At 36.2% G+C, this 143,130-nt stretch overlaps 12 protein-coding genes across 16 annotated transcripts; 4 read left to right on the top strand and 8 right to left on the bottom strand.

Moving 5' to 3' along the window:
- Positions 1–905: 905 nt before the first annotated feature.
- LOC130635444 (uncharacterized) lies at positions 906–2,436 on the bottom strand. Its single transcript, XM_057444776.1, has 2 exons — positions 1,452–2,436; positions 906–1,210 (listed from the first exon to the last, which is right to left on the bottom strand). The coding sequence occupies exon 1, from the start codon at positions 2,162–2,164 to the stop codon at positions 1,607–1,609; it is 558 nt and encodes a 185-aa protein (XP_057300759.1). The 5' UTR covers positions 2,165–2,436; the 3' UTR covers positions 906–1,210; positions 1,452–1,606.
- Positions 2,437–44,247: 41,811 nt separating this feature from the next.
- Positions 44,248–44,829, bottom strand: LOC130636908 (uncharacterized). Its single transcript, XM_057446759.1, has 2 exons — positions 44,360–44,829; positions 44,248–44,299 (listed from the first exon to the last, which is right to left on the bottom strand). Exons 1-2 carry the CDS (start codon positions 44,827–44,829, stop codon positions 44,248–44,250), a joined length of 522 nt encoding a protein of 173 aa, XP_057302742.1.
- A 1,214-nt stretch (positions 44,830–46,043) lies between these two features.
- On the top strand, positions 46,044–47,428 carry LOC130636907 (uncharacterized). Its single transcript, XM_057446758.1, has 3 exons — positions 46,044–46,271; positions 46,352–46,733; positions 46,785–47,428. Exons 1-3 carry the CDS (start codon positions 46,044–46,046, stop codon positions 47,414–47,416), a joined length of 1,242 nt encoding a protein of 413 aa, XP_057302741.1. The 3' UTR covers positions 47,417–47,428.
- Positions 47,429–54,348: 6,920 nt separating this feature from the next.
- Positions 54,349–61,302, bottom strand: LOC130636082 (zinc finger protein 22-like). 2 transcript variants are annotated; one of them, XM_057445678.1, is made up of 6 exons: positions 60,450–61,302; positions 60,031–60,382; positions 59,750–59,952; positions 58,314–58,490; positions 57,153–57,320; positions 54,349–54,979 (listed from the first exon to the last, which is right to left on the bottom strand). In XM_057445678.1, exons 1-6 carry the CDS (start codon positions 60,508–60,510, stop codon positions 54,846–54,848), a joined length of 1,095 nt encoding a protein of 364 aa, XP_057301661.1. In that variant the 5' UTR covers positions 60,511–61,302; the 3' UTR covers positions 54,349–54,845. The 2 variants fall into 2 exon arrangements, with proteins under 2 accessions (XP_057301661.1, XP_057301664.1); XM_057445681.1 differs by having other exon boundaries at positions 60,031–60,379; positions 60,450–61,301.
- Positions 61,303–62,679: 1,377 nt separating this feature from the next.
- LOC130636081 (uncharacterized) lies at positions 62,680–74,216 on the bottom strand. 2 transcript variants are annotated; one of them, XM_057445677.1, is made up of 10 exons: positions 73,709–74,216; positions 73,173–73,227; positions 72,208–72,307; positions 71,864–71,979; positions 70,983–71,046; positions 70,674–70,741; positions 70,495–70,600; positions 70,281–70,399; positions 63,295–63,428; positions 62,680–62,992 (listed from the first exon to the last, which is right to left on the bottom strand). In XM_057445677.1, the coding sequence occupies exons 3-10, from the start codon at positions 72,275–72,277 to the stop codon at positions 62,887–62,889; spliced, it is 783 nt and encodes a 260-aa protein (XP_057301660.1). In that variant the 5' UTR covers positions 72,278–72,307; positions 73,173–73,227; positions 73,709–74,216; the 3' UTR covers positions 62,680–62,886. The 2 variants fall into 2 exon arrangements, with proteins under 2 accessions (XP_057301660.1, XP_057301659.1); XM_057445676.1 differs by having other exon boundaries at positions 73,173–74,216.
- Positions 74,217–74,311: 95 nt separating this feature from the next.
- Positions 74,312–80,865, top strand: LOC130636080 (uncharacterized). The gene is made up of 2 exons (XM_057445675.1): positions 74,312–75,930; positions 76,128–80,865. The coding sequence occupies exon 1, from the start codon at positions 74,936–74,938 to the stop codon at positions 75,830–75,832; it is 897 nt and encodes a 298-aa protein (XP_057301658.1). The 5' UTR covers positions 74,312–74,935; the 3' UTR covers positions 75,833–75,930; positions 76,128–80,865.
- On the bottom strand, positions 75,833–78,187 carry LOC130636906 (uncharacterized). Its single transcript, XM_057446757.1, has 6 exons — positions 78,184–78,187; positions 77,359–77,618; positions 76,888–77,264; positions 76,602–76,816; positions 75,971–76,429; positions 75,833–75,882 (listed from the first exon to the last, which is right to left on the bottom strand). The coding sequence occupies exons 1-6, from the start codon at positions 78,185–78,187 to the stop codon at positions 75,833–75,835; spliced, it is 1,365 nt and encodes a 454-aa protein (XP_057302740.1).
- A 93-nt stretch (positions 80,866–80,958) lies between the features above and the next one.
- On the top strand, positions 80,959–95,946 carry LOC130636078 (centrosomal protein of 63 kDa-like). Of its 2 annotated transcripts, none has more exons than XM_057445674.1 (11): positions 80,959–81,140; positions 81,667–81,706; positions 81,776–81,916; positions 82,062–82,157; positions 84,094–84,153; positions 84,238–84,351; positions 94,777–94,878; positions 94,983–95,060; positions 95,150–95,231; positions 95,312–95,367; positions 95,741–95,946. In XM_057445674.1, the coding sequence occupies exons 1-11, from the start codon at positions 81,097–81,099 to the stop codon at positions 95,879–95,881; spliced, it is 954 nt and encodes a 317-aa protein (XP_057301657.1). In that variant the 5' UTR covers positions 80,959–81,096; the 3' UTR covers positions 95,882–95,946. The 2 variants fall into 2 exon arrangements, with proteins under 2 accessions (XP_057301657.1, XP_057301656.1); XM_057445673.1 differs by having other exon boundaries at positions 95,309–95,367.
- A 975-nt stretch (positions 95,947–96,921) lies between these two features.
- LOC130636905 (uncharacterized) lies at positions 96,922–99,488 on the bottom strand. The gene is made up of 6 exons (XM_057446756.1): positions 99,388–99,488; positions 99,256–99,328; positions 99,139–99,195; positions 98,404–98,813; positions 97,309–98,328; positions 96,922–97,222 (listed from the first exon to the last, which is right to left on the bottom strand). The coding sequence occupies exons 1-6, from the start codon at positions 99,486–99,488 to the stop codon at positions 96,922–96,924; spliced, it is 1,962 nt and encodes a 653-aa protein (XP_057302739.1).
- Positions 99,489–100,353: 865 nt separating this feature from the next.
- Positions 100,354–101,641, bottom strand: LOC130635443 (uncharacterized). The gene has a single exon (XM_057444775.1). It carries the CDS (start codon positions 101,598–101,600, stop codon positions 101,241–101,243), a length of 360 nt encoding a protein of 119 aa, XP_057300758.1. The 5' UTR covers positions 101,601–101,641; the 3' UTR covers positions 100,354–101,240.
- Positions 101,642–106,360: 4,719 nt separating this feature from the next.
- Positions 106,361–133,594, top strand: LOC130636076 (importin subunit alpha-3-like). 2 transcript variants are annotated; one of them, XM_057445671.1, is made up of 18 exons: positions 106,361–106,494; positions 106,661–106,773; positions 125,699–125,743; positions 128,267–128,347; positions 128,930–128,956; positions 129,087–129,187; positions 130,607–130,654; positions 130,729–130,984; positions 131,074–131,205; positions 131,555–131,686; positions 131,789–131,917; positions 132,105–132,209; positions 132,553–132,624; positions 132,706–132,774; positions 132,881–132,922; positions 133,008–133,059; positions 133,248–133,339; positions 133,429–133,594. In XM_057445671.1, exons 2-18 carry the CDS (start codon positions 106,708–106,710, stop codon positions 133,519–133,521), a joined length of 1,542 nt encoding a protein of 513 aa, XP_057301654.1. In that variant the 5' UTR covers positions 106,361–106,494; positions 106,661–106,707; the 3' UTR covers positions 133,522–133,594. The 2 variants fall into 2 exon arrangements, with proteins under 2 accessions (XP_057301654.1, XP_057301653.1); XM_057445670.1 differs by having other exon boundaries at positions 128,267–128,380.
- LOC130636077 (uncharacterized) lies at positions 109,827–110,913 on the bottom strand. The gene is made up of 3 exons (XM_057445672.1): positions 110,680–110,913; positions 110,385–110,585; positions 109,827–110,294 (listed from the first exon to the last, which is right to left on the bottom strand). Exons 1-3 carry the CDS (start codon positions 110,887–110,889, stop codon positions 109,863–109,865), a joined length of 843 nt encoding a protein of 280 aa, XP_057301655.1. The 5' UTR covers positions 110,890–110,913; the 3' UTR covers positions 109,827–109,862.
- Positions 133,595–143,130: the final 9,536 nt, after the last annotated feature.

Raw genomic sequence — 143,130 nt, 5'->3', positions numbered from 1 at the left:
ACAATGATTAAAGGCGTGAAAGAGGATGGTTTTATAGATCAGAATGTCTTTAAAACTGCAGAGAAATACGGATTTGACTCTCTCTATTTTTCCATAGATGTGCTCACACTAATAAACGAATACATTGACAATGTACGACGAAGATTGAACCCCACCGATTTATGTGTCGAAATGGTAAGCAGTTGACGCGTATTTCGGACGTATTCGGTAGAATTGGTTATCAAACAATTGGTAAGTATATAAATCCTACACGATATAGGCAAATCATCGAAACCGAAAGTGTTGCACACTTAGAAACAAAAGAACAACCAATTCTTTCTCAAGATCAAAAACACACGTCGCAGGTAACTAAAGTTCATTACCAGAAGACTGAATCGCGCAATATAGCTGCAAAAGCCAGGTTATGTATGGATAAATTACGAGATCAAACAACGTGTCCTTTAACTGTAAGCGAAATCAATAGTAACACCAAAAATGTGAAAACGTCTGGAAGTACTTTGGAACACGAAACACCTGTTCAAACGAGACAGAAAAAAGTTAGTTATAGTGCCATGGAGGACAAGTTTATACAAGCTGGGCTACAAAAATATGGCAATGCAAAATGGACTTCCATTCTCGCAGATCCTAACTACTCCTTTCATTGTAGCCGTAAAGCTAGTACATTGGCGGTTAGAGCGAAGACAAAATTTATATAAGTTTAAATTGTATTTATAATAAAAATAACTTTGTAAATTTACAAGGATTTTTGAAAACCAGAATATTCAAATAGTCTTTTAACTTTGTTACAGTCAAAACCGGCGTACACATAAAGGCTTTTTTTCCTCTTACGATTTGGCCAATAAGTACCCTCGTGTGTGAAGGCGGTTCGCAAAAACATAGTTCTCCCTTCAAAGCTGCTATCGGTTTAGTTAGGAAAACTTCATCATCTGATAGGCAAACAATATTTTTTTCCACGGAAATTGCCAGCGTTAAACAGGAATGTAAGAACGGCAAAACCTCCTTAGATTCTGAGCATTCGTTATCCGAAACGTTTACCACAACTGCCTCTTCATTCACCATTTTACCGTACACATATGCGTCCACACAATTTAAGTGAAACCTACACGCTGTAAGCCTTCAAGTATGCAAATAATGGCGCAAATGTGACATTCATTAAACGCACACTCGTCCCCATTCCTACTTAAAATGGCTAGAGTGATTCTTGTAACGCCTTGTAACGCATGGACTTGCTGATTGTAACGCCGTGCAACACGTAACGCTTTGTAACCCATTTCCATGAAAAAATGACTTTGAAATTTTTCGAAATGGCTAGAGTGATTCTTGTAACGCCTTGTAACGCATGGACATGCTGATTGTAACGCCTTGCAACACGTTGTGACGCTTTGTAACCTATTTCCATGAAAAAATGACTTTGAAATTTTTCGAAATGGCTAGAGTGATTCTTGTAACACCTTGTAACGCATGGCCATGCTGATTGTAACGCCTTGCAACACGTTGTGACGCTTTGTAACCTATTTCTGTAGAGAAAACCGCTTTTCGCATGTCACTTTAGAAAAGGAGCATGTGGTGGGATATGAGGAAAGGAAAAGGCAAAAAAAGTTTATTTTTAATTGTCTTCTTCGTCCGAACTAATGCAGATAACATCACAATCGAGCGAAGTCGTTGAATTATCTGCGGAAAATAGCTCTAATTTTACTGAAGAAATTTCAGGAACACATTCATCATCTGACACGAGGTCGATAAAAGCAGTACTGTTATTTTCTGGACAAAACGGCATATATTCCTGCTTAACAGTGGAAACAAGTTTTGCCGACTGGGCATTGATTTCATGTTCTTCTGTTTCTTCTTCTTCCCTATGACCTTCCTCCTCTTCGTTTGTTTCCTCTTCTTCTTCCTCGTTCTCTTCGCGGTCGTGGCTACTACCTTCTCCTTCGTGTTCGTCTTGCTCAATTAGTTGTGCCCAATCAGGGTAGAGCTCCTTCATTTCTTTCGTCGGGAAGCAATCGCCGCAGGAGTTTGTAGCAAGCAACCACGTATCGTAGAACATGTCATTACCCTGCCAGTTGATCCTTTTACTTTTGAATGCTACCAAGGTCTCATCGTTATTAATTAATGGGCAGATTTTCTCCCATACCCCAGCGGCTATCTCGTACATTTTGCGCATATGTTCAGCACTGTCTAACTTGTTTTCTATGTTATGGTACAAAATGCCATCCCTATCGTCGGCCGCAATAATGGCATAGTCGATAGCCTCTTGCGGAACTGCATTCTCAATCTGAACTCGTGTGCTTAGACCACTGCTAGATGCTTCCAATGTTTGCTCTTCGTCCAAGAAGACCGAAGGATCGCAATCAACGAGCCTTTCGCGTCTATTACGATGTCCTGCTGGGTAAGGTCTGAGCCCTTGAGTCCCTCGAGATATCGCCCTTGATTAGGGGCATACTTTGCCAGTGGGTTATATCTATATATAATCAAAAAAGATGCGACAGTTGTATGTTACGAATATAGAGAAACCTACGATTTTTGAGGACTACCTAGGGCAGGACGCGAGAATAGCCCTGAAATCCATCAGCATTCGACCTACTTGGTTGAATCTCTACAGCTATAATGATTTTACTATCCGTAAGGTATGACCTGATCAGACGGTTACTAGAATTGAAATCATGAACGGCCTGTGTAAGATTGAAGATATCGCGGCCATCGTCAATAGTCAGGCACAGGGCAAAGTACAGCTTTTTGTGCTTAAAAATGGACTATGCAGGCTACGTGTCAATGAAGGGTACACGGTGGTGATTCATCGACAACTGCAAGAGCTCTTGGGTCTACCCTAAAATCCTAGTAAAAAATGTTATATGAAGGGTGATTACGATTCATTCTACAAGACTAATGTATATCACCGACTGAGGTTTGTTTGCCCTCAGCTAGACGAGGATGACTGCCTGATGGACGGTAAAAAGTCTAAGATATTGGCTATGCTTCCCACCAAAATGAACACATGTACCTTCTGCACCTCCGGGGGGTACGGAGGAGGACAGTTCACAAGTCTATAGACTGAATAAAATCGAAGAAGTGGAACAATACTTGCGAGGTGAGATTAAGGAGCGTGACAAGCTCGCCAAAAAGTTCAAAATGCATGATACGTGGGTAAGATATATGGATCACGGGCTATTGGCGGTAAGTGTGATAACTTCAGGTGTTGGCATTGGTAGCATGCTCTCGGGTATCGGCGTACCATTAGCCGTGGCTATGGGAGGCCTCACCATAGCTGTGGGATTAGGACAAGCTGATCTACGGAATGCGGGGAAGAGACTAGGTGTCAAGAGTGAGAAACATGAAAGCTTCAGATTACTGGCGGAAACCAAATTGAACTCTATCGTTGACTTGATCTCTTAAACTGTGGAGAATGGTGTTATTAGCGACCACAAGTTTAGCTTAATCATGCAGGAGAAACAGAAGTACATGCTTCTGAAGGAGCAAGTCAGGCAAAGAACACGCAAAATCGTGGAATCGATCAATGAACGGGAACGACATCAGCTCATCGCGAAAGGTCGAGAGGAGGGTAAACAGGAGCTGATAAAAAACTTGCAGTCTGCACAATATGTCAGCGGTACTTAGAGGAACCACCCGCGTATTTATAATTTTAATGTTTTGTACAAAACATTAAATTACACCAAGCAATTCACCGGTATATTTATCGATCATAAAATCACCGTCATAGATGATATTTTGTTCTTGTTTTACCTCCAAGCCTCTGATATATTCATCGAGTATTTTCATAGCTATGATTTCTAGACATGACTTGCAATGAGGCCCAAGGGTTTGTATTGCAATATCTTTATATTTTACTTTATGAATCACAGATATAAGATCAGCCCTCTTGAGAGTGGAGTATCCACGTATACCCAGCTCCTTTGCCTCTTTTTTCAAATCATTCATGTTTATTACACTACAGTGAACGATTCCTCATCATCTGAATCAAGGTGTCGTGTCCTGGATTGTTGAACCGGTTTATACTTACACTCTTCTAGCATAACCTGCAGATGGTTCCTATTCCCTTGATGATAGATACTTGATAGCTCTAAAATGCAGATGCAGTCGCAGGGCTGCTTCAGCGGAACTGCTTGATCATGAAAATCAGTATTAATCTCCCTATTCCATTCCTTTACTTTGGTACTAACATAGCTTTTTTTGAATGGAGGGGTAGTGAATTCATTACCGTACAGTTTCTCTATCCATGTCAATATACTCTGATACCTTTCAAGCCATTCAGGATGATTGTGAAAGTTGAATGACATCGTAAGTGAGGAACTATCATCATAGCGGGATGCTCCATTGCTATAAAGCCCCCCCCCCTGGTGTTCTTATTAATAGGGGGTAATTCTATTATCATTTTTATAACCAATCACAAATCTAGCATCCTTGCCTTTATTGGCTTGTATTGGATCGCTAAGTACAATGTTTTCGATCTTTATATCAAAGATGTTAAATGCAGCTAGGTTGCTATAAAAAGCCGTTGTTTCAATATTATTTCCATAAAATTTAAACATCCCGTTTATTTATGAAAATTAGACTCTAACTAGGGTTCTTACAAGGACAGCACCCACCATTGTACGTGATAAACATCATGTAATTAACCTCTGTCCACACTTGCATCTATCATATTTATCGAGATCAATTCCACATTCATCACAATACTCAGTCATTTATTTTTAAAGGCTTCGTGTAACCATGACTCTGAAACGATCTGGAACATACTCGAACATCAAGGGATTGCGTTCAACGGCTCTGATACACATTTCTAAGGTCTTGAAATGGTTGGGGACATACTTGAGCAAATATGGATCCTTCCTAGTAGCCTTGATACACATGTCTTTTGTTTTGCAGTGATCTGGAATAGAACAGAGATACCAGGGGTAACGCTCAATGTCTCTGATATTGAGCTCTTGATAAATATCCATATTTATTTTGGAATAATTCAGGGGACTTGATAATTTTTACTCATATTCTGTATAATATGAGTATATTCTATTGCACATGCGTTGATGACGTCGTGTATCTTACATTTAATATTATTATGTGTCGGTATTTAATATTATTTTTGTTGATATCAGCATATGATTTCGTTTTTTACTTGTTTTTGGATGGAGGTGGTGATGGAAGCGGGGTTTTTGTATTCACTACTTCGTACTTTTTCGACGATATAACCAATCGAAATACCTTTTTCGGTTTTGCTCATCCCTGTAAGCGTTCTTGGGCAGGCACTCGATACAATTTGTGCTAAATCTTGGGCTCTTTTTGTTTATTATCCTATACTCGAAATCAAATTTAAGCTCCCCGCAACAGGGACACATTTTACCATTACCATATTTCTTCCGACGTTCTTCGAGGGCGGCAGCCTGTATAACCTCAAGGCACCAGATGCAGGATTTTCTCCTTTGCCCATCTTCCTTTAATCCGAATTTATCCATGGATAAAAATTGTCCACACTGTAGGCATTTTGAGCGTTCCATTCTTCTTTTTACAACTCCGGTGTAGACTTCAAATAACACGGACCTTAGAGTATGGGAAATTCCCTACTCAATTCTATTTTTGTTGATGTCAGCATTATTACTAATATTGCTTTTGCGCATGCGTTGATGATGTCATATGATTTCGTTTTTTACTTGTTTTTTGGGTGGAGGTGGTGGTGGAAGTGGTGGAAGCGGGGTTTTTGGGGGTAAGGTGTGGAAGGAGCGAAAAACCGTATATCCTCACTCCTTACCACTACTCAAGGTTCAGGAAGTTGAATTAATTCTGAATATCTGAATGTTCTGAATAACTAGCTTTTATACTCTGTCGAGTTTCTTCTCTTTTATACTCTGCCGAGTCACGGTTGTCGAACCTAAAAAAAGAAAGGAAATTCATTGTAATTTTTTGTTTCAATAGCAAAAATTAACAAACTTATTTCTGCTAAGATACCAATACCTCACAAAATCAAGTTAAAAAGTATGTGACGCTAATTTTAATTGAAACATGCACTTAAAGCAGCTTACCTCCCACTTCTAAAAAAATTATAACCTGAAAATCGTTTATAAAATACTAGCTGTTAACCTGTTGCAATCCACAAGTTTGCTAGATTAGCGATCCATCGATCCATCGATGGATCGAAGGATCGATGGATCGAAGGATCGATGGATCGATGGATCGATGGATCGATGGATCGATGGATCGATGGATCGATGGATCGATAGATCAATGGATCGATGGTTCGATGGATCGATAGATCTATGGATCGATGGATCGATGGATCGATGGATCGATGGATCGATGGATCGATGGATCGATGGATCGATGGATCGATGGATCGATGGATCGATGGATCGATGGATAGATGGATAAATGGATAGATGGATAGATAGTCACACTACTCCGTATACTCCGCATGTCACACTCCCTATAGCATACTTCGTATATGAAGCATATTACACTCCGTATAGCATACTCCGTATGGAATACTCCGTATGACATACACCTTATAGCACATTCTGCATACTCCGCATAGCAAATTCTGCATAACATACTCTCACAATCTGTATGCCATAATCCGTTTGCTGCAATCAAACTAATGTTTCCACTGACTCCGTATAGCAATATACTTCTTATGTTTTTATGATGGATAAAAAAGTAGGAAAATGATGTGCTCGTCTTTTTAACTTGTTCTTTATAGTGATTATTTTTTATTTTTTTCGGAAATAGTTTTAAACATTCATATATTGCAATTTTTCACTTTAAGAACATTTGTTGGCAGACTCCGTATAGCTAAACCAAACTTTGTATAGCAGCTATACGGAGTATTACTCCGGATAGAAACCACACTCCGTACGTCACATAGAGACAGCACAGAGCCTGGAAGCCGCGGGTAGTTAGTCCTAGTATAGATACTGTGTACTTTTTCACTTCATTGCATAGTTTACAGGCTAATAGTTTTCAACCAATGACAATACAGTATTAACATTTGCGACCCGTCCCAAAGTCGCAATTTTTTAGGTAGCCAGAAAGCCAATTTTCTTGCTGGTGAAAGACTAGAAATGCTATATCTACATTAAGAAAAACGACGAAAAATTACGTATTAATATTGAACTAGCTGTTTCCCGTGGAAGAATCCACTGTATTCCATTTAATTTATGTAGCAGATATATGTCCATCAAAAAACAAACAATACAGCAGTGCGCATCTTACATCTGCATTATTATATAAATGACCAAAAAAATTAAAGGTTTTCAACAACTGCAGTATTTATGTGACATTTAAAATCTAAATCTACTAAAATTACTTGCTCTGACCATCTGACAAATGCGAAAATTATTCGGAAAGAAGTTTCCAAAAGCATTTCAACATACATCTCACCCATAAAATTTAAATCACTTAAAACGCCACATATATACAAAAAAGCTGATCAATGTCAAACACAAATCTCTCTCATTGTATATGTTAAAATCAGTTAGTTTATTGCAAACCCTGCCAAAGGTTGACACACAATGTGAAAAATAAACAATAAATTGTGCCTCTGACAGAATTTTTTATCTAAGGTGTAAAAAAGGGGATTTGCAAGGACAAATTATAATGCAATAAAACATTATTTGATATATTGCATACAGTCCCTCCTCACCAAACTTTAGACAAAATGCCAACAAAATAACGGTGTTTAAACCTAAAATTAATAAAGTCCTTTTAGCAATTTGCATGCTGTTTTACCATCAATAAAGTAAACAAAATTTCAAATCTCACATAGTATTCTGTCACAAATTTTCATAAAATATATATATAAGTCATAATGAGTCATGTTAAACAACAGCAATCAATCTGTATATATATATAAGTTCATTTTATGTCAATTTTTGCACCAATTTTGCAACACAAAATACAAATTCTAAATAATACTAAAATCTCTTATTTTGGTCCTTCGCATACCGACGGTCTCCCACAAAAGTTTAATCAAAATGTAAAAAATGAGAGGTAACGACAAAATCAAAGTTTGCAAAATTTAACTATTTCAGTACATATATCTACTGCATATGCCCTCTAAAACAATATTTTAATCCAAAATGCCAAAGAAAAACAGTTTGCAACAAAAATCAGTTATTTCGATAATATTGCATACACTCTTTCCTCACAAAAGCTTCACAAACTGTAAAAAAAAGAATGGTTGTAGGGAGTGCTTCTGATTCAACAAAAAAAGTTTTTTTGACATATTGCATCTAGCCCTTACCCATTAAATCTTACACAAAATTTCCAAAACTATATACGATTTAGAACACATCAAATTTAAATCGAGAAGGATCAGTCATTTCGATATATTGCACGGAGTCCTCCCCAGTAAGAATTTATACAAAATATAGAAAAACAAAGCTTGCCAGGTGTAAAATTGAATTCTTCTTCTGTGTATATATATATGGTCCTTCCTCGCAAAATTAATATAAAATGTCAAAAAGGTTCAGATATAACATCTAACACAACAAAAATCAGTTCTATCAGTATATGTCATGCCATTGTCTTCCACCAAATGTTCCCCTTAAAGTTTCACAGACACAGCCTGTAAATTAAAAACAACTAAGATCAGGTATTTTGGTCTATTTCATACCATTCTGTTCCAAATAACTTATAAAATGTAAAAATTGAGTGGTAAAACAGAAATGTCAAAAAGAAGAAGAAAATAGCTTACAAAGAGTATAAAATTGAAATCAACAAAGTAGTTCTTTTGGTGTATTAAATATAAGCCATACGCACAAAAGTTTACACTAATTGTAAGAAAATGGTTGTGTTTAGTAATTCTAAATTAAGAAAAGTCAGTTCTTTTAGCATGCTGATTAAGGTTTTTGCCCACAATTTGAAACAAATTAAATTTACATTTTAAAAATAAGTAATTTCTGAACTTTATTTTCAGAATATTTGGAGGAAAAGAACTTCGCAAACCAAAAAAAACCCAGGAAAATGTTTAAAATTTTCAGGGTTAATAACGTTTGATGTGTTTTGTGGGAATATATATACTGGAAATCTTTAGTTTAAAGCTAGCATTAGCTAGCTACAGCAGCTAATAGCTAGTCACTTAAATATAAACTGGAGACTTAGCTAGGTATAAAGAACATGGCTACATATATATATATATATATATATATTCCTAGCTAGCTAGTTGTTGGTGGTGGTTGGCTTTTTATAATGCTAGCTATAAAACATGTCTGGCAACAATAATATAATCAAAACTGAAAATTAAACATGAAAAAACCTTACAGAACCTTGCTATGATTAATTTATAAAACCATGCTCTTCTTCAAATGTTTTTTTAAAGATTTATTTTGAATGAAAGAGTAGAGAATACTCAAAAAGAACAGCCATCTTTTTCGTAAACACAATTTCCGTTTTATGCTGGGAGCTTCATTTAACAGTCCGTATGCTTTGTGAATATCTAATACCGTTTCATATGTAGCGATACCTATATATATATGCTAACATAGAGTTTTTTGGCATAAGGGTATATATATTTATATCGTTATTAGCAGCGGGTTATATATTTACACCTTATGTGCAATTTCTATGAAGTACATCCCTAATCTTTTTAGTTAAATTTTAGCGTACAGCCACGTCATAAGAAAGTAACCCGTGATTTCCGTGTCGTGGACTCACAGTTTTAGTCACGCAAGGGAATTAATATATAAGATTCCTGTCTGTTAAACATTCCAGAATCAACCGAACATACCGAAAAGTTGAGCTAGGTATAACCTAGAACATTCCAAATAGCTAGCTAGCTAGCTAGCTAACATTGAAGAAATTTTAAATTTTGGTGGCGTTGAACTGAATTATAGGTAATTAATATTTTGATTTAAAACTTCCCTGTAGCTTCAGTATTTTTCTAAATTAAAAGGGAATAGTATTTTAAGTACCTAGGCTAGATATATAAATCTTTGAATATTTACAAAGTTATGCCATGCCATCATGATGTATGCTGACTGGGAAAAAATAAAGTATAGCTAGCTAGCTATATATGTACCACTTTTGCTAATTACATACCTTCCAACACTGGTCTCCTGTAAAATGAGAGATTGGGTGAACTTAGTTTAGAGTTTCTGTAAGGTGCTGCCATAGTTAGTGCCAAGGGAAAAAATTTAAGATTTTGAACCTCGCTCTATCCTAAGAAAAATTTTGCTGAGTTTAGAAGAGGTTGCCGATAAGCTGCAAACGCCCGCATATGTGGAGGCGAATTTGGGAATTTTTCGAATTAAATTGGCACAAAACCGCCCGCGCTTTCACGAACTCGCTTGGAGCATTCTTGAAGTGCAATTTCTTGTAACATGCAGACGAGGGTGCCGATTCGACGAAAACGCTGTATATGTCAGGGCGGCCGCAGGCGTTTTTTTTTGGGTTTCGTCTGTAAGCGGCCTAAAAAGCCTGGGTCTGTCTGAAACCGCCCGAAATGATACGCGGGCAAGCTCCTTGGTTCTCATTTAAATTCTTACGAAAAGAAGGGAGGTGCTATTTTGTCGTCGTACTTACAGTTTATTATTTGTGGGATACAGCTATTTATGAAAATAAATGATATGGAAAACAATCTTCCACTACCATTCCTCAACATTAAAAGAATAAATTATACATGGTAATAAATGTTTAAAAAATGTTGTTTCGGGTTGATCTCGGGTTTCTCGAGGCGAAATTTCAAGTTTTTATTAAATTGCCAGAACTCGACCGACAGCCCCTTTGTTTTTGCGGCAAGTCGACAACCTCGTTCATGCAGTCAATAGTTGAAAGAAGGCGCTTGAAGATAAAGAAGTTAATAAAGTTAATATATAAGTTTTTTATCAAGTACATTTTATTGAAAACTATCGAAAACAGTTCTTTTAAGAACTTCACTACCATTATATTATATAAGTTTATTTTTTAATTTTTTGAATCATTATTAGTGTCCGTTTTTCTTTGCTTTTTGGAGCATTATTCAAGTCTATACTATAGGTTTTTGTCGGGCAAATACTTGAGTTTTTTTCAAAACAACAAACTTGCTTGAAAACACCTGCACTTTTTACGGCATATGCAGCTTATTAACACCCTCGTTGGTTAAGGGGCTGCTGAAAAAATTTTTGGGCCCTGTTTGTGGGATATCGTCGTGTATTTCACGGACGGAAATCCGCTAAAAGAGGGGGAGGGAGATCGTCCGAATCCTAACTGCAATATACTGCTAACAGGGCCCAAAAATTTTTCAAAGCCCCTTAGCGTATATACCTAACGTAAATGTATGGTTTTTATACAATAAAATGTGATATATAAAAGTAGGGTGACCCTATGGATTTCTCCATGGGTAAACTATTAGTTAGCCATATTTTGTTTGTTTGTCAGTTCGTATTTTGTCTGTTTGTCTGCCAAAAGCGTCTTGTGTAAAGCCACACGAAATGTAATGCGATACCTTATGGGCAACCCTCTGAATTTTTCCATTGGTAAACGATTAGTATCTCTTTAATAATAGCCGTATTCCGTCTGTCTGTGTGTCCGCGAAAGCCGCGTCCCGTAACGGAAACACGAAATTTTGAAAATTACGCGCCGATACCAAATGCGATCTATTTTTACCGACTTTGTTTTGACCGCTCGCGCGTGGAATACCATTCACAACGCCTGATTCTTTAAAAAAAAACCAAGATTTTCGCGACCAGAAAGAATCCAAGATCTTCGCGGAACGAAGGCCATTTTGATAATGGTCGTGTTTGTGGTCAGTGTGTGAGGTTTGTAGGCCTGTTTGACTTTCTTATCTTCTAAAAGCCTTATATATTTGTAATATTTGTTTTCTGTTTGTTTTCAATGTTAGGATAAATATATTGTCACGTTTTTTAGTCACGTACAGATCTTAAACGCACCAGTTTTAGGATGTTTGGCTAGGAACGAAGATTAGCTAGCTATAGCTAGCTAGAGCCTCACTTATTGCTATTCTGTTTGGTATAAGAGCTTTTTATCCTAGCCAACATTTATTTTTATGTTGAGGCTGTGGCTATTTAGCTAGCTCCTTAAAAAGTGAAAGTATAAAAATGCAGTTTGGCTACAACAATATTCTTAAGCAATATATAATTTTTATGCTAAATGCAGTTAGCTAGCTAGGTATAGCTACATATTTTATTATTTTTCTGCAAACTTTTTCTGCAAATGAAATGGCTGAGCGATTGTTTTGGCTGGACAAGTAACGACAGGCTGTTCCCTGTGTTTTTATTTAAACCGAAGTTGCAATGAACATTTTTGGAAAAGGGTAATACGCCTTATGCGCCTGTTCAACTGTGTTTAACTGTACTAAGCGGTTAGCCCAGTGCTAAAAACAGACTGTTTTTTGTAAAAGGCTGTTACGCCTATGGGCATGTGCAACACCGTTTACCTGTATATACTAACGGTTTGTAAACTCTGTTTTCATATCAGCTATTGTTGCGGGAAAGTAATTTAAAAAAAATATGTTACAGTCGCACACTATAATGGTGTATGCGCTTAACTTGATTTACGCCTGTGCAACACGGTTTAACTGTACTAAGCGTTCAGCTCAGTGTCACGATTAATTTTTTAACTTGCGCAAAAAGTTATTCCGCAAAATGAAATAAAATTGACGATTGTTTTTGCTATGATGGAGTAACAACACTTTGTAAACTTTGTTTTTAGTTATCGTTATCGTTGCGGGAAAGCTATTTTTTGAAAAATATGTTACAGTTGCACACTATAATGGTGTATGCGCTTCAAATGATTAACGAAATACTGTATACCTGTACTAAAGCGCTCCACCTGATCGTGTGGGACAGTTTACGGCTCTTATTAAGCGCTCCACAGAGTGTTCAATGCCGGATCACACCTTTACTTGTGGCTTAACCCGGCGTTTCGACGCCGGGTTTCCCGGCTAGTATATTAATAATAGCCATATTTTGTCTGTTCGCTGGACACCCTTTTGTATGTATAGGAGTCTATACTCTATATTAATAATAGCCATACTTTGTCTGTTTGTCTGCCAAAAGCATCTTAAAAATCACGCACAAAATGATTGTGATATATATAAGGACGGGCAACCCCATGAATTTTCTCAGGGTTAAACGATTAGTCTTTATATTGATACTAGCCGTATTTTGTCTGTTTGTCGACTGAAAGGGACTTGTGTAAAACCAGAAGCGATATGAAATGTAATATATAAAGGACAGGTGACCCCATGGATTTTTCCACACATAAACGATATTGCATGATATATGCTGTTTTGAAATTATGTGATTAAATAACTGTATAAAAATGTAAATATGAAGGTCTCCAGGAATTAAATCCTGTCATACTGAGGCTGGGCATTTCTTAACATTTTTAAGATTTTAAAAATTTCTTATATTGAAAAAACCCTGCGTATTTTCAATTACAGGTCAAGAAACAACACAACTTTTTTACTGAAGTTACATCCTGAAAAATTTATTCTAAAAAAAACAGTGTTTTTTTCTCAACGGAAATAGTGTTTTAAAACAAAGAAAAGATAAGAATAAAAAGTAAGAAAGTTTCAGCCTAGAAGCATTTTGCTAGTAAAATTGAAGCAGGTCAAAAATAGGAAAAAAACGTGTATACAACAGGCTAATCTAGCAAACTTGTGGATTACAACAGGTTAACAGCTAGTATTTTATAAACGATTTTCAGGTTATAATTTATTTAGGAGTGGGAGGGAAGCTGCTTTAAGTGCATGTTTCAATTAAAATTAGCGTCACATACTTTTTAACTTGATTTTGTGAGGTGTTGGTATCTTAGCAGAAATAAGTTTGTTAATTTTTGCTATTGAAACAAAAAATTACAATGAATTTCCTTTCTTTTTTTAGGTTCGACAACCGTGACTCGGCAGAGTATAAAAGAGAAGAAACTCGACAGAGTATAAAAGCTAGTTATTCAGAACATTCAGATATTCAGAATTAATTCAACTTCCTGAACCTTGAGTAGTGGTAAGGAGTGAGGATATACGGTTTTTCGCTCCTTCCACACCTTACCCCCAAAAACCCCGCTTCCACCACTTCCACCACCACCTCCACCCAAAAAACAAGTAAAAAACGAAATCATATGACATCATCAACGCATGCGCAAAAGCAATATTAGTAATAATGCTGACATCAACAAAAATAGAATTGAGTAGGGAATTTCCCATACTCTAAGGTCCGTGTTATTTGAAGTCTACACCGGAGTTGTAAAAAGAAGAATGGAACGCTCAAAATGCCTACAGTGTGGACAATTTTTATCCATGGATAAATTCGGATTAAAGGAAGATGGGCAAAGGAGAAAATCCTGCATCTGGTGCCTTGAGGTTATACAGGCTGCCGCCCTCGAAGAACGTCGGAAGAAATATGGTAATGGTAAAATGTGTCCCTGTTGCGGGGAGCTTAAATTTGATTTCGAGTATAGGATAATAAACAAAAAGAGCCCAAGATTTAGCACAAATTGTATCGAGTGCCTGCCCAAGAACGCTTACAGGGATGAGCAAAACCGAAAAAGGTATTTCGATTGGTTATATCGTCGAAAAAGTACGAAGTAGTGAATACAAAAACCCCGCTTCCATCACCACCTCCATCCAAAAACAAGTAAAAAACGAATTCATATGCTGATATCAACAAAAATAATATTAAATACCGACACATAATAATATTAAATGTAAGATACACGACGTCATCAACGCATGTGCAATAGAATATACTCATATTATACAGAATATGAGTAAAAATTATCAAGTCCCCTGAATTATTCCAAAATAAATATGGATATTTATCAAGAGCTCAATATCAGAGACATTGAGCGTTACCCCTGGTATCTCTGTTCTATTCCAGATCACTGCAAAACAAAAGACATGTGTATCAAGGCTACTAGGAAGGATCCATATTTGCTCAAGTATGTCCCCAACCATTTCAAGACCTTAGAAATGTGTATCAGAGCCGTTGAACACAATCCCTTGATGTTCGAGTATGTTCCAGATCGTTTCAGAGCCATGGTTACACGAAGCCTTTAAGGATAAATGACTGAGTATTGTGATGAATGTGGAATTGATCTCGATAAATATGATAGATGCAAGTGTGGACGGAGGTTAATTACATGATGTTTATCACGTACAATGGTGGGTGCTGTCCTTGTAAGAACCCTAGTTAGAGTCTAATTTTCATAAATAAACGGGATGTTTAAATTTTATGGAAATAATATTGAAACAACGGCTTTTTATAGCAACCTAGCTGCATTTAACATCTTTGATATAAAGATCGAAAACATTGTACTTAGCGATCCAATACAAGCCAATAAAGGCAAGGATGCTAGATTTGTGATTGGTTATAAAAATGATAATAGAATTACCCCCTATTAATAAGAACACCAGGGGAGGGCTTTATAGCAATGGAGCATCCCGCTATGATGATAGTTCCTCACTTACGATGTCATTCAACTTTCACAATCATCCTGAATGGCTTGAAAGGTATCAGAGTATATTGACATGGATAGAGAAACTGTACGGTAATGAATTCACTACCCCTCCATTCAAAAAAAGCTATGTTAGAACCAAAGTAAAGGAATGGAATAGGGAGATTAATACTGATTTTCATGATCAAGCAGTTCCGCTGAAGCAGCCCTGCGACTGCATCTGCATTTTAGAGCTATCAAGTATCTATCATCAAGGGAATAGGAACCATCTGCAGGTTATGCTAGAAGAGTGTAAGTATAAACCGGTTCAACAATCCAGGACACGACACCTTGATTCAGATGATGAGGAATCGTTCACTGTAGTGTAATAAACATGAATGATTTGAAAAAAGAGGCAAAGGAGCTGGGTATACGTGGATACTCCACTCTCAAGAGGGCTGATCTTATATCTGTGATTCATAAAGTAAAATATAAAGATATGGCAATACAAACCCTTGGGCCTCATTGCAAGTCATGTCTAGAAATCATAGCTATGAAAATACTCGATGAATATATCGGAGGCTTGGAGGTAAAACAAGAACGAAATATCATCTATGACGGTGATTTTATGATCGATAAAGAGATACCGGTGAATTGCTTGGTGTAATTTAATGTTTTGTACAAAACATTAAAATTATAAATACGCGGGTGGTTCCTCTAAGTACCGCTGACATATTGTGCAGACTGCAAGTTTTTTATCAGCTCCTGTTTACCCTCCTCTCGACATTTTGGTTTCCGCCAGTAATCTGATGCTTTCATGTTTTTTACTCTTGACACCTAGTCTCTTCCTCGCATTCCGTAGACCAGCTTGTCCCAATCCCACAGTTATGGTGAGGCCTCCCATAGCCACGGCTAATGGTACGCCGATACCCGAGAGCATGCTACCAATGCTAACACCTGAAGTTATCACACTTACCGCCAATAGCCCGTGATCCATATATCTTACCCACGTATCATGCATTTTGAACTTTTTGGCGAGCTTGTCACGCTCCTTAATCTCACCTCGCAAGTATTGTTCCACTTCTTCGATTTTATTCAGTCTATAGACTTGTGAACTGTCCTCCTCCGTACCCCCCGGAGGTGCAGAAGGTACATGTGTTCATTTTGGTGGGAAGCATAGCCAATATCTTTTTACCGTCCATCAGGCAGTCATCCTCGTCTAGCTGAGGGCAAACAAACCTCAGTCGCTGATATACATTAGTCTTGTAGAATGAATCGTAATCACTCTTCATATAACATTTTTTACTAGGATCGTAGGGTAGACCCAAGAGCTCTTGCAGTTGTCGATGAATCACCACCGTGTACCCTTCATTGACACGTTGCCTGCATAGTCCATTTTTAAGCACAAAAAGCTGTACTTTGCCCTGTGCCTGACTATTGACGATGGCCGCGATATCTTCAATCTTATACAGGCCGTTCATGATTTCAATTCTAGTAACCGTCTGATCAGATCCTACCTTATGGATAGTAAAATCATTATTGCTGTAGAGATTCAACCAAGTAGGTCGAATGCTGATGGATTTCAGGGCTATTCTCGCGTCCTGCCCTAGGTAGTCCTCAAAAATCGTAGGTTTCTCTATATTCGTAACATACAGCTGTCGCATCTTTCTTTGATATAACCCACTGGCAAAGTATGCCCCTAATCATGGGCGATATCTCGAGAGACTCAAGGGCTCAGACCTTACCCAGCAGGACATCGTAATAGACGCGAAAGGCTCGTCCTTTAAAGTAAAATTCCCTGATATTTTCGTTGACTATGTTTTCCATAGTAATCCTCCGATTCATGCTTGGAGGATTCATCCATTTAGCATTTGGTCCACACAATTGCGCTACATCGGCTTGTGGGATATCAATGCAGCACTTTAATTCTCCTTTACCGCTCGTTCGCGCTGTTTATCGATTTCATACATACTTCCAAATTAGGAAAATTTTAGAAGAACTAGAGATTCCTTTACCAGGCTCTTCCCGATTTAATTCCACGAACAATCCGTTCAATAATCAAAAGCTCCATGCCTTGGCTCGTGAATTTGGCGTATCTGGTAGTGAGCAAGAATGGAAAAATCAGACCATTTTTAGTTCCTGGCAAGCTATTCGTAAAGACTATCCCAGCAGCGGGCCTAGTTATTTGGATGAAAATTTATGGAGCAGGTGGATAATTAAAAATAGTCAGGGTCTTACACGTATCGGTATTGAAAAGTTATCGCAAAGTGTAAGATACTATGCGTATTTGATTTTGGAATCCCAAGGCAACGCGTGATCAGGAGTTATTGGTAATCGAGGCAGTTCTATCGACGCCCAAAGGCTATACCTCACGACCGTTGAACAGCTGGTTATAAGACCCGCGTCGCTGGGTAGGGAGATCAGTTAATTCGAGAACGTTTTGAAATATGCGAGGTCAAAGGTAGACTTCTCGGTAGCATATGGGGTTTACATGATCCCCTCAGATATGAACCTGAGGATCGGGAATGTCCAAGGATTTAACAACAAGATCCTGATCAGTCAAGACCATTTCAAGATTGGTATCAATCCCAATATTAACGCTCCGCATGCTGTTACCATACCAAGGAAGCAGGTACATGATATACCAAAGGTACATGATATACCCCTCCATCCAGCATCCTCTGAGGAAGCTGCTGTTCATGAGAATACCAAAGCCACGCTGGTTACGGTAGGAGAAGGACTTATACTCGCATATATATGGATAAAGAAATAGGTCTAATGTGTTTATCAACATACTAGACTCTTCATCTATTCCTCCTATTACTCACATAAGCCACCACGATACCTACAGCAACTGCTATGGCCAAATACAAGTGTCTCGCTACATACTCCACGACTTTAGAGGCTATCCGGAAGAAGAATGATACGATCGTACCAATTATTCCCTGCTAGATATTTAAGGAATTTTCCCAATCTCTTCAGCTGTTTTTGAACAAACCCTTTGCTACCACCTCCTCCAGCACTTCCTGCTGCCCCACTACCTCCCGTGAGTGCTAGGACCAGGGTTGATATCAGTAAGCCTGCAGCGGATACGATGCTTGTTATAGTGATCCCCTGCTCTTTAAAGAGAATGCTTAGCTTCTCACGTAGGGATACATCATCTCCAGCTATCTTCATGAGGGTCTCCTTAATCACCTTCAGCTGACTGTGGATCTTTGAGAGACCATGTTCTTCTATTGCCGCCTTTCGATCATTCTTTAGCTTTTCACGATCCTCCTTGGCTTTATCGAGGTCCTTATCCCAAATATTTTGCTGTTCCTCGGATACGTCGGACCCAGCCTTCTTCGCCTCAAGCCTCTTGATCTTGTCATTTGCATTGGAAAGCTCACCATCGTAGTAGATCATCTTACTTTTCACATTATTCAAGTCGTCCTTGAGAGTTCTAACATAGCAATGAAGCCTCCGTCTTTCGCGTTCGTTTAATGCTTCTTTAAAGGAAGTATCCTCCATGAGGCTCCTCGTGTCATCGAACACGTTCTCCAGTAGCGGCAACATTTCGATGTCACCCGTGTTATTCGCGACGGTATCAATATTATCCATGAGATTTTGGGCTGCTGCTTTACTGCCCTTGTTGGGTGTAACATAATTGGCAAAACCTAAGGCACGCATGCGATTCATCCCCAACCTTCTCCATATCTCAACAACACTCCTTAGCTCACCATTCTTTTTCGTGAGCTCTATACCATCATAGGTAAGCTGATTACCTTCCATTGTAAAGTCATCATAATGTTTCGCCAGTGGTTGACCGAGCTCCTCACTTAGGAGATCATAAAGATCGTTTATTTTCGATTTGACCAACTCTCCCCTTGCGTAAGTTATGATATCTCCGCTAGACGATTGACCCTGCTCTTCTGGTGTTGGGGTGGACCCAGGAATATCCTCGGGCCTAAGAATTTCGCTCTCGCTACTAAACTCTTCAGGCTCCTCTTGGATATCTGTTTCTTCTGTGAAGTCATATCCTGGATTATCCATAGTTTATTTCAACTCCAAACTGCTATAAATAAACATGTCTAACATATTCGGAAAGCTAAATCCGCATAGGGAAATCAAGACTATGCTCGGCATGGTAGGCAAGAGGCAGAGAGTCAAGGTCTCTCACATATCATCAACGATTAATCAGAACGAGGACCTCTATGTGCAGATCCCAAACATGCGTGAGGATGAGGTCATTTTTTTAGGGAGTATCAAGCTCTTTTTTGACTTTGAGCTGACTGGTACAAACAGCAAGCGTACAATTGTGAGCAATATCGGCAAGGCCCTTGTACAGAACCTTCGCATAAGCCTGAATGGTAATAAAATACAAAACATGCAAGATTACAACGTGCTTGCAGTGTACCGTGATCTCTGGATTTCCAAATTTGACAGGGACAATAACCTAATTCTACAGGGTATCAACCCTAACGACGGGACCGTAAGAGCTCTGCAAATCAAAGCCAGCGACCATGTTGGGAACAACGAAGAAAAGGCGATCGCTGAGGCCTACGGCAACACCTTTGCCATTCCTATCGGCAAAATGTTCTCGTTGACACAAGACTTGCCCTTCTACCAAGCAGGCTTACACGACAGACTGCATTTCGTAATACATTTTGCACAGCACAGCGACGTAATTAAAGACAGTGGCACAGCATCCTCGGGGTCTACCGCGGCCAAGCCAGCCGATTCCTCCTACAAGATAAGCAACATATGCCTTAAATTGGACAAGGTGGTCAATGAATGTTTAGCGAGCGCTATGATGTCCAGATACTCGAGGCTAGCTCTACCATACGAGAAAGTTCTGAGATCTAAAGTTATAACGATGAAAAAGGCTGACACGAGTTACAACTTGCAAATCGACACTCCAGCCAAGAGCTTGAAGGGTATACTCCTGTTATTTCAGGATCCTACCGTTTTTAAAGCATATGCTGGTAACAATGAAAAATTCTATAATCCTGGCATATCGTCTGTCAGCATAGTCGTGGAGGGTGAGCCGAATGAATTGTATAGCCACGCGATGTTGCCTCGAGATCATCTAGAACAAATCGCAGAACTCTTCGGATCCCATGATTCAATCGTGACTGTTGGGCAGTTTTTCACGGAGAGGTATGGGCTTTTTATCGACTTCAGAGCAACACCCGATCACAGCCTACACGGTAGCGGAAGACCTCTGCAAAGGCTTAGTGATGGGATTACGTATTCAGTATCACGCGTTATTCTATGGTAATACTATAGAATAAAGATGGCAAGTCTCGCGATTATGGCAGGAGGAGCTCTGGCTTTCAGCGGATCAAATTTTTTATTCAGTAAACTCTCTGGGCATAGCAACGAAGAGCGCAAAATGCATGATAAAGCGATCGAACAACTTCAAGCTGCTCAAGCCCAATGGGTACGTGACAGACAAGCGAAGATCGATTGGTACAATAAGAGACGAGAAGAACAGCGTGCTGCAGGGCAGAGTTTAAAGGAACTAGACCAAGGCATGCGAGATTACTATATCGTAACTATTGAGAGGGCCCCAAAATTGTCTGATTACTATGTCCCATCCAAGGAACAGCAGGGCCAAGAGCTGACGTTCATAGTAGGGTCCTTGGCTCTGCTGGGTTTCGCAGTGTATAAATACATGTAATGCAGAACGTTTTGATATCTAATAAATGTCAAAGCATATTGTTACCGAGAAGGAATCTGAAAAACTAAGTCAAATCTATTACCAGCCCGAACATTTATGGACTGGACGGAAAGCTATTAAAATACTCGCTGAAAACTCTGGCCTCTCAAAAAAGAAAGTCATACATTGGCTATCCCGTCAACTGCTTCGGCTCAGACATATTCGAGGTCCGAAAAAAATTGATTTGCTCAGTTGAATACCCATAAGCGTAGTTAATGTGAACCTATGGCTTACATTAATACAAAAAAAATGTTCGGTATCCCTGGAGGAGGCTAATATCTAGTATATAGTATGTTCAAGAGTACGTCTAATGGTTCATTCACTAAATTTTTATTCGGATCCCACAAATATAGTAAAGGGGGCTCTGTATAGAAAGGATATCCGTACACGATACGTCGAATAACATCAGGCTCGATATCAAGATCGATGTCAACTAAACGTCTATCTTCAATAGGAAATTTAAGTATTTCGCTTATTTTTGTTAGATCCGCCAGATCCGAGAGCTTTAACTCAGGATCCTTAATGACCTCGTAACATAGCACACCTTTCTTTTAATATTTACAATATGCAGACCCCTGCGATCCTCGATATCGTATTCGAGCCCTCCTCCTCACATGCAATTGTCGCCCACGGCTTCTCTCATGATTGCACTCTATTCAAAAGCTCATCATCGTTCGGATGTATAAAACCCTCGTAGTATGCACCACCCCTAAATCTAAAAAAGTGGGACAATAACCAGTGCTAGATTCTGCCTTTATGCAGCATCTCAGCACGGGTACCTTAATACTATAATAGTTTTTTTTTGTTGGCCCTGTACATAGGTTTCCATTTTTTCTTCAATTGTTAACTATCTTTTAACAATTGAAGTGGTCACGAAAGCATCGTCTCCTTCTGGCGCACCCCTGTTATGAACACACAAAACCATGCGTCTCTAATCTTCTAATGCCGGATCACCCAGGTCGTATAAGTCGTCGCGAGTAAGATCAATAAGCCGGAAGTGGCACTTATAGCGCTCCATATGTCCTTCCTCTTCAAACCGATTAAACGCATGCATGCCATTTGCATTATCAATAACAACGATTTCTTCCGAATCAGGAAATTGAACACTGATCCATCGTCTTTTCTTTAAAATACCACGTCTTTGTACACGGGCGCAATAATATGGAAGATGGTGATATTTATCATCGTCATGTGTTGTATGTTTGCGAAAAATCATAATAACATTATCTTTGCCCGCATCATTGGCATGTGGTACATATCTTTGACGGAGTCCTGCAATTTCTCTCGCTCTTGAAGACCCTTCTCAAGGTTTGCTATAGTTACGTCCCTATCCTGAAGATCATCGCTGAGTATTGCAAGAGCTTGATAATGCTCTTCGATGGTTTCTTGTAATTTTTCAATGCCTTTCGACGCCAGCATTCTCATAATTTTAAGAGCCTTTGGTTTTCTTGAATGTACACAAATCTCAAGAGCACCGTCCAAAGAGATGAATACATCGTGAGGACTTTTAGTTTCCTTTGGCCCAGCATACCATGCCGGATTTAGTTCTATACGCGATTAGCTCCATACAGGATGTTCTTATATCAGCAATACCCAAGAACCTTCCAAGATCTGTGCGTTTAAAAAGAGGCTGATTTTGCGCATCGAATAGAGTTTCGATAGCTCCAGCAGGTAATGTGTTAAATTCAACAAGACAAGACATTTTTTATTTAATATGACATGGCACCAACCAGGGTGATCATTAGGACAGACATGAATCCAAGAAAATACATGGTATTCCTATGGATCCTTTCTCTCTCCAGAACATCCCTTAGCTCTTCGTCTACAGCTTCCAGTTGACTTTCCAGATAGGGTATCCTATCCATTTCTTGGTAGCATGCATCGAGTTGCTTTTCTAATTGATGTATGTATTACATTTATTTAATCCAATATACTCCAATTTCTAGGGTGCTCGAGTCGAATATATAGGCACGCGTGCTTTGACTTTTTGAGTTGAGCCTTAATAGCTTCTCAATCATCGATAAGGTTGGTCTCATTATCGATCTGTATGAGGTCCGATCTCTCGCAGCGATACCATGTAAATAGCATTTTTTTTCTGCCTCCTGAGGTTTTTAGGGATTGCCGTATACGATTGTGTCAACAGCCATAACGAATGCTTCCTGTGCCTCCCGCTAATAGCTAATTCGAGCAGGCTCTGGCGTTTTTTATCCATGGATTCATCCACGATCATGTCATTAACTATGAAGATTGTGCTCTCACCGGCGAGGATATTTGATAATCGTTCAATCCATTCAAATAGTTGATCCTGCCGTTCTATCAAAAATACATAAGGATCTTTCCAAAGCGATCGAGATATGTGGCATTCCATCGGAGAGTAGGGCAGAGTATAACGATATTATGGAATTGTCCACTGTACTCATGCTCAAGCAGGTCCAGAACTTTTTGAGTTTTACCGCATCCCGTCGGTCCTAGGAAGAAAAAGCGGTCTTTTCAATGACAGACGTAACACTTCTGGATACCATGTTTGTGACTGCCATGCTGGTGTGATCAAAATCAGAAAAAGAACTTGTTCCTCTTCCACTTTTTCAGTACTCTGTGTATGAGAGCAAAAGGAGGAAATGCATAAAGACACTGTTGATTCCACTTTTGGTGAAATGCATCCGTACCCTGACTGTAAGGGTCCGGTTTCCAAGAATAATACATTGGAAGTTGATGAGATAGACGGGAGGCAAACAGGTCCAGTTTGGGATAACCTATTCTCTGACAAAATATTTTGAAAACCACAGGACAAAGCATCCATTCTGCTGAGTCCTGGGTATGTCGAGACTCCCAGTCTGCCTTGATATTTAGACAACCTGGAAGGTACTTTGCAGTAATCGTGATCTTGTGGAGTAATAGAATTTCCTTGGCTATTTTTATCATAGTTAAATTCTTTGTTCCTTCCATTTTGAGGAGGTAAGACAATGCTGTCATGTTGTCTGTTTGAATGTGAACTGATGCAAATTGTTTTGTTTTGTGAAAAGACAGAAGTGCCAGTAATTCCAAAACATTTATATGAAGAATTTGTTCTGTTAGGGACCACATGCCTCCCGTTCTGTTGCTTTGACAAACTGCTCCCCAGCCTTTCAGGGAAGCATCTGTCTGTAACAAAACTTGTGCTTGAGGAATAAGGGAACGCCCATTGTACAAAGTTAGATTGTTCAACCACCATAAAAGTTCTTCCAGAGACTCCCTCTTCAAATGCTCTAGGGTTGCATAAGATTTTAAAACTTTTAGACTTTGAATTTGTTGTTGTTGTAGAAAACGAAACTCTAGACGAGCTGGCAGAACTGCTTGTATGGTGGAAGACAGAACTCCTATTAAGTGAGTCAGCTCCAAGATAGTGGCTTCTCTCGCCTTGTACAAACTCAAGCACTGTTTCTGTATTTTGGTAACTTTCTCCTTTGTTAGATACAGAGACATGGTTAATTAATCCACAGACATTCCCAAGAACTCTATTTTCTGAGTTGGCTCCAGGACAGAATTTATTAAAAATCCCAAATTTTGTAAGAGAATAATCAATGCGTCTCGTGCCATAAGGACCTCCTCTCTGGACCGTCCCAAAATTAACATGTCGTCTAAGTAAATTACAATTCTGATCATTAAACGACGAAGAACTGCCATGGGAATTTTCAGCAATTTTGTAAAAATCCGTGGAGCTGGACCCAAGCCAAAACAAAGACAGAGGAATTCGTATAGATTGCCTGACCACTCGAACCTCACAAATTTTTTGGAAAAATTGTGCAGTGGAACACTGAAATAGGCATCTTTCAGGTCTAACATGCACATCCAATCGCCTTCGTTTAATAGGAATTTTAGTGAGTGCAAACCCTCCATTTTGAAGTGTTCGTAAGGAACAAATTTGTTTAACTGCTTGAGGTTTATTACTGGTCGATTTCTTCCACTTTCTTTTTTACTAAGAACAGATTGCTTAGAAACTGCCCCTCTGTGGGAGCTACTTTTGAAATGGCTCCTTTTCTCAACATGTCTGCCACTTCCCCATCTATTAACTTTTTGTCTATTGAATTCCGAACAGGGGAATAAGGTACTTTTGCCTGTGTTGGCTCTGAAATAAGGGGTATTTTGAACCCTTGTATTACTGACAGGATACTTTTGTCCTGTGCTAACTTTTGCCATGCTGGAAGAAAATGTTTTAGGCGTCCTGCTAAGGGTACAGTTGGGATCTGCCACCCTGAGAACAGACTTTTTATGGCAGGGTGAACTTGAGTGAGATCCTCCAAGTTCACCCAATTTTCGATTTGTGGAAGTGGTGACTGACTGTTGAGAAAAGGATCCTTTTCTATCTTTAGAAAAGTAGGTACCTTTATAATATGGCTTTGTCGGTGGTTTGTAGCTGCTGTAACGCCCCCCACCAGTCTTCCTGGAATGGAAGGGGCCACCAAGAAAGGGCTGTTTATGCCATTTTCTGTTGTTAGAAAGCTTCTCAGAAACTATGACCTCCTGTTTCATCGATTTATGAAGTTCGGTCATGTGTTCTCGATATTTTTTGCCAAAGAGATCTGCGTCATGTTGCTGAAGAAGTGGAGCCTTCTCTTTTAGCGTTGCTAGAGCTTGTATGGATGAATTTTTGATGTGGCTGAAAGAACATTCCTTCTGCGTTCGTAGGTCAGAACATTTAAACGCTGGCCTAACTCGTGATGACATATTAATTTAACATGTAAATATTCCTATACAATTAATATATGGTGCTCTGCGCGCAATGTTTTAATAAAACTTTGATGCGACGAGAACATCCCCCAAACTTTTTAAAATGCCGATTTTTTCTTTGAAAAAAAAGTGCGGGTACCTACAATTCTGAACGCTATTCTGGAAGGACAACACAAAGACACTATTAATAAGGCCATGATACACTATAAAATGTCTTAAAAAAGGAGCATTCTGAGTTAAACATTTCATTCATTCTTGTTTCGTTTATTAAAAAAATCTTCATGCTCAAAAAAACCCCAGACAGTCGGTGTCTTTGTTGCCGCGAAAACATCTTGGAAAAAATCAAATCATTTTTTCCCTGCTTTTAACGGCAGAGTTACACTTAAATGATATTACAAAAACATTGAAGTAACAAAGAAACTTGTTCGTGTAATTTATTTTCGTATATTGCTAAAAATATTTAAAATGTTTCAATATAATAGACTTTTTTGTGCTGATTTTGCGAAATTTAAATTAAATTGAAAAATAATTAAATCAATTCGAAAATCGAATGAATGGAAAACGATTTTTTTTCTTCACCTGAAAAATATTTTTAGCTATGATACACAAAACGATTTTGAAAAAATCGAATATTTTTATTAATGTCGCGTAAGTGTAGCTCTGCCTTTAACACTTTTGCTCAAATGTCGCTACACCACGTCAGTATATGCCTAGGAAAAATCTTAACAAAATTTTTATAGTGTATCATGGCCATAGTGTATCAACGGCTTGTGAGAAGCAACATTTATCCGAAATTTTGCGACAGTCTTAGGTTACGATGAAAGAAAATCTTAAAAACGCTCTGGCATTAAAGCGCATTTATGAATTTTTCATTTCTTTTTCATTCAAAGTTTAAAAGACTACCATATGGACCATTAGCGAAGTATATCAACGAGGATGTTGACGAAATATTAGACGTTGGTCACGTAAGAGACAGTTTTCTGGTTTCTTGTATGTCAGATAAGGATGAGTTATGGTATGCAGCGGCGTGGGTTTATATTGTAGCTACAATATAAACCCACGCCCTTCATGCATAATGTACGATTTTGATGCGTCACTAATACCTGAAGCGATGCAAATTCCTAATTTTGAAAGTTACCCAGTACCAGTGTTGAACATATTGATGGAAAATGGAAATAACTTTATCGTAAGTAATAAAATTTCTTATAAAATGCATTGTATATGTTTTTTTTCTGACATCTACTTAATAACCGCTGCTTGTACTAGGGAGAACCTCGATCACAATATCGCTGCTTAGAATCAGATAAGGAAGTGTAACTAACTGCTCAGAAGATATATATGAGAATGTCCTCTTATCACCACCTCTTTCTGATTGCACAGATTCTGGATTGGTAAGAAATATAGAATTGGTCAAATCCTGGAAGAAGTATTGCCGCATTGTTTTTCTTTACTTTTTTGTAGACTTATAAATGTAATCTCTTTTATAGCAACCGGCTCAATCCATCCACGAATCATTTAAAACTTTTTCTAATAAAAAGGTATACCTTCGTATATGTTTTATGTACTTATGTATAATTATTCCGAGAACAAGGGAATAAATAATTCTGCAGCTTTCATCTTTTCAAAAATATTCGCTGAAGTTACTGACTCGAGCCTTTTCTTCAATTCAGATGCAGGACCACTGAAAGGTATTTCATATTATCTTATCATATTATCTAGTACCAGTCTAAGGTATTTTTTTATATTTGCCTACTTTCACGTCCATATGCTGTTCTTAATTATAGGTATGATAACATCTGCGACATATTTGGTAAATAATGATCGGAATTCACTTGATTCAATTATGGCCGACGATAATGGTGTTTACAAAAGTATTGGAACCCCCACCAATTAATTCTTCTACGCCGATGGTGATTGTCAAAAAGCACATTTTGAGGAGCAGCAATGCTTTGTTAAAAAAAGAGTGGGCAAGAAGTACACCAATGAAGCCGTAGAGAAGGAGAAAAAATTCGCTTTGGTTCGAACATATCGTCGTCACTCTATTCAAAAGAGCTTTACAAACACGATATGCCGCACAAAAAGCATCACAACTGAAAAATTTATGAAATATTGCCTCATTATCAACGCGTGGTCTGGCGAAGAATCGACAGACTTTCGTATAGCATGTCATGGTAATGCAAAACGCAATACTGCAAGGTCGACACCATTTATCCGAACAGAGAAAAGGGTTCTAAAGCTAATGGAAGACGATTTGCAAAAAGGAAACCAGAAAGTACTTATGATCAAGGCATTGACAATTCTGGAGGACCATTTCGATGTTCTTCGCAATCTACGCAGCCGCGAAATCAAAAACAGGTATTACCAGTTTTCTATTTTAACTCTGGCTTAAACGTTGAAATATACAATCGCGCCCCTGACGGTACCAAATTAATAAATTAGTGCATCATTTTGTTACACGTGTTAAGCCCTAATTCCACCGACCATCATGACAGAGGAGCAGGGCAGAGGAGACTGGGAGTTAGACTGGCTAAATCACTGCTGCGGTATATTATCATTTCATCCACAGAAATAAAGGAGGTTTTAATATAGAAGGAGGGAATATTAGAGATTATTTTTTCATCAAAGCATTGAAATTGCTATGCTACTCTGGATTTACTAGAGAGGCGGAACAACGCTTACGCGCAATTTTTATACTGACTATGTGCAGGTCTGAAAAAGTACCCTAAAAAGAGCATATGATATATGATTTTCACACTTGATGTTTTTGACTAAAGAAAATTCTTTACTATCAATTATATTTCTCTGTAGTAAATGAATATCGAAAACATAATGTCCAGTGCAACATACGTGGTTGAGTAAAAATTTTAAAAAGGGTTAAATTTCTCCGTATTTAATTCGAAATCTTTTTTTGGGTGTACGTCATTCTCATTGTATTTAAGTTTTGCCGCATGGACATCGAAAAAGCAAGTCCAGCGGCGCAGTTTGCGTATGACATTTGCAATCGGCTGGGTGATTCTGGGTGGCTCTGGCTGATTCTGGGTGGTTCTGGGTGATTTTGGGTGGTTCTGGCTGATTCTGGGTGGTTCTGGATAGTTCCATAGTTTAGTAATTCCGACGATAAACGGATTGTACAACCGAACCAGATTACAACGCTTGCCAGAGGCCATTACCGCCTAGCGTCCGCAAGGGAATAAAATAGAGGCATGCTTGTATATACCCTTATTCCTACCCTATGCCCTGATTGCCTACATACTTTTTCGTTATAAGCGACTACTAATAAAGATGAGCGATATTGCACAGGTCTTTGAAAATGCCTCCGCAGAAAATGAAAATAAAATCCTAAAGGAGGCCTTACGCAAAGGTAGGGGGCATCTTTTGCCCAGAAAATGTAAAGAAGGCTTTGTTGACAAGGCTCCGGAGGAGGCTATCGATAAGGTACATACAGAGTATGTACAGCGAGAACTCCAGGAGAAGGGAGAAAAGACGGCAAAAGCACTGTCAACCCATGTTATAACGCTATATGCCAGCATGATAGGGAATTTTGTGGATATAGACAGTGTTGAGGAGCTAAGGAGAGATATTGAAGATGACCCCATAATTCGGGATAGCATGACAGACCTTGGGATCCTCGTATACTGTAGCATTGGGAGGTGTTTAGCCCCGCTGCTTGTGGTTGGTCATACGGCTCGGCATATGAGCAAAAAGAAAGAGAACGCGGAGGAGGCTAAAGATAAAAAAGATGAGCAGCGCGTGTAGTATTATCAATCAACAGTAGCCCGAGACCACAGAAAAAATTGGCAGCACTCATGAAGAAGAGGAAGGAAGAAATAAAGCAACAAGAGGGTACTGTAGAGCCTGCAGTCAAAGCCTCTTCTGGGACCAATACCGTACAGTCGATGGGCAGTGTCCACATCTATGGAGCTGTAGCTTTAGCCGTGATTGCCGTGGGAGTAGGCGTCTGGTATATGCTTAGCAGGGGTAAAAATGAACCCTCCAACAAGCCGGCGGCTAATCCGAAGCCTCAACAGGGCAAAACCCAGCCTATCTCAAGCATGCAATGAATTTTTCTAAAAAATGATACTAATAAATGGCAACAAACAAACATGATGACAGCAATATGGGACCGAAGAAAACCATGATAATCGATGCACTATGGGAGTCTGTCAGGCTCGTCTCATACACAATTCTGATCGCTATGGGAGAAAAAAAGGACCTGGGGTTCTCCAGGCCCGGGGCTAAAATGGATTTGGAAGATGGTCTTAAACTAGCCTGGTATATGAGTGCAGCAATACTGTTCGACGAATATGCGATAAAACAAGGTTGGTACAAAAAATCATTAATAGCTCCGAAATAGACCGCTCAGTGAAATTTCTATTTGTCATAGAGACAAATAAAAATAATGGAGGAGGCTACGCAGTGTCATAAATGTCTAGAAACCGTACCCTTAAACCAGTTCAAGTCAAAGGGCAAAAGGCAACTTACAAAAACATGCATTCCCTGCCTTGATCCCAGGAGGGTATCAAAAGGCAATACCAAGCTCCGTATCTACATGCAACCCTTATATGGATTAATAATTCTCCCCCATGATCATATTCAAGCTCAATTTAATGAGGGGTATACCTGAGAAATTTACGAAAGGCATGTGAATAATAGGGTACGATTTAGATATGACGAAACTTTTAATCGTCCAACACTTGCTGAGATCACCAATGCATTACGACGGGCACAGTATGCTATAACATTCGGGGACCAGATGCTGTAGGATAAACCATAATAAGTGTCCAGTAAAAACTCGTGTTTGTCCCAAGGACAAAAACGAGTCAATATGGAAGGGAAATGTAAGTGTGCTATCTGTAAACACTTTTTATCCTTAGACAATTTTAGAATCAAAGGAAATGGTCAACGAACGAGGACATGCATCAAATGCCTGAACGTATCCAAGGCGTCACGTGAACGTAACATGATAGGGTGAGGGACTATTGTAAAGATTGCAAGGGCAGTAAAATTTGTCCCCATCAAAGGGTGAGGGTCGAATGTAAGAAATGTAAGTGTGACAGGTGTATATCTGTCTGATCTGTCTCCTGTTTGCGTTGTCGATTTGCGCCTTTGTGGTAGCTTGGTCTACCATACTTGTTTTTGTTTTTGTAAAATAGGTGAGTATGTGTGTCCAGCGAGAGAGCAGATGTGAGATTTTAACGAGTAGACAACTGTATTTTTAAAAACGAAGATAAAACAAAACTTTATAGCTACCAAGACTTATTATTATTCGTCCTGTTTATATATGGAGCCCTCGGAATTTATACTTAGAAGTTTGTAACGATCCAGAACTTATTCTGTTCGTAATTACTTGGTACCTATGATTGATTTTGTTTACATAACAAAAGACGAAACACTGAACTTGAATATTGAGAATTATTAGTCCGTTATCAAGCTCAACTCTACTTGATAGTAACTATCAATGTTTTAGTGAAGTAATACAAACATTTGATGCTACTGAAAGGAAGTAGGTGTATTTATTTCCTCACTTCTGACTGAAAACGTACTTGGTGTTTGTTGTTTGGCTTGGGTCCTAGCTACGCATTTTTTGGAAGCGACTACCACGAGGCCATTCGTCCTTGGTCACACGAACGGCATTCGTTTTCTCCTGCGCGCTTTTGCTTTCTCCCGCGGTCTTGCACCTGACACCCGACTCGCTGTTTCTCGTCTGAATTGCTGTTGCCGTTCTAGTTTGGACTTATGCGCAAGCTAATTTTTGGCTGTGATTGATTGAGGGGTACTTCTCGCTGACAGGATTACTACTGACAAGCCTGAATTTAGGACCTAGGACGTGGTTATAATGACTTCTTTCATAGATGAGCTCCAAGATGAGGTAGAGCGTCTGTTAAGGAAATCCTGAGATAGTGAAAGTGATCGCCACGGAATGGAAAGTAGACCCAGTAGATGGAAGGGATAAACGTGCCCTTCTTAGAGATATGCAACAACTTTTGAATGACACTACTGATGTAGATCAAAAGGTGAATCTTTTCCAGGGATTGCTACCATTGCTTCCTGCTGACTTACAGTCAAAGGTTGAAGAAGCTCCTCAAACTAGACACTGCTGTAGTGGCAGGGGATGTTACTCCTGATTCGAAAGAACTTGACAGCGAGGAAGATGGTAGTCCTGAAAAGACCAGGGGAGAGGAGGGAGCTACGGCAGCCCTGGTCAAGTTGCTAGGACTACAATCAGCAGGAACAAGCACCTTCAGGAAAGAATGTCGTATCTCTGGAATAACAGATGACAATAAGAAAATCAATTATATTAGCCTATGTAAGGAATTAGGAGAAGCAAAGAAGAAAGGGTTAAAATCCTTTGAAATAATTTGTGCTATCCGAAAAGCAATACCAGCTGGAGAATTGCGAACATATCTAGACTCCTTCCCAGTTATATCACTAGAAGAAACACTGACGCTTATCAGAAGTGCGTACAAAGAAAAATTTCGAGAGTTAGACAAGTTGTGCCAAAGAGAAAATGAAGATGGGCCAGCGTTCTTGTTCCGAGCACTTAGTCTACGTCAAAGAATTCTGAAAGCATCAGAAGTGGAAGGAGAAGTACAATACCACCGATCACAAGTTGTTGCTGTCTTTATGCACTCCCTGAGAACTGGGTTACTACACGAACCCGTGAGGATGCATATGGCACCATTCCTAGATGAAAGGAAAGATCCACCGGACCCACTGCTGATGTCTGAAATGAATAAAGCTCAGGATGAATTCAATGAAAGGGTGAGTAACGAAATGATTCTCGGGATTTCAAAGTGAAAGCTAAAGTCAATGATGTATCGGTCACCTCAGAGAAGCTCATGAAACAGCTAGTTGAACAAATGAATGTCATGATGGTGGAAATGCAGAGAATGAAAGATGACATCACAAAAATCCAAACGGATAAACCCCAAGAGAGACAAGGTCGTGGAAACACTTTTGGTGGTAACCAAAGTTGGAAAAGACAAGGCTGCGACAGTTGTGAAAAGAAAGGGGGGAAGTGAGCAATGTACCCACTGTTGGAAATGTGGTGGTGAGAATCACCAATCAAGACACTGTCAGATGAAGAAGTCGTCAAACGAGAAGAGACTAGAGAATCGAAGCGACCTCTAGTCTCCAGAAAAACGAACTCATCTCCCATTTTTTGCAACTACTGTGTAAATAACAATTGTCCATCTGAAGCAAAGTTGTGTTGGTGTTGCCATGCGGTGTAATACTGCAGTAAAAGATGCCAAGAAAATGATTGGAAAAATCATAAAGTTCTTTGCACAGCCATAAAACAGTTGGAAAATGAACAACAGAGAGAAATTGAAGAGAGATGCGTATTTACCAGTGAAAAAAAGAGTTAGTCACTCCAGTGGGTAGCCGTTGCACCATGAAATGTTAGATTCAGTCAACAGAATGTGACTTCCTTTGGGATACTGGAGCTATGGTTAGTCTGCTTAGTAAGCAGTGGTTGGACAGACAAGTGAAAGACTATCATCTTGGAAGTATATCTGAATTATTGGGTGAAGAATTGACAGTAGAGACAGCAAATGGTACGAAAATCCCATACCTGGGTTATGTGCTATTAGATTTTCAGATAAAGAATAGTTCTATGCTGCAAGTACCATTCCTTGTAACAAATGAAGATATTGTTCAACCAATTGTGGGATATAACGTGGCGGCAGTATTGAATCAGGAGAACCAAGCAGTAGATTTTACTTTGACAATCGAAATATTTCCAGACCTAAAAAAACACAACTTGACGCACCGAGTTCATACATTCTAACCAAGGAGGAAGATCCTCCGATCAGTACTGTGAAATCGATGAAGACTGGTGCACTGATCAAACCGGGCGAAATCATGACCATACTGTGCAAACTGGAAACAGTGGTCATGGAAAAGACAACTCCGGTAGTGTTTGAACCAATAACTAATCATCCCTTCGAAGGTGTTTTGCTGTTGAAAGAGCAGATCTTATCACTCAAGAAAGGAACCAGGGTCAGAACCTCCATCACTATCACTAAGGTATCAAACACTGATGTAAAAATTCCTGGAAGAATGTTACTTGGAACCTTATAACCAGTTACATCAATGACTCCAGCACCAGTGAAGTTTAAAGAGTTCCCAAAAGAAGAGCAGGATTTAGATACAAAAGATAGCCATATTAGGAATTTAGAGAGTGATCCAGCCTTACCCACCAGGGTGGAATCAGTTGAAATCGATGCCAGTATTCAGGAAGACGACCGAAAATATCATCAACAGTTAAAAAGAATTGATCTGGAGTACTTGTCAGACAGCCAACGCAAAATAGCGGAGAATATGCTGTGGGAACAAAGACATGTATTTGCAAAAGATGAAAACGATATAGGAAGTGCTACAGACCTTAAGATAGACATCCGAACAACAGATGAAGTTCCGGTGCAGAGAAACTACAATTCAGTATCACGTCCCTTGTACAACGATGTGAAACAACATTTACAAGATTTACTGAATCGTGGATGGATTGAAAAATCAAAATCTGCCTGGTCATCACCTGTAGTGATAGTATGAAAAAAAGATGGAACCATACAATTATGTTGCGACTTCAGGTTACTGAATAAGAAAACAATTGCAGACAAACACACATTACCACGAATCCAAACATCCTTGGATAACCTTGGTGGAAGCCAATGGTTCTCAGTACTTGACCAGACACGTGCCTACTACTAAGGATACCTGACAAAAGAAAGCAAGGAGAAAACAGCGTTTGTGACGTCATGGGGATTGTTTGAGTGGGTCAGGATACCCTTTGTATTGATGAATGCGCCTGCAGGATTTCAAAAGTACATGGAACAGACGTTTGAGGACATTCGCGATGAATATGCCCTTCCTTATCTAGATGATGTTATCGTTTACTCTCGAGGTTTTGACCAGCACATTGAGCACATTAGAAGTGTGTTACAACGACTGATAGCAAAAGGTATCAAATTGACCCAAGGAAATGTGACATGTTCAAGAATGAAGTGAAATACTTAGGAAGAATTGTGAGCAAAGATGGTTACCGAATGGACAATTCGTCAGTGGAGGCAGTTACCGCATTGAAAAGTAGAAGACAACAAACAATTCGCGAAGTGCGACAAGTACTTAGTCTGCTGGGCTACCATCGTCGGCATGTGCAAGACTTTGCTAAAATAGCCAAACCGCTCTCTGATTTGATTGCAATCCCTTCGGAGAAAAAGAATACCATTCGCAATACTACTAACAAAAATCCTGGTCAAGCACCATCAAAGACACCAATAGTTTGGACTGATATTCACCAGGCTGCCTTGAATGCCTTGATTGACATTGCGACACAACCACCAATTTTGGCATATCCTATTTTTGATGATGACACGTAGATGCTAGTGGACTGGGACTTGGTTGCATTCTCTATCAGAAACAACATGGCAAGACTTGCGTAATAAGTTACGGCAGCAGAACCCTATTACCGGCTAAAAACCAAGTATCACAGTAGTTAAGCTAGAATTTTTGGGCCTGAAGTGGGCAGTCACGGAGAAATTCCGCGAGTATTTAGCCTATGCAGATCATTTCTCAGTGTTTACTGATAATAATCCACTGCTGTACGTACTGGAATCAAGCAAGTTAAACGCTAATGGACAAAGATGGGTATCCGAACTTTCAGAGTTCAACTTTAGTGTGAGGTATAGACCTGGTATTATTAATCGCGATGCTGATTGCCTTTCGCGGTTGCCCTTGGATATTGAGAGATACGTTGCTGATTGTACGGAACAAGTTTCACAAGATGCCTTCAGAGCAATAATGTTCGGAGTAAGGGTGCAAAGCAGTAACAACGAAACATGGAAGGTAGGATTAGGTGCTGTTAACCTAGCTTCCTATGAACCGTTGATGTATGGCGAAGAAGATAAGATCCCAAAAATAGTCGAGCTTCAACAAAAAGACCCTGATATCTCGGTGATGATAAATGTACTGAAGAATAGCTCTGATGTGCTTAAGGCTAAGTTATCACCCGCTGTTCGTATCATGTTGCGGGACCGTCGGAAATATTTTCTCGACGACAAAGGTCGACTAAGGCGGAAAACTGGCGACATTACCCAGATAGTTCTTCCGAATATTTTAAAGCCTCTTGTGTACCAACACCTACATGTCGACATGGGCCACCTTGGTGCTGATCGAGTATTCAAGTTAGCAAGACAAAGAGTTTACTGGTCTGGAATGTATAAAGATATCTGCGAATTTACCAGACACAAGTGTCCGTGTATTTCTTAAAAGAAACCAATGAGGGAACCGCCTGCGCCACTACAAAGTATTATCTTATCATCACCTATGGAACTGATTGCGATAGATTATCTCCATTTGGAAACCAGTAGCGGTGGAAACGAATACATCCAGGTCATCATGGATCACTTTACACGATATGCCCAAGCATATCCAACACGTAATAAGAGTGCTGCAACAGCAGCAAAGCACTTATATGGAGAATACATTCTACGATTTGGATTACCATCAAGACTCCTGCATGACCAAGGACGAGAATTCCAAAATCAGTTGTTCACTGAACTACATCGCCTATCTGGTGTACAAAAAAGTCGAACCACTCCTTACCACCCACAAACTAACGGTCTTGTGGAGAGGATGAACAAGACGCTGTTACACATGCTGAGAACACTTGGTGAAGTTGAGAAATCGAAGTGGCACACAAGCCTGAACAAGATTATTTATGCATATAACTCCACCCGCCATGACACAACGGGTTATGCACCACATTTCTTAATGTTTGGTCGTCATCCTAGGTTACCATTGGACTTTTTGATGGATGCTAATATTGAAAGAGATCCAATAGCATATAGCAAGTTTGTCGAGAACTGGCAGCGTCAAATGAACGAGGCCTATAAGATTGCCAGAGCAAGCACCGAGAAAAGAAAAGCTGCTGCGAGAAACAGACAGGGTCGACAGCATCATTCTGGACAACTTGAAATTGGAGATAGAGTTTTGATCAAGAACGTAGTGGACCTGGAAAAATAAGAGCGTATTGGGAAAAAGAGGTTTACACAGTCAAAGATATTAAGCAAGGGGGAGTAGTATACACTGTCCAAAAAGAAGACGACCCATCAAGCCGACAGAGAACGGTACATCGCAACCTTCTTATGCCATGCCAGAATCTGATACTACAGGAAGACACACCAGTAGCTAGGGTCAGAGAGAACACATTGAAACCTGAGCTCTCTGCTGCAAAGCCGTCTGCAGTTACGACTCGAAGTAAACGTCGAGGAATGAGGTTAAACAGTTCTGTAGCGACATACGACCAAAATGAGATTAACGAGTCCCCAAACAACTCGGATGATGATGCACTCGGCCCTGCAGATTACCAACAGCTTTCCAATTATATACGGACTGAACATGTTGATTTCACAGTTCAAAAACCTCCAAACAAGGTCGAGGAATGTGACAAAGATCAGAAAGTACAGTTGGACATTGCAGAAACTTCAGCAGGTGAAGAATCCTTAAATGACGGGGAAGAGGATGTGTCAACATCTTCGATGGAAGAGGATGCGTCAACATCTTCGATGGAAGAGGATGCGTCAACATCTTCTGGAGAAGACATACACGAGGATGAGAACAGATATAGAGGTGATCTAAAAATGACGATCAAGATTCCGAAGAAGGAAAAGCCTGCAAGAAGACGTCAGCGAGAAATCAGACCCCCACCAAAGTTCACCTACAACACAATGGGTGATCCAGCTGTTAAGCAGATTGGAGTACAACGTCAAACTTGGCGTAATTGTGATTACGTCAGGGCTTGGTATTGGGGCTATGGTGTCGGGCCTGGGTGTCCCATTGGCTTGTGCAATGGGGGGGGGAGCTCGTGATTGCTGCTGGAAAAGGGCAAACAGGTCTTCAGAACGCCTCCAAACGGTTGCGTGTTAAGTCTAAAAAGCATGAAGGCATTAGGCTACTCGTGGAGGCGAAATTAAAATCCATTGTTGACCTTATCAGCAAAACAATGGAGAATGGCGTTATAAGTGACTATGAGTATAGCCTAATCTCTCGGGAGAGGGAAAAATACCTACTGTTAAAGGAACAGATGAGGCAGTATCAATGAACAGGAGCGTGCCCAGCCAGTTGCTAAAGGTCGGGACCTTGTACATATACTGATAAAATGTCCAGGATTGCATTGACCTGGCAGGGCTTATCGTAGGGTACCGGCATACCCTGGAACTTGGTAGTAATTGTGTCCTTGTAATATTGGAGTTTAGCATTTACATAACGATCCTTTTTTACAGGCTCCGTCGTCAATTTTCCAAAGATTAACTCTTCGACCTTGAGAGATACCAGCAGGACAAGAAATAAAACGTGTGTCTCGTAATATAGTTAAATACAAAGAGGCTATATACACTTCACTCTGTGCCTTATATATACAAATATAGAACAGTCTGTATATATCAGTCTCCGACACTACATTACTCCCCTTTTTATTTGAAAGACTCTGGGAGATCTACTTCGTATTCTGTTAGCTTAGACGGCTTCGTTCTTTTACGTGTAGATCTTCTAACTTGTTCCATCGCAATTTCTTGATCGAGATTATGCCAATCTTCTTCTACTTCATAGTTTTCATACTTTCATCTTCACTGGTTACTGCGTCTTTGTCCGCTTCTCCGTCACAGGTTAACGGTGGTATATTGCAGTCTGCTATATACTTTTTTTTTTCTGGGTGATTACGAATTTTCTTAAAGAAGGTGCTATGCCGTGTGATGACATGTCCATCACACTCTGCAGTGACTCTGCCGCCAACCTTTTTGATAATGCGATGTGGGGTTCCACAGTAGGGCGTATCGCTCTTCTTTTGTTGCTTTTGGCGATACATAACCCAATCACCCACTTGCAGCTCACTCTCTGCAACATATGCTTTTCGGTCTGCATGCTTTTTCATCGAGGTTTGCCTTGCCTCCTGCTTCGCTGATATTTCGGTGTGGAACTTTAGCCGTTCAGCGCGGCGTGTAGCAGGCAACCGGGTTCTGTATTGTCATTGAATAAAACCTCTGCTGGACTGCGGCCCGTCATTGTATGTGGAGTGCCCCGGTATGCCCGCAGTAAGCGCTGTAATTAGTGTCTCCAGTTCAGGTGTTTCTGTAAAAACGTTTGCAAGAGCTTCTTGAGATTGTGCATAAAGTTCTCTACCATGCCATTCGTCCATGGTGCCAAGGGTATTTTCGGACCATGCTTGAATCCCATCTATTTGGCATAGCTTGCAAATGTTGTGCTACTATAAGGCGGGCCGTTATCTAACCCTAGATATTCTGGAATTCCAAAAAGGGAAAAAATGGGATCCATGGCCGGCAGTACTGATTGTGCAGATGTGGCGTGAACGACCTCTACAGCAGGGTACCGAGAATACATGTCTTGTACAACTAGTAGGTACTCATTGCCACCCTCGATTGGCCCAAATAGGTCAGTGTTAAGTTTAATCCAGGGTTGTTCTGGTACTGAAGAAGCTTTCATTGGTTCTTGTTGCTTCGTATCCGTTGCAGCTTGACACGGGTTGCAAAATGCTACAGATGCCTCCATCATAGCATCTATTCCTGGAAACCACATAGTGCTTCTGATGAGTTGTTTGCATTTCACTATGCCTTGATGGCCTTCATGCGCTAGTTGTACAGTTTTCTGTTGTAGCTGTGACGGTATAATGATCCTGTCTCCTCGCAATATAATTTCTAAATAATCAACACTGATTTCTTTGAAGATGGCTTTGTAGGGTTGTAGCTCTTTCTGCCTCTTGTCAATGTATCCTTGTCGTACAGCAATGGCAAGAGATTGAAGCGTTGGATCTTCCAACGTTGCCTGCACAATCATATCAGTGGTAATAGCTGAATCACTTCTCATGACAGCATTGGTGACTAAGTATAAAGGAAATCCACTTTCTTGTTGGGATGGGGCCTGCTTTTGCTGTGGATGGCGAGAAAGATAATCAGATGGGTTAACTGAACCAGGTTCGTGTATTAACTGGAAATTGTAGCCTTGTAGTTTTAGTTTATGCCTCAGAATACGTGCTGGCATGTCCTGCTTCGTTTGCTTATACAAGGCTAGTAAAGGTTGATGATCTGTACTGGCAGTATATTGGGGAAGCCCATACAGATATATGTGGTTCTTCATTGTTCCAAAAACGAGAGCAAGGATTTCAATCTCTAGTTGTGAGTAATTTCTTTCGGTAGGTGCAGTAGCTCTACTGTCATAACGAATAGACTTCAAAATGTTGTCTTGAGGATCTCTCTGGGCAAGGATAGAAGCAAGACCATCCTTCTTCGATCCGTCTACAATAAGCTTGGTGTCCTTACAGGGATCAAAATAAGCCATCGTTGTGTGTTGCTTCAAAACTACCTTGAGCTTGTTGTATGCAGTGTTGCACTCCTCTGCCCACTCAAAAACTTGGCCTTTGCATGTTGGTTGTCGTAAATGTGCAGTAATGTTGGCATAACCAGGAATAAAGGTACAGCTGAAATTAGTCATGCCTAGAAAGGATCTCACTTCCGTTGCATTTGAGGGTGCTTTCATGGCATCAAGCGCAGCTACCTTGGCAGGATCCGGTGATATCCACTAGCCGAGAATATTAAACCAAAAAATTTAACAGATGTCACATTAAGTTGACATTTCGATCGTCCTAATGTTAATCCACAGTCTGCTAGTCGTTGTAGAACCTGGATTAATGTTAAATCATGTTCTCGTTGAGTACGACCAAATACAATGATGTCATCATAGATGTTAGCACCATGTTGGATGTCAGCTAAAGTGTTCGTCATTTCAACATGGAATACCTCTGCAGCTGAATTGGTGCCAAAGTTGAGTCGCTTGAATTGACGTAGGCCTTTATGTGTGTAAAACACTGTGACGTATCGAGATGAGTCATCAATTTCAAATTGATTATAACCATGGTTCATGTCCAGCTTAGAAAAATGGCATGCCCCATTCATTCTGTATCTAAGTTCCTCAATCGTTGGTATGACATGACGCGTGCGTTGAATTGCTTTATTGGCGGTAGTCATGTCAATACTCATTCTAATTTGTGATGGATCGGTTTTTGGCGTTATGACAATGTTGGAGACCCAGTCAGTTGGTCCCTCTACCCGTTTAATGACATCTTCCTTTTCAAGCTCCTGTAACAGAGTCTCCAACTTTTCAACAACGGAATACGACGTTGCGCTTGCACAACTGGGCACACTGTTTTATCAATATAAAGGTGAACCTGACGATATTTATGCTTCCCAATGCCATTGAATACTACATCAAAGTGGTGCATGATTGCATCAACCTTCCGTTCTTGATTGTGTGTTGTAACTTCAAGCTGCTTTTCAAGTTCAATGTCTCTATGGGAGTTAGATGTTTACAGTTTGTTTTACAGTTTGTTGGTTGTCAAGATGATTTACATTGATAGCCAATACAACTAAATCGAAAGCTGTGTATTTGCCCATTAAACTTTGTCCAGCAGCTCCCTCTGTTACATAAAAGGTAGCCTGGACATTGTTGTTGTTGTTGGCAGTGATTTGTGCCTAAAATGCCCCCTTGATTGTTAATGTAACTGAGTTGTATGGTTGCAGTTTTGTCTTGGTTGATCGAAGAGGAATGTGTTTTAAGTGTTCTTCATAAACATTCCACGGAATTACATTTGCATCTGCCCGAATCTACTTGCATAGTGATCCTGGTGTTGTCGATGTTTACCTCGATTACAGTGGATGGATAGTTTTCACTGGTGGTTCGTAGCTTCTCCTTCACTGCATCAAGTTTAATTTCTGTTGCTCTTCGATCTTCCTCTTTGCCTCAGTGTATGTCGTCCCTGTATCTTCGAGGGTGTTGTAGAGCTCCCGCAACTGATGGCCGCCTAAGGCTAGGAGCGCTGCTTTTTTCTTAACTTCTGGTGAGACAGCCCCATCTTCTGTCGGTACTGTATCTAGTCCTTCAAAAGTAAAACAATATTCCAAATTTTCTACCCACATACACTAACACTTGTGTATGTTTGAAGTAGTTTCTTCGTGATCTTGGAGTTGAAAGTCTTTCACACACGAGCGAAGATTCGCTAAGGCATGCGCCATATTTGTTTATGTTTTGCGCACACAACAGTTGAAGCCTACTGGCTGAGAGTGGTGATTTCCTACGTAAAGTCGTAGCCGTAGCACAAATTAAATAAAAAATGGCGGCGGCGGCTCCTGGCGAACGACGCAGCTTGAGCGTAACAATTTTCTTCCAAACGGTACAAGAATTCAAGTACAAAGTGGAAAACGTATTTGTACTTATCTGACAATGTTTCTGAAATGTTGTGGTAAATTTTCTTTTTATAAAATCCAATCCTCGTCGCCAAATGAGAGATACCAGCAGGAAAAGAAATAACACGTGTGTCTCGTAATATAGTTAAATACAAAGAGGCTATATACACTTCACTCTGTGCCTTATATATACAAATATAGAACAGTCTGTATATATGCAGTCTCCAACACTACAGACCTTTGACCGTATTTGACGATATTTAGCAACCCAATCCGGATACTCCTCAAAATCCAGGCTCGGTGACGCATTTGCGTTGTACTTAGTCACCCCATGCGCGGACCAGATTTTCGACGTCTTCACCCTGAGGGCCACCACAAGGTTCTGCGTATGATAATGTACCTTTGATCCTTACCCCCATTAGCAGGAATAGTATCCGACACCGTTAGGTATTCCACATTGATATTGTTGATATCTGTAAACGTAGCGGCAAAGTTGTAGAATAATCTAGTGCCAACAAGCTCGTTCTCAAATTTCAGCATTCTGTTTATTGTATATGAACGATTGCAGAGAATTACATGTCATTGTGCATGCACAACCACCCCCATTATATGTGATATATTCGTGATAGCAGTACCAGCATAGCATTTTACCACCTACCAAAACCTACGTCCACAGGTACATTTATCATATGCATCGAGTACCCTTTCACAGTCATTACAATGCTCCATTTACTCTATAATAATTATATCATCACTTACAAACCTTACATCTTCCATTTTCCGAAGTTTTGTTCCACACCATTATTTATGCCGTAAACAAGGAGTTTGGTAAATGTTATAGTCGTAAGTTGGTGAGTTGGTGAGGCGTGAGTCAGTGAGTTGGTGAGTTGCAAAATTTTTCGAATGCCGACATCCGGAAAAATATGCATATGCTCTTATTGTCGCTCCCCACCGTAGAGTTTAAATTATAAGAAGTACTAATATCATCATCACATTATATTTTCTGACGTGATCAACGAAAGGTGTTTAGTGACAATTATGTCAAAGCGACGAGTTTGAAAAAGTGGTGAAAAAGTCGTGAAGAGTTGTAAAAAATATAAAGAAAAATATAAAAAATATAATTTTTTTTCTATTTTTTTCCTCTCATTAAAAATTAATACTGTGTTTCCTTCAATCGAATACGGCGTTCTTTTATCTCTTCCCTTCATAGTTTCGAAAAGCAAGAAACGTGTTAGTGATCACCATTTACCCCCTTGAATTTGAAAATAGTGAAGATTTTCTTCAATATTTAATATTCCAGGGGGAGATTAAGAGATGCTTCTATTAGGAGAAGACTGGATCGAAATTTTTACCAACTTTGGCTTAGGTCCTTTTCAGTTAGTGCGCTTCCATTTGGGGAGAAGAAACTGAAGACGAAATATGATACGAGCACGATATCTGAACTGCACTGCGCAAATTTGTCCTTTTCTCCTGCAGCCTTAAAGAGGAAGTCCGGTAAATTTTCAAAATTTTTAAAATCACAATATTACATGTCTGTATAACAGCCAAAAAAAAATTTTAAGTTAAAAGGTTCTAAAAGTCATGAAAAAAGCAATTTTGCCTCCTGTCATTTCTACTTTCACTTCATGATATATTTCCGCAACGAGTAGTCTGGAAACTAATATTCTTCTGACGTCATTCGTGACAACAACATTCGGCGCGTTACTTTCTTGCAGTAGTAAACTTATCTTGAAGTAGTTATGTCATCTTCCTCTTCTCGATGACATGGAATTAATTCGTGATCTGGGTAAATCAATTAAAGCTGATTCTACCGAAAAAGAGATGGATGCGATCGATTTGTATGTGAAGTCACTGGCGGCTGGTTTGCGAAAGCTTTCAGAGCGTGAATATATTTTGGTGAAACACGAAATTCAAGGAGTTTTATTTAAATACCAAATGGCATATTTTAGTCCAGTTCACAATAGTATTGTTACACCGACTGCATCAAACCAAAATGATGCAATGAGTACACCAATGGATTCAGAATGGATTTTACACGCGAATGGTGCATAATTAAGATATTTTTTCTTGTAAATATTACACTAGGCATCAAATGAAACAGTGTACATGTAATATATAACCGTTTTTCATAAAAACTAAGAACCGAAAGAGTGGTGACTTGTTCTCCTTATATAATCGTATTGCCACGAGACTGCACCAACAGCACTATTAACATAATCTGTAATAGTATTCCCTCATTTGCAGGGCATCTTTACCATATCTACACCCAAGAATCGGATTTAGGTTTTATAACATCGTTGTAAGATTTTTTCTCATCGACCTCCACTCTCCCTCTTTAATCTGACCATCTTTGCTTTCAGAGTCAAGGAAACCCTGCGGAGTATACATCGCGTTGTCGGTTTGTCTCAAATAGTTATGAAGACTGAGGCAAGCGAGAGTGTAATCTTCCACATTTTTAACGGTAGCTTTAATAGGCTTGTGGAAGTTTCTCCATCTGGTGCTAAGGATGCCAAATGCGTTCTCAATTACCCTTCTTGCTCTGGAAAGCCGATAATTAAAGATTCTCTTTTCTTTACTGGTAAGAACAGATCCAGGGTAGGGTCTCATTAACCAAGTTTTAAGAGAAAAAATTTCATCTCCAACAAGATAAAAAGGAGCTGCTCCGGTGTTTTGATTAATAATCGTGCCTTTGGGAACATTCAATGCATCTTCTTCCATTGTCTTTCCCATTGCTGAATTGACCAGTACCCCACTGTCATTGTTGCTTCCAAATTGTCTCACATCATACATTGTGAAACAATAATTGGCATCACAAACTCATTATATCTTTTTCGAAACTTCTCAAAGGAGGTCTTCGCAGCATTCCCTAGGAGTACAAACAATAATCTTTCGTAAATTTCCAGTATGCGTTTTTAACAAGAATACTTTAAAGCTGGTATGACTTGAAAAAACAGATAATACACATTGCCAATTTGCTCTTACCATTTTCAAGGAATTCGAGAGAATTAGCCACTTCTTCCCACGCATTTTTTACACAGTCTTTCTCTTTGTACCCCTATCCGTTTTGTCAAAAAGACAGGGATAATCTTTCACCCTAAATGCCAACTTTTCTTCTTTTCAAATGAAAGCTTTTTTATTTTGTCAGCCATTTAAGTTTTGAAATGACCTTTTGCAACGAAGCATACTACTAATTGTAAAAAAATAAATCGCTTTAAGCACGATTTATGTCGGCCTCCTTTGAAGATCGCTGAAAGTGAGCTTGTTAGCCGGGGAAAAAATTTAAAAAAATTCTGATTTCAAATAATCGGCTAACGATGAGCTAACGAAGAGTTTAGCGAAGAGCTAAGCAGGTACTTTTACGTTCTCATGCGCACTATGGTTAGCTCATCGTTAGCCAATAGTGAGAACCAAGCTTAAAAACTGCAATGTTGAAGCTGGAAATCGTGTTGGAAATGTTGAGTGGTGCCAGTACAAAAAGTGTAAAACTATGGTCACTGAAACGGAAAGTTTATGTTGTCGTGATAATAATGATATTCCAGACGGTCATTTTAAAGGTTTCTGTTGATTAAAATATCTTCTTATCGTGTATTTTACTTCCTTGTTTGCTGCATCAATCACTTTCTGTTCTGTCTCAACAAAGTTTTTGTTTATTTACACACGGGGGTACGCCTTTTTAAAGATCTTTTTTCTTTTTTCGCTTAGGTCATACGTGTGTTACAAATTCGGATAAATTCAAAATAGTTTGTTTGCCAGAACCCGTGTTACAGACAGCACTAGGTGCTATTCACAACATGAGAGGGATTCGTCATGAACTTTGCACCAGATCATATCGGTTTGCTGCTTAAGGGTCCGTTACACGTAGCAAAGTTTGCAATAGCAAATAACATACAAGTACTTCTGCAAGTACTTGTATAAGCAGTTGTGCAAGTTTTTATACTTGCACAAGTTTTGTCGATTTCAAATAAAAAAAAACAAATGTGAGTTTTTGCGCGCTCATTTTGAAAATGGTTTGCGAACAAGAAGACGTTATTTTAATTCTGACGCTATCGCTGGCAGTAAAAGTAAAGACAAGTCAGTGCAAAAAAAAAAAGCAACGCAAACGTTTTTGGGTGCGACCATGGTTATTAGACAGACAAACGAAAGGGGCTTGCAATAGCATCCTTAGTGAATTAAGATTACAAGACACTGAACATTTCCGTTATTATCTTCGAATGAATACGGAAACATTTGTTGTAAGTAATTTTTTTTGTTGATCAAAGATTTTGTAGGACAGTGGTAGCGCATCTCACATGATAAGTCTCTTTCCTTTTAGGAACTACTGGAGAAAGTACGCCCATACATCACCAAACAAACTACCTCTTGTCGGAAACCGATATCAGCAGAGGAGAAACTGTCAGTAACATTGCGATTTCTGGCTACTGGAGAGTCATATCAAAGTCTAATGTACCAATTTCGCATGTCGGATAAAACCATTTCCCTTTTCGTACCTATAGTTGCCAGGGCGATTTATCGAGTTCTTAAGAAAGATTATTTACGTTTGCCGCAAACGGAGGAAGAGTGGAAAGCGCTTTCAGACAAAATAAACTTGAAGTGGCGGTTTCCCAATTGCATAGGAGCTCTCGATGGAAAACATATTCCTATTAAGTTAATGCCGAACACTGGATCTACATTTTACAGCTATAAAGGATTCCATAGTATAGTTCTATTGACACTTGTCGATAGTGAATAAAAATTTATCTACGCAGACGCTGGATGCCAAGGCCGTATTAGCGATGGTGGAGTTTTAAGAAATAGAGAGTTATATCATTTATTGAACAATCATAGGTTAGCCCTTCCACCTCCGAAACAACTTCCACTGAGTGAAGATCCAGCGTGGGATCAGCTTGATTTGCCAGAAATACCTTACGTTATCGTTGGGGATGACGCATTCGCATTATCAAAAAATTTATTGAAGCCTTTTTCCAAAAACACGCTTTGTGATGCCGAGCGAATTTTCAATTACCGGCTTTCAAGGTTTCGAAAAATAAGTGAAAACGCTTTTGGTATTTTATCCGCTAGATTTAGAATCATCAACAGCACAATTAACCTTTCTCCGAGTAAAACCACGAGCCTCGTTATGGCCATCGTAGCGCTACACAATATGCTGATGACGAAGTCTAAAGACTCGTACGCACCAGTTGGTCTTGTCGACCAAGAAGATTTACTGACGAATCGAATCGTTCCTGGTCAATGGAGGGGAATGGCTGATGTCTCAAATGACTTACAAACTTGCGCACAGAGAAAAGCTAGTTCAAATGCAAAAGAAATACGTTGTGTCTTTAAAGATTATTTCATGGGCTCAGGTCAAGTATCTTGGCAATGGAATATGCTTGTATAATTGTCTTAAATCTTTACAGAAAACACTACGGGTAGCTAGCTACACAAGTTTGTATAAATACAACAAAACCGTTTTTTATATAAAGTCTATACCATAAGTGAAAGTTAATTGTTGTTGTAATTACTGTTGTAAACCAGGGAACCGTAGTAGTTGAAACGCGATGGAAGTGAGATATCGGAATCTCCTGAGTTACTAGGTGATAATTCTGGGCTGATAGCATTTGTTGTTCTCCCAGTTTGAATTCTCTCAGGACCGCGGAAAGTACCAGTTTGGTGGCCTCCATTGTAGTTGAAGGGTGACGAAGTTGAAGGAATGGTCGTCAGTTGTCCATTCTGAAACCTTGCGTCAAACAGAAGCTGTTGTATTTGAAGTTTACACTTTTCTCGGGTGTACATATTTTCAATATCAAGCAAATTCTTCGAAATCATTCTACCAAACAATTGTTCTTGGGTTTCGCTTTCATTAGGACTCAGGTTTAGGTTTGCTACTGCGGAAGACGTCTGACGAGGCTCATCCAATCGCTCTAACGCTTTTAACATAACTCTGTCCGCAACAGATACATTTTGATCTTTTTTGACATTAGATGACTTTTTTTTGTTTATGGTTGAGCGCCTGCGTAGGAGTTTCATCATCACCATTCGGATCTTCGTCCACATTAATGTTGGATTCTGTGGCGCGAGGAGTAATATAATCAGATAAGAAGCTATCCATCTCCCCATAAAAAAGCCATTGGGGAGTAAAAACCTCATCCGAACCTGCTCCACTTTTCTTTGAAGCTCGGACTTATTTTGTATTGCACAAGTACTTGTATGTTATTTGCTATTGCAAATTTTGCTACGTGTAACGGACCCTTTATAAACAATATATATGGTGGGTGTATGGAAGACTGGGCATAGATTATCGAAAGCCTATACCATCATGTGTTGTGTGGGTAATCCGTAATGAATACCCGCAGTCCGATGGGGTATACGTCCCATACACAGAATCAGGAATGGATTTGGACAAATAAAAAATATAAGAACATGTATAATTGTAAAGATGATGAATGAAATTTTTACAATATATGTTTTTAAAATATAACAAATGTCCCCCGGAATTGTAAAATAAGCGTTTCTTGATGTAATGCTAAATATCATTTATAAACCAGGGGGTTACTTTTAGGTAAATCTTGAACGCATATTCGAGACAACAACTTCCTTCCCGGAGTTTATTTTTAATGCAATACTTCTGAGTGTTTCAGGCAACTTAAAAAATATAGGAGCTTTGATTTTTTGAACCTAATCAAACACTTCCTTCATCAAGTCCTCTTGGTATTTCTTTTCTTTCGGATCCATTAATTTTTTTGCCACCCACTCCTTCGTAATTTTGGTGAAGGAAACTTTGAACTTCAACTTCCCATTGTAGTGGCTTGTTGTCGTTCTACACCCGAGTTGTGGTCAAGCACAGCTAGTTGCGTCCTAGCAACCATCCCAGCGTACGAGAATGCTAAGCGTTTGGGACAGTACTTATTCAACAGGGAATGGTAAACCTCGAGCTGTCCAGTGTGCTTGAAATCAGCTACGTATTTTAAATCGTTCATTAGCTGTTTTTCATTAACAATTTTCTCCAGGGCGATGTAAGCAGGGTTTTCTTCGGTTAACCACTTCTTCTGAGCTTGTTGTAGCAGGGTAAGTTCTTCATGAGCACACTTATGATATAGCGTATTAGCCACAGAGCTCCGCCTAAATATTAAAATTTAAAAATGTATTTTTACCCCCTGGTTATTCATGGACAAAAAGATCAAAAGACAGGTGTTCAGAAAATTATTAAAGGTGAATAAATTGAATCTTTTAATGATATCATTGAATCTTTTAAAAATGATCCAAAAATAAAACCATGTCAAGTAACAACTAAGGTGATTTGTGAAGCAATAAGCAATAACAAATCATGGGATGAAGTGGAAAATTTGAGCAAAAAATTCATTGACACTCAACACACAAAAAACTTGAAAAGAGAAGCTCTGAAACAACTCAATCCAGACGGGCAATCTCTGGAAGCAGTTGCTATTTTGAAAACAAAAACTGATAAAAGAGATAAATTTTTGATATATAAAATCAACGACAAAAAGTATAACCAAAATCCTTCTTTCGTTTTGAAAACATTTAAGTTTAAACTACAAATTTTGAAAAATATGGACCGTAACTCAAAAACACTGATGAACACTGAATATGGTCATATAGATGGTCAAGTTAAAAGGTGTTTTGGATATGACACAATAACTCTGAGTGTATATCACAGAGTTTTAAAACGACAGATACCAATAGCTGTCATGGAATGTGAAGGAGAGTCAACACACAATATCAACATATTTTGGCAAACATTGGATCAAGCGATGGAAGAGAGTTTTGGAAATAATACAAAGTTTAATCCATTTGGTTTAATCTCAGACAAAGCTGGGGCTTTTTGGAAAGCAGCAATGGATCATTTTCCAGAAGAGGTTGTGAAAAATATTGTCAACTGTGAATTTCATTTTAAGGAAAATGTAGTGAAGCATTCAAAATACTTTGTTAAGTCATTTTTAATTTTTTTGAAAAGCTGAAGCAACTGTATATATAACATCATAAACCTAGTATTTGTCCTCTCTCTTTAACGGAGCTGAAGATAAACAACGACAGAAATTCAAAAATATATAAGACATATAAGACAGTATGTTTGGACCAACCACAAACCAAGCTGAAGTCATACATGCCTCACATGTACATCACAACAGCATCAATTTAACTTTACTTAGTGCAGCTAAAGAGGATGTATCACATAGTATCATACTGGAATCCATGTACAAGTAATATCAAAATGGTATAGAATCTCTTGGTAGGTGTTTTTGTTTTTAAAAATCCATTTTGATGTTTTACATAGAAAAAAATGTGAACATTATGTTTTAATGTAAACCTAAAATATGAATAATATCCTGTTATAAAAAAGATTGTATCATGAAAGAATTTTTATGTGTATTATTTTCAATGATTTAAAAATCAATTCTGATTGGCTGATTCACTGAACTTTTTAGGTAATGGTCCAAGTGACGAAGATAAGACCGGAGCTCTACTTCGTCAACAAAAATATCAAGCAAAACAATAATGCATGGAAATGGATATGCAAGGAATAACATCTTCATCCTCTGAAACCTTCAGATCCTTCTTGCAAACATAGGCCACCAACAGAGAAAGAACGAAAAAAGGGGCGACCAAAACAACAACAACTCAGTGCCTACCAAAGTTCCCCATTATCTTCATCTGATAACGAGAGCAGCCAGAACAAAAGACCATGTCATAAAGCTAAGAAAGACATAAACAGCTTAAAAGTACAAAACATCAGAAAGGAGGAAAATTAATATGTGGTTAAATTAAAGTCGCGAAAAAGTTTTCAAGTCACATCAACACAAAAAGCTTTTTTGTGGAATACGTACCAATGTATCATGAGTACTACACCAAATTGCGACTGCCCATTTCTCATGCAACATAGAAATCAATTGTGCAAACATTTGATTTGGATTTTACTGAATATTTGCAAATGTAGCCCTGAGAGTAAAGTTTTGCATCAAGTTGGTTACACGGATGGTGAATTTAAAACACTGAGGTGTTACTTGGAAGAACCTATTGAAAATAAACATGTTTATACAATGATCAATTCACAAGAATCCACACAACCAGGTAGGCATATGTCTCTATTTTTTTTGGGAATACACTAGAGTGTACTAATTTATAAAAACAGTTGGATAAGCTGAAAGCATTTCAGGTTGTGCTTAAAAGAAGATATGAGTAAAAACTTTTATATTTATACACTTTCTTCTTTTGCAGTTCCAGTTCAGCATACTGTTGTGAAAAGTAATGATGGCGAGAATGAACTATTTAAAAAATATCCCGACAATAGGGACAGCCAAATATGGATCGTCAGACGTATGAAAAATCAACGAGGAAAGTCGCCGAAATGCAAGCACTACAAGAATGAAATTCGGAAAAACCAACTTCATGTTGTTGTCGAAGGTCTTTATACACCAATTGGGCAATCATTTGCTGTAAAATGTAATTTTCGTTATTGTCCTGACATTAAGTGCTTGGCATTTATTCCAAATAAATCTAACATAAAACCGTGCAAACAGATAACGATGGACAGAGACATTGATCTATCTGATCAAGAACGAATGATAATTTTGAACACTGGGTTGTTACCAAACAGTAGTTAAAAAAATTATTTGTGTAAAAAAACAACAAATAGATAGCTATAGCTATCTATTTGCTGTTTAATTTTCATTTATATTTTTCTTATATTTACTGTACTAGCTAGCTGGCTAGCCATGTTTTTTAGCTGTAATTTTTTTGTCATCACATTGCAAAGAAATTAAAACTGAAAAAATGATAGACTTGGGAACATAGGAGAGATTGAAAAGTACCTGCGGGATGAGATTAAAGAGCGGAACAGACTCGCAAAGAAGTTCAAGATGCATGGGACCTGAGTTAGGTATTGTGACGATGGACTGCTGATCAGCATTATCACCTCGGGCATTGGGATCGGGGCGTTAGCAACGGGCTTGGGAGATCCCCTATGTATAGCCATGGGGGGATCACGATCGCCGTCGGAATCGGTCAGGCTGGTCTGCGGAACGCCAGGAAGAGGCTGGGTGTGAAATCTAAGAAGCATGAGACTATAAGGTTACTTGCGGAGACCAAGCTGAATTCCATCATTAATCTTATCTCAAAAGCCATTGAGAACGGAGTCGTCAGCGACTATGAGTTCACCCACATCACACAGGAACATAAAAAGTATATGCTGTTAAAGGAACAGATACGTCAACATGTTAAACAGATCGTGAACGCTATCAATGAACAGGAGCGTGCTCATCTAGTTGCGAAAGGCCGGGAAGAGGAAAGAAACAACATTCTAAAAAAACTTCAGTATGCAAGCACTACCTAGAGTCTCAACCTGAGTATAGGCCTTAATTTGTATATATTTTATAGGTCCCGTAGACCTATAAAATGTATGGTTTTTTAATGCTCACTCAGGAACCATTCTTTTTTGAAGTTCTTATATTGACATTCCATAATATGTACCTGGGGGTAGTAGTTTTTACCTTGCGCATACACCGATGAAATCGGTCAGGCTGGTCTGCGGAACGCCAGGAAGAGGCTGGGTGTGAAATCTAAGAAGCATGAGACTATAAGGCATCAAAACAATCCTCTAGGTCCTGAATCCTCCGTTCATTATTCTTCTCCTTCTCTGATTCTTGTAATAATGCTAGAGCCATTATTGGTAGAGAGAGACCAATACCAGCCATAAAAGTCATGACTATTGCAGTTCCAAATTATATCGAATTTTGATTGACAGTTGATGCACATTTTATTAGTAGTATTTTTTATAGGCTTTTGTCTTGAACCGGCTCATCTTCTTTCTTATATACACATTTCAACCTTGAAGGGTGGTCAAATGTTGTTCACGTTTGCACTGCGCATGCGTTGACTTTTGATGATGTCATCACTCTATAAGGGAATTCCCCCTCTAGGTGTGCTAGAACTTTTCTTATTCATTTTTGTATGATAGAGACTTTACCTCGTTTTGCATGACTAAGCACGGATTACTAGGGACTTACCCCTTGAATTCTATGACTCAACACCGCATGGTGTTGGATTTGTAGTGGTTGACCGTGGGTATGTGCAATGTGCGTGAGCAACTGTGCTAGAAGGAACATTTCCCTATCTCTACCTTTTTGTAAGCACTCTTTTGCTGTCTTTAAGTCGTTTTCTTCTGGGTCTTCGATGGTACCAGGATTTTTACTGCAGCATTATATTGTTCCTGGTTGCCTTTTTGTTGCAATGGTCTACGCTCCAGCATTCGCTTCCTTTCAATTCTGACTTTTTATGTGCAGCGTGTTCAGGCTTTGGCAATTGTTAGCTGAGTCTCTCCATGGTTTTGGTGATCACGCCTTCAAAGTTCATGTTTTAAACTGGATAATTGGGTGCTTGTTCTTTCCAGCAAAATGAAAGATCGAGGAGTATAGCATGTGAAGCATGGCTTAGATATGAGAGTTATTGTGCATGCGTGCGTGCTGTGCACTGCGTATGTGCAGCGAAACCGATGAACATTCGTTTAGAACCGTCAAGAAACTCGATTTCTGGCTATCTCCGATTGTAGGAAATCCCGCTTAGAATCTGCAAAAAGTAAACATGACGAGTACTGTGGTGCTTGTGGGACTATATATGCAGCAATAAAAAACTTTCTGGAACTTTCTGGCGGAAAATACATTTCGTTTGGTATTCCCGCTACTAAAGTGTGCCGGGAGTTGCGAATGTGATGCGGAATTCATTTCAAGGATACGCGATCTAATTCAGCCTGTAAAAAATGCAATAAACAAACCAAACATATTCCACGTGAGGATGACTTCCTAATTTTTTTCGAAACAATTTGAGCCAAATAATGCCACGTGAGTCATCCATGCATCGGTAACCCATACAGCATGAGCTCATCATACCCATCGGCATTCCAAACGTCATTTAGTTCATTGGAGAAATAGGTGCGACGGGACAACTTTCGAGATCAATGCTGCTTCAGTTGTTGAAGAAACATCATTATTTCTCAACCCATTCCTTCGAAGTCTACGTTTTAGGGTACTTCAGCTGTTATGAATGAAGTGATAAGGTCTTAGAAAACTAAAGTAACGTTTTGTAAGGGTATCCTTGACAAAAATAGTAGGAAATAATTGTTGTTTAATTTTTTTCATCCAAGGGTAATTGCCCATGCAAATATGCAAAATTGACCCACAAAAATTGATTTGCAAACTCGATTCTGAAAAAAAAATTTCGATTTCGAAAATAAATGACGATTTTTAAAATGCTTATTTGTCATCGAAAGACAACAGCAGAATCGCAAATGAAAAATGGAAAAACAAAATAAAACAACAGTTCTTGTGTACAAAAAATGTGGGTGCAAATTATAAATACAATGTATACAAAATATATAAATAAACTACAGCAAACCCACCTCGTTTCCATGTCTGCTATGTTTAGAAAATTTCTTTTACATAAACAAAGAGAAATAAAATTAGGTACTCTTGGTTACTAAGAACAAAAAATTCAGAAGATCTGTCTTCTCAGCTTATAAACTTTCTGTTGAACAGCTTCCGTATTTCCGTATATGACTCCTTAAACGCGCATAGCGTTTTATGTAAACGTATCATATGCAAAAACCTCGATTTTAAGCTTCGTTTCATATTTTGTGTTGTCACAAAAATAACAGCATGATCAAGCTGTGATGTTTCGTAAGTCACTAGTACAGTTTTGGTAATTTTGGTAAATGATATTGCTTCCCTTCGAGAACTGAAGTCTTTACAAATCGATTGACAAGAATAACCGTTATAAATTTTTTGCTTAACAAGAATATAATGACGGTCAGTCTCGTATTAACAACCACTTGTTCTCTTTTTCATGTTCCGGTTACTCGAAGCCTCTTTGTTGTGCGTGTGTAAATGTGTCTGTAAACTTCCACTTTGGGAAAACGATTTTCCACATTGCCAACATTTGTAAGGCTTTTCTCCTAAAATCAAAAAAAAATAATTACTTACTTTTTTGTCTTTAAGGAATAAAACAAAATTATCTCTTTGAACTTTATGATTGCAAGAATACAAAAAAGGTTGGGATTAAGTTGCTCGATACTGTAATATGCTTTTTGTAATAGATAAATTACGTAACATCGCCTCGTTCCACCCAATTGTACGCTAATCTAAACTACCCCTGTGTTCTCTCTTCATGATGCAAGTAATGCAACTGTTATAAATCTTACACCTGAAAAGTACCTAACGTTACCGAACCAATATATCATGACGGAGCTTTAGGCTCCATATAGCGCATAGGCACATAGCGAAGAGCTCAATCTTGCCATGGAATCTTGTCGAAGTTAAAATCATGTAAAGTAATCTGGGAGCTTAAGTTGTTGTACCGGCGTCGTCACCACTCTGTACCTCGTGGTAAAATATTGTTATATGTGGGACAGAGGTCTCGTGGTAAAATATTGTTACATGTGGGACAGAGGTTTTTCGTGGTAAAATATTGTTATATGTGGGACAGAGAACTCGTGGTAAAATATTGTTACATGTGGGACAGAGGTTCTTCGTGGTAAAATATTGTTACATCTGGGACAGAGATTTTTTGTTGTAAAATATTGTTATATGTGGGACAGAGGACTCGTGGTAAAATATTGTTACATGTGGGACAGAGGTTCTTCGTGGTAAAATATTGTTACATCTGGGACAGAGATTTTTTGTTGTAAAATATTGTTATATGTGGGACAGAGGACTCGTGGTAAAATATTGTTACATGTGGGACAGAGGACTCGTGGTAAAATATTGTTATATGTGGGACAGAGTTTTTTCGTGGTAAAATATTGTTATATGTGGGACAGAGAACTCGTGGTAAAATATTGTTACATGTGGGACAGAGGTTCTTCGTGGTAAAATATTGTTACATCTGGGACAGAGATTTTTTGTTGTAAAATATTGTTATATGTGGGACAGAGGACTCGTGGTAAAATATTGTTACATGTGGGACAGAGGTTCTTCGTGGTAAAATATTGTTACATCTGGGACAGAGATTTTTTGTTGTAAAATATTGTTATATGTGGGACAGAGGACTCGTGGTAAAATATTGTTACATGTGGGACAGAGGACTCGTGGTAAAATATTGTTATATGTGGGACAGAGGTTTTTCGTGGTAAAATATTGTTATATGTGGGACAGAGGTCTCGTGGTAAAATATTGTTATATGTGGGACAGAGGTTCTTCGTGGTAAAATATTGTTACATCTGGGACAGAGATTTTTTGTTGTAAAATATTGTTATATGTGGGACAGAGGACTCGTGGTAAAATATTGTTACATGTGGGACAGAGGTTCTTCGTGGTAAAATATTGTTACATCTGGGACAGAGATTTTTTGTTGTAAAATATTGTTATATGTGGGACAGAGGACTCGTGGTAAAATATTGTTACATGTGGGACAGAGGACTCGTGGTAAAATATTGTTATATGTGGGACAGAGGTTTTTCGTGGTAAAATATTGTTATATGTGGGACAGAGGTCTCGTGGTAAAATATTGTTATATGTGGGACAGAGGGGCGTTGTAAAATATTGTTATATGTGGGACAGAGGTCTCGTGGTAAAATATTGTTACATGTGGGACAGAGGTTCTTCGTGGTAAAATATTGTTACATCTGGGACAGAGATTTTTTGTTGTAAAATATTGTTATATGTGGGACAGAGGACTCGTGGTAAAATATTGTTACATGTGGGGCGGAGGACTCGTGGTAAAATATTGTTATATGTGGGACAGAGGTCTCGTGGTAAAATATTGTTACATGTGGGACAGAGGAGCGTTGTAAAATATTGGTTTAATGTTGGACAGAAGACTCGTTGTAAAATATTGGTTTAATGTTGGAAACAGGATGTACCAGTGAAGCTACCAAAACAAGTCATAAAGTTTTACGGACAAATTCGTATGTTCATAGCCAGACAACATACGCACACACACACACACACCACACACACACACACTGTCGCCCCCATTCATCATTCCTCATTCCAGGTGTAAATACTGAATGTATACTTCCTGTAGCATCAACAAATACGCAGTTTATATGGTAGATTACTATAAACTAGCCAGTTTGCATTTTCAAATTAAAGATTATTAAATCCTGGCGGTGAATATGAATTTTCTACCTGTATGCGTTCTCATATGTCTTTTTAAATCGGTAGACCTAGCGAACGCTCTGGAGCATTGTGAGCATCGGTAAGGTTTTTCGCCTGTATGGTTTCGTATATGTCTTTGTAAATCTGTTGAACGAACAAAAGCTCGGTCACATTGATCGCATTTGTATGGTGATTCTCCTAAATGGGTACAATTAACATGAAGAAATTATTATTATTATTATTATTATAACGCAACTCTTGTAACTCAAAATAACAACAAGAAGCCAAGGAACAAAGAAGGATTTTGACCATCAGGCAGGCAGATACTGTAAAAACTTTTGGAAATATTGTCAGAGAGTTTTAGTACTGGAAATAGAGAAAGTTAAGCCTAAATTTAATGAAAGTGATTTCAAAAACTATTTTCAAAAGATTCTGTCTGAAAAAGAACTGACGAATGCTTGTGAATGCTTTTATCCTTTATGGATAAAAGCATTCACAAATCCTATTATAGAATTTGCCATCAAACCACCGACCTACACAGAAATCACCAAGGTTATTACGATAATGAAGTCCTCCGCATCACCTTGTCCAATCGACCAAGTTAGTATAACAGCGTTTAAAAAATCTCTTATTCTGCGTTTCCGTCTAAGCAACATTAACCAAACCGCTTAGAAAGAAAAGGCTTTCCGTAGAGTGTGTGAATCCGGAATAACTGTACTTGCTTACAAAAAGTGACCCAAAAAAACAGAGAACGTTCGTCCAATTACTCTTACAACCTGTTCTGTCGAAAGTCTTCACTTCAGTAATTCGAAATAGATTTTACCATTTCGTTCCTAAAAATGATTACATCGGAACCAATCTCCAAAAAGGATTTTGGGAAAGCAAGACTAAAGTAAAAAATCTGTGTTATCACCTTGTTAGATTTAAAAAACGCGTTTGGTTAAGTCAACCATAGCCGTCATAGAATTGCTGGGAATACATCATGCCGTATCGTCTGCAAACTGGAACCATCACCGATCCCAGTTTGCAGACAATACTGCCATTGTGACAGCGTTTTGCTCCATTTTCGATAAAAAACTCTCAATTCTGAACAATGCAGCAAATACTTTCGATCTAGGTTTTTTTGCTACAATTTCCCTGTGCATCACATTTGCTTTACTTTTCGTTTGGGTGTTTAACTAAGCGACAAACCTGTGTGACTTCGTATGTGTCGGCGAAGATAACATGGATATTGGAAAGCTTTCCCACAAAACGTGCATTTCCACGTTCGACCTGTGCTATCTGGACACACATATTTGATATGACGTTCCAAGTAACTTTTGTAGGTGAAAATCTTTCCACATTTGTAACACGTATAACTTTCGTCGGCTGAAAATAAAAAAGATTATTGAAAGTAAGTTTTGTACCTGTTTTTAGTGCGTTAGCAAATCTAAAAAAAATGAACTCCAACTCAAAATGGATGAACTAATATCACTTAAAATTTTACGAGCACCAATTTTTTGGCAAGTATTTAATTTCGCAAATTTGAGTTGCCAACTTAAATTACAGGATTTTGACTTCCTGAATTTTTACAAAAATTACAAAATTTTAACCCTACAGTGGAATCTCTCTATCTCGAACTCGCGAGGGACCAAAAAATTTGTTCGAGATAGAGAAAGTTCGAGATAAAGAAAGGAAAATACCTTAGACCACAAAGGGACCGAGACTTTAGTTTGAGATAGAGAGAAGTTCGAGATAAAGAGTAGTCGAGAGAGAGAGATTCCACTGTATTTTTTTCTTTGTTGTGACGGGTAATCCTACGACCCCATCGATCAATTTTCAATAATTTTTGTTCTACATAAGGAATAAGCTAAAAAGTTTGAGTTCCACTTTCTTTGTTTTACCATAGAGGTATAGTTTTACGAGATATAGCTAGGTGCTTGTCAGAGTTGGTAAGAAAAATTTTGGAAATTAAAAAAAAATCAATTTAGGAAAAATTATGAGATTAGTAAAAATAATGATCTCAGCATTGATTCTTTGATGTCAAATTACTTTCTCATTTTTGCTTAGATACCATGCCAAGTTTCATAGCATTTCTCATTTCCTTAATTTTATAAAAAAGAGACCCCCTTTTAAAATAGGGTTAAGGTATTAAAATGGTCAGCCCAAACATAGTCAATGTGAAACATTTACGAAGAGAAATTAATTTCTCAGAAGGAGAAATTTGGTGAACTAAAAAACCTTAAGTTTAAGTTATAAGTTATAGCGACTAAATAACGTAAACAACTACGTCCTCGGGGTTTGTTTAGTATTTTGTATTAGACTTCTCGATGTGATAAAAAAATTCTGGAAAACATGCCCTGGGAACGAGGTTGACAATGACAATGTAAAAATACTAACCCCATGGAAACGATGTTGAGGGAGGAAGTTCAAAACAACAAAAACAGTGAAAGGGGCGCTAACACGAACAGAAAATGTTAATCCGCATATGCGAAAGCTAGAAGAGCGCGGGCAGTACTAAACCTTCAAAGGTCTAAGTAAGCCTGAATTTTCTTTCAATTGACAGAGATGAAATTTTAGAACCATAAGAAATGCTTGAACCACAAAACCCACATTTTAGTGCTATTACATGGTTAACAAACACCTACCATTTTTCGACGGTCGTAGTATCTTCGAAAGATACCAGCTGTATAATTCACGTTTGTTGTCAGAAGTAAAAATTTTCGTTAGCTCTATATACCCTTGAACATCTTCTTTGCTCAACCCAGTCTCATCTGCTATATCGTGATACCCCATTCCATTATTTTCTAAGAACTGGCAAATATTTTTCGTTATCACAATCTCATCTTCACTATAAAAGGATATGCATACACATTATGGTAAATACATGATAAAAGTGAAACAAAAATCATGTACGAATGTTTCTCACCTTAACATTTGCTGTAAGCGCTCCTCCAGGTTTTCTGATAGCTTCGACTGGGCATGCTTGGATTGGTCGCTAACAACATCGTCTTTATGTTCTTCAATTTCCTTAGGCTTTCCTTTACTTTTTTTTTTTGTTTTCACGTCAATTTCGTTAGAAATACAAGAAGTCTTGTTTTCAAACAAAATGCTGGACACGTTATTCGGGGATATGTCAAACCAATAAGCTTTCTCTAACTCATAATCTGTGCCCCAGTCTTTGTTTCGACCCAAAGCTAACAAAGCTGCAGCGTATTCCAGATATTGCGATGGGTATTCGAGCTCGCTACCTTTTTGTATTTCATATGATAGTGTATCTACTAAAAAGAAAAACAATACAAGAATGTGGTAGGAAATGGTTTATATCCACTCAGGAAGCTCACTAACCTTTTTTTTCTCTATCTTCGTTTCCACCAGGACTTCGCTTAACCAAAAACGATCTCGGCATTGTGATGCCGTGTGTTTGGGTGGAAAATCAAGTTGCAGCTAGAGAAGTACTTGAGAGAGGCAGCAAAACCTGCATCCAGCTATATCTTGCACGCGCTACTGAGTTAACCATGCGCAAATCAAAAGCATAACAAGTCTATCACTTGGCGCATTCAAACTGCTTTATTCATTCTTTTAACCAGAATGGAATTTGATGTTAGTTTCAAATCAAGCGCATTGCGACATTCAAAATGAGCAACACTCAAAAAAAAGAAACATCGTAATTTCACCTTGTATTCTGATTGTGCATTATATAGTATGTATAGATTACGTCACAAAAACAGCCATTTCTAATTTGAAACTGCGAAGAAGAATTTTTTTGAGGAAAATATGGGTTTCCAATTATTAAGCGGAAAAATTATATACGTAATAATTATATTTTTTACAGCTTTGTTTTACATGAAAAAATCATTTTTTAGGCAATTTATTCAGTAAAAGTATATTTCTTCCACGCTCCATCGCACACTTATCTTAATAAACCACATTTGCAGCCAATAGTTTTCTTCGCAAAAGTGCATCCAATTAATTTGTTTACACTTGCATTGATAGCTCACCTTCATTCAACACCATTGCAGCAACATCCAATGTTCAATCGAGCATGCAAAACAATGTAACCGAAACATTAAGCTGAAAGCCAATATCATGCGATTTTCTTTTTATATACTCAGAATTCATTATGTCGTTAGAAACAAGCTATTGATTCCGATTAAAATGGTGTTTCGAAAGTGAGAAAATTAGTTGATACAAACCAGTTGCAGTCCTAAAAACATTTCCGGTTGTATTAAAGGTTTTCTAACTGCAGTATAACTAACTGTATTATACTTTACATGTCCAGAGAAGAATAAAAACAAGCCGATTTTTACGATATTACAATAAAAACATGTTAAAACATGGCGATTGTACTTTTTATAAGCAAACTGACTTTTGAGCTGGTAGGCGGCAGTAACCCTTTTTCAGCCGTTCACACAGATGGATATTTCAGTCAGCGTGTTACCTATAGAATTTTTTTTGGTAATTCCTGAAAATATTGGTCTTTAGGCACGTGGCAGTTTTGTTCAATTTCTTAAATTGCTGAGTCAGCAGATATAGTCACTTATAAATATGCAATAAAGAATAATAGTAGCTTTCACGAGCTCCAACTTTTTACAAACTTACGATTTTTCATTGACTTCTGATTTAAATCAAACCTTGGGTTGGTTGTATCAAAAGGGCGTGCGGAAAACTTTTTTTCCGCATTTTTCTTACAATATCCTTTTGTTTGTTTTGAAAGAAATCTCATTAGCATATCATGCTGCTTCTAGCTGCTGTCAAAAGAGAAATATTCAAAACCAAAAAAATTCCGCACACCTTTTTGAAGCTGTATGATTTGTAAAACTCGTGTTAAGATTTTAAAGAGAACCGAAGTTAGAGCTCTCGGGGTGCTATGGAGATCGGAGATTATTTTTACTTTATCCGCCATCTTTGTTCTTATTTAACATTTCTCTTTAATAGTTACGTCATTTCTTTCTCTATAATTTCACAAGCGCGTGGCACTAAACCTATATTCAGCAGAATTAATTAATTATTCGCGACATTTTGATTTAAAGAGGAATTGTTGACGCTAAATATATTTCGTCAAAATAAAAGTATTATAGCTATTAAATCGTGACAGGCGTGCTATAACAGAAAAAATATGGATATGTAGTCTGAAAATAATATTTAGTAACTAATTATTTGAAAAACAAAAATGCCTTAAAGAAAAGTTGCATAACGGTTACGTAGAAAAAAATCGTACAATATCAAACATGATCAAGAATTTTGCTATGAGTTCACTCACAATTGTTTTATTTGATGATGTTAACTTACGTGATGCTCACACAACAAATAATTATTTAGATTAAAAAACAGAAAAAAAGCGATTATATTTTGGGAAACGGGCTATTTCAACTTGCCTTACCCTTGATTTGGCATATAATGTATTTGTAAACCTAGTATAAAGTCATATAAAGTCAACTTTATAATAAAGTTGATTGCAAATTTACAAAGTGGTTGCTGGTACATGATTCTGTACATTAACTATTATAACAATTTTGTGTTTCAATGTGCAAGAATATCCTGAAATACTGAGACTGAATAAAAAACTGTATACACATATAAATACAAATTATACAAATAAATATCCACACATATTTTTACAATATTTACCCGTAAAATATAAATAAATATTAAAGTAAACCAAACAACAAAAGTATAATAACAAGTATAAAAAATCCGGTAACAAAAAGTACAGAATATTTTTTCCAAATATTTAATGAAATGTCTTTACTTTAGTTTCACATTTTGCATGTAACGAGGTTTTTCACAACGGATTTTGCATAAAATTAATAAACGGAGTGAGTGGTTGTGACACATTTGCGTGGAAATTGCTGACCATATCCGTTAAGGCAGTAGTTAATGTGTCCATCCTAAAAAAAACACATGAAGCGTGATAACCAGACGCAGCTAACAATATTATTTAGTGTAGGGTAAACTTAGGAGAAGAAAACCGGGACATGCTTGCTACAAATTCAGCCAATATAACTAGTTCAAATACAGTAGGGCTGTATATATTATGTTTGACTTGTTGTGTCTTTCCTTTTTATCAACAGTGACATTAAACATGCAGCTGTTTATAGCTGACAATTTGTACCACGACTTCTTTTGAAGAATTTAGTTTCGTGTTACTTTTTTTGGCAGCCACTACAAAAGATTGAAAATATCTCATTACTTGACTTTTTCTTGCATAGGCAAGTGCGGTATCTGACCCTGTCCAACTTTCAATCCTTTTTTGATATCGGGAAACATCTCTTCAACTTGTTCTTTATAAGTTTTTAAAGGAGAACCCAATTCAGCAATTGCATGCTAAAATACAAAACAAAACAAAAAACAGTTCGCGTAAGTAAGAAGAATGTACATGCTTGTTTTATAAAGGCCGAGATACACTTGAAATTTTTTATTTCAAAACTGTTCCGAAATTTTTATTCCAAAAATCTATATAATAATACGCCAGTTCCGTGTGTCTGTAACAGGCAAAGTGGATATGTTCATTTTCCTTTGATGTTACCGAAATTTTCTCTGAAGTAACCGAAAAATGCATGTCTATTATGTTAAATTTTCTGACGTTACGGCGCGACTTCAGTAATACCACCTTAACGTCAATATCGTATATTAAATTAATGAAGCCGTTACAGTGCACTTAAAACTTTGAGGCCAAATAACTTGGAAACGAGGTGGTGGCGTCAATGATTTTTCACCGCGGGGGTAACTAGGGACCACCTGGGACCAATTTGGGTACGTTTCCCAAACCTAGGTCCCAAAATCCGTGTCGGAATGGACGGGTTGATGCATCATCCAAAAACCTTCAAACCCTAATATCTCTGCAACCGTTTGTCAAAAGTACATGATCCTATACATTTTCTTGATCAGCGTTTCAAGATCTATAACATGAAGGCAACGGGTATACAAATTTCAAAAGAAAAATTTTTTGTACTTTTATAAGAGACTTTGCTGACGTCAGCAAAATTTTTAAACCCTTATATCTCATTAACCATTCATCAAAAGCACATGATTACATACATTTTCTTGATCAGCGCTTTAAACTCTACACAATAGAGCCAACGTAAAAACAATCTTCCGAATTGTTTTTTTTGTGGATGGGTTGCTGACGTCATCAAAATTTAAATAATGCTTCTTTTTCATTTTTATCCTGCCTCAGTGGATTTTTCCACGGGCTTTATCGACTAGTCTCTTATAATAATACGCTAAGTGTGTCTGTCTGTCACTTTTGCAAACACGATATTTTTTACCACCCGAATGCGCGAGTTTTTCGAGTTTTTTTGTTTTGTTTACATTTGTCTCGCAGCCGTTAGAAACCACGTGATAGAAAATAAGCAGTATGATTCGTTCAAATACGTACTTTCGAACGGGACGGCATTCGAATAAAAAGTTCCGTTAGCGTAAAAACAAACAAACATAAAAATTTCTCGACAAAGTTCTCGACACAAAAGGCGAACTGAAGAAGCGGTTAAAAAATGTCTTATTTTCGACGATCCCTTAGTCACAAAAAAGTGCAGATATTAAAAGCAAGAAAAGTAAAAGTGGAGAAGTAGAAGTACAAAAGTAAAGTTAGAAGCCACGAGAAGTTACTTCGAAAGTGAAGAGTGCAGCTAGAAGTAGTAAAGAAAAGTTAGAAGTAGAAAATAAAAGCTTGGGTTTAAAGTCGATTTGGATTCACATATAGTAAGAAGTTTGATATTTTTAGACGTTATGTTTTTATGTCGCTAGAGTTACGTGTCAGGCAGACTCGCATTTGCCAGGAAAAAGTCACTTAAAAGCTTCAAATTCTTTAAGTTTTATGTTTTACCGCGTTTTTTATAAAAAAGCTAGCATTTACTGTTTTTTGCATAATTAATGTATCCCCCGGTGCGTAACTAATGTATTTGTCCTAAAATTCAAAATGCTGCATAAAGCTGTTAGCTGGCTACCAAACAAATGTGCCAGCGAAATAGAAAGTTTTGGTTTGTTGAACTAACTGCAAATGTCATAATTTTTACATTGCTATTGTTTTCCTTTATATATGTTTTACTAAGCATAAACAGCTAGCTATAGACTTAGCTAAGTCTCCCCAGCTTAAGTATATTTAACTGGGTGTCTTAGGTACTGTTTTGTTAGCTGGCTAGCTAATGTTAGCTTCAAGGCTCCATCCCATAGCTAGCTTTAATCTATGAGTTTTGTCGTTATTCCTCTTTTTTTAGGTATTTATAGCTACCTTAGTACTCAAACTTCTCTTCTTTTTTGAACACGAATTATGATGTAACAACAAGCTATAGCTACAAAATCTTTCTTGAACTTTTAGGATACTGTGACACATTTTTATGCCCATAGAGAATAATTTTTTCACATTTCCTGTAAACTTTACAAGGGGACCACAATATGACAAGTGGAACAAATTTTATAGAATTTAAAGTGTGTGTATTAAGTTATTTTTTATTGTTTTGTTTCCTCATCCTGTTAAACTTTTGTCAGCCTACATGTAAAATGCCAGGTTTTTTTACAAGGGTTTTTGACATTTGATTGGAAATTTATATATACGTGGGTTTATGACTTTGGGTTAAAAACATTTTTGAGAGGATGGTATGGTTGTCAGTTTATATTGTTCGTGTTGCAAAATGCTGTTTTTTTGAAATTTTGTGTAAACTTTTGTGGAAATAGACCACATGCAATATATATACTGAAAGAACAAATCTTTGTAGAATCAGACTTCACTGTAAGCTGTTGTAAAGCTGATGTCTTTATCGGTAAAAATAACAGCCATATTTTACTAATTAGGAAAAAATAAAACGAGTTTGAAAGTTATTTATTTGTTAAGCTTTTCGTACACTAAGTACATCTTCAGACTATATAAACAACTTTGTCTTTATATTTCGTATTATAAATTATTGTTTGGAAGAACTAACTGTAGGTGATGTAATTTTTGGTGGAAGAAAATTCCATGGTTTCACGTTTTTGTTTTTCTTGAGAATTTTACAAAATTTTGTAGGGATAAATGTTTGCTGATAATAAAAAATTATATACTTAATGTTCTGACTGAAACTGTTTTTGTTTTTTATATTTTGTAATCTAAACGCGAGGACTGTATGCACTGAAATCACTGATTTTTTTAAATTTTGATGTGTTTCATAACCTTTTTGTAGAAGATTAATGGGTAATGGCAATATACGACATGCTGAATGAACTTATTTTTGTTGATTTAGATGTGTTTCTCAAAAACTGATCTGTTTTACATTTTGTGTAAACTTTTGTTTACGAACCATATACAATGTTTCCAAAATAATGATCTTTGTTGATTCAAGTTTATTCTTTGCTCATTGATTTTTTGACATTTAGGTTTAAAATTGTTGGTAAAGGGCAGTACGGAACTAAAAAGGAAAATTTTTGTGTTCTTAACTGGTTGATTTTTACATTTTGTGTAAATTTTTGTGGGAGAGGATGGTATCCAACCGTAATAACTGATTTTTCTAGATTTAAATTTGATGTTTTCAAAACTATGGCTTTTTCATATTTTTGTATAATCTTTTAAGGGAAAGACAATATTTAAAATGTGTAAAATAACTTATATATTTGTTGATTTGCGCTAACTCTTGCAGGCCTCCTTTTTGACATTTCAGAATAAAATACTGAGGGTTTTCAACGTAATCACTTAAGATGTACATATTTGAGATGCGTTATTTCTGAGATTATTATTATCTAACTGTCTGTGTTCTTATTGTCGGTTTTGTGAGTATTGGTGTTGTGAGTGTCGATGTTGTGAGTGTCGTTGTTGTAACTTTTTATCAACTATATTTTACACCTTGCAAACTGTTCTTTTTTACTTCGTGTAAGATTTGTGTGGAGGATTTAATGCGATTTGACATTTGATGTAAGATTTTAAGAACATTTTTTTTTGTATATGCACTACTGACGTTAGCAACACATCTAAAGCAACCTATTTTTCATTGGCCTTTCGCCTAAGTGGATTTTTCCACGGGCCTTATCGACTAGTCTATATAATAATACGCCAGTTCCGTGTGTCTGTCTGTCACTTTTGCAAAGTGGATTACATTCTTCAAAATTTTCTTTAACAAATTCTATAAAACATCGCCTATAAAATTGTTCTGTAATTTACCAAACTTTACCAATAAAATAGTATTGACGTCAAAGGAAAGTTAATTAAGATTAGTGAAGCCATTACAATGCACTTAAAACTTTGAGGCCAAATAACTTGGAAACGAGGTAGTGACGTCAATGTTTTTTCACCGCGTGGGTAACTAGGGACAACCTGGGACCAATTTGGGTAAGTTTTCCAAACCTGGGTCGCCGAATCCGTTTCGGAATGGACGGTTTGATGACGTCATCAAAAAACCTTTAAACCTTGATATCTTTGCAACCGTTTGTCAAAGATACATGATCATATACATTTTCTTGATCAGCATTTCAAGATCTATACGATGAAGGCAACAGGTATACAAATTTCTAAAAAAATATATTTATTTTGTATTTGCACTGCTGACGTCAGCAAAAAAACTAAAACAACCTATTTTTCCATTGTCCTTCTGCTTAAGTGGATTACTCCACGGGATTTATCGACTAGTCTCTATAATAATACGCTAATTCCGTGTGTCTGTCTGTCACTTTTGCAAAGTGGATTACATTCTTCAAAATTTTCTTTAACAAATTCTATAAAACATCGCCTATAAAATTGTTCTGTAATTTACCAAACTTTACCGATAAAATAGTATTGACGTCAAAGGAAAGTTAATTAAGATTAGTGAAGCCATTACAATGCACTTAAAACTTTGAGGCCAAATAACTTGGAAACGAGGTGGTGACGTCAATGTTTTTCACCGCGTGGGTAACTAGGGACAACCTGGGACCAATTTGGGTAAGTTTTTCAAACCTGGGTCCCCGAATCCGATTCGGAGTGGACGGTTTGATGACGTCATCAAAAAACCTTTAAACCTTGATATCTCTGCAACCGTTTGTCAAAGATACATGATCATATACATTTTCTTGATCAGCATTTCAAGATCTATACGATGAAGGCAACAGGTATACATATTTCTGAAAATTTTTTTTTGGGTTTTCACAGGTCTCTGCTGATGTCTGCAAAATTTAAATGATGGTTGTTTTTCTCTGTTATCCTGCCTAAGTGGATTTTTCCACGGGCCTTATCGACTAGTCTCTTATAATAATACGGAGCTTCTGTCTGTGACTTTTGCGAAGTGGATAAAATTTCTTTGATAAAGTCTATAAAACATCGCCTATAAATTTGTTCTGTAAATTAGCAAACTTTGACGTTAAAGCAATATTGACGTCAAAGGAAAGTATATTAAGATTAGTGAAGCCAATGCATTGCACTTTTATATTTAAGGCTAAATAATTTGGAAACGGGTGGAAATAACTGACGTCATCTCCTGCGTGAGTAACTAGGGACTACCTGGGACCAATTTGGGTAAGTTTTTCAAACCTGGGTCCCCGAATCCGATTCGGAATGGACGGGTAAATGACGTCATAAAAAAACCTTTAAACCCTAATATCTCTGCATCCGTTTGTCAAAAGTACACGATCCTATACATTTTCTTAATCAGCGTTTCAAGATCTTTACGATGAAGGCAACAGGCATACACATTTCTGAAAAAAAAAAAAGAAAAAAATTTTTTGTGTTCTGACAGGTCTCTGCTGACGTCAGCAAAATTTAAATGACGGTTGTTTTCTCTGTTATCCTGCCTAAGTGGATTTTTCCACGGGCTTTATGGACTATCTTTTATAATAATACAGCGACTGTGTCTGTTTGTAACAGGCAAAGTGGATATTGTCATTTTCCTTTGATGTCGCCAAAAAACTTATGTCTAATATGTTAAATTTTTTGACGTTATGGCGCGATGCAATAACACTACTTACGTTAATATCCTATACTAAATTACTGAAGCCATTACAGCGCACCTAAAACTTGGAGGCTAAATAACTTGGAAACGAGGTGGTGACGTCAATGATTTTTCACCGCGTGGGTAACTAGGGACCACCTAGGACAAATTTGGGTATGTTTCCCAAACATTGGGTCCCCAAATCCGTTTCGGAATGGACGGGTTATTGACGTCATCAAAAACCTTCAAATCCTAATATCTCTGCAACCGTTCGTCAAAAGTACTTGATCCTATACATTTTCTTGATCAGCGTTTCAAGATCTATACAATGAAGGCAGCATGAATAAAAATCTCTCAAAAAATTTTTTTGTCTTCACAAGTCATTCCTGACGTCAGCAAAATTTTTAAACCCTCCTATCTCAATAACCGCTCATCAAAAGCACATGATCATATACATTTTCCTGATCAGCGCTTTAATAGAGGCAATGTAAAAACAAAATTCTAAATTTTTTTTAGTGGATGAGTTGCTGACGTCATCAAAATTTTTATCCTGCCTTAGTGGATTTTTCCACGGGCCTTATCGAGTAGTTTCTAAATATTGTGAAACTTTTTTTTAATCTATGATTAAATAACGCTGAAAGACTTTATTTCGAAATAATAAAGAAAGTATTTTGAAATATTCTTGAAATACTAGTAGACGTATTTCGAAATTAAAATTTCAATATAAAAATTTCAAGTGTATTTCGGCCAAGAAACTTAGGATTTGAGTCAGGTCTCAAGTTGGGTTTGAGTCAGGTCTCAAGTCAATTCAACTAAATTTCACAATTTAGAAAAAACGCAAACAGACTATTTGGATGGTGTCATGGCTGTAAAGAACAGAGCAGCCCAGTGGATATCATTATACGCACAAGAATGTAGAAAATACCATGAGAACGAAGACTCATTTAAGGTATTATGGTATTAGTAGAATTGAACAAACTTTGCTTTATGGTTAAAATGAGTTACATGTAACCCTTAAATAAAAAATGGTGTACGTCTTGAAACAACTCTATGATTGGTCTGGCACATTCCACTGGTGACACGGAGCTTTAGAACTTATTATTTATCATAAAAATATTTTACGCAAACCACAGAAATTTGCAAATTTCATTTTGTTTTGTCAAAAATGATGCCATGCAATGCGCCATTCATACAAATACCAATATTCCAATATTCCAAATTACACCAACACTGTTGTGTTTTCTGTTCTAATTGTTACAAAGATGTGAAAATAAATAAACACTTTAACCAAATCACAAGAACTGAACCTTACATATAACAGAGCAGACTGGTGGGCCATATATTTGTGATTAACCAAATTATGCAAGTCCATGTTGATTTGCTGACTCATCATTTTTAGTTGATTCATGGCTGAAAGACGTTCGAAATAGTCTAAATAAACATATTGAAATCATAACATCAAACGCTACACACACACGTGCAACAAAATATTGAAATTTTTAATATTAGGATACAATAAATCTTACTTGATAAAAAAGATTTTTGGTTATGAAAGTATGGTTTTTCAGGATCTCGGATGTATGTCCAGATCTTGGGAAATAACAAATCTAAGCCTTTTTTCTTCATAAATTCCTTGTAAGAAAACAAAAGGATCCAATAGAAATTTTTTAACAGAACCTGTAAAAAACACAAAAATATTTCTTACGTTAATGGAAGGTTGAGGGTATGATAATAGTTTCAACTGTTCGTTTATTTTTTGAAACTCTACACGTGCTAAATTATAAAAAGTAAATTAAAAAAAATTTAAACAAAGAATTTTTTTCTAATTAAAATCGTGCTATAAAAGGCAATGAGATCAACTTTTAGAGATGTTGTACAAGCATATCACTGACTTTCAATTTATTTATTTTTCTTAATAAAGTTGATCGAAATAAAAGGATTATATATTTCTATCTAATTTTGATACCAGTAAAGTTAATCAAGTCACTTTTAAATAAGGAAAGTTAAGATTTACCGTGGGGTTTGAATTTGTTCAAAAATTCCATTTTATGCTCAACGTGAATATCACCTTTGCCTTTCTAAATATTTTTAAAAAACTTAAATAACCACAAAGTTTATTGATTTACAACTTACCTTATTCCATGAAATTAAACTAGTCATGAAATTAACGCGGTTTTTCAAAATTCGCGTTAAGACTGTCAATTTCATGACTTGTTAATTAAATTACTATTAATTTGGTAACTTTTTTATAATATATGTTAAAGCCTAAAAAACATAAAAATACAATTCTTTTACAAATTTCTACTATTTCCTCCTCATCGGACGATAGCTCAACGGTGTTCTGTTTTTAGCGATCTTTTTTAAAATGGCTTTTGTATAATCTTCATACCCTGATACAAGTGGAAAATTAACTGAAAGCACTTTTTCTTTAAATTTTTAAAATTTTTAACATTGTCTTTCCAAACAACGAAAATTTTTATTTCGATTTCCAAACCCTGTTGTAATAAAGAAGACCGCTTCACTACCGTGGATTCGACTGTTGCCATAATTTTTGCTTCGTGTGATATCGCATATATTCTCAAATTTGCGTTAATTAAATGCATTTTTAAAAAAAACCTTGCTCAACCGCGTTAATTAAATGCCTTTTTCAAAATAGTTTCATTGAACCGCGTTAATTTCATGACCGTTATTTTAATTCGCGTTAATTTCTTGACTCGTTAATTTCATGGAATAAGGTAATCAACTTTCCACACAGGAACATATCTCTAGGTTTTTCCTAGCGTGTAATTAAAGCGTTAATGACCATAAAAAGCTGTTTTAGCATAAAACTTTGTTTCTTTAACGATCAAACGCTTTAAAAGTTAATCTGGTATGAAATAATATTTTCCTTCTTACAGTGTAACATTTCTTGCAAAGAAATTCTAATTGACAGCAGATGGAGAGAACTTCCAGAGTTATTTCATCTTCAGTAAAAACATTTTTCCAATGAGCTTCATGTAATCTAGACTCCACTAAATGGAAAAGACATTAAAATAATTACATAGCAGAAATGTAAATATCTTATAAATTAAATCTGCACTGTAAAACATTTCTTATGATTTAAACTGATTAAGCTCATTGCAATCACAAATATAATTAAGACAGTGTTTCTTTGATAAATTCACATCATAAATTGTACATTGTATATCAAATGTAAAAAAAGCAATGAGAGATTATTTATATATATTCTGAAATGTTACCTTTGAAAAGGGGATCGTAAGATTTTACATCCTGGAGTGGGTAGTTGATTGTTGAATTTTCTCGTAGCATAATCGGAATTTATACCAAATTTTTCTGATGCTAAATTATAAAAGCTTGTTTTAATATTTGTAATTTATACAGTAATTGCACCTTCATCTCGCCCCAACAAATTTAAAGTAGTGCTCTACAATCTAGCTTGCACAACTATTTCTGTTTTACAATCTTTACCAATTTTTACATTGTTTCTTTTTCTTCTTGAGAAAATAGTACCTTCTCTCAGGTTAGCTGTATATTTGCTGACATTACTACAATACTAACATATTTGTTTCCACACATGGATTTTTGTGGTTTAAGAGTCCAAAGAAGCAACAACAGATTTTATAGCATTTTTGCAATAAAAAATGTTTGGAAACATAAATGGAGCTAAATGAATATTTAGCTCATGTTAATTATGATGACATCAGTACACCTTCTGGCTTTCCTGTAGAATGATAGGTACCACTCTGGTTCAGGCCTAGTAATGTACCTCAAATATGGTCTGGGAATTAAGCACTTTTGATCCAGTAAACAGGTAGCCATGTTAAATTGTATATGCTTAGAGTATTGTCTCAGTTGCCCCATGTCAACACGCCTTGCTTTGCATCGCTTAATAAAACAAGTCAATAAATATAGACACACGAGTCAGTTTAATTTTGGCCACAAAAGAACTGAGGTTGTTGGAGACTAAAGCTCCCCAGATGTTAAGCTATTTCTAACTTGTTTGATCAACGATACCTTGGCAGCAACGACATGGCACCCAAAAATCAACAACCTCTTCGAAAATGTATGGTTAAATATCAATCGTTTAGCTCTGAATCTAAGTAAAACCAACTTTGTTATCTTTCACAGCAACAAAACTCTTAATCACAATGTTACTCTAAAACTTAATGATTGTGCATTCACTCAAAGTGATTGTATTAAATACCTTGGCGTTTATGTTGATCAACATTTAAACTGGAAACAACACATCTCAGTACAGTCTAAAAAAATTAGTCGAAGCATAGGTCTAATGTATAAAGACCATTTATGAACATAAATGTGCTTAAAAATGTTTATAATAGTCTAATTTATTCTCATATTGTTTATGGCATTCAAGTCTGGGGGTCAGCTTGTGATTCTGTCCTTAGATAGATTCTTACTCTACAAAGAAAGGCAGTAAGAATGTTAACATCTAATGACAACTATCCCATCACACCTGGGCCATTACCTCCAACTAATCCGCTCTTTAAAAAACTGCACGTTTTGAAAGTTAAAGATGTATTCAAACTGCATTTTGTTAATTTTATCTACTGTACTCTATCACAAGAAACACCTATCAATTTTCTAGAATGGTTTACACCAACTCATTTTATTCACAACTACAACACACGCAGTCGCAGTGATAGATTGATTAATAGGAAAAATATTTTTGATTTAGGTACTGTTTCAGACCTACTTACACTTCATCATAACGGGTCTAACCTTGTAAACTATGGTAGCAATATGTTTAGGGTTTCTGGTCCAGTTCTCTGGAACAGTCTTCCTGTTCAAATTCGAAACTCGCATTCTTTTAATGTATTTAAAATTAATCTTAAGAACTATTTTCTTGAACAATACATTTAAACTAGTATGGGTATATCAACTCCAGCTATTTGCCTTCTTTTTCTTCTTCCCACTCTTCTTCTTCTTCTTTTTTTTTAGGACTGTGTTGAAGTTTGTATACAATTTTTTTTTTTTTTTTTGCATGCAACCCAGAACTAGTTCAGAGATTTCACAGGGTCCTACTCGCATCTTTTTTAACTGGCCTCCGGGCTGTTTTGAGAGGTCCCCTGCTGGTTGTGATAGTTTATTAATACTTCCTTGTATTTATTCAGTTTAATTTTTGTAAACTTTCATTCCAAGAAAAGATTATCTGTATCTGTATCTGTATCTAAACATTCACACAAGAGGGAAATCTCTTATGAATATTGTTGAGCTAATAATAGCCGGATTCTGTTCAAAATGGTTGCGCGTAGCTTTGTTTCGGAAAATATCTCGGAACCCGATTTTTACGGATTTGTTTTGGTTGCATGCAGCTTAATTTTAAGGCCGATAAGTAATAATAAGATAATAATAAGTAATAATAATAATAAGTAATAATAAGTAATAATAAGATAAGTAATAAGTAAGAATACTAGTTAAGGTTGGTAAGGACGTTTTTCCGCTAACGGTTAATTGGAAATGTGAAACAAAGCAGTAAATGTGAAGTTTTTGTTCGTGACTAAACGTATTAAGCAGATTAACTTTGCCGCGAAATTACTGGTACTTGTTATGGCCACTTTAAATCGACCGCTAGTGAATAACGAATCGAATCGAAATTCAAACGCAAATGGCAGTTCCGCGCAACCAATTCAATTTGCGACATCTTCTACATCATTCAGATGCAACTCCTGTAATACGAGAACTTTTACCACATATAAAGGTTTGAATATTCATCTTAGAACATGTTTACGAAAAACAAATGAAGCGACAATTACAACCTCTTCAAGCCAACCAGCTGCCGAACGAATTATTCCAACAACTGTAGTAAATGAAAATTTTTATTGGAAGAACATTCCAGGGTCAAAATTTACGCATGATTTAGACTATACATATGAAAGAATAGTTTATTGGAAATAGAATTTGTTTTTACTACCTTCTGGTGCGGCTGGAAAATCGTTTATTCGAGAAATGACACGTCTTATAAATCTTTGGATCGCCGATTCGCCGATGAAACCTATTTCGTTAAAAGCACTTCATGTAATGCCTTCACTGTTGTTACAAAAACCCAGCAAGAAGTCGAAATCAAAAGACCATACAAAAGCTTTAGAACGGCGCTTGACACTATGGGAGAATGGCGAATTGTTAAAACTTTTTGATGAAGCTGTCGCTATTCAGGAAAGACTTCAACCACCAAATCCGAAAAGTGATATTTCATCTATTTCGAAAAAGTTTCGATTGTTCATGCAGAAGGGAAATATCAACAGTGCTTTGCGATTATTAACTGACAACATGACGCAAGGTATCCTTCCACTTAACGACGAGACATTATTATTATTGGAACAAAAACATCCAGATCAGGGGAATCTTAGCGAAGATACGTTAATAGATCAACCGTCACAGCGAATCCATGATATTGTTTTTGATATCATTGATGAAGACATGGTATTGAAAGCTGCCACGTATACCAAAGGTGGTTCTGGTCCGTCAGGTTTGGATGCTGACGGATGGAGACGTATACTTTGCTCTTCCACATTTGGTACAACCAATACTGATCTACGTAAAGCCATAGCCGAGTTAACGAAGAAGCTGTGTATTGAATCTATTCCAGAATCTGATAGATCTCCGCTTGAAGCTTTTGATGCTTGCCATTTAATACCGTTAAACAAAAATCCTGGTTTACGACCAATTGGTGTTGGTGGAGTGCTTCGTAGAATAGTTGGGAAGATTGTGATAAACATATCTAAAAATGACGTAAAGCAGCAGGTTCGTTACAAGTTTGTGCTGGTCAAAATGCTGGTGTTGAAGCAGCCGTCTATGCGATGCATGACATTTTCGACAACGATGATACTGAGGCTGTTCTTCTAATCAATGCTGCGTGTGATTTAAGGGTGGTTGAATTAGAAGACAAGTTAAGTCTACGTCCAAAAAGCATATGGATTGGAGACAAACAACTCTTAAACTCGGTAGGATACTCGTACGTGAGTGGACGATTGTTTAATATACACTCGATCTCATACAAAACTGTTTGCATCTCTTCAAATGAGAGTTTAGTTGACCTTAAATCCTTTCTTAATAGTTTCTTTGTACTGCGCACAAGTCTTTCAAAAAAACCTTCGTGCCATGGACCAAGAGGGAGGTTAAAATGCCAATTTATTTTTAGATTTGAAATATAAGTTTGCGTATCACGTAAAACAAAATTACTACCATTGTCTGCGATGATATGATCTGGACAACCACGTCTCCAAATGAATCTTCGAAAGCTACTAATAAATGATGACGAATCGGGCCTAGGAACTAGATCTAACACCAAAGCTCTGCTCGATGCGCAGGTGTACCAGGTTAACCACATTTTATTCATAACTGGTCTTTCATTGGCATTGTTGTAAATGTTTTTAACGTACAGAGGTCCAAAATTGTCTATTCCTACTGCGGCGAAAGCTCTAGCGACACTGAGTCTGTACCCTGATAATGGTGGGGGAATCTCAGGGTAACGAAAAGGTTGTGATTTCAAACGCTTATATACATAAAACACACTGATGTAACAAAATTCGCACTAAACTACGAGAACTTTTGGTCCAATAACTCTGTCGGAATTCGGTAAGTGTTTGTTTTTGAGAGATGTGTTTTAGCTTACAGTGAATATCCATGATAATTAGCTTAGTTAACGAGTGATCTCGGTCAATCAGTATAGGCGATATCGTTTCAACGGGTAACGGTGCGTTTACAAGTCGACCCCTGCAACGTAATAAACCTTTTTCTTCAATAAAAAACATAACATCTTTTTCTGTGTTATCATTTGCCAACTTGAACTTCTCCTTGTTGGCTTTAATAAGAGCTCCTCCGCAGAGACTATTTCACAAGATCGTAGAATTTGCTCCAAAATTCAGTCTTCTTTTTTTCTTTTAATGTTTTTAATGAACCTTAACATCCATGCGGTAATTCTTACCAATCGTGTGAATTTGGAATACTTATCACAATTGATTACATTGTTGATACTAATTATGTCGGTATAATTATGCAACACTACTTGTTTACTTCTTTTCAGCTCATTTGAATGCTCAAGTGATAAATCATGATCTTTTATCTGTGGCAGCTGGTATTCTTTCGCGCACAAAAACGTTGGCCCCTCCCACCAAAGATTGCTTTCGGCCAAATTTAAAGTGGTGATTCCCCATCGAGTGAGAAGATCTGCTGGATTTTTTTCAGCATTAATATAATTCCAGTTCCCAGCGTCACTGTTATTTCTAATCTCTTTCAAACGATTTTCAACAAACGGTACAAACTCCTTTGATGTCGCCTTTATCCATGAGAGAGTGATAGTTGAATCAGTCCAAAAACAAATTTCCTAGTAATTCCAAACGCGGCATAGTAACTGATTTTAACGGTGCTACCCTCGATTTAGAAATTAGTAACTTAACAGTAATTTTCCCAGATCTCCATTCAGACCTAACGTAAACACAAGCTCCATATCCCTGCTGACTGGCATCACTAAATCCTTGCATTTCCTTGTTCACAACTTCATCATCCTCGTCACTATGCTCAATCCTACGACCAACCTCAACAACTCCCAAACTCTCCATCTCCTTTAAGATGCTCTCCCAACTCGCCTTCAATCCAATGTCAACATCATCATCCCATTCATCATTCTCGGCTTAACGTTCGTTTTCCATGCTAGCATGGGTTGGACGGGGTATATTAATGACCCTCTTCCAATCTGATCTAGACTGTTAGATCTAAACTCAACTTCCTCTGTATCAAGTCTGTCCTTATAACCTCCTGCCAAGTCTTTCTCGGTCTGCCTCTAGGCTTTGCCCCAGGAACTATCAAGTCTCTACATTTTCTTACCCAATTATCCTCCTCCATTCTTTCCAAGTGCCCCAGCCAATTCAATCTTCTTATCTGGATAACATCTTTAATTCTACAGAGACTTAGCCTGCTTCTTAGCTTATCTGAACTCTTTCTGTCTCTCAGACTGGCGTTACACATCCACCTAACCATTCTCATATCATTCCTTTCTAAACTGTCAAGATCTTCCTGCTTCACTGCCCATGTCTCACTACCGTACAACATAACACTTCTTACACAGGCCTTATACAACCTACCTTTTAACTCAATTGACAAGACTCTGCTAGTCAACAAATGAAGTTTGGATTCAGATAACAAAGACGCGCCAGAAGAGGGCTCATATGAATGCGAAAAATCAAAACGTTTCTTACCCATGTCGTTACTCAGATCCTTTTCTGTTCTGTGTGAGTTAACGGTAGGATTCGGTATTTATTAGTTCGAGGAGTTTGTCAATATCCCAGACCTCTTGTTTCAGATTCCTAGAAACAGTCAATTTAAATTTGTGCGGCAATCTTTCCATAATGATCGGATTGAGTAAAGAGCCATAGTCCTTTCCTTCAATACCCAAGGTGAAACTTCGTACATGAGATTCTATATCATCGTAGAGTCGTCGAAAGCTGTTAAGTCGCGATCGTTGTAAACTCTTTTCATCTTCAATAATTCGTGCATGTGTGAGTTTATAATTACTTGTGGATTTCCAAATCTGTTGGGCAATAGCTTCAATGCTTCCTCGTAATTTTTATTAGAAAGAGATAATCCAGATATACAATTTCAAGCGTCTCCTTCTAAATAGCACCTCAAATAATTAAATTTCTCAATGTTACTTAGTTGTGACTTATAATCGAGGCTTCAAAACTTTCATAAAAACCTAACCATTTTGTACAGTCACCAGTAATTTCTAACTTGGTTAATCTAATAGTTTCTTTGTGCAAGTTGCTTCTCTCTCTTAGAACAGGCTCAATTTCAACTGTTCTTTTACAAGTTTCCTTTAAATTATTCAAGTGTTTTTTAACCTTTAATTCAAATACATAACAATCATTTAAACTGTCAATCGCATCATCATCGTTCATAGCTAATTCAAGTATTTCGTTGTAAATATTCTTCACCTGTGTTAATCTCTGGCTGAGTATCGTTTCAGATGTGAGTAATTCTTCTCGAAATTCTTTCCAATTTTCTAACTTACTCTCGTTGTTGTTAATAATTCCACAGACACTACTTACATGGATGTGAGATTCAATTTATCACCGTGGTGCAAAGGAATCGAATCGAAACATCGAGATATCATGGACGTCTCCAATGCAACTAAAGACAACTGCATCACAACTGTCATGGGGGCACGCAAAACAACACAACCAGACAAATTGCTTCTGCCTCAAGGTTTCCCTGGCATTTCTTTTGGCTAATGTTATGTCAGGGTTTTAGTCCAGAGGTAGAAGCAACAAGTCTGTAGGTAGCCTCAAATTTAATTGGTGGGTGTGTTGGGCCTCCTTCGTCAGCCGTTTAGGCAAATAATGTGTTAATACAAGTCATTGTAGAAACATTGTAGAATAAAAACACCACTAATTAACATGTGCCTGATGCTCAGGACATGACGATGCACCTGACGCTCAGGGCATCTCTAGTGTAGTCATTTTGTGAATAGGAAACTTGCGCCTGACGCTCAGGGCATGTTGAAGCCCCTGACGCTCAGGGCATCTCTAAAACACCTGACACTCACGGTATGGAAGAAAACACCGTAATTAGCATGTGCCTGACGCTCAGGACATGTTGATGCACCTGACGCTCAAGGTATCTCTAGTGTAGTCATTATGTGAATGGGAAACACGCGCCTAACGCTCAATGCACGTTGAAGCCCCTGATGCTCAGGGCATCTCTCATACACCTGACGCTCAGGGTATGGAAAAAAGCACCATAATTAGCATGTGCCTGAAAAAATATAAAAAATATTCCTCAAATCTCCTCAAATTTGTGTCAAAAAGGGTGGCAACACCAAGTATAACTTGAGTTTCAACAAGGAATAAAAAACAATTTGCAATGCAACACCAAATATAACTTGAGTTTCAACAAGGAATAAAAGACAATTTGCAATGTTTCCAGGAGCTTACCATTCCTGAAAGTAAATGTCAGAAAAAGTCAGAATACAACTACAAGACAATTTGCTTTATTACATTTGACACATTGACCTTCTCTAAAAAAGTTTGTTTTTATCACAACTTTTCAATTCCGAAAAGAGCAGATGAAAAATTATGTAATACATGCAAACTCAAAGCAAATAAAAATATCCTTACTGAAGATTGTAATGGGATGGACATTTTATTCAAAAATTAACAAGATTAACAAATAAAGAATTTTCGAATTCAGCTATAATTGAAATTGTATGAAAGTATGCCTCTTTAATGTGCTGAAGAAATGCTTATAACCATTATTACAGCTAAACTTGGATATGATACATGAGTATTCATTATTTAAGTATTTTCTTAAAGTTTCAAAAGTGAAGTATGTGTAAAAATTGATGGTAATAAATGTTGTGTAAAAAATATCATTAAAGTACCGCCTGAATGTAATGTTACATGTAAACTTCACGTGTGGGACACGAACTCTATTGTTTTTGACATGCAAAAATAGATCATGTATTTAACAATGGATATATAATAAAAACGAAAGTTCTGACGCTACCGAAAGCTTATGTAAAGGTGATAACTATCGTGCACATGTAACATTACATTCAGCCCTCCTTCATGACATGTTTGAGTGTATCAAGGTAACAAAGTTGTAAGATGCAGAAAAATTATTGGATACGGCGTCTGAAGTTTTGAAAGTTTATAATCTCCTTTGGTTTGATTTTTGTTGACATTTTTAAGAGTTTTAGTCTTTCCCATTGGCGATAATTCGAAAATGTAGTTTTTTTAAAAAGTAATTTTCTAAAAATATTTAAAGAGCTTTGGATATTTTGGCAAGTTTTAAAAATGTAACATATTTTCTAGTGTAGTGTTTTTGGTATGTTATTGTGACGCTGAATATGTTAAACAAGTAATACACCATTCAAGGCTTTATACTTCTAGTGACTAAATCAATGTTTCATGCTGGGGAGTGGGGTTGTGTTAAAGTTGTAATATCACCGGCTACACTTTAATTATTTTTGTACAGGATCTGGAATCCTTTAAGTGCTAGTCATCTTATTTTTAAAAATCTTTTAATCTCGTTAACAAATGGTGGTTTAGTATCTATACATCAGATTTTTTGTAGGTTTTAGAACAGATATAAGAGTTAGTATAATAAATAATATGGAAAGATTCAGTGATCTCCTGCAACATAACAGAAACAATAGGTATGTCAAACTACTTTGACACCTGTATTTTTATCGTCAATCAGTACTTCAATACTTGACATTGTTAGCATATAAACAACAACAAAAAGAAAGATAATTATTATCTGTACTATGTAATCACTCTGTACTATGTAATCACTCTGTTCTATGTAATCACTCTGTACTTTGTAATCACTCTGTTCTATGTAATCACTCTGTATTTTGTAATCACTCTGTTCTATGTAATCATTCTGTACCATGTAATCAATCTGTACTTTGTAATCACTCTGCTCTACGAGTAAATTGTAGGTAACAGTTTTGGTTGATCTTCAAACCAACCAAATTCAAGTGTCAGCCATACCAATGTAACTGCATTATTTACCACTTATGTTCTCAATTCTTATCATAACCTATCAAAATTCTCAAAGTTTTTTTCTATTTTAAGAGAGAGAGGGAGAGAGAGAGAGAGAGAGAAAAAAAGAGGAAGAGAGGAATAGAAAGAGGGGGTATATTACCTTGCTGTATACTGTAACTTGTTCTATTACAGTCACACTTCTCATCACTCCTGTGAACCTGAATTAATAGAGGTAAGGATTTTTTTATATAATTCTTTATTTATTGATATATTGTAATGGTATATTGGAGTATTTATTTAGTTGATGCGTCAAATTGATGCTATGATATATGACAAACAAGTAGAATGGGAAAAACGTATGCAAGACCTGAAGCACGAAGTGAACCAAAAAAATAATGTGCATGAGATTCTTCAAAAGTCCTTACAAGAAAAAGAAGACGAAGTATGTATTACTTCTTAGAAGCTGTTTTAATCATTGTTTAGCTGTTGTTTTGTGTAAGTCGATATACCAAACCAATTTCTCACTTTGTTATTCTCACCACGTCTTTTTAAAAGGTATTTTACTTAAAAAATGATTCTGCTTTTAGATTCGGGTTTTGCATGAAAATATAGTGACGGCACAAAAGAATACAACTCATATAGTAAATAATTACAATAACAAAATGAAGCAACTTAAAAGTGAGGTATATATATTTTGTGTGTGCAAAAGCCACGAAAAGCTGTATTAAATCAGAATTAAAGGAAGGCATTGTGTTCGAAGAAGGTCTTAAAAGTAATTAAACCAGTAATTAAGGTAAAATTCAATCAAATCACATCAAAATGTGTTTCTATTATCGTTTATATTAAAAAGAAAATAAAAAAAAAAATGATAATAAAAAAAATAATCAGGGTATCGGGTCTCCTCGGGTATCTGTATCAGGGTATTGGGTCTGGGGTCTCCTCGGGTATCTGTATCAGGATATTGGGTCTCGGGTCTCGGGTATTAGTGTCAGGGTATCGGGTCTTAGGTATTGGGTATCGGGTATCACATATGGTATCGGGTCTCACTTTTCATATATGCCCTTTCCCTAGCTATTGCTGACCTCCTATATTAGACCTAGGTATAAGAAATCCACCCATTTCATTGTATTAACAACCACTCCAGCTATCAATTTGGAAAAAAATTACCACCCCACTCTTAATAATCCCAAAATAGTTCTTGACAGTCAATTACTTACCTACTACTCTATTAACTCAGGTGTGCCTCAAGGTTCTCTTTTTTGGCCCTACTCTCTTTCTTATTTTCGTTAATGACCTTTGTGAATTTCTAAGTAAACTTGTTGTATACGCTGATAACAATACTCGTCCCCATTAAATGATTTGTTTGACAGAGTCGATATGGCTGCAGAGTTAGAGGATGTTCTTCGTACAATAGTTGAATGGGGACAAAAATAGTTAGGACTGACACCTTCGCTTTTGTTTTCTCATGGAACCCTTGACTTTCATCCAACTCTCATGCTTTGATGGTTCAGGTTCCTAATTGTCATAAGAGTTTTTAATTGTCAAGCCTCGCACTTCTTTTCTGTGGAATTCTCTACCACATAATTGTTTTCCCTTTTAAAACAATCTCCAGGCTTTTAAGTATAATGTCAATTGTCATATTTTTTTGTCTTTGTAACTCCATATAGCTTGCTGCCTGGTAGTGGCTTCGGCCTTGCAGGAAGCAACCTATTTTATATAAAAAAGTAAGCACTTGACTTAGAGTATGACATTATTTACCTGTACTAAGTTTTCAAGCTGGAAGCTGGAATAATATTTTTCATGAGAAAGATGCTTTCGTAAAAATTTTTACCCGTTGTTAGGTTATTTTTGTAATCCGGCTTTTCTGGTGTGTAATGTATGTGTTAATTTGCTTCTACCATTACATATTTCAAAATTGCATCATTTAAGCGAGTTGCTTATTTTATACACACTTAACATACACATTTGACATACACACTTGACATATACACTTAACATACACACTTAACATATGTACTTGACATATACGCTTGACATATTTTGCTTGACATACACACTTGACATATACGCTTGGCATACACACTTGACATACACACATGGGATACATACTTGACTTGTCAAGTGCGTATGCCAAATACGCACTTGACTTGTCAAGTGCGTATGCCAAATACGCACTTGACATATACGCTTGACATATTCACTTGCCATACACTTGACCTACACACTTGACAAGCACACTTGACATATACACTTGACCGGTACCTGGAGTGCAGTACCCGGATAATAATCCATAAAATAACTGTTTATTTCGGGCAATACCTCTGTCACGTATTGTTTGATGTCATTCAATATTCTCTGGTATTGCCCTCGTAAACAGTTATTATAAGATTAGTACTTTTCTGCTAAATCACCCACAAAATCATCAAAAATTTGAAATTAGCCCATCCATAGAAATTAAATCCTTGAGAAAATGTCCAATTATCCAGGATTTGGGTATTTTTAATTCCATTGAAGTGAATATTATTTAAAAAGAATGAATTTTGGGAAGGCAAATCTAGTTTTTTTGCAAAATGGTGTAATAAATTAAATAATTTAAAAAAAATGATTATTTTTTTTTAGTTAAATGGTTTAAAAAGAAATTATCAAAAACTGCTAAAGAAATTGAGCAGGAAAAGCCAAGTAAGGACATTATAAAGTATTTTAAAGTTAATATTTTATAGTCTATTTATTTTTTTCACAAGTATGCATTGCATTTCTTTTTAGGACAGTGACATGCTGCACATTGACTGTAGAAAAGAAATTTCAAAATATGAAGACAAAATCATGCGCATGAATTTGCAAACGACAACAATTGTCAATAAAAGCGAATTAATGCAGGTGTGAGAATTTCTTTTTGAAAATTTGAAATTCGTGAAAATTTCAGTACAATTTTTTTTTGTAAAAAACAATTTTGTAGGAACAATAAGGTGGTAATGTTTAAAAAATTAAATGAGAATAAAATAAGAACAATTGTACATATTTCCTTTTTTTCTTGTTTTCCATATTTTTTGGAAACACGGAGAAATATATTTTAAAGCAATAGTTTTAAATAATAGCCCGTTCCCATAAAGCAGGGTGGCCAGCACCTGGAAAATCCTAGAAAAAATTCCTGGAAAATGGAAGGGTGTCCTTGAAGACCTGGAAAAACACTCTTTATGGTCAAAAATCCTTGAAAAACAAGGTTTTTTGATAACTGTCCTGGAATTTTTCACTAGTAGAATATACAATACTTATAATATGTCAAATCATTTTGTCTGTAACAATATTTTCAAATGTTCTTACTTTTTGCAAGCTGCCAAGAACTTAAAAATCTCATTACTCGATTCGATAGAATCATTGAAAGAAGGATTGATAAGTGAAACCATATTGGCTAAAAAAAAAACAAAAATATGGCGTGCGTCAAAAAGGCAGCTTCCTTTGTATACAGCATGAAAGCAAAAGAAAAGGAGCTGGAAGTAGTGTGTAAACAAATAGAAACGCTTGAAGAAGAGCACAAAAAGCTATAATATATAATATGATTTATATAGACAACACTTGAGTTGTGTTATGTTCATTATTTTGTTTTGTTTGAGCACCTAAATGACAAAAATTTGACTTTGATTATGATGACGTTTACTGTGCTAAAAAAGTAAATGGTAACTTCTTTGTTAGAGAATTTTTATCGTTGCTCCTAAAAACATAACATTCAACATTGGTTCATATTTTTGTTTGTCCCATCAATTTTTTTTCATTTGTTCGATTTAGTTTCGACAGTTATATTTTACGTAGAAATGTGTTATCATTATCAGTTCTAATGTAAAAATGTTTTTTGAGAGCAAAAATGACCTGGAAAAATTTGATTTTGTCCTGGAAAAATGCCTAAATATGTTCCAAATTCCTGGAAAACTCCTGGAATTTCATTTGAAAATCTTGTTGGCCACCCTGTAATGAGATGAGTTTGCAATGCATTCCTGTCTTTGTATTAAAGGAAATATCGTCTGATGAGATGTAACATGTAACAGATCACGCACATTACTATGGAGATAAAAATATTTATATGCAAAGTCGATCCTTTGTGCCGTAATAAAGCATTGTAAAGAATATATCTCCACAATTTAGTACTGACCCGTTGACTGATAAAGCTAATGTAGTATTAGGAAGGAGGAAAACATTTAGCTAGCTATGGAAAACAACGAAAATATTGCATATTTTTTAAACGATTCAGACATGGAAATTGATCCTAGCTTTTTTCAACGCTATAGCAAGGTACCAAGACCTGTTTTTCGAGAAATCACAAGCGAGGGGGTAAATGAAGATCAGGAATCTTCCCTACACAAAGAAGGTAAAAAATTGGTCAAAAGGTTTGACAAGTTTACCAGCCATCTCCCATCCAGAAAGTTTTTGTGAAAGATAATGTTGTAGGTGGAGAAAGAAACATGCTTCTTATGAAATGTTGTGTAGCTGCTTCTATGAAACAAAACATTTATACAGTTTATGCACCTTTAAGGCAAGATACTGGAGACATTTTGTATGCCAAATGTACATGCAAAGCGGGAGCAGAAGGGTGTTGCAAACATGTAGCTGCAGCTTTGTATCAATTAATTGACTACAGAGAATTAGCAGGGAAATGTGTACCTTGTGATAAGACTTGTACGGATATTTTGCAGCAATGTCATATTCCTGGTGAGAAAGCTAATGATGAAGCAATACTATTTTCTACTTTAACTTTTGAGAAAGCGGATGCTGAAAAAGACAGGAACAGTTCAAGAAAGAGAGCACTTGTCTCTGGAAAGCGCAATTTTTGTGCCACGCCACTATTCGCACATGAAACCTGAACTGAGAAAAAATAAGAAAACTCAGCAAGGACTTGGATGATCTCGGACAAGCATTACAATTATCTGCCACTCTTTAGGGAATAATATTAAACCTTTTGACTATTATATGACTTCAGTAAACCAACCAAATGAAGCTGTAGTAAGTGTTGCTGATATCGAGGAAAGAGAATGCATAAAAAAATTTTTTCAGAAAATGGATAATTTTGTGGATACTAGTTTACTTTCAGATTCACAAGAAATTTGTACAACTAATAATTTAACCAGTTCTCCAATGGAATAACGTTCAATTGAAATGGATATTACTACCCAAAATGAAAGCAAATTATGGTTTGAGCACCGACGTAAACGATTACCAGCCTCAAATTTTGGTATTGTTATGAATCGTAGAACTGGTACTCCATCTGGTTCGTTTTTAAATCGTTTTTTAAGACAGTGAAACTTTATTTTGAAAGCCTGTGAGTGGGTGAAAGGCGAACGAAAGTATTGCTATAAAAAAATATGAAAACAGTTATTTAAAAATTACAAGGTGTGGTTTAATTATTAATTCAAGATGGCCTTGGTTGGGCTGTAGTCCAGATGGTATAATTTCTGAACAAAAAGGAATAGAAGTAAAATGTCCTTTTTCCAAACGTTTATTAACTATTGAGGAATGTTGCACTGACAAAAGTTTTTTATGCATATGGTAAATGGTAAACCAGAACTTAAACTGAAGCATCAGTATTTTTACCAATGTCAAGGCGTTATGGGCATTTGTGACCTTACTGAACTAGACTTTATTGTTTATACCGGAAAAAATTTATATGTGTAAACCATTCAGTTCGACGAGAAGCTATGGAAAGAAAAAATGCTACCTAAATTAAGAGAGAGAGAGATAGAGATGTGCATATTTTACATGGCTAGCCTCACAAATATCGAGGGATATACCCTGTCTATTATTTCCAGGAGGGGCCATGGCGTAGATGCAGAGTCCTAGAGTATTTAATGCTCATTTTGAGCTACGCAGACCCAATTAGAGCCCGCTCTCTACCAGACAACTCCCGGCAACATCCAACGGCCCACACAGTGTGCCATCTTCCCAATTTCCCTCACATGGCTTGGGTTAACCCGGGGCTATGGTAACATTCACTCGCCCATGTTGAATCGCCGTTAAGAGGAATCGAACCCCGGTCTCCCGCACAGAGTACGAGAGCTATAACCACTAATCTACGGCGCCACAAACAACATTTTATTTCGATTTTCTGGCTCCTAAGATTTTTTCTGAATGAAGACATTTTTGTTTTTTACATGTGGTATATGTATTATTATATACAACTAAATATTATGTACAACTAACTTTTATATTATATGTTTGCACGGATGTTTAGTTTACTAAGTAGCAACATATTACCCATATTTTGTTTAATTCTGGTGCCATTGACAATTGAAAAATTGACTAAAGTATTCGATAGTTCTTTATTCGTTCGATCGTCCGTTCCACACGTATTCGTAGTGAAGCTATACGTCTCGTTTCCAGCTCTTCAGTCAAAGACAACTGTGATTTCCCCTTCATAAATAGTGGTATATTAAGTGATACATTTTCTGGGAGGTCATCGTTAATATTAAAGCCTCGGTCTACCATAAGGGTATCACCTGGTTCTAGTAGTTTTACAATCCCACAATGCTGTGTTATTTTTTGATCACTTAATCTTCCTGAATATAAGTCGTAATTTGTCTACTAGGTGCTATCCCAGCTAATCCTTTAGCAGTTATGTGATGCTTGTAAATAGAAAAGGTGGCAGACATACTTTGATAAGATGTTGGCATCTCAGTAAATATTTCTGTACAGTCAATTATGCATCGTGTTGTAGGATACAAGTCCTTAAAACATTTAGGCATAGTATCTATTACGGTTTGTTTAGAGGCCCATATTGGCAGAGCGCTTAATTTTGTGTGTAAAAAATCAATCCATGTTATCAGAATATGGCAAATATTACTTGGCGACATTAAAACTCACTCCCAAGTCTTCCACAGGAAAAGCACATCGCAAGCATACCAAAATCATAAAAAAACTCTTCTTCCAGTGTTAATTTTCTTGAGCGACCTTTTTTGATTTAATTTGATTCTGTTTTATTCTCAACAGTGATAGAGCCCCAAAAATTTAGTCAGCTAGCAGCAGGTTGTAAATATTCAACAGCAACACAAAATAGTTCATATGATTCAAGTCCTGTATAAAATTTAAAATGTGCTTTATTGTGCTTATAACGATCTAAGGTAAACTTTGTTTTGTTTAAAGTGTTTGATAATTCGGTTATCTGACTTTGTAGTTCGTTTTCTTTTTTTTGAACTTGTTGACTCCAAATGTAACACTTTGCTTTTAAGCTCCTGAATCTCTTACATGAGTAGTTCCTCAGTAGTAAGCTCTGGCACTTTTTTATTTTCTTGTGGTTCAGGCAGCTTTCTTTTAATTCCAAGACTGTTATTAGAAGTCCTAGGTTTGTATACTTTTAGTTTTAATGTCTTTGGAACAATTGTTAGGATATTATTCATATAAGTTTTTACCACCCTCCAAGTGTTCAGAGCATACTCCGTGTCCATCTGTTGGTACAAAATTTTGTCGACTAATCTTGCCTAGTCCTATTTTTCGTAACTCAGGAGTTTTTGGAATTACATAAAACGACAAGTCCTTGTGTTTCTTTAAGTTGTTGTATCATAATGGAACACAACAAGTGAAGCCACCAACAGTACTCTTAACCCTGGATTTTTCTTGTTTTTGGGGCGTTTTGGGGTACAGATGTGTTAGAATGTTGTAAAAAGTTTTGATAAAAACTGTTTTCAGGTTCATTAAGAGGAGATGTTTCTTTGTTTTCCATTTTTTCGCCTGTAGGGCTAGCCATGTTTATTTTGTTTTTACTACAACTACCATAATGCATTGCGACTTCGCCTGATAATGGGAACGGGCTTGCGATTTGTTGTTGCGATTTGGAAAAACTCAAGATCGTTATGTTATAGTGTCACGAATTATTAACCACTGAGACACGTCTTCGGCAGAAGGGTATGGCTTTTTATTTGTAGCAAAATTGTGTGACGAATAAAAACAACAACTTTGTTTAAAACTCAAAGTTTTATGCGTTCTATGAACACAATCTTCAGCCAACCGACTAAAAATTTACAAAGTTAACGTTTAATATTCAATATCATGTTGTCACGGATAAACAATGACTTCTTTTGTCGTCGAAATTGGCCAACAAGAATTTGTTTTGGTGTTTGCACTTCGATGTTAAGCCGGTTTTCCACTAGGCGGATTATTCCGTGCGGAGCGTTCAGCGCAGAGGATATTTTCCGTCTCGCAGAACGCATTTTATTTTTTCACTAAGCACGGCGCCATTATGCAAACAACACCATGAAGTTCAGTCGCCGATTAGTTCTTCTTAAAAAAGTTAAACTATTGAAATTGTTGGCATTAAAAAATGAAATAAATAATAGGAAATATAAAAAAAGATTCTGGATACGCCAAATTTACCAAGAACGAAAGCAGAAGGGGGAGTTTCATTTACTGATACAGGATTTGAAGCTATATGATCATCAACTGTTTTTCCAATACTTTAATACGTATGTCTCCTTCTGATTTGGAAACGTTACTGTCTTGGGTAGCTCCCCTTGTTGTAAAGAAAGAAACAAGAATGCGAGAATCGATCAAACCAAGTAAAAGATTATGTGCTACTATGAGATACTTAGTTACTGGAGATGCACAAGTGACAATTGCCTCAAACTTTCGAATGAGCTCAACTGTTGTAGGAAGGATTATCCCTGAAACATGTAGGACCATATGGGATGCTCTGTCTGATAAAAACTATCTTAAACCTCCAAACTCCCCAGAAGAATGGCAACATGTAGCTCAGGAATTTTACAAAAAATGGAACTTTCCAAATTGCTTAGGGGCAATCGATGGAAAGCATGTTGTGATGCAGGCCCCAGCAAGATCAGGTTCAGCATTTTTTAATTAAAAAAAGCAACACAGTATTGTGCTTATGGCAGTGTGCAGTGCACTTTATAAATTTCTAATGGTAGATGTTGGAGATACAGGAAGACAAAGTGATGGTAGTGTGTATGGGAACAGCAATCTTGGCTATAGCATTAAGAATAATCTACTTAATATTTCAAAAGCATCAAAACTACCAAAGTCGAATCGTGTGTTGCCTTTTACTTTCATAGGTGATGAGGCTTTTGGGCTGAAACCTCACATGATGAAACCGTACCCACTTCAAAACTTGGCAAAAGAAAAGCGAGTATTCAACTATAGGCTCTCAAGAGCGCGGCGAGTAGTAGAAAATGTATTTGGAATTGCTGCAAGCCGCTTTCGAATTCTTCGCCGACCCATCATAAGTAAAGTCGACAAAGTTGTATTAATAACTAAAGCAGTGGTGGCATTACACAACTACTTAATGCAAATCCAATGCAAATGATACTTATAATTACTGCCCAGAAAACTATGTTGATAGAGGAAGCCAAAACAATATTATTCCAGGTGAATGGAGAAAAGACTCTGAAAGTATAAGTGGTATTCAGGACTTAACAAATTGTAGTTCAAACAATTATTCAAAACAGGCAGCCTTAATTCGGGATGAATTTAAATGCTATTTTAACAATAAAGGAGCAGTAGAATGGCAGTGGGATATTGTCAATAGTACAGGACAAAATAAAAACTGAATAATTTATGTCAAAATGTATAGAAAATGTACATCCATACAAATACTGTAAAAAATGATATGTTATATAAAAAATGTTAAAGAGAAAATTAGTTTTATTCACATGCCTCATCAAACTCAATTTCAAACAACAGCTGCGAAATCTTAATTTTTGCCATTTTGTTCTTTTTGGCAGATAATTTTCTTAAAGTGGGCACCAGGCTACGGCAAAAAAGACTATCTTCACATTCTTCTTTATCATCAGCTTTTAATTCTTTCTCTATTGCATCCAATTCAAAATTCTATTTCCTTCTGCATTCTCACTACGTTTTTTTTTCTCCCGCTTTGCCGTGACAGTAGCGCTGCCACTGTCCGTAATTTTGTTAAAAATCATAGGAGATTGTGGCGGTGTGAACAAATCTACATCAGGGGGTCGATCAACGCTTTCCTCTGAACACGTTTGTTCTGTATTTTCTTTACTCTGTATCCATACATTGCTTTCAGTTGCGAAGTTCATAGGTGCTCTTTCATAAAGAAAGGACATCTGTTCAAAATGTTACATTTTGGTAACGACGAAGCAGCTGCACCTGGTTTTATCATCCTTGTTCTTCTGTCGAGACATTTTTTCAGGTTGTCTTTTTAATATTTTAGTTGTTTTTGAAGGAATTCACCTACAAATAATAAGTCATATATATATACACAGTACATATTTAATATCAGATTCCAAAAATTATCTGATTTTACTTTCTTTCTGAAAATAAAAACAACAGCAAATATATATGTAGCTATGAGATATTAGGGGTTTACTTACAATCTTTTTGAAATATTATTGCCAATTCTTGCCATGCATTATTTTTGATGTTTCTGTCTTTGTAATCAGTAGAATAAATGTTCCATAGACATGGAAATTTCCGAACCTACAAATGTTTTAGAAATAGTTATTTGACTATAGCAAACAAAAAAACAGAAACCAAGTTTAGCTTTAGAAAAATAAACTAGCTAGCTAGCTAAGCTCTACTTACTTCCTCTATAAACAATTCTTTGTCAAATTCTGTAACTTGACTCTCTACTGGCGTGTTTGACATCAAAATCTGACTAGATTCTGCGAAAGACATCTTATTTCCCTTTTTCTTGTCACAATGGTTCACAATGATCACTGCTTCACTATTTCCTTTCAGCTTTCAGCTATTTTAATTTTTATGTAAAACACACGAAATCAAGCATTTTGATTGGCTCGCGGAATTTACAGTGGCGGAAAAGTCGAGTCCGGTTCAACTTTTAATTCCGCGCGTATTTTCATAAAAACAACAATGCCCGCTCCGCTCCACACGGAATAATCCGCCTAGTGGAAAACTGGCTTTAGCTCGTTTTTGGCTTTAAACATTAAAATTTCGTATTTTTCGTTGATGCAGAGGTTACAGTTTTTTGAATTGGGCTTATACGGGGAACATTTTTTGATTATTAAAGTTCAAACACGTATAGTCTTACCAAGGAAGACTACAGTAAATTATTACAAATTCCATTACATCAGCCTACAAAAAACAAACAGCAATATTTACAAACAGGTTACAAACAAAGGCTAAATTATTTTAAAATGCGCCACTGTTATCGACAGATTACAAATAAATTTTAAAAATAACTGTTTTATCACTTTAAAAGATCACAAAGAGAATTTTGAAAAAACACACCTATAGGGTTAATTAATCCGGCAAAAAACGAACTTGGACCTATGAGCAAAGAAATCCTTGAAACTATTAACAAGAAATTGGTAAAAGCTTTACAGTTAAATCAATGGAAAAGTACCGAGAACGTTATAGAATGGTTTAACAAAATTGAAAATAAAAACAAACATAAATTCTCAATGTTTGATGTCAAGGATTTTTATCCTTCCATTAACATTCGCCAAGAAAATTGCCAAAATCTCTAAAAAGGATAAAGAAATCATAAAATATTTTAAAAAATTAAAAATCTTTACTGTTTAACGGTAATGACAGATGGATAAAATCGCACAGTGGTTTATTTGACGTTACAATTGGCGCATATGATGGTGCTGAAACGTACATACTAATGTAGCAAGGAAATACAAAAAAAGCGATATTGTTATTGTTTTTTTGAGCAGAAAAGTGGAAAAAAAGACAACCAAAAAACATTTAAAGACTGTATTATCAATAATTTAGAGTAACATGAAAATAGTAAATTATTTGGACTGTACTTTCAACTTAAACAACGGAACCTATAAATGTTACCGTAAACCTAATGACGAAACCAATTACATTTAATTATTAAACAAGTTCCAATAGCCTGGAATGAAAAAACATTAACAGAAAAAAAACAGAAAAATAAATATAATTTGGTTTAATCCTCCCTACAGCGTAAATGTTAAAACAAGAATCGCAGAGCAATTGTTATATTAGGTTTTTAAACTTGTTAGATAATAAGTGAAAAAATTATTTTTTTATTTATAATCAGTTTTTATCTTCCTGAATTTAGCTGTTTTTAAAGGCACCGATAAATCATTTTCAACAGATTATAAATTTTGACAAGATTTGTTCGCAAAAAACAAAGCAAAAGTCTAAATAAAACGTAAGATAGGTTTGCGACTGATTGCTTTATCCGGCTCAGAGAAATTGGAAGAAATACAATGTAAAGTGACTAGACGAAAGGAGTAATGGAAGCGACAAATATAACAGTTGACAAGGTTTATTGTTTAAGCTAAATAGTGTATAAACATATTATCTTATCACAAAACCTGATTTTTCCACAGGTTGACGACTAGTTAAAAATATTCAGCTTCTAAATTTTCGTGATTTTTGTTTTTCTTTCCACCTTTTTATAAAACCTTATAGTTATAGCTTTTGTAGTTTTATAGTTTTGAAACCTGTACAAATTTATGCTTTAAGTTATGACTTTTAACTTCTTTTCGATTTTGAACTGGGTACCTTTTTTAAATACTATTTTTAGAAAACATTTTTTTGGTTTCATTTGATCATGCAGAGTTTCGAGTAAACCTAGAAAATCCGTGACTTTTTCATACTTTCTTAAATTTCATGTCAGGTAGTTAGAAAAACCTAGTTAACAGAAAAGTTATTTGATTTTTTTTTCACACATTCGTAGAAATTTGTGATTTGGTATGGGCTGCGTTCTCTCATAGTGGTAACGAAAAGTTAAAAGGGGCGCGAATAGTATCAAAATCAAAGCCACCACAAATAGCGCGCTATATTGATCGTGTAGCTTTATATAGTATACCAAAATAATAAAACTGGTAGATATATATTCTATTCGAATTTCGAGAAATCTCGCATGAAATAAGGTGTCCATTGTCTTGAAATGATTGTTTTGATTTACTGTATGATGACAATGTTATGATGTTCGAAATTGCGTTGTGTGCTCTCCAGCCATATCTCAGTTATCGAAAAATATTCACAACTTTTAATATGATTCAATTTACCATCATCTCTTTCTCTAAGTTTGTGCCTTAATATTTTATACCAAATTTTATCATTGTATATTTTATATTTTAATAAATACATTTTAATTATTTATCATCATAGTGTTGTGTGAGTGTTTGAACCGCTTCAGTTCTTGTTATTTTTACATAAGACATTAGAAATTCGATTGACAATATATTATGGTAAAACTTGGACATCCATGTGTATGTGTACAAATTAAAACAATGTTGTCATAGATACAAGATATATAAACATAATCAATACAATATTTAAGTATAAAGTATGTATACAATACGAATGTGTGATCAAACCGGATGGTTTTCTTATTACTTTTAGCAACAACTGCTGAATTATCAGATGCAATTAAATAAAAAAACAAAACTACTGGAAAAAATGGACAGCAAAAAGGCAAATGAAATAAATAATATTGAAAGGAAAGTATGTGATTTTTGAATATCTTTTATTAAGCTTTACTTATAACAATCTGCAATCACTGAATTCTTATATGTTCATTATATAATATTTTACATTTCATGATCCAGATTTTTGACGCACAAATGGAAGCATTGCGGCTGGAAAATGATCATTTGCGAAGCCTCCTTTACCATAAACAAAAATATGTAAGTAGCTCTTAACACAAAATTATCTTTCAACAAAATGCTGTTACGGGATGGCTGAATTTAACCAACTCGTAATTTTAATCTTTAAGGTTTACAACAGCGTGTACGATATAGGTCCTGACGATAACGATATTGATAGTGATAAAGTTTCACACACTTGTAACCTGTCGGGTTAGTAGTTGTATTAACCAATTCTGTTTTTTTTTAATCAAAAATTACAATGAAAACTGATCATTTTTTTTTCACAGAAGCAGACAATTTGATTCAAAACGACAACTTTGAAAATATGGCACCGTCTTCCCACAATGTAAGAAAAATTTTCATTCTTGAAGTTTTTTTGTGTGCACGTTTCTTTTATCATTCTTCCTTTTTGTGAACCTTCTACTTATGCCAGCACGTTCTCCAGCGTGAAAGAAAATCATTATAAAATATAATGAAACTGTCAGTCGAAACTGATCATGTATTTCCGATATAAATGTGACAACTGGCAAGAATTTACGTTTTTTTTTATAAGCAATTGATTTTTTTGCACTTTTTCTCAAACATTGTTTACCTACTAGGGGGAAAAAAGTCCCCCTCCTCCCCTCCAAGAATTTTTTAGTCATTGTTTACCTGTGTAAGATTATTATGCAAATTGTTTAGTACTTATTTCATTTAACTATTATCTATCACTTATTTAGATGAAGAAGTATCCTTATTACATGTCTAATTTTTTGCACAACGAAATGGAGTACGAAGAAAAACTGGACGCGCAAATCAACTCAGCTATTAATGAATTTGATCAGCATGTAACGAAACTGTTTTTAAAGGTTAAAACATAGGCTACGCTCAGTTTATTGCGTTTTGTTTTGCGGTGTTGCCGAGTGAAATATAAAATTAATTATTATTCGCATTTTTATTTTCTTACTGGATGTTGTGTTGTATTATCATAAAAGTTCAGTGTCTTTGAAATCAACGACAAATACTCTTTTGTGCTTAATTGTAGGGGGGGGGTCAAGTTGCACTTTTTCGAATTTTTCACCCCTAAAATCATTTTATAATGACCCCCCATTTTATTGAAATTTGAGAATGAGACCCACCTCATTTTATTATCACCCCCCCCCCCCATAATAAGTTTTTTGGATATCACAAAGCAGCATCTTTTCTTATAAACAAAACACAACTCTCTTTGGAACAAATCTCAAGAACAAATACTATTTACAGGTTTAAAAAAACAAATATCAACAAAAGGTCAGCACAGTTTAATCTTTATACATGTCAAAAGCATTGTTATCTTTATTTTTAGTTGTTTCACTACTGTTAGTTTATTTAAAGTTAGTCGTTTTATCCCCCTCCCTCCCCCATTTTACAGAAAATTTCGTAATACCCCCATCATCATTATATTATGACCCCCCCCCCACTTTAAGAAATTTTCCCCGGAGTACCCACCACCCCCCCCCCCCCCCTGCTTATTCGACCCTCCCCTACAATTAAGCACAAAAGAGTAACAGACAAGAAACCTAAGCGACGATGAAATTACGTGAAATCATTCGTTAACAAAAATTCACTAAATTAAACAAGCACAGTACACCTTTGTGGGGTGAAACATAACTTATGAAAAGCCTTTTCTCATTGTTGCGTAGACCATTAGTTCTAGCAAGGTATTCTGTAAGGTTTTGCACAACACAGGCTTTCCTGTTAGTGGGATATGCAAGAAATTCCAATGGTTTCTGGTGATTTGTCGGTCTACTTTGTTTAAGTAAACTGTGAATAAAGAAAACACATTTTTCATTTTTCTGATGCAAACTATCTAAAGATAAAACACTGAGTGTGATCGTTGACCACTAAGAACACACATCAAGACAGCTAAAAGTTGCGTTAATCATTGTAAAGATAACTCTTCTGGTGATGGCAAAGAGTCAAGGTACCTCAACTCGACATCCACATCAAAAGTGATTGTATATCGAGGAAGAGTTATTCGTTCCTTGAAAATGCCACGCAATAAACGTTTGATTATAGTTTGTTTGCTAAACGTTATCCCATGGTCAGGTTTGAGTATAGATGATAGAGCAAATCTGGCTGTATTCAAAGCAGAGTATTCTAACTTGGTGGAGTAAAATAACTGAGCTAAAAAATCTGCACCTGCAACTGTAGGAGCTGAGGTTGGATCAAGGTTTTTGGTGCTGCAATATTCAAGTCATTTCTTGATATAAGGTGCATATTGCTTCCTTGTTCCAGAAGTCCATGATTTAATAAGAAAAGACTTTACCTTGTTAGAAACATCAAATTGAACAATGAGGTTCGAATAAACACTGCAAGAAGCTCCAGGTTCTTGTGTAGTGGATGAAGTAACGACGGTTGATTTGGAAGAAATAGCTGCTCCCTAGAAGGTAAAATTACATAAGGATTTGTAACAGCAACCTGGAGAAGTAATGGATACCATATTTGATTTGGCCAATTTGGTACAACAATCAAGCCTTCAATTTTGTCCTGAATTGCTTTTTGAACGCACCTACACAGACGAAAGGCGGAAAGCAATAAGACTTTTTGACCATGCCAATTAAAAGTGAAAGCATTTACAAGTGTAGCACAAGGGTGTGGTCTATATGAAACAAATGTAGCCAATTGAGTATTGATTCTACTGGTAAATAAATCAATATCAGGGAAAAATTGAAAGTGTGAAACAAAGTCCAGAAAGATCTTTTCACTCAATTTCCATTCTGTTTTAATTTCATGCTTCCTAGATTCTACATCAGCTTCTACATTAGGAAGCCCTGGAATGTGTGAGATATTAAGCCAATTGTCATATCTAATGGCCCAATCCCAAATGTGCTTGACAACAATGTCACAAGGGATAGAACGACAACTACCCATGTTGGTTATGCAATGTACAGCTGTTGTATTATCACACAATACTTTGATGTGGGTGTTGAAAACTGAGTCACATAATGACCTCAGTCCAGAAAGAATAGCTTTCAGCTCTAATACATTTATATGCTGCTCAGACTCAACTTCTGAGAATAAGCCACCAGTTTGTGAGTTAGAACATACTGCACCCAACCCAAGCTTAGAAGCATCAGTGGAAATAGTCATTGTGGGGTTACCAAATGACATAGGATTGTATGATGAGGTAATATTGTCACACCAGCACTGTATATCTCCTATTGCATTAGCAGACAAAGTAGTGTATGAATCAAAATTGCCGTAGTTTTTTCTTAATGAGTCTATCTTCAGACGTTCGAAATCTCTATAACGAAGTTTTCCAAATAACACAGCATGAAAACTATAGCTGAAGATACCAAGAAGCTGGGCAATTTGCCTTAGACTAACTTTGTTAGTAGCAGACAAGTTTTGACAATATTACTTGGTGCTTTTCTTTTTTGAGTCAGTTAAATACACTCTCGTATTGACTGAATCGATGATTGAACCAAGGTATTCTAAGGTTTGAGTGGGGAGAAAATGTGATTTATCGGGATGTACAGAAAATCCAAATTCTCCTAATAAAGATACAATTCTCTTTATGTTTACAAAGCAGCCATTGTCACATGTGTGCATGGTGATAAGGTCATCAATATAACCTGAAACCAAGCACTGGGGTGATCTTAAGACAGCAAGAGGTGGTTTAGGAAGCCTCGTAAATTTTCGTGGTCCAGAACACAAACCATTAGGGAGACAAGTGAACTGGTATAACACACCATCATAATAAAACTTTAAGAATTTTTGATATTCGTCATCTATATGAACAGAGTAATAAGCATCTTTGATCAATTTTTGCTATAAAGCAGTTTTTTGTAACTAATTTCAAAACTGAAGAAATTGTGTCTATTTTAAAATGTATATATGGCATATAACTATTAAGCTTTTTTAAATTCAAAATGAGTCTGAATGAACCACCAGGCTTTGGAGTGAGAAAAATAGGAGATAAACTCTCCAGCTACATGAAAACTTTGTATGCTTACTCCTTTTTTAAGAAACCTGGTGATCTCTGATTTGATAAATTTGTTTTCATCAGCAGAGAAAGAACAGTTCATGCTTTCAACATTACCAGGTTCTGGTGGTTCCTCAAATTCTATTTTAGACCAGAAACGGTTGAAAACACCTCATGGTCTGATGTCAATTCTTTCCATTCAGGCAAACATCTAGAAATATCACCAGCCTGAAAATTTTTAACATTTTCAGCCAGCTTAGTTTTAAGGTTTAATATATAGGTACTTACATTGAGGGCTGCAGTTATTTCCTGCTTCTGTTGAAGGGCTTTCGATGACTTTGTTGTGGTTTCTTCCCCTTCTCTAAAAAATTCCGGTTATCTTTCCTGGATGTTATCGTTGAGCTAGGGATTTTACTAAACCTCCCAACATAAGGATATGATTGATATTTCCTGCTATTGTTGTAGCTATAAGTACTGGATGAGGACAAGGCAAGCTTTGAGGCTTCCTGGGCTTCTCTCATACCCTTTTGTAAATAATCCCCAAGCAGAAATTCGTTGCATGGTCTACTCGGGTTACATAGATCCCTGTATTAGAGAGCTTAAGAAAAGATGACGGCATTATCTAGGACGGCGTTCCCAATTAAATTCCACACGTCGAAGTCCACGTTCACGTATTATTTTTTTTGAGTTAAGATTTTTCATGAAAACGTAAACAAATATGGCTGCTCTAAGAGAAGTAAGAGAAATGCTTTTGTTATCTTTATGCGAAGGACTCATTGATGAAATAGAATTTCAATTATTGTATGATTTAAATGTATCTACAAATCCTGACTTTCCATATTGGAACTACGAACCATTTTTTTTAAGTTCAATGAGTGATGCAGAGTGTCTGGCCGAATCAGGTTTTTCAAAAACGATATACTTAGATTAGCTTAACTGTTGAATATTCCAATTGATGTTGTGTGCTACAATGGAACAAAAGTAAGCAATATCGAAGCACTATGCATATTTTTGAAGAGATTAGCCTATCCTTGCAGATATGGAGACATGATACCACGTTTTGGTCGCTCAGTTCCTGAATTAAGCTTGATCAGTAATTATATTTTAGACTGGATTTATAATAATTTTGCTCACAAACTTCGTGATTTCAATCAAAATTGGTTAGCTCCCAATAGACTAGCTGAATATGCTGATGCAATTTATCAAAGCTGCTACTCATAATGGTCACAATCTTTGTATATATGGCGATCCGGCATATCCTATCAGACCTCAACTATTGGGTCCATTTAAAGGGGCTAATGTAACTAACGATCAAAAGGAATTTAACAAATCTATGAGTAAAGTTCGAATTTCAGTGGAGTGGTTTTTTGGAGACATAATAAACTACTTTGCTATTGTTAACTTCTAGAATAATTTGAAGCTAGGTCTTTGTTGTTGCTGTTGGCAAGATGTATGTAGTTTGTGGTTTATCACATAATTTTCGTGCATGTCTGTATAAAAATAACACTTCATTGTTTTTTAATGTAGATCCTCCTAGCCTTGAAGAATATTTTTCTTAGAAACAAGCTTGAATTTTTCCCTTCTCTGATCTAGTATAAGTGATAAATTACAACTAAAAATAAATTATTATACAGAAGAATGCAATTCGTTGGAAAAAATACTGTTGTCTTGGGGGACAAAAGGAGAAAAGTAACAAGTAACAGTTTAAAACAAAACAATAATATATACTACTCAAAAAAATTATTTTTCAACAGCCAGTGTTGACATACTTAGAAACAAAATACATTTTAAAAACAAAATAAATCTCTCTTTTTTAATAAATCTTTTCAGCAGCCAGTGCCAAAATACAACATAATTAAACTAAAAACCAAAATAAACATCTCTTTCTCTTTATAAAAGTTGATAGTTTTCACTTAAATTTTTTTTCTAAAAGGGAATACAAAGCTTGTTTTTATGCAGACTGGGCTTGCATAAATCCAGCTGTAATTTGCTGCAATTGTTGCATAAAATTGTTCATCATTGCCATCATGTTATTTTGGTTTTGATTTACACTTTCTTGTAACTTTTTCTGATTTTCTAGCTCCTTTTTCTTTAACTGCAATTCTCTTTCCCGGATGGCTTCTTCGTTTGCCATTCTTTCTCTCAGAAAAGAAACTATTTCACTACCTGAAGTTCTTTGTCTCTTTTTACAAGGTAAATCTTCCGGTTTTCTCGAGGGTGTTTCGGCAAATGTTTCCAAAGCCTGTAGGCGTATATCCTCCCCTAATCTTTTCTCATCCTGTTCTTTTTTTTATTACCATACTCAAAGGATCTTTCATCCGAGATATTATTTCTTCTAACAATGTATCTAGCTCAGATATTTCAGGACTTATTCCTGTGGCTTTCAGTTCAGCATTATTCTTTTTTTTATATCGGGTTTCTAGCAACTTGAAAGGTTCTCTTACAGCTCTCATGTTAGTACTGAATCCAGGTATAAGGTTAATGTTATCACTAATTTTAGTCCATGCTTGTCCTCTTTCTCTTGTTTTTTCCTTGAATTTGTATGGCTCTACTACCAGCATCTCCCTACATAGCAACACATCCTTCTCACCATTCCATACCATTGGACTACTTAATATATAAAAAGCTTCCATTAAGCTACTGTATAAAGAAAGACAAATTTTCAAAAATATACCTAGCTAGCTTTTATTTGCTGCTTGCAGTATATATCCCCCGATATTTGTGAGGCTAGCCATGTAAAATATGCATATCCATCCATCCATCCATCCATCCATCCATCCATCTATTTATATTGTATTGGTTATTCATTCTCGTTGCTATATTTATCATTATTTTCCTACCCAATAATGCACAAAAGAATAAACTTACGATTTCTTGGAGCACGATTCAGCAGCCATTTTGGAGTTTCAGCATGGACGGCAACTAATGGATGGTGATTATGAGGGACTTCCCCTGAAGGGTAAACTATTTCGGAATGCCGTCTTAGAATACCGCCGTCGTTATTTCTTAAGCTCGCTATTGAGGGTTCAGAGTGGTGCGAACATTTTGTTTTTTTATTATTTGGGTCTGTATTGACTGAACCGAGTAATGTTATTGCATCAAGACAATTCATGACAATATCCTTCGAATTCAAGGGCTTTTTCCCCTCATCAGACTGTAAAACTTTTTCAAACACCTTTATAATGGCTGATGTTGCACTCAACAGTTTCGGAAGAACAAGTCAGAGGATATTTGGGGGGGGGGGGGGGGCGGCCGATCTCATATGGATTCTTGCCAGGGTGCCGGAACCGGACGGGGAAAATAATTCCGAATTTTTTAAACAAGAACGGGTATTCGCAATATTACATTTCTTTTCTCTTTATTTCCTGCTTGTTTGCAATTTTCCTGCAACTATTCGTGCTTACTTTTTGGCCATCTTTAATTCCACCATGAAGGTTTTCACGATTTCAATAAAAATGTGTGTAGTCGCAAATTTGTTTAATCAAAGTATTACCACATTGATAGTATCTAACATAAAACACTAATATATTCCTATTTATTAGAACAAAGTTTACAAATAGGCTTCAACAAAGGAAGCCGGAATGTACCTTCTTTCTTTGGAGATGTTAAGAAAATCCGCCCCCCTCAACAACTTTCCACAGGCTTGTCCAAATTGAATCAAATTTAGCACACTTATAGTAGTAGTTCTAGGGAGGGTTTATAACCACACTTTCCCAATTCTTACGGTCAAACTCTCATAAAAAATATCATACACAAAACGTTTGTGACGTCACAACTTTTCATCACGCGCCATGGCACAAAATACCGCTGACCATCAGCAAATATCCCTATCATTCAACACATGCGCAGTAGCATCAGTGCTTAGTCATACTTAACAAGGTAAGTTCCCTAACATACAACAAATGAGCCCCCAACGCATGCGCAAGTTGAGTAGAGGGAAATTCCCAACTTGCTCGGCAAAAAAAATTGAGCAAATACCAGAGCACCATTTTTCAAAAAACTGTGTATATAATAAAGATGAGCTGGTTTAAGAATGCAATCAACAAACTATATAGCACCTTGTCGGCACCAGTGGCAGCAACTCGCGACGCTCTTGCCGATCGACTACAGAGTGCGCGGGATACCGTTGCCTTCTACTACAATAGAGCAAAGGAACAAATTTTGGGAGTGATAATGCTTCACGATGAGGTCGAACAGGAAGCACGGGAAGACTACCACGACACAGAGGATATTGAATATCAAGGTTCTGAGGGCGATATCCAAATGTTGGAAGATGGAAATAGGATCAAAACATGGCGGTTCAATAAGGATTTGAACCAACCTCTGAAGGACGCGATTATGCAAAAAATTACGCCACATATAGTCATGCGCGTTAAGGTTGTGTACAGCTTTAGCTGTGTTATTTACAAGGGTGGAGGTGGTGTGTCTGATTACCACAAAACTGGTCAAACAGTTTGTGGAAGAGCTGGAAAGAGGCAAGCCCTCATTGTAAAGGAGGTTGAGAGAATGTACCCGAAGCCTGACAACTTCGAGATGCTCTCCAAAAAGAACAGCGAGTTGTGGGATGAGTGGGTAAGCCAAGTAAGTGTAACAGGGTTTAACAGTGGAAAGTATGATATTAACCTGATCAAGCGGTATTTTGTCGAAGAACTTGCACAAGGGGGTAGTAAGATCAAGGTGGCGAAGAAAGATAATGACTACATGTTCCTAACCACCTCAAAGTTTAAATTTTTGGACAACAAGAATTTCCTTGCTCCTGGCCTTAGCTATGACGGTTGGTGTAAGTCGTTGGAATGTAGGCTCCAAAAGCTTGTGTTTCCATACGAGTGGTTGACGAGCCAGTATTGTCAATGCGATAAACGAACAGGAGCGTGCCCAGCTAGTTGCGAAAGGGCGTGAAGAAGGAAGGAACGATGTTTGTACAATATGCCAGCGGTATTTAGATTCTCCACCTGTTTACAAACCTTAAATTTGTATATTTTATAGGCCTTGTAGGGCCTATAAAATATGTGTTTTTTTTAATCCTCACTTAGCAGCCATTCAACTTTAAAGTCCTTGTACCGACATTCCACAACATATACCTGAGGGTAGTGGTTTTTACCTTGCACATACACCGATGATAGTGCCAGGATGGCACCGACTTGGCAGGGTTCATCATAGGGTACTAGCATACCGTGGAATTTAGTTGTGATTGCGTCCTTGTAGTACTTAAGCTTGCCATTGATATAACGGTCCTTTTTCACAGGCTCCATCGTCAAGTTCTGAGAGATTAACTCTTCAATTTTAGCCCAGATTTGTTGATACTTTTGAACCCAGTCAGGATACTCTTCAAAATCAAGGCCCATCGTTGGTACGGCGCTAGCGTTGCATCGGCTGACCCCATGCGCGGACCAGATCTTAGGTGTTTTTACCCTAAGGGATACCACAAGGTCTCGTGTATGATACCCTACGATGTACCGTTGATCCTTACCTCCATTGGCAGGAATAGGATCTGACACTGTCAGATAGTTCAGTTTATATCGTTGATGTCAGTAAAGGTAGCAGCAAATGAGTATAAAATTTAGGGTTGAAAATTTCTTTTTCAAGTTTTAGCATCCTCCTTTATTGAATTTCAAACGACTTCAGAGGATTGCTTCTCGTTGTACACACACAACTACCCTCGTTATACGTAATATATTCCTGATAACAGTACCAACACAGCATTTTACCCTTTACCACAAACCTACGTCCGCAGGTACATCTATCATTCTCATCCAACATACTTTCGCAGTCCCTACATTGTTCCATTTATTTACAGTTATAAACATCACCCTCTAGGTCTTGAATCCTTTGCTCATTGTCCTTCTCCTTCTCTGATTCTTATACTAATGCTAAGGCCATAAGTGGGAGGGAGAGACCAACGCCAGCTAGGAAGATCATGACTACTGCAGTTCCAAATATATCGAATTTTGATATATTAATAGTATTTTTTTATCTTACAACCTTGTTGTAAGATAACCTTGGTTTTAAACCAACCCCCAAAATCCCTTTTGCGTCAAGTCACCCCAAATCTTCTGAGGCGTCTCCAGTCTGGAGCAGGCCTTCCTTTGTAGCGCCGTTTCAACAACCACAGCGACATTTCGTACACACTATCATACACCTTTTGCTCTTCCACGTAAGCCAAGCAGCACGCATCTCCACAAAAGTAGCCCTCGTACACGTACTCACCACAGACGTCCATATAGGCAGCAAGATTTTTTTTTGGCATGAAAAAAGCCTGATTTCGTTGTATGTTTTGTACTCACCTGTGGAGGGTTGTATCTCATGGGGCACCTGAGGCCTATTTTATCGCACAGTTCTACAGAGCACCAGTAACAGAGTACCATTTTTATATATACATTCCAGAGGATTTCACCTACATATCGGACACATGTTGTTGCACATGTCTTGCGTCTTGAACTTGCTTATCACAAGCCTTAGCATACAAGCATGATATTCAACGGATTCGCTGTACATGTCTTGTGTCTTGAATTGTTTCGGAATAAATCAAATCATCTCATGGTTCTTATTGAAGGCTTTGCTGCACATCTTGATGAAACAAGGTTGTGTTGTAAGTTTCAAGTTCTAAGGATAATCCTAACAAGAGTTTTATATTTTCCCCATTATAAGGGTTTCATACAGATTTTTAGGGGTAGTTTCGAGTAATAGCCAATAGCAAAGGCTCTGAGAGGCATGGGACGTAAAAATTTGGCATGCAGATGTCTAATAGATAATTATCGAAACTCGGTAAGTATCGTAGCTATGCAACATAATATTAAGGAGTTAATAAAAAAAAAACCGTCAGGGGGCGGGGGGCGGAAACCGCCCTCCCCCCGGACCAAATAGGGTTAACACAACATATATATATATATTTGAGTTATATTTATATATAGTTTAACAGTAAAAAAATCAATAAAAAACAAGGCCTATACTTCAAAATCACTGTCATTCTCAACATCAGAAATTACTGGTAACTTTAAATTAATGACTTCTGCGGTGTCAATGCTTTCAACCACTCCTTTGCCACTAACAACATCAATATCACTAAACACATCATTTAAAATTAAAATAAGTTCTTTGCAAGTATCCTTTTTGTTAAGTTGCAAATCATTTTGCAATACTGCAGTGAATCTATATATGCTAAATGCAATACAATTTGATTATTTATTATTATTAAAAGAATATTTATACAGAATAAAACTTTAGCTACGCATAAATAGTGGCATTTTAAATTAAAGGACGCCGCCAGTTATGTCAGGGTATTTTGCACTTTCTTTACCTCATGAAAAAGCCTCGCCTCTCTCCTGTACATATTTTCACCCCCAGGGCTCCATGTCCCCTGTGTGTGTGTGAAGGGTTTAAATTCCCCGCCATATAACAAACTAGATATTGTGTCGCTCTGCCCTCCATACATGATGATTCGAAAATTTGTTACAGCGTGAGAAAAAGGAAGCGAAAAGCGAAAGGACATACAGCAACTTCCAATAGACATTAAATCTGTAATTTCAGGTACATACGTACTTTGATTGAATAATCACGTATACTAAGTTATACAAGAATAAAAGTGTTTGGCAATTTTAGTGGGATGAATTACCTAATGGGGGAGCGAGCTAGCTATCTTGGTAACAAAACAAATTACAAACAAATATATAGCTACGTGTTTTATTTTATTTAGGTCAGTTATAGCAGTTGTTATCAATTTCTGACAAAAGAAGAAGTAAAATGTCTACCCCAGTAAAGCCATCTGAAAGACAAAAGTTATTTAAAAATAAAGATAAAGACACTGAGGTAAGTCAATGATAATAAGAGGCTAGAGTGGGTTTGCCCATATAGATGAATTCCTGCATGACAGTATTGGCTTATTTTTCAGCAGTAAGCTCTTAGGCTCTGACATCTGAATGGCAGGAAAAAAGATGCTAGGATTTGGTGAAGCTCTTTTTTCTGTAAATTGCTTCTCATGGAAACATTGTTTGTGGTTTTAAACTTACTGTGTGTAGCTAGATTGATGCTTTCTGATTTTTTTGAATTCATTTAAGGTCCTAACTCATAAGTCCTAATTTATTTAAAGTCCTATACGATGAAATGGACTGCAAATATCTTTACTTCACCTAGCGTCGTTATCTTTTTTCCTGTCACACAGATGCCAGAGCTGAAAGAGTTTAGGCTGCCATCAAAAATATGGCCCTGGAAATGAATTTACATTCTCTGACCTATAAATCCTGGAAAAAAATACGCCAGACCGACTGACTCATTTTTGCAGGGTCTTCAGGACGCAAACGTAACATATTTTTGACAGTGGCCTTACCACTGAAGATGTAAACAATGGAATTCATGTAGTTATACAATCAGTGTTTACATTTACCTTTGCAACTTGTTAACAGCTATGATAGATATATAGATGTGCATATTTTACTAGCCTAGCAAATATTGAGGGATATAACCTGTCTTATTTCCAGGAGGGACCATGGCTTAGATGGGGAGTATATATCATTATGCGAACGCTACGAAATATTTTGTTTTGTTAAATAAAGTACGAAGTGCTTAGTTTAAAATAAAACAAACAAACAAAGTTCATAGGAACTTTTTTAAAACATGGTACAAACTTAAACGAAGTTTTTTATCATATGAAGAAAATGATGCGAACTTTAAAGGTAGTGACTGCTTTAAACTTTTAATGGCTGTATCAACTCATAATAGGACACTGATAAAGAAATCTGCTGCCTTCCCATCAATCTTTGATAAAAACAAACATAAAGAAAACTTTATTTCATGTGGCCATGTGGAAGCATAGCTTTGTTCGTTCTGAATGTTTGCGCTGTTAAAATTTAATATGCGTAATGTGTTTGACGTCAGTGGTCATATAGTCAGATGAGGTAATCGTTACGCACTTTTTAAATAATCATGAACTACAGTTGCTGTTCTAATCGTTACGCAGTTCTTTTGTTTTATTCATGCAAAATTAGTTTCTTTTAACATATTCACCAAATATGAGGACCATATGGAAGCGCTATCATGCACTTTTTCACATAAAACAATTTTTTACGCAGGTGCGTAATGATTATAACACCCTGCGCAATTAATAAAATAGTTTGTTACGCACCTAAGATCTAATGGTTACGCACGCTATTTACGTAGCGGTGTAGTCTGGATTAGTCTATTTGTGCCTTTTTTATCTTTTCGAATATTAGAACTACAACCGTCAATAATTTCAAAGAGGTGCAATGGAAATAACTAATAAAATATAACAGGGAATTGAATCAATACAACGTGTAGTGTGGCGAAAATGACCTTGAAACTTCGGCTTTTATTTTAAACAGGGAAAATACCGGCAGTTATACAACAACTACATTTCATTTAAATTACTCTCCCATTTGCATCTTTCCGAAACATGCATTGCCTCTCTGTTCTTCTTTTTTATCCTTTCGAATAATTCTCGAACCTGAGGATACTGTGGGAACTCCCATTTGTCACCACCCAAAAAAGTTGCAGTTAACGGCCCACAGATAACATTTTGGACAGCGAAGGTGTTGATATCTTCCCCTACAGCTGTTCCGAACTCGCTTGTTTTTTTTTATTTCCCGAAGGATGTTGTCAGCTGTCCCCAACTTTTTTTGCAGACATTCTATCTCTAATCCTGCAGCAACACCGTTTTCATCATACAAAAATCGCTTGAGGGCTTTTCCTATGTACAAACTAGGACCTCTCTTGGTGTCGTAAATGCATGCGTACCATTTACCAACCACATCGCATTCTTTTGTTGGCGAATTTAAAAACTTCCACGTTTTTTCCATTGACAACAGTGTATCTGTTGATTCATCGTCGTCTTCCTTGTTTATTGTAATTTTCTGCTTTCCCTTTTTGCTCGCAATTGCAATTTGTTGTTTCTTCCTTTCTCTTTCTTCTTTTTTTTGCAACGCCTTTGCTTCCCTTTCTTCTCTCTCTCGGGCTTTTCGTTCAAGCTCTTCTAGCAGCTCTTTCTGCGTAATAACCTACAACATGGACAATCAATTAGTTATTTTTAATGTGAAATGCAAAATCATTAATGTACTTATTCTTAAATAATATTTTACCTTTCCGCGAAGATCTAACTTTTGTCTTCTTTTCTTAGGCTGATCTACTGAACCTTTTACTTTATTGAGGAACAGCTCTTCAAATACCTCAGTCGATTTTGGGGTGGACTGGTTAATTGGTGACAACTTCCAACCATTTGGAATCCAGCAGAAGCCTGTAGATGCTGTATATGGATATGGTCCAAGCCGCTTTAACAAGATATTCATCTCATTAGTTTCATCACGACTTCCGCCTGGCAGAGATGATGGAGTTATATTTACATTAGGGGTGGTTGTAGGTGTGGTATTAGATATTAATAAAGGAGATTCTGCTTGGTTTTGCAATTCGGGCAGTGGTAATGATGTCGAGACTTGATTTTGCGCAAGACCCGCAGCTTCATCGATTTGTCTGAAAGTACAAAAATGTTCAGTCAAGATGTTTATTCAACAGGTTTAGCCATTTTTATCAGTCACAAAAGAAAATAACGTACCCGTCTGACAATTTAGACCAATCAAGAGCTTTACCACTTTGTTTCCACGTATAATATTTCGCTAACAATCTTGGGTCCAAGCGTTCCTTTGGATACATGGTTCTGTCAATTGGCCATATTCCAGTACTCCTAAATCCATTGATAACGCTTTCTTTTTTCATGCCATCTTTCCAAATGGAACAGAGTTCATTGACAAACTCAGACTTTGTCAATTGGCTTTTAGCACCATGTGTTGTCACGCCTAAATGGAGGCGCTTCTCCCAAGCACGTTTTAAGGGTCCAAAACATGCAACATCTAGGGGTTGCATGACATCCGTAACATGTGGAGGGAATTTCATTATAATTTATCGTCTTCCAATGCTTTTTTAATGACAGATATGCTGATATGGGTAAGGTGCCCATCAAACACCAGTAACAATGGTCTTTCTGTTACGTCCTCAGTGAATTTGGCGAACCACGTGGAAAAAACTTCCGTGTCCATCCAACCGTTTTCAGACTTGGCGTAAAACGTGTTGGGTAGAGCCTTGTCCCCGTACCACGTACTTTGCATATTTTTTCCAGTGAATATAATAAGAGGGTCAAGTGCCACTCCAGCTGCATTACAAACACCGAGTACAGTGATGTTTTCTCTCCCAGCGCCATACCGTAATTTAAGGGCACGCTGTCCCTTCACGGAGACAACTTTCCCTTTTGATGGATCAGTTGGGAAAGAACTTTCGTCACAGTTCCAGATCCGTTGTGCATCCAGATTAGGGTATTTCTCGAAGATCTAAAAATATCATTTTACAATACATCATGCACGGTCAAATTATAAACGCTGTTTCCTATAAAAGCGTACCGTCAATGACGCATATGTTACCTGTTCCAATTGATCGTAGAAATCAAAAATTATAAATGGATTGGATGTGTTTGCTTTACGGGCAGTACTAATCATCTCAGCCTTCTTGTGACTCAGTCCGTTTCTTTTCATAAAGCTCTTTATCCACACCAAACCAGGCCTTCCATTTTTAAACTGGAGTGAAATCGTCCCTGTGACTTTGATGTATTCGGCAACAAGATCCTAAATAATAAATTAAATGATGATACAAATATAAATAGTGACAGAATTTCCAACATTCAGTTTTAAACCCTTACAAAAACAGCTATTAGCTTACCAAAATTTCATCCAACGTAGGACTAAAACCAAGGTTACATACAACACCAATGCACTTAGCTAGCCGGGCCTCCGTTTCTGCATCGAAAACACATTTCCGACCAGACTTTCCTAATTTGGCTCCTTCCTTGCGTTTTTTTAAACGAAATCGCAGCGTAGATTCGTTGATACCATGACGTTTTGCTATGCCTCTGACTGATGCATTCGGCATAGAATCGAACTCTTGAAGCGCTTCCTGGAGGTGCTCTTCTGTCCACGCGCCCACAACTTTCTTCGCAACTTTTCTGCTACCCTGCTTTTTTCTTCGACCACTCTTTGATGCACGTTTTTTTGTTTTCATTGTTAAGCCGTCTAGACAAACTAAACACGATAAAACACAGTATACATTCCCAAAAATACTCACTGTGGTCTCTCATCCAAGAATATGGTAAAACAAGTGTTTAGAAATTAAAAACAAACATAGCAAAACAAAATTCTACCTTCTCCCAGTACGAATTGATCTGCAAAAGAGTTTGTTACTAGAATCTTGTCTTGTTAAGGAATTATTGACCAATTGGCGCCAAAGACCTTCACAAAATACCATATAAGGAATGTTTACCCCTTCCTGGCAATTATAAAAAGGCATAAAGTTCTTAACTAAAGACGTTAAACAAGATTTCTAGTAGTCTCTCTAACTTTGCTTTGTGCGTAATGATAATATTATGCCCAATGATTTCTTGATTTAATCATTGCGCATCGTTTTTTTGCCCCGGGCGTGATTTTTACATAAAAAGGCCTCCGAGAATCAATGGACGAGGTTCGGGTCTGTAATTTAACACAGTTTTTTACCAGTGGACCGTGCTAACGAAAATGGTAGAGGAAAGTTAGTGAAGTGATTCGGAAAGTTGATATTGGACTTTTTTGGAGTGGTGTTGGAAACATCAAGATTTCTCTGAAAGAGTCGTCGTATGGAATAATTTAATTGGTTAATATAGCGGAGGAATCATTTCAGTTAGTTTTTTCATTCTTTAATTTTATTTTAAACCTTGTTTTAATTGCGAAATTAACAAACTTAAAAATGCGTAATGAATATAAATGCGTAACGATTACCTCATCTGACTATACTACTTTTGTGACCGAAAGCTTTCTTTCCACTTGACGCACATACAATGATCTTTTTAATGGCTTCGTCGGTTTTAAATAACACAGAAAATAATGGTTTTATAGCGCCTTGCTAGTCTATTTGAACTTTTTACAAGGGAAAATAGGGTTTAAATTAATGTGATAATCAGACCTGTTTCCAATAATTTCCTGACAACCTCGATCACACCTTACTGACCTGTTCTCGGTTGCAATTATGATTGTGATCAAGAATCACGAGTTGTGTACCAGCAAGCATTTTCTCCATTCTAAAGAAACTGCTTTTAGGTAAATACCTAATTTTCAAAGTATGGAACACTTTAAGCATTGTTGTGTGGATTTGTTCGTTCATTTGTTCCAGGTCTTTAACCAACGTATGCCTTAGGGATACAGAGGTACTTTTACAAGTTGGACTTACCTGAAAGATTTTCACAAGAAATTCCCAATGACATATTCACTTTTTATTAAAAGTTCATGTAACCGCAGATATCGTTTTTTAAATATTTGTTTTTCTTGCCGCCTTGTAGGCCGCTTCGATCTTCTTGTTCGTTAAAAACTTCAGGCTAGCTCCAGTCGTTTTTAGTGGCATGTGACCCTATTATGTAGTATTTCAGTAGCGCTCACAAATCAATGACTTTTACTCACTATTATTAATGACTTTCATAGCCAAAAACAATTAATAACTGTCACAACAAAGTTAAAAAATTCAACGTACTTTCCACATCAATCTCTGTACAAATGTTTTGTTTTTGTAAAAAAAATAATTCAACATGATATACTAGCTGTCTAAGCAATAAAACAAAAAAAAATAATATTTTAGCAGCAGGTGTGTGCATGATTTTTTTTATTTCAAATTTAAAAGAATTTATTTTAACAAACAAGTTGTAGAAATTAATGATCTATAACCTGTCGACCTTGGCGGGGTATGATGCTCAATTGAGTATTACCAACCTTGTTCTCAACAATCCTTGTGGAAGAGGTTGCCTAAGTTACTGAGTAGATGGATATATTTTTTATTCAAAAAGTAGTCGTTAGCCCGTGAAAAAAAACACTGGTTCGCCCGTTCGCCCGTCTTTTTTTGCACGTCTCGCTACTTGCACAGCTAAGCCACCATTTTGCGTGACAGAGGGACAGACGTACACTGGTATTATAATAACAGATTATATTAAAAAATCAATAGAAAAGAATACTACTTTAATTCATCCCACAATACAGAAAGAGCCACAATTTACTGTCTAAAGTTTATTTTCATGATATTCTTTCGATATGTAGTCTAGTTAACTAAACTCATCATTTTTTCTCTTTTGCGATAGCGCGCTAGAATAAGCAGGGTTACAAAAGCAGGACAGACATCAAAGTGCGAAAGCAGAAAAGAGAGACAGGTATTCTCTCTAAAGGGGGATTTTCACAAAGCGAATTGAACGCCGAATTCCCTTTTTGATTTAAAAAGCATACATCATACAATGTCCAACGAAACTCTGATAATTCACCATTTTTAGCGTCGACAAATAACTGCTATTCAGATTTATTAAAATAGTGACAGCTTCAAATTTGGCAGCTTCACAGGACCCTGGGAATGAGGTTGGCAGTTTTTAATTGGCATCAAAATTAAGATAAAAATTTCCAGCAGAAACCAAAAAATAGAAAGTGATATGTATTTACATTACACAACTACAAAAATATAAAAAATGATAAGAACACTAGAAATTTTTTACACCGCATTTGGACTTTTTAAAATGTGCTGCTAGCCCCCTTAAACATTCAGTGATTTTTATAATGATGATCTATAGGAAGGATCCTAATATTCGACTTCCTCTCTGTTTTTTTTGTTTTTTTCATTTTTCTCTGTCTTTCTTGCTTTCTCTTTTTCACTCTTCCTTCTTTCTTCCTTTCCTTCTTTCTTTCTTTTTCTCTTTCCTTCTTTCCTTCCTTCCTTCTTTCTCTCTTTCTTTCTTTTTTTTTTTAGTAGGAAAATTATTCGGGGGGTCTGTGCCCCCCTGGCCCTCCGGCGGTTACGCCACTGTTTCGGTAATTACCTCGGCAAATAACGAGTGCCATCTTAAATTACAAAGGTTGTAACCGCCCTTAATCCTATTCGTATTTAACTTTTTCCATAACTTTTTATGGGCTTATAGTCACACCTTGATATTTTATCTGCTTTCCAAAATATATCCTTTTGAAATAAAAATCATAAACAAATTTGTGACATGCTGAATAATCAGTAAATTTCACAACCTATGTCTCAAATAAAAGTTCTTTGAAATAAAAATCATGCACAACTTGCGTCTCAAATAAAAAGTCCTTTGAAATAAAAACCATGCACATTTTTTCGTTTGATTGCTCAGCTATGTGAGAACATATGCAGAATTATTTCTATTTTTTCAAAAAAAATCGCTTGTAAAGAACTTTCGTAGAGAGCCTTTGTTTCACTTTGCTGAGCGAAGATATATGTTCTGGCTATGCAGTCAGTAATAATTAAAGCGCTACTGAAATAATACGTAACATGGTCACATGCCACTGAAAAAGACTGGAGCTAGAATGAAAATTTTAAAGGAAAAGAAAGTCGAAGATAACCAAAATGGTGGTCGAGCGACAAGAAAAATAAATATTTAAAAAGCTATATCTGGAGTTACATGAAGTTTTAACAAAAAGTAAATATATCATTTAGCATTTCTCATGCAAATCTTTCAGTTGAGTCCAACTTGTAAAAGTACTTTGGGATCCCTTTAATCTATTTTTTCAAGATTACCTTCCCAATGTGCCACGGGTCAAATTGATGAATGATCTCTGTGAACTTGGATCTTTCCTCATCAATTTTCGATTTTATTCTTTGCTTTGGTTTCTCCTTTTGAGAAAATACAGTACAGTCCAGATGTAAGCGTACGCGTACGCTCAACTTGCAAAAATAATTGCTTTCATTAAAAAAAACAATAGGATAGCGAGTTCCTTTCAAATTGCGCGAAAATAATTGCTTCGTGTTAAAAACAAAAGCATAGCGAGAAACATTGTTTAAAAACAATACTCTGCGCGAGAATAAATTAAACGCGACGGCCATTGAATTTAAATTTTTTTTAACAACGAAACTATGCCCCTCTTACTAATCTTCGTTTTGGCAATATATCCCCCTAACACTTGCTTGTGCTTTGCATGGCCCAGCTTGAGTCGAAACAATCTTCCAAAAAATGGTCAGAACATACAGTACAGTCCAGATGTAAGCGTACGCGTACGCTCAAGTTTCACACCTTTTTCTCGGAGGCGGTAGTTGTTTGTCTTTTGTTCTTATTAATTATCTTGCGAGTCTTGTAAGTCATTAACTTGCGCGTAATAAACAAAAGATTATCGAAGAAAAAATAGCTTATTATAACTGCGCGTAACTATTGTTAAATAGTGTTAACATAACTATTCCCAATAGCATAATTGCAAATGTTATCAACTCTATCAATGTGACACGAAGAGCCATTGTTTAATATTTTTATTAAACAATTGTTTTGCGTGGAAACTAAATAAACTAGCGAGAAGGCATTGTTGGTTGCGCGGGTTAAATAAAGCTTTTAAGAGATAGAAATTATTATATTTTAACAAAGATTGAAACTTTAATTTTAATAGAAATGTTTTTTTAGATTGCATTTTAAAACTTTAAAAACGAAAAACGGCGATAGAAATGTTTTTTTAGATCGCATTTTTAAAGTTTAAAAACTAAAAACGGCGATAGAAATGTTTTTTAGATCGCATTTTAAAAGTATAAAAACTAAAAACGGTGATAGAAATGTTTTTTTTTAGATCGCATTTTAAAAGTTTAAAAACGAAAAACGGCGATAGAAATGTTTTTTTAGATCGCATTTTTAAAGTTTAAAAACTAAAAACGGCGATAGAAATGTTTTTTTTAGATCGCATTTTAAAAGTATAAAAACGAAAAACGGCGATAGAAATGTTTTTTTTAGATCGCATTTTAAAAGTTTAAAACGAAAAACGGCGATAGAATTGTTTTTTTAGATCGCATTTTTAAAGTTTAAAACGAAAAACGGCGATAGAAATGTTTTTTTTAGATCGCATTTTAAAAGTTTAAAAACAAAAAAAGGCGATAGAAATGTTTTTTTAGATCGCATTTTTAAAGTTTAATAACGAAGAGCGGCGATAGAAATGATTTTTTAGAAAGTTACAGAACGAAGAACGGCGATAGGAAAGCTTCGTTAGATAGTGTTTTAAGTATTTAAAATGTTATCAACTCTATCAATGTGACATGGCGATCCATTGTTTGATAGTTTTATAAAATAAAAGATTTGCGCGAAAACTAAATAGACAGCGAGATGCATTGTTTAAATCTTTTAAGAGATAGAGCTGTTGCGCTGAAAAAAAACAAAGACAATGTTTTTAACAATAAAATGTAGGTGATACTATAAAACGTCAAAAGTTATATTTTTAGATTTTTTCTTTCTTCGGTATTAAAATTTAATTTGTTTTTGAAATCTTATCGCGAAGGGAAAAGTCCCGAACGTAGGGTTTTCCCGTTTGCGTTGCTAAACGTTGCTTTTTATAAAAAGAACTTTAAAGTTTCGCATGTTAAGAAATATGTTTCGACGATAAAGAAATATTACTAAAAGTTTTAAAAGTAGCATTAGTTTTCTTTTAAATATTTAGATCATTGCATTTCTTGTTTTTTAAAAGAGCTTGTGTTTTTTAAATATATCAGATTAAAATCGCGTTACTATAATTAGTTTCGTTGTTAAAAAAAAATTAAAATTCAATGGCCTTCGCGTTTAATTTTTTCTCGCGCAGAGTATTGTTTTTAAACAATGTTTCTTGCTATGCTTTTGTTTTTAACACGAAGCAATTATATTCGCGCAATTTGAAAGGAACTCGCTATCCTATTGTTTTTTTTAATGAAAGCAATTATTTTTGCAAGTTGAGCGTACGCGTACGCTTACATCTGGACTGTACTGTAGCCTCCCATATTTCAGAGGATTATCTCTGCCTATTGCTTGAAACCATACTTTCCGTAATTTATCACCTTTGAAAAAGCAGAAGAAATTTCAATCTTTTTCACGCTGACTTTTATTGCTGCAGCGATACGCAGCTAACGAGGACATGATTAAAGATTTTGCGCATCTTATTGGGATATTATAAAACTTAAAGCCTGGTGTTCACGCAAATATCTTCGAACATTTATTTCATATTCAAAACTCTGGCTGATATTGCAGTTGCACCTAATTAGTATAATATTAAAGTATTTTAATTACTTTCTGTTAATAAAAAAACCAAAATGTATTTCGTATGATATAACAGTAATTTCACTTCCATATTTTTTCTTTCTCTTTACATTATTTTTTCCCAATGTGTACAAGGCCCTTCTTTTTTTCAAAGTTTCGAAAGGAAAAAAAAGTAATAATTATTTATTCAAATCTCACCTCTTGGTGACAGGGGTAAAACTTACATTTTTTTTTTTTTTTTTGATAAATACATTCATTTTCTTGAGACTCCATAGGTTTTGTGTTTTAATGGAATATGACCAATAATATAAATGGAAAACATATCACAAAAGCCTAGTTTTTGTGCACAGGACTGATTTCAAAATGGAGAATGTGATCCAAAGCACGAATGGAAAGCTTCGAAAATCAGAAAAACAACATTACAGCTTGGAAGTTTTATTCTTCAACTTTTAACTTGAAATTTGTAAATAGTAAGATTTGATCTCTCAATTAACTGAATACTTAATATAAGCTGTCACTACCTTTAAACGTAAATGCAGTTAGTAGGTAGCGACTCCTTTTATTACTGTCATGAAAACTATATTCGCAAAATAAAATAGCTGAGTGATATTTTTAGCTGGATGGGGTAACGACAGGCTGTTTCACGTGTTTTTATTTAAACCAAAGCTGCAATAAAGTTTTGCATAAGGGTATTACTCATATACACATGTGCAACACTGTTTACATGTACTAAGCGCTCAGCCCGTTGTTAGCGACAGATTGTTTCCTGTTTGTTTTCTTTAAATTAAAGCTGAAGTTTTTTTGAAAAGGGTATGACTCCTATATGGATATGTAACACAGTTTACCTGTACGTGGTAAGTGCTTAGCCAAGTGTTAACAGAATGTATCCTGTGTTGTTATGTAAACCCAAGTTACAACACAGTTTTTTTGAATGCCGTATTACGCCTAAACCCATTGATGACACAGTTTACCTGTACTAAACGCTCAGTCCAATGTTAATAATGGCTGTTTCCTGTGTTTCTGTTTAAGGTTACTGTGAAGGAAATAATTTTTTTTTTAGGTTTTTTGCAAAAAATTCATGACATATAGAAAAAAAAATTCTCTTTGAATGACATATTTGATGTTACATGAAAATATTTGGAACATCCCTTTTTTCTGGAAAAAGCCTTTTCAGAGGTGTTATATCCTTCACACCTTTGAGAAAATATGTGCAAAATGAGTTGAGCATATTTTTTGTAAACATTATGCATGATATGAGACTATCGTATAAATATATGCATAATAATATCATGTCAGCAAGGGGGTTTGACTACACTGGTCTTAACTTTGGAGAGTGACGACTCCCCTTCTTACCCCAGTCACACAAGATTGTACAGAGTAGGACAGATAAAAAGTTATGGATGAAAGAAATGTCTAGTTTCTGCTGAAGACTGTTCGCAGACATCTTTTGAGGTGACTCAGCTAGAGATTTTGGGTACCTTGGTTCAGGAATATGAGTTGAAACCCTTGTACCCTTTACAGAAGTCCTGTCTTACTCTCTGTCTGTTTGTTTGTTCAATTTTTGTGCTATTTATCTCCTTGGAAAAAGGAAGAATTGTGTTCCTTTATATGAGCATATTCTTTAGAGGAGCAAAACCTCTAGAATTTAAATTTTAAGACTTAATTGGTCGAGTTTATCATTGTGGATGCACTTTGTAATTTTCATTCTTCTCTTCACCATCGATATGTATATATAAATTTTGTCGTATAAAAAAATCATTAAAAAAAATCAAAGTTAAGGAGTATACATATAAGCTTTCTCTTGTAACCCTGACTTCTGTCTGTTAATAATTCTGAACGCGTGCATGCATATTCAGCATAAAGAAAAAGTTCACACTTCCATCATCTTTCCACATACTCTTTTCACACATTTTCATAACACCTACGAAAATCTTTAAAAACAAATATCTCATTAGTAAATTTTTGCATACATGCCTTTACGTTTGTGGTCTCTTTTTCCGAAAGCTTCCTATTGGCTCATTAAAATTTTCGGTAATGGAAAGCTGAATAAATTATGCACAAAAGATTCCCGGTTTTTTTTGTATAAATTACTGATTAGCAAATTATGACGATAGAAAGAAAATATTATGCATTTTTTGAATGATTATATATAATTACAAATCTTTCATAACGACGTTATTAGGAAAAAAACCTGGGAACCTCTTTAAATTTATTGGCTCATTAAGATTTTCAGAAATGGAAAGCTGAATAAATTAATTTTAAGAACAGGTTGAAATAAATCAAAATTAAAACCTCAAAAAAATTCAAGCAATTTGTTTGGTCGGCACGTGGCAAACAGCGCTGGAATAGGATTGGATCCTACTTTTTCGCCTGGTCACTGCGACCAGACAAAAATTATTTTAGGAGCATCTGATTCTGAAGTCTGATTGGCTTGCATTTCTTTTAACACTTTGAGCTACTTAAATTTAGGACCCTTGCTTTGCCCACTAAGAGTAACGCTTTGGTTTGTTCTAGCCTGTATCTCACGCACTACATGAAACAGTTTGCAAGTTCAAGATAATACTATGGGATTTATTTCAAATGATGGAACAACATGTAGAAGTTCTGTACAAAACAGGCTACTGGTGACCTTGAAAGGTATAGGGAACAAAACAACACACCAGCAAATATCTGAAATATTTTAGCCTGCAAAGGCTTTTTATTATCTTTTCACCTTGACAAGAGAACAAATTTATCCAAAAAAATTTTTTTAGTGAAACAAATTATTATTATTTTTCCTTCACAACAGAAAATATTAACTATGTGAGTGATGCAAAAATACATAGAAAAATATGCCTGTCGTAATACCCTTCATTGTTGTAGACATGTAGTTGAAGAATTAACTTAATATTTAATTTTAGTGCAAGCAATATTATTTAAACTTATTATTGTATTCTAATAAAACAAAGTTTAGTTTTTTTTATAACAAGATGCAGTGAGTTTATTTGGTGCGAATAATATTTGTTAAACAGCCTTTGTTAAAAAATAATTAAATATAAAGACCTAAGATTCTAAGTCCAATTATAATAAACTGACTTCCTATACCAACTTTTCATACAAACTTTATAATTTTGATGATACGAAACAATGATATGAAAGATTTAATAAATGGATAGGAAGTTTTTTATACGAATTGCGTACGAACATTTCGACACAATCCCAAAGAAACGTGCATACTCGCCATTTTAAAAATCTGAAACGTGTGTTGCACTCTAGAAGTTACACAACGAATTAAAAGAAGTTATCATTTTTAATGATATAAATAATTACGAACATTGTGATTTAAAGAACCAAACAAAATATTTCTATTTTAAACACACCATGATAGATCATTAGAATGTATCATGATGTTATCACAAAAAATTTTTCTATTGCGAAGATCACCATAGCACCATGGATTGTGCACATGGATTGTGCCCATGACGCACTCACAATGTTGCTTGTGCTGATTCCAAGGAACAGTTTTAGCAGCTTTTACTGAACGCTAAAAGGTGAAATATGTGTCTAACCTGATAATCCTTGTAGCTCCAACTTGAATTTAACGCAGCAATCATTAAACACAACAGCAACACAACGTTGTAATATCTGTACCAATGTATCAGATCTGCACCAAACAATAACTAAAACCCTATCCAACACTATTGTAATTAGTTTTACAGTGTAAAGGTAGGTTAACAATCTTCCCCACTTTTCTTCAATCTTTATGTACACTATTTACACATCACCAACTTGACATTAATCAACCCCACCACGCTGAAGTGTTCCCAATAATCCCTCAGCAGATGCTCCTCTTCTCGTCAGACAATTTGCAATTTGTTTTTTGCTTTCAATGTACTTTACATCTGTTATTTCTCCTCTGTCATTCATTTCTTTAAGTATAGACAAACCTATCCGTAGTCGTTTATCGACAAAAGATTTGATCGAATGAACTGCTTCAAATAATTGTTAACTGTCTGTGTAACATATGATGGAATTTAAATCAGACCACATACTTCAGTCAGTAAATTTGATAACCAAAATGCTGCTAGAGGTTCTGCAGCCATTATACTCTTTACTACTCCTAGATTTCCACAGTTGTCTTTCAGAAATATTATATATCCGCCTTGAGATCCTCTGTTTCTAAGGTTTGCAAAGGATACGTCATTATAGGCTTCAAAAGTCAAATTTTTCATAGTACCTGTAAACTGTAAAATAACATTTTCGTTTTTGGCTTTTACCAGAACTTTGTTGCCTTTCGATAAATCATCTATTGTAGCTCCTAATTAACAGACTTCAAATATGATATCGGGTCTGGTCTGTCCACTTAACCAGCACAGCCGTCCTATTAAAGCTCTGAATTCCCTGATCTCATTTTCATTTAGTAGATAATTCTTCTCCCCCTTTCTTTCTTTTTCTATTTTAACAGGTTCAATTTTCTCAACATACGCATTTCGGTTGATTTGAATGGTAAAATCACTGTGCTGGTTCAAGCTTAATCCAAGATAACTAAAGATAGTTGAACATTCAGATCCAACAAGAAACACTCTTCGTAAAGGTGGTATAACATTTTCGATGAAATCCTCATTACCGCCCCAACAAAAATCATTAACATGGATGGCCATTACTCCTGATAATTGTTGACCATGATGACAGTAAAATATGGCAGGATCACTCTTGCTCACAGAGACCTTAAGATTTATGAGCTCCTCTTTTACACGCAAATACCAACATCGAGAAGCATCCACCAAACCATAAATGCATTTCTTAAGCTCTCACAAAGAATTTCCATTATCAGCTTCTTTTGGAGGTTTCAGGTAAACAGTTCTTTCAATTTCCTTTCCTTGTAAAAATGCAGATTTGATTTCAATAGAATTACATCTCCAATTATTGTAAGCAATGAGGGTGAGTATCAAACGCAGTTTCCAGTTGCTTTACCACCTCTTGATATAATTTCCACATCTTTAACTGTGTCACAGTCCTTGAACTTAAACTTTGCAAATAACTTAGCTTCAGGTTTGTTACATCTAAGGAAAGTCGACTTATGCTACTGGTTATTTCATTTATATCATTCAAAATTTCATTAATTTCATCTGATGCAACTTGTCTTTCCTTTCTAATGGCATCCCTTCTTTCTGGTTCATCACTGTCATCACTATTTCTTCATTCGCAGGATTATCGGTGTCAGTTATAGATATTATTGGTTTACTTCTGCAACTTTCTATGAGAGTAGCATCAATCAGAGAAAAACCTTTGTCTCTATGGATACGACAAGGGTCACACGGACGTACGAACTGCCATGCTTTATTAAAACATGTTTGCCGTCCTGTCCTATGACACTATCTGGGCCTTTCCAAGCATTGCTTGTGTTTCTTTTACAAAATACCTTGTCCCTAGTTTCAATCTTCTAACCTTCCGCTGATTCACTTTGTATGAACGTCTTCCATGCAGCATTCATAGCATTTAGATGTGTTGCAACAATCTCACTGGTCGTCTTTCCTTCTAAAGCTGGTAACTTCGCATTATCACAGTTCGGAAGATTTGGTTGAATCCAAAAACAAGTTGGTTTGGACTGTAGCCATTGACATTTTTGCATATTCTGATGTTGGCATTTTCACACATCAAAAAGGATTATGTATTGATGTGTGAAAATGCCAACATCAGAACATGTACAACCGCTACAAAAAGCCCTTGGACCAACGGTTTGGTAGAAAGAAATAATGCTATTCTTGGTTATAATGTTAGCATGGAATATGGAAATCCATATTTTAAAGATTCGTTGATGAGGCATGAAGCACTGTAGCGAGTAAAATTGTCAACTAAATGCAAGAACCAAACCTTTGGCGAATCTGACCATTCTTTCAGATCTAATGCTACTGTTTCATTAAATCGTCTTGACATTGGAAAACCTAGAATTGGGTTGGCTTTGGCTTTTTGTACTTCAAACAAATTTGGCAGGAATGCTCAAGCTCATCAAGATGATTAAAGATCTCAACATCAAATAATATTTGCATCTATGTGCAACTGTTTTAGTCTTGAACTATTAGGATGACTGAACTGGCGATGAAGTTTGACTGCAGCAGCCTTCTTCTGCAGTGGTATTTTCTGTTGTAAAACGTTACATAGGGCAAGTTACAAACGTTACATATGGGTGGATGGATGGATGGATGGATGGATGGATGGATGGATGGATGGAGGGATGGGATGGGATGGGATGGGATGGGATGGGATGGGATGGGATGGGATGGGATGGGATGGGATGGGATGGGATGGGATGGGATGGGATGGGATGGGATGGGATGGGATGGATTTAATTTCCAGTCCTTTTCCACAGCATTCACATTCAATCACAAGTTCAAATGATGAAGAAATAAACAGGTTCTACTTCATAGTAACAGTGTCAGAGTCGCATGACTTCATTTTCTTGTGATTTTTCTCCTTCAAGACTTTAAGTGCAGCTAGTCTTACAATTAGGCTCCATGGCAATACCACTCGCAAACAAAATTATCTATGCTTGGGATGCATGATTTATCAAGCAGTTGCTTTTTTCTTATTTAATAGGCCTGGCGCGGTATGTTTTCTCAATTAAGTTTTTTTTATAATTACTAACAATATATCAGTAAGTTGGAAAAAGTTGTTATTTTTGTGCTGTCTAAAAATCACTACGGCAAAATTTTGCTGTCAACAGGGTCTTTTTCGACAGCATTCAAGACAGCAAAAGCTGAATGCCTATAAGGATTTAAAAGGCTGCATTCATGCTAATGTGAGATGTTTAAACTTCAAATTGCCTACTTTTGGGCATTACTGGTCAAAAAATGAACTTTATGGGGTTTTTTTCAGCTAATGTTACGGTTTTGGCATTTTGTGGACAACAAAAATGCCCCCAGCACATGATTGGGTTAAGCTGCTTGTTGATCAACTGAATAATACAATGACCACCGTCTACACTCCTAATAGAAAGGTATCAATTGATGGGTTATTGATGGTTTGGAGAGGACATTTTATTCAGGCAATACATAAAGAATAAAAATTACAAATATGGTGTTAAATTCTATAAGCTGTGTGAATCTGATGGTATTGCATGAATGTCTAGATCTATTCTGGTGACCTAACTCCCGATAATCACTCACTGGGTCAAACAGGAGCAATTGTCTTACATTTACTGAAGAACCTGCTGGGAAAAGGTTATGAGCTGTACACTGATTACTTCTATAATTCATTTAAATTGGCAAAGCATTTGCTCACAGAAAATACCTATATATGTGGTAAATTAAGAAGTGATCGTAAATCAAATATAAAGAAGTTACCAAAGCCAAGCTTAAAAAAGGAGACGCTGTAAGCAGAAGCTGAGATGGTGTCATTGTTACAAGATGGAAAGACAAGAGAGATGTTTTGACGATCAGTACCATGCACAGACATGAGATAGTAGAGGTGTCCAACAAAAGAGGTTAGAAGAAGATGAAACCAACCAGCATCCGAGATTATAATGCAGGCATGTTAGGTATCAATAGGGCTGACCAGATGGTCTGCTATTATGTCTGCCTAAGAAAAAAACATGATGGTACAAAAAATAGCGCTGCCTATGTTTGACATTTTTGTCTTCAACACATACTGCCTCAACACCAAATATGATACAGATAGGTCAATGACATTATTAAAGTACAGAGAAGCTATTTTTTGAAGACAAAGTAATGGCAAAGTTTGTTTGTTAAAGCAGAACAAACACCATGCCTAATCTTCATTATATAACTGCAATACCTCCGACTGAGAAGAAAACATTTCCAACAAAACCAACAAAATGCCGAGTTTGTTCCAAAGAAAAACAAAAATAGACTCGATATAAATGCACTGTATGCAGCAAAAAGCCACCTTTGTGTGTTGGGGAATGTTTTAAAGTGTACCATACAAAGAAATAGTTTCTCTTTTAATTTTCATGAAAGATATTGTCAACTATGACCAAACATAACTTTTTCTGTTTTGGTTAGTAAGTAGTAAGTTTTCCCACTATTAAATTAATAGCGCAAATTTTTCTAAGTCAAATACTTGGCGTACTTTGAAACTAGCCCTTCTCCGCTTAAAACAAAAGAAAAGTCTTGTTTTGAAGTAGCCAATGAGCTTTAAAATAAATTTTAAGAGTCTATGAAACTACTAGTATACTCGTAGTTGGCAAATAAATAGTGCTGACTACTACGAGTATACTCGAAGTTGGCAAATAAATAGCGCTGACGTACTACGAGTTTACTCGTGGTTGGCAGATTAATAGCGCTGGCGTACTACGAGTATACTCGTGGTTGTCAAATAAATAGCGCTGACGTACTACGAGTATACTCGTAGTACATAACGTATAGTACGAGTATACTCGTACTTCGCAGATAAATAGCGCTGACGTACTATGAATATACTCGTAGTTGGCAGCGAACGTGTTAAAATGTGTGAACAACTTAAACAATATTTTTTAAGAAATACAAAACATTTTATTTTTTAATAACTTTTTTTTAAAATAATGGATTGAAAAGAGTTATATACCTTACAAAATTGTGGAATTAAAATAGGGTAATGTAACTAAAATCTCTAAATTCATAGGTACACGGGACAAGTTGGATAACTTCCACTTGGTCCAAATTTTTATTTTGTGGTAAATATGGCGTTTGTCAATACAAATGATTTTTACTTTTCTAGTCATTGAGACAAAGACGAAATGAAGTTTCCGTAGTACTAAGAAAGGTATGCTAACATGTTTTTTTTATTTTGCTTCATAAATGTATGAAATAATATAAGCAGCCTTTTTTAATGTTTCTGCTTCTCCTCTATATGATTGTTGCACTTCAGAAACATATGTATACGCCTTGCCAGGAAAAAAATGATAACTATTTCAGAATATTTTGGCATGCGATGTTCGCACATCAAAAAAAAATGTGGCGTGCTGGTTTAATTTTTTTTCTAATTCTGTGTCATTATTTTGTTGATGTTGGAGACAAGTGGGGGACGTTTAAACTTGTGAACATTAAACACAAGAACCGAGCGTCTGAACTAGCCACTCTGTCTGTCTTTATTTCCTTGTCTCTGATAGCTGAAATAATGTTCAAATAAGAATAACTTTATATTGATTTTATTTTAAATAATCTTTCTAAACACAAGTCAACTGTTTAACGTTTCAAAATACATAAATGAAAAAATGATGGAGCCCCTTAATGATTTTGAATAGCGTGAATCTGAGCTGAACTTTTTCGGTTACTGGCAAAGTGGTAAGGATCACTAAAACTTTTTGGATAATCAAGCCTAGAGATTTATCAAGAAAATCAATATGGTAGAAAATGTTTTGAAGCAATCAATTTATCTAATTTATAATACCTGTATGCGTCTGTCTGTCACGCAAAATGGTACCGCAAGTGGCGAAACCCACGCATTGCAATATAAAATGAATGGACGAACCCGTGGAGTTTTCCACAAGCCATCAATTAGTTTTATTAACAGTGTTTTTATGCATGTTAATGATATATAGTATACCTTATATTTTAAGCATAGTATATAGCAAAGTTTCTCCTTTGTATATCAAGCATTTTTTAATAACTATCAATTGACATGAAAAATGTTTTGGATGTTTTAACTCATAAAAAAAAATACAGATACAATTTTGGAATACTCACTGCCTATAAAAATGGCTGCTTTATTTTCAAATTTCATTTAATGTTCTTGAGAATTAGAATTAGGTTTAACAAAAAAGGGTTTTTTAATCATTTCTCACTTATGCTCGTTTTTGATTGATGAATTGAGTTATTTATTATTTTTTTAAAATGCAGTTTTTGCACTTTCATTCTTAAGAATATGATGTAGGTAATGCTTAATTTTTTGACAAAAAGAATAAAAAAAATCTTTTAGATGTAAACTCTTTGGCAGTGCCACGATATACCAGAAATATCCAGACTAAACCAACCCCAAAACTATTCTTCTTAAGAAAAAATATTTCTTACCTAGATTTTAAGATATCTGAGAAGCAACACCTTCGTAGTGTTTAATGGTTTTTTTTATTAAAACACCTAAAAAATATTGGATTTCACAAAATCACTCACCTTTAAACTGTGTGATTAATTGTGCACCTATCTAAAATTGTAGAAAGTATTCTTTCTCATAAATCATATTGTGAGAAAGGACTTTTTTGGTGACTTCATATTGAAATACACAATGTTTAACAAAATACAGCAATAAGCTTCGCAGGAACCTTTATATTATATAGCAAAATAACCTTCATAATAAAGCTGGTTGGTTGTTTCTTAACAAAACGTGGTAATGTTTAGGTTTAATAAGAAACAAACTGCAACATGGTTCCAGATCAGCTTTATACCTTTCTTTTTTCAGTTTGATTTTACATTAACTCCATGCCTTACTCCATGTTTTTGTGTTTAATTGGCATTTTTCAATTTGTTGTTTTGTTTACCATCCACAGATTTTTTTACCATTCCCTAATAAATTTGTTATTGTTGATGGATAATAAGGGAGAATGCCAGTGACTTCGCAGTGCTGTTATAAGAAAAAGTTGAGAAGGTTAAGAACTTTTTAAGGAGACTAAACTTCAGCAAATAATCTGTTTTAGTCACATTTAAAAAGAGTTTTACAACAGGATCTTGTTGTTTGTTTTTTTTCTTTTGTGTAGTGAAAATAATTCCAAGTATGCCACAAGATTGTGTATTCAACTTTATTACCTACATTATTTGCCACGTTATTCGTGTTTTAGAGGCCTTTTTTGTGAATTCGACATAACTCGCCAACATATTGTTAAGACAAGAAATCAATCACGACCAAATTCCTGAAATATCTTTTAGTAGAACACCACAGACCTGTGTTTTTCCTATAACAGCCTCTATGTCAGAAGTAGTATAAGGCATATGTTGCTTGATTTTAAGTGCGCATACAAAATCAAGTATGCCACAAGATTGTGTATTCAACTTTATTACCTACATTATTTGCCACGTTATTCGTGTTTTTGAGGCCTTTTTTGTGAATTCGACATAACTCGCCAACATATTGTTAAGACAAGAAATCAATCACGACCAAATTCCTGAAATATCTTTTAGTAGAACACCACAGACCTGTGTTTTTCCTATAACAGCCTCTATATCAGAAGTAGTATAAGGCATATGTTGCTTGATTTTAAGTGCGCATACAAAATGTTAGAATAGGTAACTTAAAAAAATAACTTGGTAAGTCCATGTAAAACTTGGTACACTCACAATCTGCACATCTCTGCAGGCTAAAAGAGATGAAGCTCTACAGAAAAGAAGACTTGTTCCTAATAATGTTGAAGATGATGAAAAGGATAATAAATTTCAGGTAAGCACTGATGAAAAGGATAATAAATTTCAGGTAAGCACTAAATAAATATGTAATATTTAATATTCATATGGCAATGTTGTAAGATGTCAAGAATCCGATATAAATAATTAATGAGAAAACACTTCAGACAAAATCTGATAATGTAAACGCGGCTTAAAACATGCGTTTCTACTATCATAAAAAAAGGTAGTTTTTTAAATGTTACAAATTTTTCTTATTTCTGTGCTATACATGTTTTTTTATAAGAACGTTTGAATTTAAGTTACGACTGGATGCGCTCATTTGTTTACACTTTTTCAGCCTTGAATGTTATAATTTTGTTGTTCCTAAAAATTTGCAAAACCTAACAAGAAAATAGAAAAATATATGGTCAGATTGAAAAATGTTTTGTATATTAATAAAATGTATATTAATAAAAAGAAATTTTTTTCTTAATCTATAAAAAGAATAAGAATGAATATGTACTTAACATTTTCTTAATTTTTGGCAAAATCCTAGCCTCTAGAATAGATATAAAAAAAGCTACTGGCAAATATTTTTGTAACCTGCATGGTATAATGTGCGATGGTGTCATTTTAGGATGCATCCTTACAAAGCATTGTAGAGGTAAACAGTTTGCTAAATATTTGAAATTATAAAAATATTAATTTTGGTTATTTTATTAGTTTGCATATGAGCATAATATGCAATAAGAACATAATAATAAAAGGCATAACTTTTAATACTTTTAATACAGAATGCTGCTAAGGGAGACATTTCAATAAGACTGAGTGCAGTCCAAGCTGCTCGTAAATTATTATCAAGAGATAGAAACCCACCAATAGATGACCTTATTCAGTAAGTGTATTTGTTTCGACTGCTTGCCTACAAGTCTAATCCACAGTTGCCACAGCAGAAAAAATGCTGAGGCATCCTGAAATCTTGCTGTGTTTCTGTCTGTGACTCAGGGGGTATTCGTATCTATAATCTTAGTATTTTTCATTACTTCAGGTTAACATGCTGGCAAGAATTCATAAAATAGCGATATGGGAAATATGTAAAACAGCCTTCCTTGCTTTTTGTTAATTTGGCTGTTGTAGTAATGTGCATCAAATTACCAAGGCCAGTGAACCAAAACACATACAAGAGAATCTCTTAGAAACCATGCCAAATTCAGCAAACCAGTTCTCTGAAATAAAAAAATTTGAGATGTTTGGTTTTAAATTTCAAACAATTGTGGTGAAGTGATCAAAACCTTTCTCTATTTCAGAACTTGAGTCTGTTGTCAAAGCAGAAATAGCATTTGTAGTTTTATTCTGTGCTATAATATTGGTAATCCTGAATAAATGTCTGTTTCCACTCTGAAAAATTTTCCACAGACAGGAAAGTTTTCCACAGAATTTTTCTCTAACAGCATTTCCAGAATAGGGGAAAATTAGAAATCAAAATCGAAAATCAAAATGGTTACAACAGGCGCAACCAAGATTACCTAGAGCAAGGCAAAACAGGCGATATTGGATTTGTAAAATATTTTATAGTGATCTGCTCATTCGAGTAATTTAGTTGTCCACAAGTAGTTTTTTTAACAGTTTAACATGTCACCTACTAAGTTGAGCACTGATTTCTCTAACCATTATAAAATGCTCATTGCGCAGGAAAACAATTAGTCCATTAGTTTAAGACTATTTATTGTTATGTTATGTGGCAACTAGTGATTCTCAATTTTCGATTGCATGCACATATTGTGCAAATCCTACATCAGTTACTTGCATTGTATGAAGAAATATCTCTGCACGTTTGCAAGGTTCCTTGAAATGTCGTATCTTGTCGTTTTCTTGGTTGTATTTGGTCCAATGCTACAGACCTTGTTGTTTCTTCATTTTATATTGTTTTTAGCTACCATTTTGTTAAATTTAAGTCAATTTGATTGATTTAAAATATTTTTATTCTAACGTTTCCAGTGCACAGTGCATGTACATTACATAATTTATTTATTTTTGGGAAATTTTCCTGAGTTGAAGCGGGCCTTAATCACTTCCATGATTAGGTTAAAGGTCCTGAGAAAAATGTGTGTACAAGACATTGGATAATTGATTATCTTATTTTTGTTGTAATCTTCACTACCATCTTATGTTTTTGAAAGAGAAACTAACAATACATTCCTATACACAACACTTATTTCTCAATTTAGAGTAAACTTTTTTGCATTTATTTACTTTTTTCGCCCTGCAAAAGTAAGTAAGTAACTGAAGTGTTTCAAATATTTTGTTGTTTTAGATCTGGAGTCTTACCAATCCTTGTAGATTGCTTACAAAGTGATGAGAAGTAAGAAATTGTTTATTTTTTACTACTTAAAGCATTTAAAGTTATAGAATTTATTAAATCTTGTTATTTTCTAGTGCTTCCCTACAATTTGAAGCTGCATGGGCTTTAACAAACATTGCATCAGGTTCCTCTCAGCAAACGCAAGCTGTTGTGCAGGCTGGAGCAGTTACACATTTCATGAGATTATTGGAATCCAAACATCAAAATGTCTGTGAACAAGCTGTTTGGGCACTGGGAAATATCATTGGAGATGGGCCTGTGCTAAGAGATTTTGTAATCAGGCATGGCGTTGTGACACCTCTTTTGACATTTATTGATCCTAACGTCCCTGTAGGTGTGCTTTGAAACAGTGATTTTTAGTAAAAGCTATATCATTATTTTTTATCAGTTACACTTCTTACAAAAATGTTTGTATTTAGTTAACCTTTCTTCGCAATGTCACTTGGGTGATAGTAAATTTATGTCGTAACAAAGAACCACCACCACCAATGGAAACTATTCAACAATTACTACCAGCACTTGGTGTTTTAGTACACCACTCAGATTTAGACGTACGTACTCTTTATGTACAAAAATAGAATTTTATTTCATTTGTTTTAGAACAGCATTGAATGAATACACCTTTCCCAAATTAATTTTCTTTGATTTTTGAAGAAAATAAATCCCATCTTGACATCAAACCAGGTAAAGTTTGAAATTCTCTTTAAAATTTCTGCAGCTAACAAACAACCTGCTACGATAGGGTTTTGTAGTAAGCAACATCTGCCTTAAAAGTGATACCTAAGGAAATTAAGAAGGCTTTGACCGTAACAATAATGCAGCTAATACAGAACTTTACTGATGTTAAATACGATTTTTCTAACCCCTATTTCTTATTACCTCTTATTTCTTTATGTCTAGATCCTAGTTGACAGTGTTTGGGCGCTGTCTTATTTGACTGATTGTGGGAATGACCATATTCAAGCTGTCTTACATGTTGGCGTGGTTCCTAAACTCGTTTCATTTTTAACGCATTCTGAGATCAGATTGCAGGTAAATTATTCATAAGGCTTAAATATACACTGATACGACTACTTTGATGCAGATGGCACTGCAGGACTGTTGATAAATTTGTATATGTATATAACGTTGTAGACTGCAGCCCTGCGCGCCGTCGGGAATATTGTCACCGGCACTGATGAACAGACGCAAGCAGTTCTCGATAATCAGGCGTTACAACATTTCCCACTTTTGCTCTCTCATCCCAAGGAAAAGATCAGGAAAGTAAATATAATTTAAACATAGCCTGCTAATTTCATGTTGTGCATTGTTCTGTAGCGTGGACACAATGTTTTATGATGCAATGTTACAGTTATTCTGAGCATAACCGCCTCAGCCTACCAATATTGAACATGTTTGATTTCAGGTTTTTACTAAATCAGTAAAAAGTGCGAGTTTTTTATTTATTTAGGAAGCTGTTTGGTTTTTATCGAATATAACTGCTGGTACAGAACAACAAGTGCAGAGTGTTATTGACGCTGGCCTAATACCCCTCATCATAAAAGCATTAGCAGAGGTGAAAATAAAGATTTTTAAAGTCAAATATATAATAAGTTGATTAAGCTAATATTTATGAAATAAAAAAACCAACTAAGTTCGGAAAACAAGGGTAAAAATCTCAGTATGGAAGGAAAATCAGTTGTGACTTATTTTCAAGATAAAGTTAGTCTACAGTAACTTCCTAAAAATTATCTGGGGATTTATTATGATTATATTTGCGATAGTTTTGCTTTAATATGAATAAATCGTTTTGTAAAAGCATTTCCAGTTCTTTCGGTTGCGAATGAACAAATCTTCCATTCTAACTTGCTCAATTTATGGAAATGTTTTTATTTTAAACATTTTGAAAAATGCTATAGGGAGAGTTTCAGACCCAAAAAGAGGCTGCATGGGCAATCAGCAATCTGACCGTCAGTGGTGTTCCACATCAGGTAAGAGGCGAAAACATTTCAATGCAGCTGTATGCTATAAAAAGTTGTGCGAAATATGAAAAACAAATTTTCTCTCCATAGGTTGCTGTTGCAGTTGAAAATGGTTGTATCCCGCCTTTTTGTAATCTATTAGGCGTTCAAGATGCACAGGTAACTTAATTTTGCTTCGATTTGTTAATCATTGAAGCGTGTTAGGCGTGATTAATTCTATTATGTCTCTGTATCTGTGATTTATCCTATGTGTCTCTATCTGTAGATCATTCACGTAGTACTGGATGGCTTAACAAATATATTAAAGGTAACTCTTTAAAATGTTAACAATTGAAGGAAAAATCATGGTTTGGTTAGGTTCGAAATTGTTAAACGTGTTTTTTTCAATATAGATGGCAGGCGATGACGTTGATAAAGTGTGTCTTATGATCGAGGAGTGTGGAGGTTAGAAATGTCTTTTTCGCGAATTTAAATTTCTAAGTCGTGAAATTAAATCCTCTTTTTTGCTGAATAAGAAATTAAATATAGTGATAAACACCTAAGTTTTCCAATAGAAAAATAACCGATGTATTTGTTTGACGCGAACTCTCGTTCTGTGAACATTTCATGAATACATGTTTAATATCTCATAGGATTGGATAAAATCGAGGCGGTGCAAAATCATGAAAATGCTGAGATATATAAACTTTCATACGAGATTATCGAGAAGTATTTTACCAACGATGTAAGAAGTATTTGTTTACGATCGTACCGAAAAAAATAGTGGCACGGCTGGCCATGATGGAGTAACTTTGCCTTTTTAACTTTCTTTAGATGGAGAATGAGGACGAAGCAGTTGCTCCGTCTCAAGTCGAAGGCCAGTTTCAATTTGAAGTGAAGAAGGGAGACTCGAAGTTTCAGCTGTGATCTGTTTCTTAACTGTGCGTTGTGACGAGAGGCGAGACAATGAGTGGTGAAGCGTCGATTCAACCAGTTAAAATCTACACTGGTCTTGTCCGGGTGGAGGCCGTGAAAAACCTTCAAAATTTGTTGCAGTTTGTATTACTAAAGTAATCATGGACGATTTAGTTTTGAACCAACGTTAACCGCTGTGTAACACTTTAATGCATTGCAAGAGAGGAGAGTTATTGCTTCGAGATAACTGGCAATGGTATTGCAACGAGGGATTTCAGGGACAATAATAAAACACGTTTTTTTTAATTAACACTTTTTTACCATTGTTTGCGTAACTATTTTTCGGTAGATAATGTAATATTCTTCAAGTTCTTGTCAATATATTTTAAGGCGGTCAGAAAGTACAAATTAACAAGCTCTACGATGCTTATGACTTGCTCTTACCTAGCTAGTTAATTTTACAATTTTCTTAATTTATTTACGGAAGCTGACGAGATGGTTTAAATTTATGGCTGGTTGCTGTTATAATTGTTAGAACTACTGTAACATCAAAAATGATTTTCCAACTATTTTACTCTTTTAAACCATGTATTATTAATTTTTTATTCTGCTTGTAATTTTAATATCCTTTTACGGTCTTTATAACAGAATTAATTTAAACATATCAGTTAAAATAGTTTTCTTAAATTTGTCCAATGCATTGAATATGTATGCGGTTCAGGTAGGCAATAATATTTCTTATGCACTACGCAGTTATTTTTCAAAATTGATTTGTGAGATCTTCTTAAACGGAAAATTCCTTGAAATTTCAATTTTCGTACGGTCAGTCTGGGACAAACTGACTGACAGGAAGAAGAAAGACCACAAGCCCCACCTAAAATTTGCGTAATTCAGTTATTCTGCCTATATTCACTTTTGAAAACTTTGATGGAAACACCTTTACCAGTTAGTTAAATAAAGCTTGTGAACACTTATCTTTTTAAAAAATAAACAATATGCAGGCGCTGCATAAACTAACTCACTCAAATGCACAACTATGAAACATCCACAATGCAACCCAATTCTACAATTTCTAATACAGCCCATCATGGTTGAAAGTCGTGCGATTGAAAGGTTTATGACCTTAAACGGCATTTAGGTGACAAATAATCAAAATTTTGATAGCATACTTTTTTTGTTAACTGTGGCAAATTTTGTCGAAAATAAAGTAGTTTTAATTTTCAAGTAAATTTTGGCCTAAAGTGACATTTAGTGAAAAAAAATCAAAATTTATGTCACCATCATGTTCGGCATACTTTTTTGGTTAACTTTGCCAAATTTTGTCTAAAATAAAGTTGTTTTAATTTTTGGACCAATTTTGGCCTAAAATGACATTTAGGTGACAAAAATCAAAATTATGATGTCAGTATCATGTTCAGCATACTTTTTTTGTTAACTGTGCCAAATTTTCTCGAAAACAAATACCAATTTTGGCCTGAAACGTCATTTAGATGACTTCCAAGTACTTAGAGAGTTTAGGTACGAAGTTTAAATCTGTGACGTTGCAATTGACCATTCCGGACATAGTTAGTTGAATTTATTTTCGTATGTATGGCCAAGGCCGGTCACGTGGTTTTTAAGTGTTTAAAGGGCGTACAAGGCATGGAAGCGTTCACATGTCAATTAGTTCTTGAACCGTACACGTTAAAACTGTTTGAGTACCTATAAGATAAGCAGGTTTATTTTGCATAGTTTATAATGTTGTTAATAAAGGTGTAATTTTTTAATGATACCCTTAACCTTGGAGGGTTAGTGGCTGTAGCACTGGGGTCTAAGGATATGTTTCCCCATAGAATGGGGTTTTTCGCATCCGGCTTAGCCACGATTTCGGAAACATTTCGAATGTAAATTAGTGGTTGTAATTTAGTTCGAGATATAGATGTATTATATTGTGTTATGACTCCCGATAGCACACGGTTCCTAACTAAGATATAACTACTACTACTAGTCGAAGTTCTTTGAGTCTTCCCTGTCACAAAAATAAGAAAATAAATAAGGTTATTTTCGGTTGAGCGCAGCGAATTAGAAAATAATTAGTTAGTTAGTTACGAGTTGGAAACCTATCCCCGCAGGCGAGATAGTAAAAAGAAAGAGAAAAAGTAAAAATAGTTACCAAGATGAGATTCGAACACACGACTACTCCCGTGTCGGTGCTCAGAGAGGCAAAAATTTCCATTGGGAGTCAACCTTCAGGAAAAGTGAAAGAAATTTTCATGATTTTTTTATATTTTTTTCTTTAGTTCACAACATATTTTTGTAAGTTGATCATGTGTTTAATTATTCGCTGAAGTATAAAGAGAACATTTTCTTAAATTCATGTGATTTTGGTATGATTTCTTCCCAACGTTATCCCATCTCTGTCAGAAAAGTTTGACCTACTATCCTCTTTTTAATACTCAATTCTTAACCAATTAATATGGACAATATTAAATTTTGGCTAATCTGGCAGTTTTAGAGTTTTTTTTGCGACAATAATTTTTGTATGTTGTGTGTATATGTTTTTTCATTTGCTGGACTCGTGTGTATATGTCTTGTATGTTTTTTCATTTGCCGGACTCGTCTGTATATGTCTTGTATGTTTTTTCATTTGCCGGACTCGTCTGTATTTGTCTTGTATGCTTTTTCATTTGCTGGACTCGTCTGTATATGTCTTGTATGTTTTTTCATTTGCCGGACTCGTCTGTATATGTCTTGTATGTTTTTTCATTTGCTGGACTCGTCTGTATATGTCTTGTATGTTTTTTCATTTGCCGGACTCGTCTGTATATGTCTTGTATGTTTTTTCATTTGCTGGACTTGTGTGTATATGTCTTGTATGTTTTTTCATTTGCCGGACTCGTCTGTATATGTCTTGTATGTTTTTTCATTTGCCGGACTCGTCTGTATATGTCTTGTATGTTTTTTTATTTGCTGGACTCGTGTGTATATGTCTTGTATGTTTTTTCATTTGCCGGACTCGTCTGTATATGTCTTGTATGTTTTTTCATTTGCTGGACTCGTCTGTATATGTCTTGTATGCTTTTTCATTTGCTGGACTTGTGTGTATATGTCTTGTATGTTTTTTCATTTGCTGGACTCGTCTGTATATGTCTTGTATGTTTTTTCATTTGCTGGACTCGTGTGTATATGTCTTGTATGTTTTTTCATTTGCCGGACTCGTCTGTATATGTCTTGTATGTTTTTTCATTTGCTGGACTCGTGTGTATATGTCTTGTATGTTTTTTCATTTGTCGGACTCGTCTGTATATGTCTTGTATGCTTTTTCATTTGCTGGACTTGTGTGTATATGTTTTTTCATTTGCTGGATTTGCTGAACATTCCAAGTTTCCCCTGACGATCAAAACAAACGTAAAAAGTTTGATAAAGCAGATTCGTAAATTATCACTTGGGATCTCGTTCGTATCAGATATGGTTGGGAGCTTTCAAGGCCCCCTGAATTGTGTGAATGTGGGTAGAAATTTAATATTCAGCATGCTCTTTCCTGTAAAAAGGGGGTTTTGTTAGCCTTCGGTATTAGAAAAAAAAACATTACTGCTGCCCTATTAAATGAAGCATGTAAAGATGTTCGAGTTGAACCCAAGCTACAACCGTCAACAGGCGAAACTTTCGATCAAGCAACAGCAAATTGTAATGATGAGGCAAGGTGCGATGTGAGTGCTCGTGGTTTTTTGTGTACAGGCCAAATGGCATTTTTTGATATAAGGGTGTTCAACCCAAACGCCAACAGATATGTACATCAGGGAATTCCGAAATGTTATGAGAAGAATGAGAAGAAAAAAATAAATATGTTCAATGAGAGCGTGCTTTTAGTTGAGCATGGTAGCTTCACCCCGGTAGTTTTCGCTGCAACTGGTGGTATGAGTCGTGAATGCAAACACTTATTTAAACAATTAATTGAGTTGATTGCGGAGAAAAGGAAACAGAGATATGACTTGATAGCCTGCTGGGTAAAAAGAAAGATCTGCTTTTCCTTAATTAATTCCATTAAACTTTGTATACTTGGCAGTCGGTCAATATATCATTGTAATAAAAGTTTGGCGAGATCGATAGGAAACAGTGCTGATGTCAGCGAATCGATGACCAATATCACATTTTTTTTTCTTGTTACGTAAACCTTTTCGATGTATTGTTATCTTTCCACGCATAATGTCCCCAGTTAAATTAAATGTTTTTACTGGCCGGTTTATGCCATAGCCAAAATATGTTATACAATAAAAAAAAAAAAAAAGTTTGATAAATGGAGTTTCTAGCACAAAGTAACGGAAATTTTGTAAGGTTTGTTTATGTTTTTGTTTTTCAGTTTTGAAGATACTAACGATGCGAGACATGTTTGTCAGCTAGCATCATAAAGCCAACCACACCAACAACAACTAGCTAGCTAGCTAGGAATTTATTAATATATAGCCATGTTTTCTATACCTACCTAAGTCTCCAGTTTATATTTAACTGACCAGCTATTAGCTGCTGTAGCTAGCTAACGTTGGCTTCAAACTTAAGATTCCCAGTACCTAGCTAACATGTGAGTTTTATGTTGCTTTTTACATGTAAGCTATAATAGCTACCGTAGTTTTCTTAGTGGTCTTTGCTAGGAATATGGCTGCAACTTATTGGACTTACCTTTTTAGCTTAAATTAGAAGATATAACAAGCCACAAACACCTTTTAAAAAAGTGTTACATAATATTTAAGAATAGTTTCAGGACTCTTTTTTATGCAAATATATATAACGTATTTTTCACATTTTGTGTAACTAAACATCGGTTGCATGCAATATGACAAAACGATTTTTATTTAACATGTAGTAATTCTGGTAGCTTAAGTGTGGTGATTTGTGTTGTTCCAGATTTTTTGACTGAAATGTTTTTGTTTATGACATTTCATGTTATTTAGGAAAAGTTTATATAACCTTTTTTGAGGGTGTACTGTAATAATAATAATAATAATAATAATAATAATAATAATAATAATAATAATAATAATAATAATAATAATAATAATAATAATAATAATAATAATAATAATAATAATAATAATAATAATAATAATAATAATAATAATAATAATAATAATAATAATAATAATAATAATAATAATAATAATAATAATAATAATAATAATAATAATAATAATAATAATAATAATAATAATAATAATAATAATAATAATAATAATAATAATAATAATAATAATAATAATAATAATAATAATAATAATAATAATAATAATAATAATAATAATAATAATAATAATAATAATAATAATAATAATAATAATAATAATAATAATAATAATAATAATAATAATAATAATCACAAAAACCTATTGTTAGTGGATTGTTTCCACTGGGGGCCACTAGAACAAAAAAGAAACAAAAAATGATAAACCTTAGACTGCCTCAGTTCAATCAAAAATAGTAACATTTATAATCTGTCAAAATTGAAAAGAATAAGAGTAAAAAACAAAAATTAAAAAGTTAAAAAGTGATCTCCATTAGAATTTGCCAAATACATTAGAGATGGAAGTCTTAAACGAAAGCAGACTTCCATCACAGGTCACCTGGTCTGGAAGATTATTTCACACTTTTGCAGCTCTAAATGGGAAGGCTTTTTTGCCAAATTCCGTATTGACCAAGGGAAGTGTGAACCTATTTTTTGAAGCTCCTCTTGTTTGATGATTATGACAGTTTTTTTGTCAAAAGGAATTTTGAACGCATGTAATCAGGAGCAATGTGATTCATGGCTTTGAAAACTAATATGGCATCGTTTTTGATTAGTAAATTATTCATTGAATATTCCCTCTCTTTCCCAAGAAAAGTACGGACACATTTTATTCGTTTTTCTAGTTTTCCCAATCTACCTTGGGTGGCACAAGCCCATGCCGAGGAGCAGTAGTTGAAATATGGCATGACAAGTGCATTAATTAAAAGGTTTTTTGTGTGAGGTGTTAAACAGGATGCAATGGTTCTAATTTTAGAATATTTAATTAGTATTTTTCTATTTATGTCATTAATGTGCTCTTCCCATTGCATTTTTTGATGAAATGTTACCCCAAGATATTTAACTTTTTTGTCTCCTCTTCAAAAGAATACCCATATAGTTGATAGTTTTGTTCTCAACTCTTTTTAACTGGCTGTGGTTGCCGAAAAAATTTGTTTCAGTTTTGTCCGTATTTAATAGTAATTTTGTTATTATTTAGCCAGAGGTCGACTTGCGAAAGTTCCAACTCGACCTGGGAGACAAGGGTATCCAAGTTTTTATGAGAGGAAATAATTATTGTATCATCTGCATATAGATGGTGGTAGTTTGAATTGATGACAGATTTTAAGTCATCAATATACAAAGGAAAGAGCAGGGGTCCCAACACAAATCCCTGCGGCACCCCAAAAGCGTCTTCATGAAGCAGATCTGATCCTGTGTCGTTTACAAGAGTCAGCTGCATTCGGCCCGTTAAGTAGGACTCGAACCAGTCAAAGGCAGCACCTCTGATGCCAAAACACCATAGTTTTTTTAACAAAATTTTACGATCAACAGTGTCAAAAGCTTTTTTAAGGTCAATGAGCACAGCACAAACAAAGTTATGTTGGTCGAATAAAATCAGAGACATCGACTACTGCAGTTCCTGTGGCAAAAGTTTTCGAAATCCGGACTGTCTGATATTCAGGAAGTTGTGCTCAGAAATAAAATGAGACATTTGCTCATGCACTAACTTTTCAAAAATTTTCATAGGAATTGGCAAAATGGAGATAGGCCGATAACTAGTAGGATCTGTTTTATTGCCACTTTTAAAAATAGGCGAGACCCTTTTAGTCTTCCAACATTTAGGTACATAACCGGTAAATAAAGATTTGTTGAAAAGACTTAATAAATAAATTCTTAAAACTGACGAACCTGCGTTTAGCAGTCGTAAACCAATTCCGTCCAAGCCTGTAGCTTTATTAAGTTTTAGTGAACTAATTATTTTTTCGACACTTTTGGTCTCAATACGAGCCCACCGAAAATCGTGTCTTCTAACAGGTGGATTAACATTAGTAGTCTCAGAAGAAAGTTTAGAGGCTAGTTTTGCACCAACACTGACAAAAAATGAATTAAATATGTTTGAAATTTCTTTTGGGTGAGAAGTTTTCGTACCATCGTTTTGGAATACTCGTTTTATTGAGGTAGTATTGCCTGACTTATCAGGAACCAGTTTTTTTAGGGTTTTCCAAAGTTGTTTTGGCCGTTTTTGAAAGTCCTGCAAAACGTCATTATAGTACTCGTTTTTGAGTCGATTTTTGAGACCTATTACCTGGTTTCTTTTTTGTTTGAAAGCTTCCCAGTCTATGATGGATTTTGTTTTCGATGCTCTTTCTTTGATGGCTATTATTAATTCATCAGTGACCCATGCCTCAACACGGCCAGAAAATCTATGTGTTTTGAAAGGGGCATGTTTGTCAGCCACTGTTTTAACATTTTTATTCAGTTTCTCACATGCTTCATCAAGGTCATCATAATTATTAAAATATGACCAAATTCCTATGTCCAAATTCCTGAGATCCTTTAGAAAATTCTCTTCACTGAAGTTCTTGTAGTTACGAACCTTGATAGTTTTTGGTTCAAATTTTGGCCTTTTGAATTTTCTGATCACGTAAACTAAATTGTGATCACTGATGCCTAAATCCATGACACCAGTTTTAGAAATACAAGAACTGTTTGAAAGTATCAAATCTACTATTTTGCTACTATTCTCAGTAACACGAGTTGGCTCCGTAATATGTTGTTTTAGGAAAAGAGTGGAGCATAATTCCTTTATTTTGGAGGAAAGAGCATATTTTACAGTTTTTTAAAACACTGTTTAAAATAAGTACACGGGTTTTCGGTACTCTGCAAATCACTACCTCCAGGTGGCCTGTAAGCCCCACACACGCAAATACGTTTAACTTTTTTCAGGCACACTTTCAACCATAGTGATTCAACATTTTCGAAGTACAGATGTTTCAAAAGGTGGCTATCCAAGTTTTCATTGACAAAAATCAGAAACCCCCACTTCGTCTATTCTGATCATTCCTATAACAAACATAGCTATCAATTTTAACGTCATTGTCAGTGATGGTGTCATAAATTTTGGTTTCAGAGATGGTGAATATACCAAGTTTTGTTTGATGTAGTAGAAGTTTAACATGGTCTAGTTTGGATGACAGACCATTCATGTTGAGATGGGCCATTTTTAAGCCCTTCCCATTTCTGATTGCCTCAAAATCAAAGTTTTCATCAATAGTAATATTGATGTTGTCCGGAATTTCGTCACCAAATGACTCCGCATTAGCAAAGGGCAAATTACGAGAAAGACAGGGACTGCAAACGAAAAACAGTTTATCTTCAGGAGTTTTCATAAATTGTTGATATTTTTTATCAGAAATACGCTCACATTTTTTATGAGCCCATAATCCACACTCGTCACAAGAAAGTGCTTTGTGGGAGATAGAGAAATGTTACTTCTGGCGCAGGCGCAGGCGCAGGCGCACGTTACGGCAACCTACAGAAACCCCCACAAAGTCAACGGCAATCCTGATAATCCAATACCATACGGTATCATGCAGTGTTGAGTAGGGTAAAGTCCCTATCATACAGCAAATGAGTTAAAGGGTAATTTTCCTGATATTCATCAATAATTTAACGCATACGCAATAAAGACACGCTAGGTCAAGCAGAATGAAATCCTCTGACAAACAAAAAAAATTTATATAATAAAGAGAATGAATTCATACACAGTCAAACAATTACGAGATATCACAAAAAGTCGTGGCCTAACAGGGTATTATAAGCTACGTAAAGCTGAATTGGTTGCCTTGTTGGTGAAGGGGGATATGCCACAGAAACCGGTCAGACCTTTAACATCAGAGGATATGGACGTCTTCGAGAGACAGGAGATGGCCAAGACCCGTCCAACTATATGGGGTAAAATCAGGGAATGGCATAACTGGGTATTGCCCCCATCCGAGATGGACGTCTTCGAGAAACAGGAGCTGCCGAAGAATCGTTCTGTTGTAAGGGATGGAATTAAGGGTTTTTATAATTGGCTGGCTGATGCCGTCCCAAAGCCTATAAAAAGGGGGTCAGGGGTGCATATGCTACCCTTAAACGTACAGTTATGGGATTATATGGCAGGGCAACAAACACAAGGCCTACACTACATGATGAAGTCGAACAGGAGGCCAATGAGGAGCATGTACGTAAACAGCCAGGAAAACGAATTCACGCCTAAGGAACATAAGCATGCTCACCATGGGACTTTTAGGAGTTTCTGAATTACCGGTATGGGAAATGCCGAAGTTGATGGCTATATCGGGATGGTGCGACCAAACGTGAAAACCTTGGTTGAGGGGCAGGTAGAAGATATGGGATCAGCGAAGATACAGCTGTCGCTATGGATAAGGTGGAAAAAACCAACAAATATAGAGGGGGCTAATGGTGAGGAGTACATAGAGGTGAAAAAGGTATTCCATAGCAATATGGCCTCAGTATTTCAGGGTAACGAGGTAGATGACATACTATCCAGCATGTTTGCCCAGGTTAAAACACATGTGGAAAATCCGGCGTTACCTCAA

Source organism: Hydractinia symbiolongicarpus, chromosome 3 (assembly GCF_029227915.1).
Source record: "Hydractinia symbiolongicarpus strain clone_291-10 chromosome 3, HSymV2.1, whole genome shotgun sequence".
In the NCBI taxonomy this organism is placed as follows: domain Eukaryota; kingdom Metazoa; phylum Cnidaria; class Hydrozoa; order Anthoathecata; family Hydractiniidae; genus Hydractinia; species Hydractinia symbiolongicarpus.
This window is presented reverse-complemented; position numbering and strand designations above follow the sequence as displayed.

Excerpts from the sequence above, each read along its gene's own strand:
- LOC130635444 (XM_057444776.1), bottom strand. The coding sequence starts at position 2,164 with ATGCGCAAAATGTACGAGATAGCCGCTGGGGTATGGGAGAAAATCTGC.
- LOC130636080 (XM_057445675.1), top strand. The coding sequence starts at position 74,936 with ATGACACGTCTTATAAATCTTTGGATCGCCGATTCGCCGATGAAACCT.
- LOC130636908 (XM_057446759.1), bottom strand. The coding sequence starts at position 44,829 with ATGTATGATGTGAGACAATTTGGAAGCAACAATGACAGTGGGGTACTG. Across the intron at positions 44,300-44,359 it reads ATTAAAGAGGGAGAGTGGAG|ATATGGTAAAGATGCCCTGC; the intron begins GTCGATGAGAAA and ends TCTTGGGTGTAG.
- LOC130636082 (XM_057445678.1), bottom strand. The coding sequence starts at position 60,510 with ATGCCGAGATCGTTTTTGGTTAAGCGAAGTCCTGGTGGAAACGAAGAT. Across the intron at positions 58,491-59,749 it reads ACTACGACCGTCGAAAAATG|CCGACGAAAGTTATACGTGT; the intron begins GTAGGTGTTTGT and ends TTTTATTTTCAG. Across the intron at positions 57,321-58,313 it reads ACACATACGAAGTCACACAG|GAGAATCACCATACAAATGC; the intron begins GTTTGTCGCTTA and ends GTACCCATTTAG.
- LOC130636077 (XM_057445672.1), bottom strand. The coding sequence starts at position 110,889 with ATGCCGAATGCATCAGTCAGAGGCATAGCAAAACGTCATGGTATCAAC. Across the intron at positions 110,586-110,679 it reads CTACGTTGGATGAAATTTTG|GATCTTGTTGCCGAATACAT; the intron begins GTAAGCTAATAG and ends TTTATTATTTAG. Across the intron at positions 110,295-110,384 it reads TCTACGATCAATTGGAACAG|ATCTTCGAGAAATACCCTAA; the intron begins GTAACATATGCG and ends TGATATTTTTAG.
- LOC130636906 (XM_057446757.1), bottom strand. Across the intron at positions 77,265-77,358 it reads TACTAATTTCTAAATCGAGG|GCGACATCAAAGGAGTTTGT; the intron begins GTAGCACCGTTA and ends TCATGGATAAAG. Across the intron at positions 76,817-76,887 it reads ATTACCGCATGGATGTTAAG|TCTCTGCGGAGGAGCTCTTA; the intron begins GTTCATTAAAAA and ends CTTGTGAAATAG.
- LOC130636907 (XM_057446758.1), top strand. The coding sequence starts at position 46,044 with ATGGTTTGCGAACAAGAAGACGTTATTTTAATTCTGACGCTATCGCTG. Across the intron at positions 46,272-46,351 it reads TGAATACGGAAACATTTGTT|GAACTACTGGAGAAAGTACG; the intron begins GTAAGTAATTTT and ends CTTTCCTTTTAG. Across the intron at positions 46,734-46,784 it reads CAGCTATAAAGGATTCCATA|ACGCTGGATGCCAAGGCCGT; the intron begins GTATAGTTCTAT and ends TTATCTACGCAG.
- LOC130636081 (XM_057445676.1), bottom strand. The coding sequence starts at position 72,277 with ATGCTACGAGAAAATTCAACAATCAACTACCCACTCCAGGATGTAAAA. Across the intron at positions 70,400-70,494 it reads CCAAAAATCTTTTTTATCAA|ACTATTTCGAACGTCTTTCA; the intron begins GTAAGATTTATT and ends ATGTTTATTTAG. Across the intron at positions 63,429-70,280 it reads ACCAGTCTGCTCTGTTATAT|CATGCAATTGCTGAATTGGG; the intron begins GTAAGGTTCAGT and ends TTTGTATTTTAG.
- LOC130636076 (XM_057445670.1), top strand. The coding sequence starts at position 106,708 with ATGTCTACCCCAGTAAAGCCATCTGAAAGACAAAAGTTATTTAAAAAT. Across the intron at positions 131,687-131,788 it reads ATTCTGAGATCAGATTGCAG|ACTGCAGCCCTGCGCGCCGT; the intron begins GTAAATTATTCA and ends ATAACGTTGTAG. Across the intron at positions 133,060-133,247 it reads TATGATCGAGGAGTGTGGAG|GATTGGATAAAATCGAGGCG; the intron begins GTTAGAAATGTC and ends AATATCTCATAG.
- LOC130635443 (XM_057444775.1), bottom strand. The coding sequence starts at position 101,600 with ATGGAAGCTTTTTATATATTAAGTAGTCCAATGGTATGGAATGGTGAG.
- LOC130636905 (XM_057446756.1), bottom strand. The coding sequence starts at position 99,488 with ATGAGAGAAGCCCAGGAAGCCTCAAAGCTTGCCTTGTCCTCATCCAGT. Across the intron at positions 98,814-99,138 it reads AATTGACATCAGACCATGAG|CAAAAATTGATCAAAGATGC; the intron begins GTGTTTTCAACC and ends ACTGCTTTATAG. Across the intron at positions 97,223-97,308 it reads AATTTGATGTTTCTAACAAG|CACCAAAAACCTTGATCCAA; the intron begins GTAAAGTCTTTT and ends TGAATATTGCAG.
- LOC130636078 (XM_057445673.1), top strand. The coding sequence starts at position 81,097 with ATGGAAAGATTCAGTGATCTCCTGCAACATAACAGAAACAATAG. Across the intron at positions 95,061-95,149 it reads TTTACCATAAACAAAAATAT|GTTTACAACAGCGTGTACGA; the intron begins GTAAGTAGCTCT and ends TTAATCTTTAAG. Across the intron at positions 95,232-95,308 it reads ACACACTTGTAACCTGTCGG|AAGCAGACAATTTGATTCAA; the intron begins GTTAGTAGTTGT and ends TTTTTTTCACAG.